Raw genomic sequence first — 143,386 nt, 5'->3', positions numbered from 1 at the left:
TTTAGGAAAGGCAGGTCCTGCTTGGCCAACCTGCTCTTTTGTGACCAGGTGACCTGCCTAGTGGATGAGGGAAAGGCTGTGGATGTGTCTAGCTGGACTTAGAAAAGCCTTTGATACTGCGTCCCATGGCATTTTCCTGTAGGAGCTGGCAGACCATGGCTTACACAGGTGCAGTCTTTTCTGAGTTAAAAACTGGCCGAATGGCTGGAACCAAAGAGTGGGGGAGAATGGATTTCATCCAGTTGGTGGCTGGTGACTAGGGGGCTTCCCCAGGTCTAAGTGTTGGGGCCAGTTCTGTTTAATCTTTATCAATGATTTGGACAAGGGGATTGAGGGCACCCTCAGTTCACAGATGACACCAAGCTGTGTGGGAATGTTGATCTGCTGGAGGTTAGTAAGGCTCTGCAGAGGGATCTGGACAGGCTGCATCCATGGCCTGAGGCCAACAGTTTGCCGTTCAATAAGGCAAAGTTCCCTGTCCTACACTTGAGTCACAACAACCCCAGACAGTGCTACAGGCTGGGAACAGAGTGGCTGGAAATCTGCCTCAAGGAAAAGGACCTGGGAGTGCTGCCTGACAGCGGCTGAGCATGAGCCAGCTGTGCCCGGGTGGCCAAGAAGGCCAATGCCATCTTGCCCTGTAATTGCCAAGAGTGTGGCCAGCAGGACCAGGGCAGTGACTGTCCCCCTGTACTCAGCACTGGTGAGGCCACACCTCGAATGCTGTGTTCAGTTCTGGGCCCCTCACAACAAGAAGGACATTGGGGTGCTAGAGCATGTCCAGGGAAGGGCAATGGAGCTGGTGAAAGGTCTAGAGAGTAACTCATGTGAGGAGCAGCAGAGGGAGTTGGGAGTTGTTCAGCCTGGAGAAAGAGAGGCTCAGGGGAGACCTTATTGCTCTGTACAACTGCCTGAGAGGATGTTGTGGCCAGGTGGGTGTTGGTCTCTTGTCCCAGGCAACTAGTGATAGGATGAGAGGAAATGGTCTCAAGCTGCACCAGGGGAGGTTCATATTACACATCAGAAAGAAATTTTTCCCTGAAAGGGTGTTTAAGTATTGGAACAGAAATTGCCCAGGGAAATACAGGACTGATCACCACGGGAAGTGTTTAAGAAGCATCTGGACATGGCATTTAGTGCTATGGTCTGATTGATGTGGCGGTGTTTGGTCCAAGACTTGGTCTTGGATATCTTTTCCAACCCTAATGCTTCCATGATTCTATATGTAGAAGTTCACAAGCAGTCCTACTCATTCACACTTTGTGGCATATGTCTGACAATGACAAGAAATAGATCGTGATTTACTTCAATAAATTCAGAGTCACAGGACATACAAGAGCATTTCCTAAATCTATATTGATGGTGAAAAGCAAAATTTATCAGTATTTTGGTTGGACTTTTCCTTGAACCTGGAAGAGGGCATGAAGATTATTCCAGTCATCTAATTTAAAAACAACAATTCAATCTAATTCCTTTGTGCATTTTCAAGCCCACCCTTTGCTATGGATCTCTGAAGGCTTTAAGGTGATTGCTAACCCATCATCATTGAGGAAAAAGACAAAGGGAAGATAGTTCTGGGAACTGTAGGCATCCTTATTTTTTCATAATCAGAAATGCCATGTCCCTCCCTCAGCAGCACCCTGTGCAATACAAACAGAGTCACAAGCATCCTTTGCCTCACCTGGAATGAGAAAGAAGGAAACAGTCCTTGAGAAAACTGAATAATGAAATATTCACCTAGACTACCTGGGACTGCTGTGAGAGGCAATGTTGCACACTCACACACCACACAGACAGGCTGATGGCTTGGAGCTGCAGCAGAAGCAAAAGTGAGATGGGAACAGAGAATGGCTCAGGATTCTGTAGATCTGAGGGGACATGTGGAAGGAGGAGTGGGAGCTTTGTGTCAGTTTGGCACAGGAAGGGCAATTCCTAACTGGGACTGAAATCACCTGGAAATGCTTCTCAGCATCTAATTCCCTGAAAACAGACATAACTTCTTCCAGTGCAGTCCTGTGTAATTCCTATTTTCCATTTACACCAGAGGTAAAGGTTGAGGTACAGATTCATTATCGTAACCAATGCTGAAAGTTGCACAGTTCAGTGTTTACCTTTCTGACAGTGACTCCACTGCCACAATGACAGAATACAGCAGATGTACCTAAGTTAAAAACTCTTTAGCTACTGCTGCAGCTGTAAAACTCACTGTTTAAATATCCATCCTACTGCTCATTCAGTTTCTCCAACCCATTTTGCAGCATTTTCTGCAGTCCCTGATGTTGTGGGTACAACAGACAGATGTTACCCACTCTGTTGCAAACTGAGCCCTCCTGAGCCAGCTGGAGGCACCACAACCCTGCAATGCCTGTTGGGAGTGAATGGAGAACCTGTGTGATTAACAATTCATGTCTCTATGCTGCTTCTCTGCAAGAGGGATACTGAGGATTGTTGCTTACCTTTGTAGTGCTTTGGGAAAAATGTAAGCAATTTTCTACCCATCTAAATACATTATGCCTTAGGAAATTAGCTGATGCACAGAGAATCTGATTATGCAGGACTGGAAATGGTGTCTACCCACAAATCGGAAATAAAAATCTTGACCTTAACTTCTTGCTTCTGCAAAGGCCATCTGGTGGTCAGTTGGGCACTGGTTATGCAAGTGATGAAGTGCACACACTACAGAGAGGCTTTAGAGACAAGCACAGCACTGCAGCAGAGCTCTCCAGCCCCTGCTTCTCAGCTTCTGAGAGAGTAGAACAGAAGTCTGCTCCCCAGGCAGCAGTGAAGAGGATGCTGGCAATATTTCCAAACCAGCAATATCTGCTCACTGCCCTTGCATGCATACATATGAACTTCAGTCAGCTGTTTTCCAAAATTATCCATTCTATTACTTGAAAATTTGTACTGCAACGGAAGCCAAAACACTGCCTGCAGAAGGATTGCAAGCAGAAAGGAAAGGGCCTGGGATTTGCTTCTAGGCTGGCCCTGGCATAAGTGATGCTTGGATAAGAGAGAGGACTGTCCAAATTGAAAAAGAAAAAACCTCTCTCTCTCTCTCTCTTTATATATATAATTGAAATAACCTTTATGGCTTAATTGCAAGTAATCCAAGTTTCCATGTATTTTTTTTCATATTGTAACCAGCCATTTATATGCAGCATAGCATCGTTTGCAATCAGCACTAAGCTATCAGAGAGATTTTGAAACTCCTGAGTAACATATAAAATAAACAGGCTGATTTCCAGTTTTCAGTCTGAAAAACCAGCCAGCCACCCTACACTAGGGAAATTTGGATTTCATGGTGCACACACTGTCCACATTTAAACTACTGCACATTTCAGTGTAGAAACCCCATCAGCACTTTACCATTGTCAGTGGGTTGCCTGGCTAAGAATTAATTCCTGATCTAGATGGCTCCCTCTCATATGCCTGTATGGCAATCAACTTCTGCTCTCACCGCCAGTGACAACATCAGTATCAGTCCCAGCCGACAAAACCTCTTCTTCCTTTTCTCCTTGCTAGGCTGTAGCTCCTGGGTGGAACTCTGCACTGCAGAAGAGACATTAAAAAACATTTTTCTGGTAACTGGGTGGCTCAGGGAAATGTCAATGAGTGGCTGCCTTTGCTTTTCAAGCACTAGTAAGGCTCCAGCTGGTCCCTTCGTCTCCTGGTTAAAGGCAGCTGAAAGCAGCTACCATCTGCTTGCATAATGTTTCTCTCTGAAGACTTGGTATCACTAGTCAGTCATAAATGCCTGTGTCCATACAGACTGCATATTTCATTTTCAGCAAGCAGTTTAAGGAGTCCAAGGGGCATGAAGATCTATGAGTTAGAGTTTTAGCCTCTGGATAAGTAGCAATTTTACCTTAGCAGTAGCTGTATGGGAAAAATATGTTGACAGTTATACAACATAATGCCAACAGCATTCCATCTGCTGTGTAAGCAGGTAGGGAGAGAGAACTGCGGTCTGGGCGGAAGGCAACATGTACCACCAAACTGAATTTGTCTTTGGAGCTGTCTAGGCGCTGGGAGAATAACAGTTTGGATCTACCAAGGACTTGTCCTATCTTTTCAGCAGAACAAGGAAGCTGAGTCATGGAGCTCCATCTGTGCTTTGCCAAGAGCAGTATGCCAAGGGAGATCCCAGCCCCTTCTTACATGCTCTTTCAAGCACAGTTCCTTGTCTATTTTAAAATGTATATGCCCAGTACTTTACACCTCCATTTATAGCAATTTCTTAAACAAAAAGCTGATTTTTGCTGTTATTGGCCCTGCTCAATTCCAATTTCCAGAAAAAAATTTAAAGTGAGTATCACAGGGTATATATTGTGCTCCAACTTCCACTCAAAAATTATGTGTTTTTTCCCAGTTAATGCTGACAGCTGAACCAAAGAGTCAGAACTGGGGCTGGAAGAACTGAATCAACTGCTCTGGTAGGACAGTGCCCATAGCTGTTCCTGAGAGTGCTAGTACTGGTTATGCCTGACTCCTTTTCATGTAATGAAAGGGAAATTACATTGCTAGAATTGTTGACCACTTTTTCCTACCAAACTGAACACTGAAATTAAAAATCCCAATTTGTGGCTGATTGCTGTATACAGCTGAAGGATATTGTATTAGATCACTGCCTATTGGGTATAGCTACATGCAGTTTCATGCCAATGTCTCCTACAGTGTTTTAAGTGGGCTGTAATTAACTATTAACTATTGGTTAGTTAAATATTTTTAGTTGAAATTAAATCAATTACACTTCTCCCAGAGTGAACATGCTCTGTGGTATGAGTGAGTACCTTCTTTGCTTTAGGTCAGTTGGATATTTATTATTTATTCAAGTATGCAAAGAACCCTTTTGCTCCTATAACTTCTGCTCCACTGTCCTGACAAAAGCACATCTTGACTCCTATTATATAGTCCTGATGGGAAACATGGATTTCGCCCATGTGCATGGTGTTGTCAATTTAGGAATAAAGTAGTAATACTTTGGAACTGATAGTATCTTCTCCTTCCATTATAGAACTTGGCATCAAAGCTGGTCTGACTCAGCCAGCTCTTTCCATTTAAAAGTTGACCATCAATCTTACTCTTTAAAAAATAACCCCAGAGATGCTTATCATAACATTTTATCCACAATCAGTTAGAAGGTGCATTTGCTTTTTCCAGGTCATTAAGATATTTGAGGCTAAGCAGCTTCCAGGTTTCATTAAAAAAAAAGTCTACAAAGTATGATGGAAATTTGAACCAGGGTTAATTCCTTGCACACTTCCACTGGTGTGTCTGACGGGGAGCCTGGGAGGTCAATGGTCTCAGAAAAATGCAAACATCTCACATGTTTTCCTCTTGGTATAACTGCTTGTTTCAAAACCTTATCTGGGAAACAAACCCTACTGCCATGGCAGAAATGAATGGGATTAAAAGTAACATAAAATTAATTTTGTGCTCAAAGCACCTTGACCGACAGTCTGAGCGAGTCACTGGAAATGCACAAACTTCCTCCCGCACTTTCCCATAAATATGCCTCAACACTTGACAGACCTCACAAGTAAATGGTGGATTTGTGACCTTGACTATCTCAGCTTTAAATCAGTGCCTAGCAGTACTACCAAGCTCAGTTTATATAATCAGATAAAAATAGGTGGCAAATCCTATTTACTATCAGGCAACTAAGTGCAAAAGGTATGAAAAAATACATCTGGTCTACTCTGTTTCCTTGAACAGGTTTATAGGACTGGCTTAAATGCATGGGTGATTCCAGCAACCATACTATAGCAAACCTATGGAGGTCTGTTGAAAAAGCAATGGGAATAGTGTGGTAAAACATTTGGCTTTGTTTCTTTCTGCCTTCTGCTAACAAAAAACTGCAGCCCTGCCTGGTGACCTGCTGTCTGAACGGAGCATAATCAGAATTGAAAGGTTATTTTCTGATCAAAACGGCAGGGCTGTGTTTTGCATATTTAAATTGTGGTGTGGGGATTACATTTCTTCCCAGCAGCATCTCATGACTGCTAACTAACTTACTGCTCTTTCAGATTGCTGTAGCTTCTCATGAGACTGTTTCCCACTTGAAAAACCAACTCAAAATAGAAAGGTACTGCTGCTAAAAATGGATGTAAGCAGGTAGCAAAGACCTTCTGGTACAATCACTGGGCACAATATCACAGGATACAGGATACTGGGCACAATATACAGGAGCAAATTTGAATGTATGAATTTATTTGAGTGAAGCAGGAAGGTAGTGCTAAAGGACCTGCAGAAGCATTGCCATTCCAGGTTCTGCGACCTCACTCAATGTTTTAAAACCATCTTAGCAATTTCTTCTATTGTACTTGCCTGGCAGACATGCTGCCTTTCTGCTAAGTCACTGGAAGGAAGAGGATGGCCACCACTGTCTGCCTGCCACCACTGTCTGCCTGCAACACACAGAGACAGGGAAAAGATGGTTTATTACCTAAAATAAACCATTTTCTCCAGTAAAGCGACTTCATAAAAAGAAGGGCTAGTAATATGATATCTGTAGTCTTTTTATGCCTGTATTTCTTCAGATTTTATCCGACAGCCTGCCTATAAACCTTGCCAGAATATCTGGACTCCCTTTTTATTTGGCAGCAGATAAGGCAGAGAGGCCCTTAGATTTAATATAGCTTAGAGATAAGAGGTGATAATACCCCTAAATGAAAGTGCTGGAGTTGAAGTTTGCTTACTTACCCTGACTTCCTCCAAAACTCCAGATGTAGCACAGTTATATCTCTAAGAGTCCCATGGTATGAAGTTCAAGAAAGGAAAGTGCTGGATTCTGCACCTGGGACGGGGCAACTCTGGGTGTATGGACAGACTGGGGAATGAGATGACGGAGAGCAGCACTGTGGAAAGGGACCTGGGGATCCTGGTGGATGCCAAATCGAATAGGAGTCAGCAGTGCCCTGGCAGCCAGGACGCCCTGTCCTGGGGGGCATCAGGCACAGCATCGCCAGCCAGATAAGGGAGGGGATTGTCCCACACTGCTCAGAGCTGGGGTGGGCTCATCTCGAGTGCTGGGGGCAGTTTTGGGCACCACAGTATAAAAAAAGACATTAAGCTGTTACAGAGCATCCAAAGGAGGGTAGTGAAGATGGTGAAGGGCCTTGAGGGGAAGCCGCAGGAGGAGCAGCTGAGGTCACTTGGTCTGTTCAGCCTTGAGCAGAGGAGACTGATGGGAGACCTCACTGCAGTCCACAACTCCCTCATGAGGGGAAGAGGAGGGGCAGGCACTGGTCTCTGTAGTGACCAGTGACAGGGCCTGAGGGAATGGCCTGAAGTTGTCAGGAAAGGTTTAGTTTATTAGATACTAGAAAATTGTTGTCAATTTAGGGAATTTTTCAATATAGAAAATTAGAAAAAAAGGTTATTGGATATCAGAAAAAGGTGCTTCCCCCAGAGGTTTGTTAGGCACCGCAACAGGCTCCCCTGGGAAGCGGTCACAGCAGCAAGGCTGACAGAGCTCAAGAAGCTCTTGAACAATACACTCAGATGTATGGTGTGACTCTTGGCGTGTCCTGTGCAGGGCTAGGAGGTGGACTCCATGATCCTTGTGGGTCCCTTCCAACTCAGGCTGTTCTGAGGTTCTGTGATTCTGGGATGCCACAGGACACTAGAAGCACATGAGAAAGCCACTGCCCCAAAGGAAGCAGGACAGAGTGGATGAGAGGAGCAGCTGGCAGACCTGCTCAAAGAAGGGTCAGAGCATGGTAGAGCTTCTCTGGTCAGCTCTGCCTGATTCTGCTACATCTGCTTTTGCAGAGCCTACAAAAGACCCCAAAATGTGTTTTGAATATCTGCTTTCTGGCACTTGACTTGAACCTTTGACACTAACACTTGAAAAATAGCTGCAAGTCTGCTAAAAAAAGTAGTGGTTTGACTGTACTGCAATTCAAACCATACATTGAACATTCACTTATTCACTTTTACTACTACTTCATAAATAAGGCTATCAAAGACATTAATAAGAAAAAAATTGTGTGATGACAAAATTGATCATATCCCGCAGGAGCAGGAAACTCTTCTGTTTCTCTCATCTCCTTTTTGAAAAGTAACTCTGAGAGTTTTGGTATCCAAAAATAGTGTCACAGAGTTGACATAGTAGCTGTTTCCTACAATGACCTATTTTCACTGCAAGCTTCAAACTGCCCCCACCCCCCCTTACATGAGCCTGTTTAAATGCAGAAGAAGGTAACTTTGCACTCAGTGAAAAGGAAGTTCCTTGTTCCAGAACACCCAGGGTCACACAGTTGCTGTTGCACAGCTCCTTCTGCCAGCCTTGAGGGGCAGAGGCACCAGGCACGGCAGTACCTCTTCACCACCAAGGCAGCTGCCACTGCCAGCTGGGCACAGGATGATGCACGACAGCTTTTCTGCTTTCTCCCTCATGTCTTCAAAGGCCACTGATGATGCCAGTAACAGGCAGCCTTTCACAGTTTGAGTTTATTTTTTCAAGCTGCTGTGTAATCAGCTGAATGGGTGGAGGCCTCCTTCCTTTCTCATGCGGCTGCCTAACTCCCTCTTCTCTCCTATCTCTTTTCACCCTTACTCTTTTCTGTCAACTTTCTGATCCTATGTCACTTCTCTTTACCTTGCTGATATTGAAACAACAATTTAAATATTTGACAACTGCAAAGATATTCCAGAATATACTGTATCCTTGCCAGACATGTTGCTAAGTTAATGTTGTATATTACACTTGGCAATTCCTTCTTTGTTTTATTTAATTGAAGTTTAGTTCCCACTCTTTGTAAAATATACTATTTTTCTAACTCAGCTTGTGTTTGAGTACGAGACGATATTTTCAGGTACAGTTTTATTCCATTTAAAGAAATCCCAAATCTCTCTATGTCTGTCCAAAAGAATCCAGCTTAGAAAGGAGCTTAAATTCCATTTGCAAACATGCACTGTACTGTCATATTTTAAGAGACATATAACAGTTCTTTATGGACAAAAGTACAGTCAATATCTTTTTAGGTATTTTAATGAGATCTAGTCCCAGCTGAATAAATTACTATTCAAGAAACTGAATTAAATTAAAATTTCCAACACCAAGCTTAGTGGTATGGTTGACATGCCTGAGGGATGAGATGTCATCCACAGGGACCTGGACCCATACGAACTCCGTGAGATTCAACAAGGCCAAGAGCAAGGTGCTGCACCTGGGTTGGGGCAACCCTCGGTACCAGCACAGGCCGGGGGAGGAACGGATCAGAGCAACCCTGCTGAGAAGGACTTGGAGCGCTGGTGGGTGACAGGATGGACATGACCAGCCACGAGCACTCACAGCCCAGAGAGCCAAACCTGTCCTGGGCTGCATCCAGAGCAGCGTGGGCAGCAGGGACAGGGAGGGGATTCTGCCCCTCTGCTCTGCTCTGGTGAGACCCCACCTGCAGGGCTGCATCCAGCCCTGGGGTGCCCAGCACAGGAAGGACATGGACCTGTTGGAGCGAGTTCTGAGGAGGCCAGAGAGCTGATCAGATGGCTGAAGCACCTCTCCTATAAAGAGAGGCTGAGAGTTGAAGCAGACACAGATGCTCTGAGTAAACCTCCTCCGTCTCAGTTGTCTACCTGATCTTCTGACTGACTTCTTCTCTGCTTCTGACCTGTCTCATATAGGATATCTTCATTCAAAGCATCTTTTCCTCCTCAACAGAGCTAGGCTGCTCAGCTAATGGAATGATTTGTTTCTGGGGTCTTGTTTCAGCTTCCCGATACACTTCATCAGGTGCCTCAAAGGAGCTAAAGAAAGAGTAGGTAAAAAAAAAAAAATCAAACTTCCTTGCAAATGTAACATCTACAGAGGTAAGGCAACACAATATCAGCACTCCCTGGGACCCCTTGAAACTCTAGGTAAACAAACTTGAAGTTTGTTGCCTTTGGGACAGGGCAGCTTAGCTCTATGCAGCACTCAATATGCTTTAGTGGTGAACATAGTGGTGCTAGATTAATGGTTGGACTTGATGAGCATAGAGGTCTCTTCCAACCTTAATAATTCTGTGATTCTGTTGAGAGGTACTGGCAGAGCTTAGCCCACTGCACCGAACACTTAAACTACATTTGCCACTAGGTAGTTGGATGTGGAAAAGCAAAAAAGCCCAGCAGTATGCAGGCTCACCTTTTGTTTCACACAAGTACAAAAAAGAAGAATTTTGCTGTATTTGTCTTTAGAAAAAAATCAATTTGGAATGGCCTCCTACATGGCACAGTTTGCTCTTTGCTTCCTTGGAATTCATTTTTCTTTTGCCTGTTTCAGACAGAGGATCACACTGTGCACTCACTACTAAAATTACAGTGTAAGTAATACTTAACTTCTACAGTCATCTTTTGCTTTGTACTGAGCCACCCATAGGCAGACCCCTGCAAAACTGAAGGGAGGTCAGTGCAAAAACTATCAAAATGCTACCAATCTCTTTGTATTAGCTATTCCCAAAACCACAACAAGGGAAACACATGTGGATAAACAAAGCAGTTTGAAATCCTGCCCCAATACTGCACATAGGACATGACTATGAAGTTGTTATAATTATGACAGCACCATTTATCTGGCAGCAAGTTACTGCTTCCTTAAACAAGTATACTACTGAAAGAAGAGACCTGTGCCTCAAGATATTACAGTGGAAGTGGCAATTAAGAGTAGATAGCACATTGCCCTCTTCATGATATACAGAATTATATAATAATCAGTTATTACACAGTGATATTTTTCACAGTCTGCTTTTCCATATGTGCCATTTTAGAAAAACAGTAAATAACTGGAGATGTTCTTCCCAATAGATTGGACTGCCTGAGGTTATTTACACACTAGAGATTCAATGCTCAGAAAGCTTTAAATAAACTGAGCTCAAATAAAGGAAATCAAATGCTCCATTGGAGGAATAGAAGAGGATTCATTTTCTCCAGGCAGTGCTCTACAGGATCTGTGCATCAATTGCAGATGTAAGTACAAAATGAACACAGTGCATTCCAAGCTAAAGTGTGCTGGTAAATGGGAACTGCTAGCAGTAGGCTGGATACAATAATGCTTCACACCTGCTACTCTGTCCTTCACCAAGCAAAAAGGGACAGCTTTTCTTCTCAGTTCCTTCCAGTCTCACAATCCATTTGCTTTTCCATGCAAAGGATAGAAACAAGGACAACGGAAAGAAAGGCATAATAATCACTCACACTGAACTTCTTTCCCTCAGGTCTGTTTAAATGTATTTCCCTCAGCTCTGTTGTGCTACCTGCTGACAGAAAAACAAAGGGTGTGGGTAGACTTATAAAGGGGATTGATTAGTTTTGATGAGGGAATCAGAATTAAAATGCTGGCAACTACTGATGAAAGTTTCCTACTTGATTTGTAAACTAGTGAAAGGATGAAAAGTCATGAAAAGCTTGCAAGACTTGGAAGAGGGTGTTGATCTAGTCAACTATACTGAGTCAAAACATTATAGGTCTTCACAGAGAAAAAGAAAATACATGTGTTGTTCCTTCAAAATACATTTTCAACAGAATGTTTCAGATAAAAATTCACAATTAATATCAGATTCTTCATCTCCATGAATCCTATCTGAGATTTTAAGTTTAGACTGAGAACAGTTCACCAGTTTTCAGGAAACTCATTTTCTATACAAATTCTAAAACTGTGTTCCTTAAGCGTTTTGCAGATGCATCTCCTTTTGCAGTTTACACAAGCCAGGATAAGAGCTACTTTTAACTGCTGACAGGCCATCAGTCACACCAAGGTGGATATCAGACTCAATTGTGAAGATTTCTAACTCCTCCTCTTTGATCCCTAGTGACCACAACATACTGCCTGAGAAATATTGTCTTGGCAAATAAGAAATAGGAGGTTTATTAGTGCAGCTGCTGGTTTTTTCTGCCATTCATGGAACAATATTGTTCTCAAGAAGTCTATAATTTCAAGAACAATAAGCCTCTAGAAAGTCAAATATTTTTGGGGCTACTATGAAGAAGCCTGAACTTCCAGGCAGTTCTGCTGTTGGAAGAATTCCACACAAATTTATGATGCCTCATTAGCAGGAATCAGTTATCTTCAGTGCCAATTCTAGCCCAGACAATGTCCTGTTTAGAAGGAAAGCAGGAGAGAGATTCTGTGATCTAGTGAAAAGTATTGAAGAAAACAGTCCCAGCCCTTGCAGGAGCTTTCACAATAGAACCAGTCCAGAGAGTAGTGCTTAGAGGGAAGACACTGCAGTGTTTAAAGGGTGTTATTGTACCATTCACCCCAGACTGTGGATAAGATCTACAATTGGATGCATTATAACTGGGAATTTTAAAGCAAGAAGCAAATGTTTACAAATGGGGAAAAAAGTGTCACTGAACTACTCTCCAATATGAGGTTGTTTAATGCACTGGGTGAAAGGATTTTCAGCTTTATACAAGACATTTTTATAGTTGGACTGTGTTTGTTAAACTTGCATTAAATTCATCACTGGTGTAATCCCAATGACATTAAGCACTAAAATCAACCACTGTTTGGGGTTTTCCAGTTACTACAACTTACATTAGACTAATTTCCTCACCCTGAGACTAATCAAGGAAGCACACAGGTCTCAAAGAGGGAAAAAAATGGATAAAATGGACTTAGTGTTGGAGGCACTGCTTTTTGATAGATATTTAACCCCTGGTCTTGACACAGATGAGAAAAGCAGCTCTACAGAGTGCCCAAGCGAAAGAAGGGTTCAGACATAAGCAGTTTTCTAGCTAAAATTCAGTGCAGTAGATATTTCTAGATATCTGTAGAAATCCTGAAAACAGCCTCCATAACACGATCTGACTGAAGAATATATTCCAACCCATTAAAAGAGCAGGAAAAAAGCATCTGTGGGTGGATCATATGGTGAATGACAGGGTTTGAACACCTTGTTATGCCCTGGTCTGCCCAGTGGGTTTAGGGGAAGGTTGTTTGATTCTCTCTGGGTGGTGTGTGGGAGAAACAACAATATTCTCAGGAGCATCAATGACAAACTTTTACTTGCAAAATTTAGAACACTAGGGTAGAATAATGCACTTGGCAAATTTTAAAACAACATACAGACAAAGTAAGGTACTTCATAAACTTTAAAACATACACTTATCCAACTTTAACTTATTCAGACATAAGGCACTTACTGAGGCATTGACTGGGATCTTTTAGTCTGGCTTACAATATATTTGGAGAAGAAGTTAGAAGAAGACAGAGAGAAAGAAGGAAAGAGAAAGAAAGGACAACAGTAGAAAAATATCCCCACGTGTCTTTACCTAGATTTCATTTGTGTTCCATCTATTGATTGCATCTACTTTTTACCCAGAGGCTTATTACATTAAATGTAGTATACCATTCGCTTGTACTGTATTTAAAAACAAGATTTAAAACTAAAAATAAATGTTTTATGAGAAAGACTGACTATATGAAATTCACCTGAAGTTAATGGATACTCAGCTGGGACAAAAGAGACAGATGGGAGTTTTTTCTATCTTAGGTAGCTAGAAAACAAAACCAATCCCAAGACAAATATTAAAATTTATATCTGTATAGAGGAACAAAAATCTTTTTGTAAACTAGTTGCGATGATGTTAAGAGATCTGTTTTTATTTCTATTCTGTATAATAGAAAAATTCACAGCCTGACAGATAGGATACCAAATCTGATGTAAATTTCCCATTCTGGCATCAAATCCTGATTTCATCCCTTTAATAGAGCCTCAGAAACTTCAAGAGAACCTTAAATTGTCTTCACAAGTCTCAGTTTCTTTGATCACACTTCAGTCAGTTATATTATGAGAACTGCTGAAGTATGCTCGGTGTAAATTCAGACTTGGCCTTTTGTACAGATTTATAATTGGAGATGAACATTCCGGAGTGATATAAATAGCCATCACAACCTAATTGAGGACAGCCTTAGTGTAAAGGACTGTGAGATAAGAATGAGACTACACAGAGATACTCAAACTTATGGTTTAAAAACTAATTAATAGAAATTTTTTTGAAAGAAATAAGAGAGTGATAAGAAAGAAAAAGCTCTTCTGACATGGTTTGCAGCTGAGAGAACTCTGTCACCCAGACGTAACAAATGGGATTCTACAGCAAGGAGAGGAATTCAGTAAACAGGAGGAGGGTGTCACTTGGCCAATTAAATCAGCCAAAACTGTAAAATCTCAAAGGTCATGCCCAATATAAAGACAGTGCTAGGATAATTAATTAAAAAATTTTAGTATTGATTTCCTTAAAGAAGCAAAAAGGGAAGAAAAGACAAGGAAGAAATTACAGTCAGCTGACAAAGATGTACAAAGTTTTAGGGAAGAGAAAAAAGAGGACATATGAAACGTAAAATGCGGACATAAATTAGGAAAACCCCAAAGAGTTCTGGAAATGACTTTGCAAGAGAGATTAATGATTTAATTCTTTGACATCAAACCTTATCTGTCCTGAGATGATACACTCATGGAGTTAATCTGTGGGTAAATGAAAACTTAGTTGTTTTGAAAGACAGAATACTTGGTGGATGAGAATTTAATTCCAGATCCTCACAAGTAACGTTAAGAGTCAGAAAGGGAGAAATTCCTCATAACTATTAAGGATTATACACTTGGTTGTTGCTATTTATGTGGAAAGTGATGACACTAAGATGAAATGTTGGGATGCAGAAGTGTGAGACTGGAGGATTTGATCTAATAGATTTGCAAGGGGAACTTTTTAAAAATGACCATTATTTTTAAAATTAAAACTAGGTCTGTTAGTTCTCTGCATCTTTAATGACTTTGAAGATATTCTAAACTATTTGTACTTGTGAGGAAGAGGAAAAGATGCAGTGTGATATTTTATGTGCTGGTGCTATAAACGTTCACTAGTTCCATATACAAACATCAATCTGGTACAGCTATTCAGGGTGTTTGGGTGTTGAACTCTGGCAGCAACCAGTGGATGAACTCTGGAGATCTACATCAGCGCTTACTTCTAAGAATTTGACAAGTAGGTTTTTAGATATTTGAACGATATTTTTAGGACGATCAAAGTTTTCAGAAGGAAATCACACTCATTCTGAGAGCACTCTCAGGTTATGGGCCAAATTCAGCCCTGGGAATCCTAGTGAAAGCCAGTACTTTTATTGTCAAAAGAAAATGTTATGTAAGCTTAGGAGGTGGCACTGAGAATGCTATGCACAACAACAAGGAGACACAAAACAAGAGTAGTTTAAAGACAATTGTACCACATGCCTGCTGTGTCACTGAAAAAACTTTTCACTGGTTTCAGTAAGTAATGATCAAAATTTACTGGAATAAATGCTCCAAGACAAGCTTTGCAAGGAGAAGGGGAGATCCTGACTGTAGGCATAAAATAAATATTAATATTATTTACTACAGCTAGTCTTAGATTGCATAGAATCTCCTTGAATGTCCTGTTCAAAGTAAATCCTACATAGCCCTAGCTGAGTTCCTCCTGGAGGTACCATACATCCATAACACGTGCATTAAACGCCAACATTTTTTGTAAGAGGAAGCAAAGAACTGAGCAGTATCAAAATTCAGAGGTTATTTTAACTTCTTAATTACATCAGCTCAATTGAGTCAATAATATTGTAAGAAGTTGAGAAGGGAAACAGAAACCTGGCAAATGAAATAATATTTTTCTCAGTTTCATAATTTTCAGTGTTTCTATCAGGACAAACAGAACAAACAAAAGGTAACATGTCTCTAGCCAGATAGAAATGCAGAAGAACATCCCATCATATTTTTCTATACCTGATCTACACATTGTTCTACATCTTCCTAAAGTTAAGCAGCAACCATAAATACTTCCGAGATTTTCTTTCAGATAGAACACTCCCAAAATCAGCAAATACACCGTACTGGTATAACTGGGAGGTGGACTTTTCTACTATAGACTCTCATTAAAATTTCCTAGTGAGGCATGAGCCTGAGCTTCACTGACTGCTTATATGTCAATGAAGATAAAAAGTTCCTCTTTCTTGCAGAAAACCAGCTAATCCTAAAGGCCTCTAACAAGGGCAACAAGTTGTGACATTGTGACATGCACCGTTCGGGCATGTGGCCTATTGACTGAAGGTGAATAAACCCAAGATTCTGTGTTCATTTTCACTGAAAAGATCAACTGTGAGTGCTTTTTTTTCAAGAACAGTAGGTGATTCTGGAGTTTTCTTTCTCCCCTAGTAAACCTTATGGAGGAAGAAGAAAAGGTCAGGAGCACTGATGTAGAAAAGACTACTGCAGCAATCTAAAAAAAGAGCTGGGCATGAGAGTAGCCTCAGAATATGTAAATGCTCTTCATCCACTCCTGGTTCCTCAGAGGCTGCACAAAAGGCACTGGGCTTACACTGATTTAGGAGGATGGACTAGATAACCTCTCACCCTTCAGTCCTATTATTTTCCATGAATTAGCAGAAAGAGAAACTCCCTCGGTTCTTGAGGTTCCAAATGCCCATTTTTCTTTTCAGGTGTCTAAATCATATAAACACGGGAATCTTATCACTAGACACAAACCAGACCCAGCATAATTACAACACACATCAGTTATCAGTAGATTCTTGGTCCTGCCCCTATTGACTGTCGTAGTAGTGCAAACATATGAAATATACAATGCAAATCTTGTCATACACACAAAAATTCAGGAATAATGACTGTGGTGATTCTGCTTGTTGGATTTGATCACTGGTAATTTTGCCAATTTTTGTCATCAAGGAAAGTCCATTTTGTTCATACATTACCAATGTGAGATAAGATGCTTTTAAGGTATCTAACAACTACTGCAAGTGTCCAAAATACCATTTATTTAATGCCTAACTTCATCTTTATTTATCACACAGTACCCTATAATTAAACATATTCAGAGACTTTAATAAACAGATTTTTCCTGCCGCAGACATTTTCACCATAAAAAAAAAAGATGTCTAGCTGTCAGGCTAGAAGCTTTTCTTTCATTACAACTGTTTTTATTGCATATTGAAAACGAGATTGTAGCCAGCAAAGACAGGTGAAATGGACTCCTGCTCAACACATACTGAACAGAAGGGTTTGCCCCATTTTTTCTGACATTACCAGCTTTCTTCAGGCTTCACTGTCTGATCTTTTATAAAAGTCACTTAGTGATCATTTCTACCAGTGCCAAATTAGTCTCTGCTGTTTGGTGATGGAAGACAACTTGCTAGTTCCTTGAAGAGGAAAACCACCAACACCATAAATTATAAACTTCTCAAAATCAAACATACATTGTTTCTTGTGTCAGCCTTGTCAGACAAGCTACAGAGATCTTTAACTTCAATTATTTGTAACTGCCTGGAAATCAGCATAAACTGTTCATATGGGAAACTTGACAAAGCTGTCAATAATGCCTGTTTCATTGGAAATCTATGCCAAAGAACCTTCTGCTGGTACAAAATTAGACAATTATTTTAATTTTTCATTTCAGTTCCCTTCTCAGTATTTTGGGAAGAAAGGAATGGGCCTACAATTAGGTAAAAATGTAACTCAAGGATGTATGCATGAGGAAAGCACAGACAGCAATGAACTGGCAAGTGTAATGTGGTATCCATTACTGAGCCCCTCAGGCATGTATTTGATTGAAGCTACTTCCAGTTAGCTTGCACATTTTTGCACACAATTTGTAGTTGAATTATTTGCCACTAGTGTGGGAGTTTAGGCAGATTAGGTCTGGCATCTGATTTTCAATAACATGTAGCAAACACTGGAATAATTTACACTCCCATAACACCACTATACACTCAGAGTAGCACAATTTAAACAGTAAAATGTATGAGTTTGTGTCTGGGATGCTGAATTAATTTATTGCAGAGTTCTGCAGTTTATTTCTGAAGTAAAACCTAGGCTCTCTTGAAATCAATAGGAATTTTACCACCTGCTTCTGCACAGCCCAGACTTATGATGTGGGCTTGCACAGCAGAGGAAAAGAGATAAAAAAGACATCCATAACATTTTTTGTTTCATACTCTTGGCTGAAATGGTCAGAACTTGAAGATGAAGCCTCTATTACACACTGCCAATTTTTCAGTTTGGTCCAGTTTGGTCTCCCGGGGCTTGGGCTACAAAGGGGGATCTTCTGTGGCTCAGGAAAGCTCCAGCAGCAAAGGAAAACCATTACCCTCCTGGGAGCAGCTGCCGCAAGGGCCCCTTCAGGGTGTGAAGAGAGCACTACACATTGCCAAAAGAGGGAGAAAGGAGGCGTTGCCAGACCAGACAGTTCATCCCAGGCATCTGCAAGCCTGGAAGTGGCAGGCTGTGGAGCTTTCCAAGTGGGCTGAGGTCTGTTTCTCACAGCCCAGATTTGGCACCAATTGAGTGTTGTTCCTTGGCAGTGTCCATACTGATTAAGATCACTGAAGTGAACAGGGAAAATAGTCCTCTCATCCCTGAAAGCAGTTTCTGCTCTGCTAGGGTTAAGCAATGCAGAGAAGATGGATCTCATGTAGTTTCTTTTGGGAATTACCAGCTGCCTTAGTCCTGTTCCTGTTTGTGACTTCTCAGCAACACACAGCTAGTGCAAATGATGTGGAAATGCTCCTCCCCATGCAATTACAGGCCTTTTAATTACTGTGATATAAGCACTTCCACACAGAAAGGCACTGGAAAAGCTGGTACTACTCATAAATTTCCCCCAGGAAAAATCAGCCACAAAAATGAAGCCATTTACAAATTTTGCCCAGAACTCTGTGTGTTCTCCTCCTAGGACATCTTACATCCACTTTAAGACTATAGAACACATATAGTTATTCTAACTAGACTATTGTATTTTGAGGAGCTTGTGATCCATGCACTGGTTACCCAGAGCAGGCACAGGCACATGCTGAGCTGTGCCACACTGTGCTACACATATTTCTTGGCCTTCTGGATTGTGCTGTGCTCTACATATCCCATAAACCTAAACTCAGCTGGTTAATCATAATGAAAAAGCTTGATGGAACCAGTCACGATGCTTCCACGTGTCGTTGTCTTTATCTTGAAAGGAAGCAGCTCATTTTACTTCTAAGAAAGTCCTGTCAAAACTTGAAGACTTCCATGCTAGTGAATCTCACTCCTGAAGGGAAGTCTGCACAGTGTGCCATGCCCTGACCACTGGTCAGTCTGAAGCCATGTTTGTCTCAAGCTTCCCAGCATCAGAAGGGACACAAGGTCTTATAACTTGCTATCACCTTTGGTGCTGAACAAGCACCCCTGCGCAAGACAGTGAAGAGAAGGCATTTTGACACCTTTATTTTCTCCTATTACCTAAATACTCCTGGAGGCATACTAAGGAAGCTAATAAATGCTATTCAGCAGAAGCAAGGATGGGAGGATTTAACCCTAAACACTGCAAAATAGCTGACTTGCCAGACAGCTTTTTGTTTTTTTTTTTCTTTACATCACATTTCCATCTGCTTCTTTGAAAACTCATATGCTTATATCCAACCAGCCAATAATCCCACCCTGCACTTTGAAAGCCAAAGTTTCCCGGTAACTCAGGTAATCAGGTTGCTCATAGTTCACTGAGATCAGGTTCAATACCAAAGCTTTTCATGGAGTCAGATTGCAGGCTGAAGCTGTGAGAGCTATCCTCTTCTGAAATACATCCCACTGAATTTAGCAATGATACAGAAAGAAATACAATGTGAAATTATAAACTCCTAGTCAATCCCAAACTTGTGTACTTGTGTAGGATTTGTCACTCCAGTTGCCTCTCTGTAAGTCTATGGGACCTGATCAGATTCATCCAAGGGTATGCAAAGAGGAGGCTGATGTCATCACAAGACCTCTCTCAAGGATTTTTGAAGTCTTGGGAATATGGACACATCCTAGTGGACTGGAACCTAGCAAACATTTTCCCGATTTTCTAGAAGGCCAGAAGGGATGGCCTGGAAATGACAGGCCTGTCAGTCTCATTTCATTGACCAGTAAAATTATAGAGAATATTCTGGGAGCTACTGCAGAGACAGGCACTGATCTCTTCTCTTGGTGACCAGTGACAGGACCCAAGGGAATTGCCTGAAGTTGTGTCAGGGGAGTCTTAAATTAGAGATTAGGAAAAAGCTCTTTACCCAGAGGGGAACTGGGCACTGGAACAGGTTCCCCAGGGAAGTGGTCACAGCACTGAACCTGACAGAGTTTAAAAAGCTTTTGGAAATGGTGATGAGACTTTTGGGGTTGTCCTGCACAGGGCTAGGAGCTGACTTGATGACTCTTCCACCTCAGGATATTCTATGATATTTCATGAGTCCATGAAAGAGGCCTTTGCTTGCTGAGGAGCACAGACAGAATCATCTGTGTTCATTGAAGCTGTCTCAATGTGGAGGAAAAATGGCTGTAAACTCATAATGAGAAAGAAAATCAGAGAAAAATACATCAGCACATGGAAAATTAACAGCAGATATGCTGCTATGTAAACATGTATTTTAGAATAATAAAATAGCCTGAATTAGAAAGGACCCAACTTGACTTCCTGGAAATCTGGTGTCAGCCCTTGATGCAGCTCACTTTAGTATGTTGCATTTAAAGTGCTTCCCTTGTATTTGTAAAGGTTATCTGAGTCCCCAGTTCCAAAAAGACCCTGAAATATCTTGAGAAGTTCTTGATTCCTCAGCCAGGCAGCTGAAATTCAGGCATTTGTAAATGAGTTTCCTGTGTTGTGCCATCCCTCCAGTCCCTGCAGGCTGTGATCTGGGGAGCTGGCAGGAGAGTGCAGCTGGCAGAGCTCCTGCTCCCTGTGCATGGGAGCGAGCAAGGCACCCACTTCAGCTTCAACACCTGCTAACTGGGAACAGAGCTCGCTGCAGTGATGCAATATCCATCCTATCACTTGCAAAAATACCCACATCTATATCTGTGATAAAGCTGAAGTCTTGGGTTTCTTGTAGTCAGTTTTCTGGTGACAGCTAATGCTGCTTATCATCCCTGTACACCTCATGCCCTAAAAGTTCTCTGAACAGCAGTGGATATGAACTGCAAATTCTCTTTTGCAAATGCACTGGGAGTAACTTGCTGAAGACCCTATTAAAGACTATTACCTGTGGTGAGAGAGGTACCAATTTGGAGAAATCTGCTTTGCCGTAAGAGGTTCTCAGAGCTGCTTTAAAGCAGAGTCTAAGATTATTGCTTTCAAACATATAGAGTTTATATATTACTACCTGGTTTTTATTTATGCTTTTGGCATAGAAGTGCTAATGCACAAATTGCAAGAAATCCTATTTTTGTCAAAAAAGAGTCTGAGCAACAGTTCTAGACTTCTCAGCAAATAGGCCTATACACAACCCCTGACTATAAAAACAGTGAGGAGCAGCAAGCAGTTGGCCTTAGTTTATTCTTCAAGAGATTGTATCTGGGAACAAATGGCTTTTCAAAAAGCAGGAGTTTCAGGAAGCTTAAAAGTCTTAAAGCAGGCTTTTCTATTTTCCATCTTAAACACAGTGCTGCATTCCTACTCAAAAACTTGTTAGCACAGCTGAGAAAACATGCTTGATAAAAAGGCATAACCCATCAACTCTAAAGATGGGATCAGGTCTTAGCATATGGAACTGAATTAAGGAAAAAAAAGCTTCCAAAAATATTTGGAATAGACACTGACTTTCTGTTCCTAATCTTCTTTCAAGGCTTATCATGAATCTCTTCTTTCTTGCTTATTTGCATGTCTTTCAGTAATTACCTCTTTCCACCATTCATTTTACTGCTAAGTTCCATATTATTTGATATAATTTCCCTCTATTATTCGATATAATTTCCTCTTATTATTCATCTAGTTTTATTTTTTTAATTTCCACTTTGTGCTTGCATTTTTAAATATCCTTACAACTCCATGCGGGTTTATTCTTCCAGGCTGCTCACACCCTGAAATGTTAGACAGTTCAATGTGCCTGTGATCATCCTTCTCTAAGACAAGATGTCTTTTCTTATCCCCCCACCTTCCCCACAGGTGCAGAACATTGTGGGTCTTTTCTTATTCCCCTTCAGAGAAGAGGCAAAACAGGTTGCCTCTTTTTTGAAAGAGAGAGCGTGCGCTAACAGGTACTGCTTTTGTTTCTTCAGATACCTCTGCTTCTCCTGAAGGACCCTGCTTCATCCCAGCAGGACCCAAGTCCTTGTCATTTCTTTTGTAGTCTCTACTGCTGGTAAATCTTCCCTCGTTTCAGCACTGAGGGAAGAAACACTTCTGTTCACAGATGGTCAGAGACAAAAAAAACAAACCACAGTAGGATTAAATCTACTACTTCTTACTTAATTATTTTAAGATTTGAGCAGTTGGTGCTGCAAGAAATCAGCCACATGACCTCTTGCCTCTAAAAGAGCCTTTGGCTTCCAAAAGAGTTTCCGCTTGAGTGCTCAGCACAATTTCATCTTCAAGCAGGAGTCTGACTTGTCAGGTTTCAGAGGAATAAAATACTTTAAAAGTCTCTTTTCTGCCTCCTAGACTGTCAGGTAACAGCATTTTGCAGAGGCAGGTGCAGAAACAAGCAAACCAAGCAGACATTGAGTGGCTTTGTACTGATCTGTTGTGAAAGAACAAACAGGTTTTTTTGAACAGACTTCCTAACCTATTAGTCTCTCTTGCCACACATGAGAAATATCTGTAGGCTGCCATCACTCCTGGTAACACAAGGCAAATTTATGCTTGGACCGTTGGACATTGTGTTATGCAATGTGACACCATACACATGCCTGGGAGAAGAGATTAGAGCAAGGAACATTTTGGTATTGAAACTTGTTTCAGTTGAAGTGGCAGAGCAGAGAGGTCAGCAGAGCAATGCAGTTGGACGTAGCTGCAGAGATTACCGGTGACCCCTGTGACCGGTCAGTCCTGCAGCGAGGGACAGCCACCACATCTCATGCAATGCATAGCAGGAAGCATTTTGTTAGTGACAATACAACTCCTCTGGTATAACATTCTCCCCCTCTGCTTCCATCACATACATCACTGGCTGCTTTTACACAGGTTCTCTTCCACCTTGCATTTCACCTAATTTCCCCACTAATATCAACCTGGAGGCTTCCAATTCATATGCACTTATATTCCAGGTCCAGAAGAAGTCTTAAAGCTAAAACTTTGTTATGTCCAATATTAAACCACTGAGATGAAAGTAACCAGTCCAAAAGTCCTATGTAGCATCTCAAACCAAACTTTCAAGTCAGTAGGCAACTGCAAAAGACAAAGAGTTGAAAACGTTGTTCCAGGAAAGGGCAGGAAAAGTTAAAAGTGGAAGAAGAGCTCAGGGCACAGGCCAGAAAATACATATTCCTATTATAAAGCCATTCTCACCTTAGGCATGCTGAGATATATGTTACTAGATATAGTGTCATGCCATAGATGTAGTTACTAGATGTAGTGCCAGTGCCATAGATGGATGCACACCTAACTCCTTCCAAACCCTTTGCATCCTGTTGCTAGGTGGCTGCTTGTCATTAAAGACAAACAATACACATTAGCAGTATTTACAATGCAGTCATGATCTCTAAAGTGAGGTAAGGTTCTGGGATGTTCTGCTGTCTTTGAAGTTGTCACAATGTTACCCCTGTTCCTACTGTCACAACTGCCTAATTGCAGCCAGAGAGCACTGAGGAAAAGGATCCATGGCTTTGCTGGCATCATCTGCTTTCTAGCTGGCATGGTGTAGGCCTTCTCTTACTTGAGAGCTCCTGGTATTACTGGAGAAAATTGAACCAGAAATATTTATAATTCTAAAAATCTCCAGACTTCAGGGCTGGTTTTGCTGAGTTCACAACACTGGGGTTTAGGCAGCCCTAGCAGGGGAATGAAACCATCAGCGTACTTACTGAAGAGTGTGCTTTACATCATCTCTGAAACTGAGGATCATGAAACTGACAGGAGAGGGAAATCCATGGCGTTAAAAATAGGATACTCGTGTACATTTGAAAGGCCAAAAAATAGCTGAGCTCATGATTTCCCCTCTTGATCTGTAATTCCCATTGTTTCTGGACTATTTTAATTTATTTTTTAAAATCTTGCAACCTTATGAACATAGATGAATCTAAAGTCAGTCTTTGGAAACTTTACTAGCATTTAAATGCTTCTGAATCTCAAGAGACTTCCAGATAATATTTCTATGGCCCCATATTTTTATTTTCCTGAAAGTGGGGATATTTTTTACCCATGATAGATACCAAAAATTATCTTTGAGAGAAAGCTTATTCAATGGTTAAAAGTGTGGCTCGGACTCTGGAAATCTGAGTTTGTATTCTACTCAACTACAGGTGAGCCTTATGATGTTGTGCTATGCATTTGATCATTCCTTGGCCCATTTTCCTTCTCTAAACTGAAGAAAATAATATTTTCATGCTTCATAGAAGGGTTATGAGCATAAATTAATTAATATTTATGAGGTACTAAAGGGATTCTGATGAGTACCGTAAAAAGGCTGACTTATAAACAAAACCCTCTCTGTGTTCTGCGTTTCCCCTGATATAGCTGTTTTTCTCTACTTCCTAAAGCAAGGACTTTTTTTTCCAGAGTAATATTTTTTAGTTGTGACATTTCTTGATTTTACTTGGGAACAATAAGTACTTGTACATTGCAGTTCCAGCAATTATTTTTATGCATGATATGCTATATATGAAACTTTCAGTGTCCTTTATAGCCAAACAGAACAGAATAGTTTCTTTTAAGATTTATTTTTAAAGCCTGTGAAAAAGCACCAGACTTGCAGCTGACAAGGCAGAAGCATAGCACCTTTACACATAAAGCAGAGGGAGGATGGGAAGCAGAGAGAAGAGCATCATTTATGATTATCATTCAGTCCTCAAGAGGGCTGACTCATGGCTGAGACTGCAGAATAAAACCCAGCATGTATAAATTCTGCTTTCTTACTCCATCTGCACAACAGAGGTTTGCAAGGTGTCACTGAAGTTATTTTCAAGTTTGGGTGACAAGCAAAAATAAACAAATCAGGCTGATGTCTCTCAAAAGAAAGCAGATGAGCCTATTTTTTCTCTTCTTAATAGGTTAAGCTTGAACCACTTTATTGGCATAAAACCCAGGAAACCTTTAGCAGAATTTATCCCTGCTGAGCATTTTAACACCAGCCTTGTGAAAGAAATCATGTGTACAAGTTAAGTTTGTTTGTTGACTGAATGTACTTATTTCTCTAGGTATATTTATGATGACACCCAAACATTATGTAGAAATGAGCCACGCAGTGCTATTCTAAAATTCACATAGGAAATATAAGTTTTCAAAACATGCAGGGAAAGAAATCTTTTGACTACTGTAAAAAGCAGCTTTAAAAGCTTGAGAAAATAAAGGAATTAAAAATCTTTTCCTATGCTTGATCAGTATTAGGAATAATAGGAAGCAGTGTGACACCATTCAGACAAGCAGACTGTTTAAGTAAGCTCCTAGTCAGGGGAATTCAGTCAGCTCTCCAATTATCCTTCCTTCTGAAAGTCACTGAGCTGGATGATAAAGAGCTGTAGAAGAAGGAAGCATTTTAAGCCACATACTGCCCCTTGCAGGTCAAACAGAGTCCATGACAGCTACATAAAGCAAGGATAGAAGCACACAAATCCCTTGCCGTGTAATACGGAACTTCAGTGAGAGATTTGGTAGAGGCGCTCTGGAAGAATTTATTTGGCATCCTTGAGAGAGAGCAAATTTCAACAAAGTTAGCTTTGTCACCAAGGAGGAAGTTCTTAGCAGCAGGCATTTATGTGAGAATAACCAGGATTGCATGTCCAGGTGACTGGTAGCACAGCAGGATGTCCTGGTTTTCCCACCACAGCCATAAGCATACAGAAATATCAGCATGTTGAGTAAATGCTCTTGATGACAAAAACAACCAAGGACACAGCACGTGGTCAGCTTGGGACTGTACCAGGGTGACTCCTGGCCGTGGGGAAAGACATGTGTACTTTTAAACCATCTTAATCACACCTCAGGGTTTCTCTGGCGCCTGATGCCAGTCCCTGCTGCCCTGGGACAGGTCTACACTGCACTGACAGCAGCATTCCTTGTAGGGTGGCTCTGCTGGCAAGGGTTGTACCCTGTTCTTCCCCTTTGCTGAGGGAGAAGTGTAGATTTGATCATTTAAGTTTCTGTGGCCACGAGTTACTTTTCTGTAAAAAAAGATGTCTGTGAGGCTACTCATGCCGAGGGCTTGACTTCTCACCTGGAGGGGAAAAAAAAAAAAAAAAAAAAAAAAAAAAAAAAGAGCAGGTCAGGCTGCAGAATTCTCCAGACATTATGTACACAGGAGAAAAGGGAGAACCAACAGTCAGGAGGGGAAGGAGGGCAGCAGACCTGCCATCCCCTGCACACTGTGGCTCCTGGAGCCTCAGAAGCAGGCAGGCAGGCTGGAAGGTGGCACAGTCAGGGTGACACTAGTTCAGTGTGCTCCAGTTGGCACGCTCCCCAGGCTGTGGTCCAGCAGATTTCCACCTCAGTTGGCGCTTTCAAGCTTCTGTCTGCATTTGAGCAGCACCCCCCTCCAGGGCACCTGTGCTCTGCAAGTTTTGAAAAATGAAATATGGGAATGCTGGCCTCTGGGTCTACATCTCAATTTGTATTTGAAGGGAAGGGGATTCACAGACTTTCTGTTGAGCTTGGAGAAGGCAGGGAGTGGAGAAAAATGAGTTTAACACATATGTAAGAGGTGGCCCTCATCTCACAGCAGAGATACATTCCTGCTGACATTTAAAATTAATGATTTGTCAAGGGCACTGGAATTATACCCTAAATAAAATATTCTGAAACATCCCTATTGTGCCTGCATTATATATCACAATAACTCCCTAGCCACAACCTGGGCTGATATAAAAAGCAAAAGTAGTAAGAAGTGAGAGATTATGAAAAACTAATCACTTTCCAGTCAGTAGGGCGATGGAGCACTTCAGCAAGAGAAGATCACCTGGGATTTGTGCTCTGGCTCATATGCTGCTGGGCTCGTACCCGCTCAGACAAGTGGGCAAGAGAATTTTTTGACCTTGTTGAAAAGGTGACTGAACTGTCTTGGTTTTGGTTTTTAGGTGCAAGGTCAGTTGATTGAACTGTTTCCATGAAGCATTATGAATAGATGAGAAGCTTCCCTGAGAAGGGAAGATTAAGTAATGGTATTCACTAAATTAAGTGTAAGTTTAAAAAATGATGTGGAATTAATGGAACATACTCCTTGATGGGAAATTTAACTGCTCTATTTTAGTAGCAGATGATAAACATATCATTAACAGACAGATAATAATCATAGAACCTAAGCTCAAAGTAATTATTTACTATTTTCAGATTTTTACATTTTTGCAATATTTGTAATTAAGTATTTTGTTTTAAGCATTCTATAGCAATCACAAATATACATATCCTATATATTTGTATAGGATTCTCCATGAAAATTTTCGTAGAAATTTGCTAATTTATAACATGAGTTAAAATTCTGCTGAAAAGGTCTGAAATTATTAAAAAAAAAAAGAAAATGTGCAACGAGTACATGCATACGACATTAACTTGGGGACTCAAAACATTGTGTATCTCCAGATTTATTTTGTTTGTTTGTTATGACTGTAGTACAGAATTTAAAAGTCAAATTTTGGCAAATCTATATTAGAACAAGTACCAGGATCCTAGGAAAATTAAAAGCGTACTAATATTCTGTATTTCGGCACTTCATCATTTTCTACCTTTAGACTTCCCAGAACAAATACAAACTTGATGTCTAATTGGAATAAATGTATTCAACTATTTCTTAAAAAGTCTTGCAAAGATAGAGGAAAAGGATATTTGAATTCCAAAATCTGTATGTTTTCAAGCTAAACTCGCTTCTACTTCCAGGTCAGTCCGGTCCTCAAAGCTATAGACACCTGTCACTCAGGCAATTAAGGAGAGATAAGCCACACCCTCAGCATGTCTCTTAAAGTGCTAAATGTAACTCTCTGGTTTAGCGGGACAGAAGCACACCACAAAGTTCAACTAATGAGCCTCATCTGCTCTCAGATAGCTCAGATCATGTCTGGTTTGATGTCACAGGCATCAGAGAACCGTGTCTGATTTCGGTGACCAAAGGGTGTGGGAAAATCACAACAGTCAATTAAACCAAACCTTTTTCTGTAACTTGACCATGAATTTGCTTTCTCAGAGCATGGCTGAACCATTCAATTGTCTAGAACCTACATTTGATGAAACAGCATTCCACTTGCTTTGTCTTAGAAGTTAGCTCCTTCTCATATCTTCTGGTTTAGGATCTACATATTTTGTGGCTTTAATACTGACCCTAGAAATGCACCGAAAGAAAATCTTTCCATGTTAAAAAAAAAAAAAAAAATTCAAGGATTTTGACCCCTACAATAAAAGGCTATTGAGGAAATTTTAGGATAATTAGAAAAGCTCTAAACACCTGGAATTCTTCTGTCAGGCCCTTTGGTTGCTAATACAAATAAAAGCACAACTGAATCATGAGAGGCTTCCTTCTGGTTTTGGACAGCAGTTCCCACACCTTTTTGAAAAGGGTACTGTAGGCACCTGAGACAGTGCCCTGTCCCATTTCATGCATGCTCAGGTCACACACTCAATTGCACACCCCCACAAAAAGTCCGTTGTTAACCTTCATGGACACATCAGGGCCCACTGTGCAGAGCTCATCCTCACACTTTCTTCTCCTTTCATGCTTTTCATTCTTCATCTGTAGCTTAGCATGCTGCATTATGTATGTTATAATTCTGCTTCAGCGGCCCAACACCCTGAGGGCCAGAGAAGCCAGAAGTTCTTTTTGGGAGTTTAAGTTTCACAGAATTTTTGTGCCATGAGGCGAGAGCCTGCTACTGACTAAAAAATCTGAAGTGCATGTGCTGTGCTCAGAGTAATTTATTTATTTATTTATTAGACGGGTTTTGGCAGAAGCCTTTCCTGAAGGCCTAAGACACACTGCTGAAAAAGTAAGCTGAACCTTCAGAAATATTGATCTTTCTTCATTCATGTTCAAGTCACAGCTGCCACATAGCCTCCTTTGGACATCTATAGACATACTGATCTGTCCCAGCTGCTCAAGATGCTTGTCTGGGACATGAGAGAGATGAAAACTTGGATCCGGGAATCATCCATTTCAGGAAGAGGCTGGAACTTGGGACTCTGAGTAACCTGGTTCTAGTGAAATGTTACCTGCTCCTGGCAGGGGGCTTGGAACTAGATGATCTTTAACATCCCTTACAACCCAGACCCTATGATTCTAATTTTTATGAATGATATGCAATTTTATAGGCACCATTTAAAGATAAAAATATAGTGCTGTAGTGTGCAAGTGACAAGAGCACTTAAAAGCCTTATTAGCCAAGAGAGAAATAATGAAATTTTAGGATTTTTCACGGGTAACATAAAGAACTGTTTGAGTACATATTCTTGTATAGAATGAATGCTTCACTTGGACTTGGCTGGAATGGCTAGAACGATGTAGTTGCATTTATTAAAAAATAAGAGTCATGAAAGGAAGGAACTTCTTAGGTGTTTGGGGCCAAGAAGTAGCTTCATCCTTTTATGTGTTTATTACAGAGACATTTTCCACAGTTTAGTTATCTAAACTTCTTGGACATTTTGAGTTAATTTTTACTTTGAAGACCACTAAGGAAAATACCTAAGGTGTAATTTTAAACGTTAAGAGAGCATAACTCCTAAACAAAAATGTTTTCTGAAGTAGTTTAATACCAAAGAAGTATTTCTGATTATATCCCACCTTTTTATTAATTGAGCAGGGAATTTTGATAATTATCTTTGACCTATCCAGTTAAAGGCATCATATAAACATTTAAGGGCAACCAACAGATCATGAAGTCTGGGACTATGCAGGGTTATCAGTTCAGAAGGATGTGGTGTTGGTTTTATTTCAAGTCTCTTCAATACTGATGCGTTACTTAGCACACCAGTTCCTGATAACAGGAATGTCAAGTTCAGTTGTATCACAAGGAAACCTCTAGCCTTCTTAGTTTAAGGGGTGAGTCTGGAATTCAAGTACACCTGGAAGTTTCCAATGACAAAGAGAACCTAACATATCCCAAAATGCTAGTCTTTTCTAAGCCAGACCCATGTTGGTTGCAATTGGAACCCTGATATTTGAACATTTGCCTCTTCAGGCTAATTCTTGTAATTTAGTTTCTTTTTGTAATTACAGAATGGATTGTTTTTGTTCTGCATCCAGCAGGACCAGAGGACTCATTTGCAACCAGTGTCCCACTGCTTCGCTCTTTGGACTGACAGGGAACCAAGTCCTCTGATTTCTTCTCCTGTGCAGTTAGCACAAGAGCACAAGCCAAAGGCTGAATCTCTCTGCTGACAGCTGGTATGCCATAACAAATCCATCTGGACTTTTTCAGACTTCTGAAGAGCCCTTTGGGTACAGCTCCACCATGCTCCTCCAGGTTTGAGATTATGGTCCCTCAAAGCCAGCTTTGCACCAATGCTGCTTCATTTGCTCTCTGTTGAGGCTCAGCTAATATGCCTGACAGGACCTGAGCTGCTTTGAGCAGGTTTGCATCTCATTTATCAGTCACAGGTTTAACAACTGCAATGGAGAGCTGAGTGTCCCAGTACTAAATCCAGTCAGGTATTCAGCACCTCCTCTCTCAGACACTGTTTTTGAGCCCCCAAATGTTTAGCTCTTTAAAGAACAGGACAGTGTCCCATTTATTTTGTTCCTCTAGTTTTAAATCCTGTATTAATGCTGTACTTGTTACTTGGCTGGCCAAATAAGATCATGACTATTATAAGTCAATGGCTCGGAAGCCTGGGGTTTAATACTTCATATAAATTCTGGCACCACTCAATTTTCTCAACAACATGTTCTCAGAGTTAACTGAAATGCCAAAGGGGAAAAAAGTGTTCCCATACATTAATGTGATATGGAAAATTCTGGTACTACCTTTGACAAAGTTTTAACAAGATGTATAATTCTTCTCATTAGCAAGCTGAAGAGGTATGCATTTTCTGTTACAGATGCAAATGTAGCATTTGTATGGATCAGTAAATACTTCTCCACTGCAATGTAAATAGGCTTGACAGTTTGAATTTGCCACAAATTTCAGTGATAATTATGCAAATGTCATACAATACCAAAGGAAAACAGTTTCTTAAAATATTCATGTGGGAATATTTGTTATTAGAGGAGATACATAATATTCAAAGTGCACTGGCCAACAAATGACTATGACAGCTCTATTCTGCGTGAACAGTAAGGAATGCTCAGTACCGTCCCACATGCTTGTGGTCACAATAATTATTACAAATCATTCTTGTTAGTCTGCCTCCAGGGGTATGGCTGTGTAGTCCACCCACAAGAGATCCAACAGCTAAGTATGCACTGCCATGCAGACTGCCAGAATATGCCACTATGTCCGGACCACTGTATGCCACAGAGGTTGCTACAGGACGTGCTTGCTGTCATAACCTGAAGGAAGAGGCATTATCTGTGACAAAGACATTTTTCTTTTACTGGGCCTTTCAGAGTTCTCAGGGAAATTCTCACCTCATTTATATGTCTGCAGATTAGCAGCAAGGGAATTCCATATATAAAGTTTCACTATGGAGGGTGATGAAATCCACTCAGTCCGGTATTAGAATTGTAACATTTTTGCTATTGTAACAGTAGGCCTTTAGCCTCACTTTTTTAGATGTTCATATTTTACATGACCACCAGGTCAATATTGGCACAGGGCACTGCCTCTGCACTATTGGGAAACCCAGTGTCTTCAACTGGCAATATCTGGGGATACACAAGAACTCTGCTCAGTCCTTTGTGACAAGGGACCCTTGGCAGAATGAAAGATTTCTGGCATTTCGACAATTTTAAAAAGTAGCTTCTTGACAATGCACCATCAGCTGTTGGCTCCTCTTCAGTATTTAAAGGACCTGGATACCTGGATCTCTCCTGACAAGGTCACAGGGCTGCCTGTTTCGGGGAAATACCACTATGAGTCCACCTGGAATACCTTCTAAAGATGCGCAAGCCTAGGAGGTGCTAATAACCCCTCTGAAGATAAGGAGAATAATTTTCATTGAGGTCTGCGGAAACAAAAGCAAAAATATACGAGTAATTCCTTTTAAGACCCTTTCATATCACTGTGATCAGGATTCCAGGTTTTTAGATTAACCCATGATTGATGATAAAAAAGCTGGCCTCTACCCCAGGCCATGACCACAAAGAAAGTGGCTATAAAATGAGTGATGTGAATGATACTTGTGCAAGCCCTTAGTCTGCAAAATTAGAGATTGGAAAGAAGAAAGTGGATTGACAAAGAAATAGACCCTTGCCTCAGAATGTTTCCTGCAATCCTCTTTTATCTAAATTGTTTTGCACCAGGAGAAGTTGGTCAAAGGTTGTCACACTAGGGGAAGAGCAATAAAATATGATATAAATCATATAATCTTTACTGCATTCATCCTGTTAATGATTATCTCCCTGGCAGCTGATGTCAGGAGCAAATTACACTACAGATGAAAACTCTAATTTCTGATCTGGTCTCACCATTCCCTCTTTATTTCATAGTGTCACAATTGTACAGGCTATTCCTAAGATGAACTTCCTGCACTTCTGTTAAAGTTGTTATAACTGCATTTAAATTTTGTAAAACTAAACTGTCTTACCAATAATAATGATCTTTAGCACAAGAATATCTAAGAAACAGGACATATGCTGACTGAATCAAACATCACTGCATCCTTTCAGCCTAGAATACATCTTGGTTTAGACAATACAGAAAAATTCACTTGATGCCATGAGTATGTATCTAATCTCCTACCATACAGAAAATATCCTTCTGCATCTGCAAATATCTCTGTATTTATTGTACTGTAAGTGTCCAAAGAATCGAACGATAAGCCTTAGTATGGCAACAACTGTAAAAATTCAAAGCTCTGCCTCCAGAAGATTTTCTTGTTACCCATTTGGACTCAGGGTTAGCATTTCCCTCAGCTGGTCTAGTGTAAGAGAGAGGGTAGCGTTCAAGAGGAACACAACATACAGACAAGGGCAATGGGCTGTTCTGATCTCTTGAGGGAGCCCCTGTTTTACCTTTTCCAAAGGAGCACATTCAGTGCTACTCCACAGCCATGCTAAATGATCAGCAGCTGAGTTTTGTTGGCAAGAAGCAAAAAGGCCCTGTACCTCTGTGGCATTCACCTCTGTTCAGAGATTATTCTCCCATTTGGATAGTGACCTGCATCAGCAAAGAGTCTCCTCAGCCCCTTCTCAGCCACACAAACAAACTCAGCACTCATCTTCTGTTGCTCAGATTTTCAGTGAATTCAACTCTTAGGCAGGCAGCAGAGGTCAAATCAACACCCTTAGGATCATGCAGGATCTGTTTTCCTCTTATTCCCTCAGCTACTGCATTTGGGTGTCAGAATCACAGCCCCCAGAGAGCTCCTTTGAAAGAAATGATCTGTGTAGTCCTTTCTTCCTGCACGTACCAAGAGCTGAAAAATTCCCTCTTCTCCAAGTCATGTTGCTAACACAGCGTGTGCAGTGCAGCTCCCCCAAAGGTGTCCCCCACACATAGAATTCAACAGGTCCCACTGCACCTGTGCAGCTTTTCTTCCTGTGGCCCTGAGGTCTTAACATACCCTAGAGATTAAGAAGTGTTTTCCTCCCCAGAACAGATGTCTCTAGTTATGTAGTGTACTCACAGAAGCCCTGCAGTAGCTATGTCTTCCACATGCTTTCAACATCCTTGCAACTTCCAAGGCTCCCTGATGAGCAGCTATTCCTGTGAGCCAATCCAGCCACTTCTGCAGCCCAACAGAAACTGTGCTGTGAATTCACACTCTCTCTCAGCTTCACTGATAGGAAAAGCAGAGCTGGGTACTCCATCCAACTCTTTGTACTTTCCTACAGAATCAAAGCCAAAGCACACTTCATAGTGATTTCTAGATCTACGAAGATCACAAGGCTACAAAGAAGGAATTCTGAATTGTTATTCTCACTCTGACACACCTCTCCTGGCTGCATTGTTATGCCATGATCCAGTAGTTAATTTGAAATATATTAATTTTTAACAAATTCTGTCATTATAATAATAATAATAGACAGCAACAGTTAACTAGTACATCGTATTAGGTAGGTGACTCTGACCATCACATTATTCAGAACTGGTTTGAGTATCCCTATACAGCTGTGTTCAACCCACCACAAATTATCACTAAAGAGGGAGTGCTGGTTCCCAAGTCACAGTATCAGTAAGGAGTTGAATCCTTTTGCTATGCCATTCCATATATAATAGCAATAACCATGCTATGACTATAATTTATCTTTCAAACAGTTATCTAAGTAATTTTCATATCATGTCTTTTACTATCCTTGCTTTTTCTTATCTGTGGTGCGTGTCTCATCTGTAATTTAGATCTTCGCAGGTGCTGCCAGGCTAAAGGTACTTTGAGTTTCTCAAGGGAATCTCTTGCTAAGGACATTTCTATTTGCAACTTCATTTTTACTGTCCTTGTTTGAAATCATTGCTGCTGATCACAGTAATCAGCATTTTAGCAAAGCTTCTCTTTTTATTGCTCCTCAAATACGGTCCTCGTTCAAGACCCCTTAGCAATGTTAGAAATGTTTAAGCTCACCTGCATTGCCATGTCATGCTATAACACACACACTAGCCATTTCAATACTCTGCAAGAAACAAAAGCCCTTTTTTCACATCTGTGTCAGGCCTTGAGTGTACTGCCTGGCCTTTGAGGCCCTGACCAGCCTCACCTCAGATCCCCATTCACATCCCTACCTATTGGGGCCCTATTTAGGGTCAGGCTGGGCTTCTCCCTTATTCCCTTCTTCAAGCTCTGTCATAGCCTGTGCATGGGCAAGGACTCAAACTCTGGGCAGACTTCCAGCTAGACCTTAACCCTTCCTCACCACTGTTAGCACCCAGGTGGTATTCTGGTGCTCTCTCAGAAATCTCCCTCTTAAGGGTGGGGACTTTCTTCAAGGCATTATAAGTTTTTGGTCCTGTAACCTATAGGACCTATAGGTTATAGGACCTATAACCTGGTCCTATAACCAGGGAGTCTATGACTTTCCCTTTGAGGAATGACAGCTTCTTCCTTGACATCAAAACCAGCCTACTCTGAAGTCCAAAACTGTAGCAAAGGAAATCATTAGGGTTTGAGGAAAAACTGCTAGTCCTGAAGTGTGCTAAATATCTGTTCTGTGGCCACACAAAGTTTTGCAAACTTTACATTAGAGATGGCGTAGGGACTGAGATTTGAATCTGAAATCTAAGATGCTTCCAGGATGTAGAAATATTTCCAGGAATACTTATGTAGTCAAACTCCAAGGCTATGCTCTGTTTTATTGCACAATATAACATTTTAATGCTTTGTCTTCAGCTGACACTACTTAAGAATTTGGAGTTCTCATTGGCTTGCTTGTTTTTAAGTGCCTTGCGTAGAAGTACCTAATCTCAGCAAAAGCTTTCATATTCTGAGCTGTGAGATGCCAGTAATAGTGTGATAGCTCATGATGCTGCCACACACATACCATGGAAAGACATAGTAATGCAAAAGTCACATTGCTGCACCAATTTTACAAATAGCTCAAAGTATGTTGATTTCTCTGTTTATAATGCTAATGGGAGCTCTCATACCCTTCTTTTTGACAGAGAAGTATCCAGTGAAGGATATTGGGATGAGGTTAAATACTAATCCAGTAACTTTCTGGTCATATGAAATGAAGCCTTGTAACATCTGTCTTGCACCCAGGCAAGGGAGAATAATAACAGGAGAGTATCTTATGGGAGCACTGGATTTAATTTTTGTTAAGAGGTTACAGTACCCAGGTCTCCTGAATTGTGAATGTTTTTCTAAAAACTGTCAATAAACTTATGGCAAACTGATTCTTTTTGCACTGAACCTTCAAGAATATGAAAAATAAGCACTGTTCTAAACACCATTAGCACATCTTCAGAAAAGTAATTTCATTACTTCTTTAAAGCAGTGCAAGACATGTTGCTTCTTTAAAATGCACATTGCTGTTATTCATGGCACTCTTTCCTTCTGCTCATTGCTCAGGCTATTCTCTCATTCAGCATCCTATTAGCTGGTCAGTTTGAACATGAGTCTTTCTTGATTTGAAATCCTTGTTCTACCAGTAGAAAATTAATCTACTTACAAAATTTCTGATTTGCTAATCCAGAGGAACAGCATGCTTTCCCAGCTTGGAACCCAGCATTTCATGACAAAGCCAGCTATACTACCTTTTGTGTTTCTGATTAAAAATGCCTGCTGGCTCTTCCTATTAACAGCTCCCTAATGAATGAGAGTTTAATCATTGTACTGCCCACCAGTCAGAAACTGCCACCAAAGACAATATTTTAGTCCTGGGTATGGACAAATGCTTCTAAGCATCTCCACTAAACAACTTGCTTCTGCAAGTGCTCCCTCCTAAAAGCTCATGCAAGAAGCATTAACACTAATCACTGGAAAACACAAAAATAAGACAAAATTAAGGCTTTGACATTAAGGACTGTACAGGTATATTGTTGACTAGGACTCCGAGATTGAACAAAGGCAGTCATGGCATAACAGAATTGATGAAAACAGCTTCAGGTAACGTAAGAAAGCAACTGAGTAAGTGTACGTCTCACTGCAGTGAGAACAATAAGCAGAGTCAGCAAAGTGTGAAATGGAACCCCACAGTCCTGTGCTAGATAGTGCAGCACTTCTCTTAGATAGCACCAGAATAAGTACTGAAGCCCTGAACAGCTAAACTTTGGGTGTCTATATATAGTCTTGTAAATGATCCCTGTGTACATGAGGTTTTTGAGAACAATAGACTAGGATCCTTTTTCATTACAGAGAAGTAACTTACAGATATCAGGCACAAGCAGTGACACAGTTCAAGTTATGTAGTAATGAAATGTTGGAGTCTCGCTCTAAAGACAGCTAGGTAAAAAGAAGTACCATAGATCAATTCATACAAAAGTACATTTGGGAACCAGAAAGACTGAATGCACCTTAAGTATTAGCACCATTAAACGCCTAAATTCAGAATAGGATGGCAGGGAAACATTATCATTCTGCTGTTCATGAGAACACAAGTTACAGGAGAGGTCACATAGATGCATTAAGAGCCTGTCATTTTAGCCTGTTAGGTTGGCTTTTCTTAAAGGAAAAAAAATCCAAAACACTGAAAGATGTACCTAAAACCACAGAAGTTATCAGGCATGTGCCGGGCAATCTCCCAAACAAAACAGCATTTGAAATTTGGGGCCTTGTTCCTACAACCTTGAGGTTATTTAGCTGAAGGCCACTTTTCAAAATCATTCTGTGGTAATAAACATTTATATCAGTCTATTTTTTTATACTAGCACCCTTCTCCATATGTGAGAACACTAATGCCCTTTCTGTGTAATTTAACAACCATTAAAGCCACTCCTGATGAAAGAATAAAGTCCAACTAGTTGCAATATGATAGAACCTTTTCTAACATTTCAAAATGTACTGCTGAATCCTGAGTAAACTATTAACCTGTTTATCTAGTTAATTGCAATATAATAGTACAGAAACCCTCCTGAAATGAGTACAGTTTCCATTTAAGCAATGTGCTGCACTTAGAGCCAGCAAAATACTGCAAATCTATCAGCCTAAGTCTAAAACAGAACAGTACCTTGATGTAATTTGCATAACCAGACACATTGATTGGGGTTCCCTCACTGCCACCTTCATACTGCTGCAAACTCATTTGTTCCATACTTCTGGGCAGGAGAAGAGAACAGGAGAGTTAAATCCAGTTGTCATCAGGGCAGCATGGATGGGAGGAGCACAGCCTGGCTTTTCCACTCCAGTCTGAGCAACTGGCCAACAGTAGAGCAGATTATCTTCACAGTGAAGCTAGTGTGAAGAAAGAGAAATTATACTAAATCAGGAGGAAATAATTTTGTTCTCCACACCTGTTCTTCATTGGCATGAAAGTGAAACATCTGTTCCTATTTATAAATGAGCAATGAAGCTGCCACAGAGTAAGACAATGGAAGCTTGTCCTCATGAGAATAGCAAAAGTACCTTTACAAGATAGGCAGTTCACAAAAGCAGCATGGAATTCCACATTCTGGAACAGTAAGGTAAATCATAATCTGATATAAAAATCCCTCAGAGCCATATTTCCAACGCTGCTGGGGTTACTTAACTCACAACTTTTGGAATTCGATTATATAAGGTGTAGAAATAATCACACAGCTCTGGGGACAGGCACAAACACAGGTCTGGTGCTGGCTGCTCTTGTGTTGATGGGAAATGGACACGAGAGGCTGCACGTGGAAGAGGAAATTGAATCAGAAGTGTTACACACACATCTGTCATTGAGTCATGCAGGTGCCAAAAATAAACTAACCAAAAACCAACCAGATTTCTTCATTAACTGCCCAACCAGGAAAATATTTTTACATACATCCATCCTCCACTGCATATATATAGAAATCTTAGTGAACAGACCTCACCTTAGAAAGCAAGTTCCTTTAGCCATCACCTCCTTTGACCACTCTCTTCCCAGCACTTTTATTCAGAGCAGCTGAGGCCATTTCCTCTGCTCCCTGGTCATTGCCTGACTTCACCTCTTTCTTTCTCTAAATCCTAGCAGATCAAAGGATTTAGAACTGTATTTAAGAGACTAGTTCATGCTGTTCCCAGGCAGAAGGGGGCTTTAGTGATTTGCTGAATAAAAGCACTTTCTTTCCGTTGCTACAATGATTTCTGATGCTACTAAAGCTGTGAACCTGTGCTGGAAAACACCTGAGAGGGTGAATTTTATAAATTTTTCCCTAATAAAAGGCACTGATGTGTGAGGTGCTTTACTGACCACAAAAGAGGAATGGGAATGCTTCGAGAAGACATTATATTTAGTGTTGCAGAAACAAATCAGAGATAGTAGAAACAACGGTCTGTCTGAATTGAGCTAGTTCCCAAGCACTTGATTAGCAAAGAGTATGACCAGATAGTACCCCATTTACTGGGACAGACAGTACCCCATTTGGCTAATCAGAGGGCCTGGGATGTAGGGCTGAATGTGGGATCAGCACCAATTGGAAGAACTGCTCTAATCCCTGCTTCACTGGATGATTTTGCCCTGGGTGAGGCTGTGGGATTAGTGATAAATTTTATTTTCTAGAGGAATGATGGAGCCCTGCATTTACAGTCATCAGATAAAAGGCACATGGGCATAGAGAGAATTTGCTTGGACACCACTGCTGGTCACGTGCACGAAACAACATTACAACAAAACAACTCCCCTTTTCTTCAGGACTTCTTTGATGTATATCTCAGGAGACAAAAAGTCCTGAGCCTTACTATACTGCAGGAAAGGGCTGGCACAAGGTGAATGCTGACACCTAGCTAAATGAGGCAATGGCAGTAATCCAAATGATCAGAGAAGCATAACCAGAATATTTCTGTTAAAGTGAGTCTGCAAGCCTGCAAGACTAGATCTAGTCAAGGGAGCAATACTGTGTTTAATAGGATTCCAGGAGGGCAAAGCTGTAGCAGGTAATACATACAGGCTTTCAGGATGACCCTGAAATGCCTGTACTGAAATCAGCATATACTGATTTTTCTTTCTACTACTTACATTTTCTTGTAAATTAAATTACAATTTCATTGTTTTGGTGGTTTGAGGTTTTCGTTAGGGTTTTTTGGTTTTGTTTGGGTGGTTTTTTTGTTTGTTGGGGGGGGGTCTTTTTTTTTTTATTTTTTTTATTTTCTGTAGATTCAGTGCTGAATTGGATGCTTGAGTTCACTAGGAAGCACTTGAAAAACAGGGCTGGTTGTTAAAATGGTTCATGTGAATCTGGGAGTCTCAGATGAGTGTGTGCCAAAATAGTGCCACAGGACAATAGGGAACAGCTTGTGCAGCATGTTAAACTCCAGTGAGTCTGCCGGAAGGCAGGGCTCTGAACTCTGCTTTCTCTGCAGTACTAAATGTGCAACTGTCTGTTAGAGGAAGATAAGAAAACCAAACTCCATCTTGGCAAAGCAGAAAAAGGCCTTTCTATTTCTCCATCTAGAACATTGAGAGGTTTTTACCTGGTATACATAAAACACCACTATTAAAATGTTCCACATAGTCAGAAGCATTCCTTTGCAATCTAGGTGAAATATTCCCAGAGTATCAGCAATTCAGATGCACTGGGACAATGGACAATGGACAATTGGAAAATTAAGAAGGAAGAACCAGGGGGTGGAAATAAACTTCACTGTTCTTTTACATTAACACCTTTGTTACAGAGGCAGTACAAAGACAGTTTTGTTTTGAGCCACTCCATAACTTGTAATTAGCTTTAGTTTCTTCTCCTATTTTTCTCTCCTATGGTCCATGTGTGAAGATTTGAACACCTTTGTCAGTAACAGAGATATTACAGACCAAAATACATGAAAGGAAGAGGGTGACATAGCTTTAGGAAGAAAACAGCTGACCCTCCAGCTGGAGTAACAGACTGAGATCTTGTACAGAGATGCCCTTACAGTCAACTTGATGTACAAATTTTTACATAAAATTAAGAAAATCATTACAGTTTTGTCTCTGAGATAAGTTTTTGTTGACATGTACCACTGTAGTAGTGTATCTTCCTCAAAAAACTTATTTCAATTCTGAAAGTCATGTTGAACTTAAAGGTGTGAGAAGGATTTCAATAGATTGCACTTTGGTTTATTGTTATCCTAAATAAATGCTTCAGAAACCATCTTCTAATCTTGGAAAAGTAAGATATGGTCATTGTAAAACTATGCTGAACAGTTTGTCCTTTGACTTTTTAATCTTTAGACCGATTCTTCAATATTGAAAAACCTTGTTGACTGCATAGATATGAGTTCTGATAATTCAGTTCTGATAACCTTGTCTGAGAGTCCAAGAAGCACTTTCCTCAGCAGAGCAGACATTTTCATGGAATTTTTTAACCTAAAATAACTTTATTTGAACTTGTGTCATTATGAGGAGGAAGCCAGCAGAAAGAGAGCCTGTCAAGTAATATGAATTATGTGTAATCCAAGTTACATATATTGGATTACAAATAATCACAATGAATAGCACATACCTACCTGCCCACATGGCTGTGCTGACATAAGTGTCCTTACACTTCACTTCATACTCCCCCTTCCATTTTTTAGTGCCCTACTTTTCGCTTGTATCTAAAATCAGCAGATAGAGTCTCTGGGCAAGGACCAAGCCTCTGCTCTGTCTGAAACCATTAGGCTGCTCTTGAATGTACGTACATAAATAGGATAAAGTTCTGTGAGGAAGAAGCATCAAACATTCTATGTCTAAATGTTGTCCTTAGATCTAGTAATAAATGGAGGCCTGCAATTCTCTGCTATACTTCTTGGTCTCTCTGCAGTGAATAAAAATTGTATTCTCAACTTCAGAAACAGCTTAAGAACTGCATTTACAAAATGTGTTATGTGTTTATAAAAGACATTAGGACAGAGGCTGAAAATATGGTGGTTTTATTCATATATATCATGGATCTAAATTATGGACATGTATCCATAATTTCTATTATTTTGATGTATAATTGCTGTTTCTTGGTATTTTTTTGTGGTTTATATTGCCAGAAGATCTTGGAAAGAAGTAAAGGTAGCTTCCTGTTAAAGTCTATCTTTGGCATTTGAGGAAAAAGAAAATAAAAATGTAAATTATAGCAAGAAAGGAAAGAAGGTTCTGCAGGAAATACCTGGCTGTACATCCTGTAGTTTATCCTGGAAAACACCAGTATTTAAACTTCTCCATGGACAGCAGAGGCAGCAATCCTACAAAATTAGAAGTGAATTGGTGCATATGATCCAATCTCCTTTGGCATGTGATTATCAGTGGAGAAGGTGTCTTACAAGAGGTTAAAACCTCAAATAGAATCCAGATAGCCCAAGACACTAATAGGTTTTTTCCTCAATGGTAAGCCTTCTTCGCTTCATTTGGTTTTGGATATAAAGGATGCAACTCCTTATTTGGTTTTAGAAAGAAGACTAAATACTCATCATCTGTAAGATCTCAAGTTACTGTGTTTCTTTGATTTTGCTTGTGCCTCTTTTTCTTCAGTGCAATCTTTATCAAGTGCTAATGTTTGCTGGTCTTTTTATTTATGTCCTTGGCAACCTCTCCTGCTGCACAGAAGCTCAAAGTAATCAGTTATATACCTGAAGAGTAAAGATGACCTTATTTTTCTGTGGGAATATCTATTTTGAATGCTGCTGGTCATAATAAAAATTAATTTAAATATGAGAACTTGCTGTTGGCCAAAAAAATTTACTCCCAGATCAGTCTGGGTTTGCTAAAACAGAAAGGAATAATATTCTTTCTGTGTGAAAGCATTTGGCTGATTCTTGCTCTGAAGGACTGTTTTTTTCTTTAAAAGCAAGGGCAAGTTCAGGGGGAAAAAATGGAAAGGAAGCATTAGTCAAACCAGTAATGGTATCTGGTCAGCCTGCAGTGAAGGACGTGACTCCCAAATCACATCAAATAAATACTGTTCATTTCAGAGCCCTCTTCCTTATGCGACACCTCTTTCAGGCAAATGTGCTATCGGGTACTCCCAGTGCATACACCTCATCACCCCTCACATACACCCCAGTTTGTGAAAGCATGTGTGAGGAGTGATTTAGGAACTTGCCTGGGAATAAGTCCACTGATCTCTATCTCCTGCTCTACCCAAGCACTGCAGCACCTGCTGCTGGTGGGTGTGGAGAGGTAAGGACTGATGAAAATAGAGCTAGTCCGAGTCAGGGAGACATACTGTATGCAGGGCAAAACAGATGGAGCAAATGTGGTGGAAGTCCCAAAGACATGGCTTGTTCAATTTCCATTTTGCATTCTAAGTGATTCAACTGGGAGGGAGGAAGGGAAGAGAGCCATATCTCTAACTGCTGACTTTCTTTAATCCTCCAATCTCTTCATTCAGTTTGAAATGCCTTAGTACAACCACAATCCTGTTTGCAAAGGGGCAAAAAGAGGATTTTTAATATAATAGTATACGAAGCAGTTTATGTAACTGCAATTGTTTTCTTTTTCATCAGCTTCATCACCCTGGCTAAGAAAATGAAACAGGTAACAGACTTGGAAGTAACCTAAATACATGTTGGCAGGCAATTGCCCTGAGATTACATCTCCAACCAAGCAAAAATGTTAAACTGTTGTATCCTCTTTCACTAACTTGGTTTCCTTTAAGAGACTTTCCTAGTGCTGGAAATCACACGAACAATTATTTATCTGCAACGTGGAATAACTTCCGGTGCAGCTTTGGCAGCAAAGGACCACGTGAACTTATACAGCAGAAGAGATCAGAAATCTTCTCAGTCTGCTGTTCTGCTTCTCAGTGGCTGGCATAAGATGCTTCATAACAACATCTATGTCCTTTTACTATGAATGCTACCATGAAAGAGATATATGTGAGAATAACAAGAAAAGTATCCTTCTAATTTGTGCCAAATTTGCTGTCTTTGAAAGTCCTATAAGTTTCCTTGCTTTCCTTCCTTCCATATGATGGCATAGTCAAGCTATCTTAACCTAAGCTACACATTATTTTTACACTGTTATTATATACTGTTGCTCTTTTTCAGATTCTGCAATAGTTTGCTATTGACTGTCTATGGAATCGCCCCCAATGCAAACAGCTGTAAGAGTGCAAGTTTCACTCTCTTAATCTCTTTTAGTGATTAAAAGGATGATTGGTTTTTTCATCCTGCCTTGCCAGTTAGTTTGATGACTTATTTTATTTCCACTGTATCTTTTCTAGTGAGATGAGAAACCCACAATTAACTGTAACTGAAAACATGCATTCAACTGAAAACACTGTTTTCCACAGTAATCTCCATTGCCTGCTCAATGAAGCCAGTATCATACTTGGATTTTGTACTGACTGCTCCATGCTGAGCAGACACCACTACTGGGCTGACGATTCATTTTCACTCCTCTGGCCTCTGAACTTCCCCTGACTTTCAAAGTAGAAAGCAAGTACAAATAAGCTTGCCCTGAAGGTTAACAGTTTCAGTCTGGGGCCAGTTGAGGTAGGAAGGAAATCTTACATGTCTCCTCCATCAAAATGCTTTCCTTCTTCTGCTCTGCTTTCTAGACATAGAAATGGATCAGTACAAGTGCATACTGAGTGACTCAGCCGTGCTTGAAGGCAGAGGTGGCACCTCAGGGAACTGCAGCTCAGGTAGATTAAAAGTAGTGTCTTTATATCAGGTAGATTAAAAGTAGTGTATTGAATTGCAAGTGGAGAGAGGAGGTGTTATAAGACATCACTCTCCCTCAGAAAACAAAGTGAAGAGAATGGAAAGCAGGTTTTTCATTCTAGAGGATAAAATGCCTCCAAAAGTTCATCAAGGAACTTCACATGGAATTTCTAAAATGCAGTATTTCATTTTCCCATGGATCTGCTGGTATGCCAACATATCCTGGAAATTACACCACAGTAGCTTATGTCTCACTTTTGTTCAGGAATTTGTTAAACAAGATACATGTTGAGTGATTTGGAAAAATTGTCTGTATGAGTTAAATCATATTTTGTTGATACAGTAGAATTCTCCTCAGGCATGTTTTTAAAGACATTGGAAGGTGAAGAGTGCTTAGCCATTAACTGTAACTGTTCTAATGGCCAATGTTGACAAGAAAAAGGGTACAAAATTGTAAAAGTAATAAAACATGGTAGAATTGGAAAGTTGGATGTGTATTCACCACATCCAGACTATTCTGGTTTTGTGTTAAAGGCTAATGATTAGAATGGAACACAAGGAATCTCATCTTGGTAGCAATGCAGTGGAAGATGAAGTTATATAATAGAATATGATAAGATACAACATCAAATGATACCATCATGATTAAGTTGCAGAGGAACTTCTCAAAAGGGCATGTAGGGATAGGTTTAGAGGTAATGGCTTTAAACTAGCAGGGTAGGCTCAGATTAGATATTAGAAACTCTTCACTGTGAGGCTGGTGAGACACGCCCTGTCCTTAGGAGTGTTCAAGGCCAGGTTGGATGGGGCTTTGAGCAACCTGATGTAGTGGAAAATGTCCCTAGTCATGGCAGGAGGGTTGCAACTAATTCTTAAGGTCCCTTCTAACCCAAGCGTTCCTAAGATTTTATGGAAAGTGTTCATTTGGTAAGATACACGATACAATATCTTATCAAGAACGTGATGTGATAGAGCAAACCAAATGAATGCAGTTTGACTTGCTTTATTTACGTAAATAGTATAAGAGATGGCAATTCACATTTCAGGGCACAGAATTTCCAGGAACTTGAAATATGAAAAAAGAGGGGAAGGAAACAAAACCTCTGCTAACGGTAACTCACAGCACTTCACTGAGAACAGGCTTTGAGGTAACTCCCCTCAGCCTCAACCCCAGTGATAAATACTTCTAGCAATGACCTGCTGGGGAAATACAGCAGAACCCAGAATAAGTTGTGGGGCCGCACTGCACTTCAGCTGGAGTGTTATAGACAGAACTTGTCAGTCTGCAGCAGGAAATAATGCAGTCCTCCCGAGGCACTGCATCCAACAGTATCCCGCAAACTGAGTCCAGATTTTAAAGATCTGAATGGGAATACAAATATGGCTAAACAAATCCTGACTTTCTCAAGTCAGTTCAAAACATTTGCACTTTGAAACAACAGAAAACTCAAGACCTTGTTTTGGAGTTAAAACTGTCATAGAAAAGATTGTGAGTGGAACAAGTACCACTGCAAGCCAATAATTACTAAGACTTGTGAACTCTAGGGGATTAATGATTGCTAGAGGATTCAAAGCCAAAAGATAGAGACAAAATCAGTCATTACAGACACAGGAAAACACTGGACAAGGAAATAATTTCTGACAATATTTGTTTCTGACCTGGTGGAACAACACTCTAACCAGTTTCATATTTCTCAGTTTAATTTCCTAAAGATTTTTTTGGTAGGGGGCCACAGGGGAGAAATCTACAAGTGCAGCTGTGCCAGCAAGCAGTCACAACAGCAGATTGCTTCATGTCTTCTTATTTTGCAATGAAAAATCGAAGAAGTGTTATTTTAGCATAAAGAGAGACAAATTCCTCCTGCTGGAGGCAGAAAGGATCCATTTATTATTCCAAAATCTTGCAGTAAGGGCACTTCAGAGAGCAGATGGGAATCAGAGGTCCTTAGACTCTGCTGCCCTCATGTTGCCTTTAAGTCCCTGGACACAGGGAGACAAAGAGCTCCTTGGCATTGACCCAGTAAGTGTTTCATGTTATTCCAAGGATGACTTGGCTCAGAGGAGTTTCATTTGTTGTGAGTTGCAGTGTAGTTTTTCCCTTTTTTATTTTTTAATATATTTCATTTATTTTCATAATAATGAAAGTCTTTGATGCTTTCCAGAGCAGTTCTTTTCTCATTGTCAGCTTCAATTATGGATATCCTGGGAGTATCTGACATCTCCCTGCAGGCCTGGAGCAGACCTTTCCTAGTGTTGATCCTGGCTGTCACTTGCAGCAATTTTATTCCACTTTCCATACTTAAAATTGGAAATTGCATTGGAAATGAATGGCTGACAATTTGTGGATAAAAATTAGCATTCATTACATTCCTGGCAGTTGTCTGAAAAGTTATCTGGGTATTGTTCCTACAAGCATCTACATGTTCACACCATCAATGTCATGGCAGAGCAGGGTGATTCCACACCCCCTTGCATTTTAGGTATCCAAAGGGGCAGCATTAAGCTGTTTGTGCTAATTCTGGTGCAAACTGGGAACTAAATCCTAGCTTGAGATGAAATTGATTGGATAAAAAAATCAACACCAAACAAATTATAACAGGGTTAGCATTGCCCAGGTGACTGCAAAGACTGTTTAAATCCCATTTCTAGAAGTTAAACTAAAGCAATCTAAGCAATCCAGGCTTGGCCAACACTTGCCTGCAGTCGTGCTTGTAGCTTGTGTTGAACAGTTCGGGGGACGCTTTCTTCGACTTTTCAGATAGGTGTCCACAATCTTATGTGGGTGCGGAGAGGGTAACAAAGTATCTACACCTTATCCATGATGGCCAGGGTGTTCTCCTCTCTGGGGAAGTAGATCCTGCTCCCTGCCCCCTTCTGCCTGGAGACAGCCAAACAGGGGCAATGCTAGCAGTGCTTTTGGGAGCTCTGCCCTCCTGCATTGGAGGAGGATTCCTCCACTGTGTAGAGGAATTAACACTCTGTGCCCTGTTTATCCTTGGACATGTGTATTGGGTCACTGGCAGCAGGGAGCTTGTAGCACTGCTGCCTGGCTGCAGGAGTGTCAGCAACAAAGCACGTTTCGGATGTGGGAGGAGTGAGCCTGCTCATAGCCACCCATACCAGAAATATACCTAGTTTTGGCTGCAACTAGGTTGGAATCTCAGTTATTACAATGATAAGCTCAATGCTACAACTTGTGTATAACTACCCTACTGCTCTTGACTGACAGCTTGTAATGGACTTAGTACTAGTCTTGTCTTTGAGGCTTAGAATAAGAAATACATATATATTTGCTGGTTTGGACTAGCTCATCCACATTTGTTTAGTCTAGCTCTTCCTGAAAGAGGTAATTGTTACCAGAGAAGAAATCTTCAAGTGCCTTCAAAACTACAGTAAATAACTTGCTCTGCAGTCTGTAAGCTCAAACAGCATTTTTCATCTTCAGGTTAAAAATGTAACAGAAAAGCTTGTGGCTTGGGAAAATAAAAATGGGAGTGATGTAAAAGCCGTGTCTGAAATTAGGACAATTTGTTTTCTTATCATATATGGCCTGCTCTGGCTAAAGATGTCTTCTTTAAAATCTGTCGTAACTCTTTTGCCTTGCCTTGCCCAATCAGAACAAAAGAAAAGATGAAATTATTTTAAATGTTAAGACTGTGATCTTCAGTGCTGGCCCTGCTGCTAAAAGTTGAATTCTTACTCAATCCATTAAAGGGCATTGGTTTCCCATGTCATATCTAGTTTTGATCACAGCAAAGAAATGGGAAACAATAAAAACAGGCATAATGTGAAACAGATTTTAGCTTTCTGCTTAATTTTTTTTTTTTTGCATCAGTCTCTCACTTTTGAAAATACAGGAGTTAATGTGGTGATCTACCAAAAAAACCCCACCAAAAAACAACAACAACAACAAAAAAAAACCCCCTCAACAAACAAACAAAAAACCCCCCCAAAAAAAACCTAAAAAAAAAAAAAGAAAAAAAAAGAAAAGAAACACACCCAAACCATTTTATTTCTCTGTTCCTGTAGGAAACCCTTGCCTTTAAAACAAGATGATATATAAATAGCAGTGTGTGGATGCAAAGTAGGTGCCTAAAGTTCCCTATAGTGACTTACAGTATTTAGAAGTGTGGCTTATGAACAGATCAATTTCTAAACAGACTGGGTGAAATTCCCCAGCTTAGTGCATCTCACTTGAAGCATGTGTTAACTAATTCTAAAACATAAGTCAATCCATTCAGGTGAAACTTCATCCATCTGAAAAAAAAAGGGGAAGGGAAGGGAAGGGAAGGGAAGGGAAGGGAAGGGAAGGGAAGGGAAGGGAAGGGAAGGGAAGGGAAGGGAAGGGAAGGGAAGGGAAGGGAAGGGAAGGGAAGGGAAGGGAAGGGAAGGGAAGGGAAGGGAAGGGAAGGGAAGGGAGAAAAGAAAGGCAAGGCTCAGTAGTCAGAGAGTTGTAACTGATGTAAAAAGTGATAATAATCCTAATATGATAATAATCCTAATATTAATGAAACAATAATAATATTAATAAAAGTTATAATAATCCTAATATTATGTCTCCTAATAAACTAAATCAGGAGGCACAAAGCCAAACTGATGTGCCTGATTAAAAAATCTACTCAAGTGGACTACATAAGTGGAGAAATAGGGTTAAGAGATGCAGAGACTGGCATTTTTATTCTACACTATTTTCCTTTAGTCCAGTTTCAAACAAGGTCAAGACTACCACTGTGCTCAGTTTCATACTGCATTAGCAACATCTTTCTTGCAGGCTTACCAAGGCCTTACAAAAAGTTCCCTCAAGCAGAATCAGGCTCTATTCAATTAATTTGCTTCAATGAAGTGCCACATTGTGATGACAAGCAATAAATGGTAAATTAGATCTTTAGTGCATAAATCATACTTAGAAGTGTCCCTCACAGCAAGAGTTCACAGGCAGCACTGTAATTGTGCTGACTGACAAAGCAATGCTGTCCCAGGCTACCAGCTTGCATGCATGGTTATGGTCAATCTCCTGGAAAACTGGCCCTATGAGGGGGAGAGGAGTTGGACAACTTTTAAAGTTTGAAGCAGTGATCAAAATTTATTGTTCCACTGTGAATTCATCTGTCTGTGACTGCCTTGAGTTACTCGGCAAAGGTAAATGAGCCCAGAAAAGAGGGGAAACAGCTGAAAGATATATGTGATTTTTGCAAGTTTTGAGATGTCATTTCACAAACTATAGGGTGGAAATTCAAGGAAATCTTTGTTAGTAAGAGGAAGAAAAAAAAAACAGCCAAAACCTCAAAAACCTAAACAAGACACAGCAGAGGAAAAAAAGGAAGAGGTAGTGGTGAAGGTTGAGGGTTTGCCTCCATCTGCAAACTCCTTCTGAAAGCTGCTGACAGAGCTTTGGCATCTGATCATCTCCTGACTGCTGATTAACATAGCACTGTTTTATATTTAACTCAGGCCAGAACAGGAGGAGCTGGGGGGTGGGGTTGTGCTGCTTATAAGGGGAGCACGGCAGAAACAATGTTCTTCTGTGTCAGTTCCCTCCGTCTCCCAGACCAGCTGCACTTTGATCACTCACGTTTCCTCCAAATGCTTGTTGTCTTTAATTAATTGAGTGTCTCGTGGAAAGCGAGGTGCGGGAAACAGGCAGAGAACAGCTATAGCTACACAATTAAAATACGAACCAAGACTGCTGAGTTTACTGAATGCAAGTGCTGAAGTGACTAATAAGCTTTTTTTTGGTTAATGTTTTGCTCCGAGTACAGATCTAGGAGCAGAGATGCAGGGCATGGATTTTGAGGATGAGAAGTCCAAGAGGTACTGCATGAAGAAAAAGCATGTGGCTATCATCTGTGGAGTCGTGGTTGTTGTAGGACTTGCTGTGGGGCTTGGTGTGGGATTGAGCAGACCTAAAGCTCCAGAGGCAACAGAGCAACCAACAACAGAGCAGACGACAACGGAACAGCCTCCACCCCCAGTGGATTTGGGTCCCTGTCCTTCCAAGAATGATGACACTGGAGACTGGAGAGATTTTAGGCTGCCCACTTATGTCAAGCCTGTCCACTATGATCTGGAAATCAAGCCTGAAATGGAGCAAGACACTTACAGTGGGACAGTCAGTATATCTATTGCTTTGGAAAAACCGACCAGCTCCCTGTGGCTTCACCTGCGAGACACCAAGGTTACAGAAATACCCACCCTCCGGAAATCTTCAGGACAGCAGATTGCTGTGAATGACTGCTTTGAATACAAGCCCCAAGAATACATTGTGATGAAGGCAGCAGCAGAGCTCCCTGTCACTGATGAAAGTGATCCCTATGTGCTCACCCTGAAGTTTCAAGGCTGGCTGAATGGTTCGCTGGTTGGGTTTTATAGGACCACCTATACTGAGAATGGACAGATCAAGTAAAGCAGTTTTATTTATTAAGCTTTCTTATCTATTTTTACTTGCTCAGGCCTGCTCTATTCCTGTTTCAGCTTTTCAGTCTTGTCTCTCACCAACTTACTGACATTTCTGGGCTGTTCTTTAGTTTTCTCATTCCCCTAAGGAGGATGCTGTAGTCAAAGCCCTTTGGCTTCTGACTACTGAATGTGGGCTGGAGAGATGAGGGGTTTGTTATAATTATTATTCTGAAAAACCTTTTCAAACTCTACTGGTCCAAGCTGACCTTTGAACTGAATGGCTCCCTCAAGGAGCTGGAGGGATCAAGGCCTGTTTTTATCTCTCTAGTACAATAAATAGCATACAACTATCACCACTCTGTCCTGTTATCCCCAAGGTAACAGTTTTGGTGTAAAATGTTCTGATAGTTTTCCTGATAGCATACCTCCTTGGTGTTGTAAGCCTGAGGAATATTCAAACCAGAACTTCCCTGTCTCTCTTGCAGCTGGTTTAAATTATATGTAGGAAAGTCTAAACAATTAGGGTCATATTTTACCTTTTTTTTTTTTTTTTTCTGTGCTCCAGCTCTTCCTTATTAATATATAAACAGTTATTGAAAGATTACAAAGTCTCTACCAGTTCAGCTAACCCATTCCACTTACCAGGTTTGTACTGCTTCAAGGTGGAAGCTTGAAAAAGCTATTGCCCACTGCTCAAAGGCTTCTCTTCACAGTTAATGTATGGAGAGGACACTCACCCATTTTCTGATATTTACATTTCTGAAGTGATTTATTCCAGCCTTTACAGCTGGAAGATAAACTTGGCTAGACTTTTACAAGGCCCTGTAGCAGGAACATGGAGACAAACAATGATGTGTTTTCATGGCATTTCTTTGTCCTCCTGGGACAATGGTGTCGTGAGTGAGTCTCATCAGCTCCATTCAGCCACCAACAGGAGTAGCAGCAGTGACAGGCACCAGCGGCAGCAGATCCAAGAGGTAGAGGATAAAGCAAGCATTGATTTTTCCTGTGGAGCAGTCATGCAGGGAACAGCTCGAACACCTGGCAGCTCTTTTCCTCTTGTTTTCCTCCATATATGACCTCAGCACTGCTCTGACTTAAAAGGTGCTTTGGTTTTATACTTTGAGCAGCTTTGGTTTCATACTTTGAGCACCTGACATCTCCACAGCAGTTTTACAGTGCAACCTCCTCACATCCTTCTAAGTTGAGCTGTGTTACTTTTCATTGGTGAAGGATATCTAGATATTAAATGTATAGTCCCAGGTCTGTCACAACCCCAGAACAGCAGGACCGGAACACAGATCTTCTGAGTTGCAGAGGAGAGTTGAGGAGAGGTGAGTGCCTGTCCCTCAAGGCAAGACAGTATAGGTAGACAAGGGCCAAGCATCTGATACCAGTAAGAAAGGAGAACTCTAAAACTAAAGAAAGTATAAAATGTAAGCTCACTTTGACTGTTCCTACTTCTTGAATTGAATGCTGGAAACTGCAATTGCAAGGATGATCCTAGCCAGCAGTCTGAAAACTCTCAAGGCAGAAAGGAGCTTGTGGGTGTGAGTGTGTTAGGCTTGAGAAGGGCTTTAATAAGAATGAATGAATGGTAAATTCTGAAATATTTTTCATGTGATTGAGTTTGGGCAGATTGCTTGTGGGGGTGGCAGAGGTGATGTCCATGACGGTGGAAAGTACAGCTTTGAAAGTAAAGCACCCAACAGCCAAGTTGTTGCTATGCAGCAGAGGGTAGGGGATAGGATGGGGTGAGGAAGGACAGTGAGGGAAGGGTTTTATTACTTATCAAAAATGCATTTTCCCCCAGCTTTCTACTTAAAAACAATGCTGACTGGAATTAGCATTTTTATTTTGCCTTTGCCTGAGGTACACACCATTCTTGGAAAATTTCAACCCAAATAGTTCTGTTGTTGTCATGTTCCAAGCAAATACAAATCAGATCAGGTAACAGCAATGATCAAACAAGTTTGTTAATAGTGGATGGTAAAGAGAAGAGGGCTGAGGTGAGAAGGAGATCCAATATGTAATTCATACTACTCTAATATTCCTTCTGTGCAGTGTTAGAAGCAGCGGCACCTTTAGAGAGACTCAATGACACTGAAAGTCAGCTCCTAGGGCTGAGCTGCTCCCCAGATGTTTATCTCTGAAGGCAAAGGTTTGCCAAAGCATTGCTATAAGGTCTTTGGTTTACAAACTGGGCACATGTCCAGGGTCTGCTGTTGCTTAGATTCAAATATCCCAGCACACTTTGTGGAAAACAGGTAGAGATGTGCTCTGAGATCCTTGAGAGGCTTAGGGAGAAAAATGCCTCATTTGGGGATCCTGTTCAGACAGATCATACAATCCCCATCAGGAAAAAGGTGCTTTTGGACATGCCCTAAAGCAGATCGTGAGATACCTTGGAATCATGACTATTTAAATTGATGTGCATATGCAGGTAGGGAGCAGGAAAGCAGAAACTTTGGAAATGTAGATTTTGGACATAGACCTGCCTAGATGCTTCTGTGGGTTCCCAAATCTAGCCGTAAGCACTTAAGTCCTTTGGTAAAACTGTTCCTCTGTCTGCACATTTCATTTCCCCATTAATGAAAAAGAAATAGCAGTCCTTCCCTACTTTGCATGATACATTACACTTGTATTGTTTTCAGATCTTATGGAGAGGAGCAAAAGAAGAGTCCTTGGCTGGTGTACTGGCTTGTTCAGGTCATTAGTTTCTCTCAAGGAATGTGCTAAAGCCCCCTTGTATTTTTTCCTTAATATTAAAAATAATACAAACATGTCACAGCAGCTGGCTTTGATTTTGCACTACTATTAGTGATGAAGTATGGCTTCCCATTTTTAGGAATTCCCTCTGTTGTCTGTAAGAGAACAAGAGGCTGGCACATGTCTAACAGGGATGTATTTAGGATTTTATTGAATAGACAAGGGAAGAATTTTCTTCTGTATACAAAAGTAACACCTCACACTTCTGATTTTCTTCCTGAAAGAGAAGATTTTCTCAGAAGAAGCAGCAAGTTGGAATTTTAAGGAAGACTAGTAGAAAAGTGCTTTAATTAGTTCAGGGAGGAAGGAAGTCATTTGACACTAACGACTTGTACTTCAGGGGAGGGGTAAAAAAAGGAAAACTCATCATGGTTCTAAATGCATCACTGTTTTATTTTGAGAACAGCTGGATGCAGTCTCAGCCAGATCTTCACTTCTTATTACTATGAGGTTTACAACTGTCAACTCTAGTTCATATTTAATGGTCTGGACATCAAGAAGCCACCAAGCAGTGAAGAAAATCTTATCTAAAAACTACATTATGTCGTTTGAAAGTGAATTACAACATTTCATGTTTCTATTGCCACTTCTGTGCATGCCATAGTCTGGAGTTCTCATCATCTAGCCTATAGGAAGGGTAGTGCTGAAATTTTTCACTCCTAATGTCTGTCTGCCTCTGCAAACATATGAGGATAGATGGATTATCACCTTATAAATCAACAGATGTATCACAGTGTTATCAGTCTGTAGGAACAAGACATAAATGTGTCAAAATACATAGCCAAGTTTTTAACCAATAGCTGTGAAGCATAGCCCTGGAGGCTTGGAGTTAACTTAATTGTGAAATAGCTCTCAAATCCTATGAAAAGTAGAGAGTGACAGCAAAGAATGCACCAAGCAAAAGAAACTCTGTTGAGTCTGAAATGATGTTAAAGTGAATGTTCATTATGCTTTCTGCCCATGAACCTTTGAGCTACTATTCCAAGGAACATGAATGGAGAGAACCCAGACATATTACCTCTGTCAGGCTTGTAAATGACCCTTGCTGCTACAAGTTCCTAATGACCAGTTTAGTATTTAACCGTCACAGGGAAATGCCAAGGGCAACAGAAACACTGAAAAATTGGTTGTCAAGTGAGCTTGTAGGATTGCTGCAGATCTGTAATTTATGATGTACACTTTTAATTACTTTTTGGAAAGAAAAACTACCTTAATATAGTTGGAGCAGCTGTAGAAGTGCTGTCAGAAAATGCTCAACATTCCAGATTAATTGAAGGAGCATCTGTGATCCCTTTCACCATAAATCACTGGAGAATATGCTCTGCCACTGGTGTGGGTCATTAATGGGGGAGCCCGATGTCACTGAGAGAAGCAAGTACAATATGAACGCTCACAACCTTCACCTTATGTTTTTACATGACCCCTATTGTCCAGCTCCTCCAGCTGGTTGTGCATAACTGAGAGGACTTTCTGAACCCCCCAACACAGTTTGCATAGCATCAGTTATGTACTAAGATGTTCACCTGAACTTTCTATGCTTTCTCCAGCAGTTTCACTAATGGAGTCAGGGGAGCATAAGAGCACCAGGAGAAAACTGTATGTGGTAAATGCAGAAAAAGAAAGACACAAGCAGGATGAGATTTATTGGCATTTGCACAGATTCATGGTGTCGCTTCAGGAGATGTTCAAGACCCTAATCCCAAGATATGCTGTAGTGGGTAAACAAGTCTTGGAGTGACTTATTCCTTTTAGGTGATATCATGAGTTCTTTATTTTAGGTGCATAAATCAATGGGAAAGCTCAGCAGGAGGGAGAGCAAAGTTTTCACTATGCATGAGAGGTCATGCCTCTCTTATTGTCTGGCTCTTAAAAATATTTGATGATAAGCAAGTTGCATTAGCTTTTGCTCTGAAACATAGAAGATGTTGATGACAGACAGATGTTGATGTCAGCTCGTGCATTTCTGATGTCACCTGCTTTTATGAATGGATAAATATGCACAAATATTTGTAATTGAATTTCATTTGTGAAATCATTTTTAAAAACACCTAGAAATTGCAGACAAGATTTCAAAGCCATATAATGAAGCCTTGCCAATGTGTTGTTTGTTTCAGGAGCATTGCAGCTACTGATCATGAGCCAACAGATGCACGGAAATCATTTCCCTGCTTTGACGAGCCAAACAAAAAGGCAACTTACACCATATCCATCATCCATCAAGATGCGTACCAAGCGCTTTCAAACATGCCAGTACAGGTATGTATTTCCCAACTGCTGCCTAAGTGCAACAGTTCTGTAGAGCCACCGAAAGGTAATGTGGGTCGTCATGTTCTGGCATGTTCACAGACTCCATCACTCAGGCACTGGAAAACTCACGGTTAATAGACATTCCATGAACAGAACTGGTTGGCTGGGTAGGACTCAAAATGGTGCACCAGCACGCAACATGGCAGCACAGCGTCAAATCCAAAGCAAAAAATTAAACACCTTCTGTGTTGTTAGCCCGCTGACCCTCTATTCAGATATTCTAGGTGAGCATCCCCTGCTGACTATAAATAGATATTGGCAGGTTCTTCAGTCAAACTGGGTAGGCTAAGAGAATGAGTACTCTGAAAGACAGCTGCTTCCCAGATGGAAAGTCTAAAATAATCACTAAAACTGCATAATGGTCCAGAACAAGGGTCTGCTGATCACAATATAATGGCAAAGAATCCTGCTAGCCAGAAAGACTAGGACTATTCTTTTTAATAATGGAGGATCTGAAACCGCATCTGTCAGCTCATGGGTGTGGATATTTGTCATTCCACCATGTCTATAATTTCCTAAATAATCCATTTCTAGGCCTACTGTCAAATTCCAAATTTTGCACGAATTCAATGGCATCAATTATCTACCTCTGGGCCTTCTGGAAGAAGGCTGAATGGCTTTCAGATGAGAGAGTTTCTACTGAATAGTTCAACTGAATGTGTAGTCTATTGTATAATTTCTACTAATAAGTTCTGAAGTGGGAGATAAAGTGCCAAGTTAAAAAAAAAAAAAAAAAAAAAAAAAAAAAAAAAAAAAAGAGAAAGAAAGAAATAAAAAAGAGCTTCCAGCCTCCAGGCTGTTGGCATTTGCATTTTTCCAGTCACTCCCCCACCCAGAAAACAAAGGTCTGTTTTTATTTAGAGTCCCCCAAACTTATTCTCCTAGCGATGCAGCTGAGATATCTATTACCAGGCTGATACAGATGCATCCATACCCTTTGCCCATTTAAAGCTCTGACTCATTGTTATTAAAACTATTTCTATGATACCTAGAAGACCACCAGGCACTTTGATGAACAACACATGAAAACAGGTTGCTGTACCTTTCCTCACAGACCTCAGATAAGTGAGAATACGAGCAAGGAAGTACGGGGATAGTACCATATGTTATCAAGATTTATTGTGTTTTGAGATTTAGTTTACACCTTGACATGTGGACCTTGCCTCTATTATAGAGTTACAATAATAAGCTTGCAAAGGGCTAACTACTGCTTCTTAATTCATTTGCTAAAAAAATAAATACTGATAAGAAAATGTAGATTATGCTGAATTCAGATTGAGGTTTGACTAAGGAATTATAGCAGGGCACTTTTTCATCTGGTCAAGGTCAATAGCTCTGGTCTTAGTAGTGGGAGAACTTTGGGAAAGATCTTTTCTACAGATGGAAATGTAAGAGTTTGTAAAGGCAAGGCATGTGTGTTACATATCCTGTAGTTTGGGTGGTGTGGAGCTTTATAATCAGCATGGCAAAATCAGATCAGCAAAATCAGAATCTTGTACATTTCATTTGCATTTTTTCACTAGAGTTCCTTCAATTTTTTTCTACTCAAGTCCTGGCTTTGTTGAAATAACAGAAGATATCAAAATAGAGTCAAAATGGGTAAAATAATGGAAAATTAGATTGTGAATACCTTTTTGAAAATGGGCTATATGTCTGTGAATATGTGTTTTTGCTCATGGAGTCATATTACCTGTAACATCAACTGTCTGTGCTTTATTTATATTGTGTTTATAACAAATCTCATGAACTGCTGTATCTCTAGAAGGCTGATGTCTTTTATATGCTTTTGGCTTTTGTTCTAGTTAAGTTCGTCATCCAGTCAGAAGCACAAAAATTTTCAGACTATAGCAGAAAAGGAATAGAAGAAATATATGTTTAGAATAGAACCATAGAATAAGCTGAGTTGTAAGGGATCCATCAAGAACATCAAGTCCAACTCCTGGCCCTGTGCAGGACACCCCAGGAGTCACACCATGTCCCTGAAAGCATTGTCCAAATGCTTCTGGAACTTTGTCAGGTTTGGTGTTGTGACAGCTTTCCTGGGGACCCTGTTCCAATTTTCACTCTTTGGGTGAAAAACGTTTTCCTAAAATCAAACCTAACCCCCCCCCGCCTAAACTTCATGCCATTTCCTTGAGTTCTGTCACTGGTCATGGGATAGAAGAGATCAATGTCTACCCCTTCCTATTTAGTATTGTCAACAAACTTAGAGGAAAAAACATCTGGAAAAATCAGGATTTTTAAAAAAAATTATTTGGAAAATAAAAACTATGATCAGCAGTAAATTTTATGTATATTTAGGCAACCCACCTAATAACCTAACCCACAATTCATTTGTATTTGAATTAGTTCAGGATAGATTCATTAGACTGGTCTATATCCCAGGTAGCATCCCCGCATCATGACTTAAATACGTGATGCATGTATTTAAGAGAGGGGAGAATTCAGTCTCTTCCCTTCTCTGTCCAAAGTGATGTTATTTTATGCAACTATTGCAAGAACAAAACACAGCATACACCAGAAAATTCCTGTTGGCAAAATTTCTGTGCATGTAAATGATTTCAAATCCCTGATGAAAATTAGAGCAAGGTAAACCTCTTTAGTGCCAAAAAAGCAAAGCACCATTTCATGTATTGCAGAAGAAAAATACCTTGTCTGTTTTCATGCCTTCAGCAATGAAATGCCAGAAGAGGTGGACCTGGAGAGGTGATTTGTTGCTCCTATGTAGTTGCAGTCTTCATACAAATATTGTTCTCTTAAGCATGTGTTTGCAATTTCAAAAGTCAATTTGATTATTTTTGCATTTCTGCAGCAAACTGTACAGCTCGGTGATGGCTGGAATCGAACAACTTTTGAGAAGTCAGTCCCCATGAGCACTTACTTGGTATGCTTTGCAGTGCACCAGTTTGCCTGGGTAGAGAGAACATCCGCAAGTGGAAAACCTGTAAGTCCTTCTGCAGCCTGAACGTGGTTCAGATGACAGATGTGCCTTGATTTGCATTTTTTCTTTAAAATCTCTTTTTATACAAACAGGGACATATTTGTCCTTTTCCTGTAGCTTACTTTATGCAGCCTATTTTATCAGATTATGTGTTCCCAGTGGTCCCTCTGACCTTGACTACATACAGTGTTTTGCAGTCCTTCCCTGTCTCCTATCTTTGTGAGATCCCAGTTAGTACCTCCCATATGAGCACGCAGGTGAGGAAGGAGCACTCTTTCCAAACTCATTCCTGACTTGAAGCCCAGTGCCTGAAGGAATGTACAAGTTAGGGGGTACAGGAGAGTCACAGGCCATGAATACAAATACTTTATAGTTTTCTGTGAGTTAAAATTGCACTTGATATTATTACAGCTGTTTAGACATAGGACTACAGTGCTATGTGCCATTATGTACTGGTTTGCTTTATTTTACCACAGTGGCAACAGGCAACTGCCCAATGTAAGTTCTGTAAAAATAGGTATAGAAGTGAGTGTCTGCCTAAACAGGTGGATATTACATAGATCCCCTAATGAAGCAAATAGGTTTGAATCTGAACCTATTAAATTAAAATAGCTCCTTTATTTAGATGCAGCAGGCAGGCCAATCCATTTCTTGCTTAGATTCAAATCTCCTAAAGGTGTAGCTGATCAGGCATAAAGAGATCATAAGACACTGCATTGAATCACAAACTGAAATCTGAAATCTGAAATACAACTTGCCCCTCAACAGAAACTCCTCATTTAGCCTAAACCCAGTCTGGGATACTCAACCTGCTGTTGATTGTTTATTGGTTTAGATTTTTTCCTTATCTGATACAGAGAGTGATCCCGGGGGCTGTATGCCCTTGCTTCTTCCCCTTCCTTTCCCGTTATGTAACACAGGGTCTTGTCGTTAACATGAGCTGGCAGTGGTTTCCTTGATTTCTGGAGACAAGGTCACAAATGGACAGGGAATCTAGAATAAAACCACAGCCATTCTACTGTTCCCTTAGCAAGTTAGCTCTTCCTTAGTTGCTTTAACCAAAAAAGTTCATCAGCGCCTTCCCTACTGAAAGCTGTTCACTGGTGTCAAAATCTGCCTCGTAGAAATCTCCAAAGTTCTGATTCAGCTTTTAGCAAAGACTTCCTGCCACAGGACTGTGCTGAGGCCTCCCTCTGTGCCCTTGCTAATGTCATGCTGGATGCTTATATTCCTGCTTGACAAATAACTAAAGCTAAATTACACTTAGACAAGCAAATGGAGCCTGGTTTGAGATACCGATGTAATATTCTTAGTTCTCTGCTGTTTGGCTAAGTAATTCACAGGAGTACATTTTTAGGCCACCCAGTCACACAATTTTGTTAACCAACTGCTCTTCAACATAGCTGGTCCACTCATTATCAGAGACAGCAGCTTGACTACTTGGTCTCACTAGAAATACTCTATAGTTCAGTTCCTTTAAAAATCAAATTTTTTCTAGATTTTTGTGCAGAACATAGTGCAGTAGGAAAAAAATGTACTGAAAAAGAGTGTAACACTGTTTTCTACATGCAGAAGTTAAACATTTACTAATTGTCCATGCCATGCTCCAGAGTATGGCCCTGAGGTCATTATATTTTTTTTTTTCCCCAAGGAAAACAGTACAGCCCACAATGTTCCTGACCGGTTGTAGCTTTTCTAAATAGAAGGGAGTGTTCACTCAAATAGGGTAATTAAAGTGTGTGTGTGTAGACGCAGGGGTATTCGTGTCTATACAGAGGTTGCCTGAAGAAACATCTTCTAATTCAGGCCTATGTAACTACATATTTTATTAAAGCTGTTCACTAAACAATGTTTGAGGACTTGCCTGCACTAGAAAACTTGGAGTTTAAGTGAGGTTAAAATCATAACTTTCCTTTCTCTTAACATGGACATAGTTTTACCAATATAAAATACATGCAGAAGATCCATCACTAAAAATTATCTTTTCCCCAGGGAAGCGAGACTATCTTTAGGATTTTTAATCATATATATAGAAAGTTATTCTTCTAGCCTTTCCAAGGCTTCCTGTCCAAGAACTTTGAAGACCAGCTGAACAAAGGTATTTAAATTCACCAACTACTGAAAAGAACATTCCACAGTTTGCTGTGTTAATTTCTAACAATAAATCCCTCATTCAACAGAAAGTATCCACTTGATCCATAAATTACTTTCATAAACAACATCAAGAGCATACAGCTCACGTGACACAGTAAATGATTCAAAAACTCTGCCATTCACTCTGAAAGCCCTAACGAAGACATTAATGAAATGAGTGGTGGGAAATGTGCCCACAGCCGGAAACAATGCTCCTGAGCTGATTACCTGTCAGGTACCAAACGTCTGGTTTGGAAAATCACAGAGGAGATTATACAAATGAAACCCAAAGTCAGTTCTAGTGCAGGCCGAAGGTTTTGGAAGCCATTAATATGGATAAGCTAGGGGACTGAAGACTGCTAAATTGGGTAAAGAGCTTACAGAAGTGGAAATTGCAGATTGTAATTTGCAAACTGACCCTGAGGGAAATCCCCTGGCTGGAATGTATTCCTGATTGAATTTCATAAGCTTTTTTTGGTTTTGTTTTGGGTTTAGTTTTTCTTTTTTTGGTTTTTTTTTTTTGGGGGGGGTGGGGGGGTTTGTTTTCTTTTGGTTTTGTTCCAGATTTATTTCTGAACACTTTCCATCCTCCCCTCTCATTGGAGGAAGTGTAATTTATAGTACTGAAATCAATGTGTTTTCAGGCTCCAGAAGAGTTCCTGGAATAGACCAGCTCCTTTGCTCAGCTTGGGCTCTAAACTCCTGGCTGTAAGACAGTACTGAAGGAGTAAACAAGCCACACCAGTGCAACAGATGAATGTGTCCCATTCATAAGAGTCATGGAGCTGGCAAAATGAGATAGATCAGTTTTCCTAAAACCAGAAACTTCACTGCATATAGAAATCTCTTATCCACACTGGAGATTTTCAGGGGCGGGGAAGAGAGCAGACTACATACAGGTCCAACAGGCTTTGGGACAGAGAGAGCAAGGGAAAGATCCCCAAAAGTCTCCTTGAATTCTGAACTCAAACTTTGCCTTCACAATGTGAAGATAACTTCTCAAAATGTTTTTTTCAAGTTACAGACCTCCTCATAATGGGCATGGGTGCCATAAAGATTCTAGTTCTCCAGAGCTTGTTTCCTACTGCTTGACAGCCATAGCCAAAGAGGTACCAGGCACCAGGTTTCAGGGATAGAAAGGTCAACATTCAACACATCATTTTTTGCATTCATATATAGAGGAGGAGCACAGAAATGGTCACTCATCACACCAAACATGCCAGAGCTACCAAACATGCCAGTTTTCCCAGATTCACCTGGTCATAAAAGAGAGAACTGATTTTTGCCTATGATTTCCTGGGATGCAGCAGCCTAGAAGGCACCAAAGCTGTGGCTGTGTGGCCCAAGGTCCTGGTCAAACAGCCACTCAACCTGCATGGGACAGCATGTCTGGGAAGGGTCACAGATCTAGTAAATGCATGCTCTTCAGTGGGATTGAGGTCTTCAAACATAAAAGGATAAGAGGAAACCATGATGATAGTACATAGGAAAGGTAAAGGTACAAAGAAGTTGAATAAAATAAGGTGCTATGGGCTTCTGACACATTTTAATACAGATGTGCTCCTCCAGATTGATCTGATGGGATCAGTCAAGATCAGAGAACTGTTCAGAACAAATGGATCCCCTTTGACTGTGCTTGCCCAGGTTTCCTCCTTGGGAAAACCAGGCCATGGGAAAGTAGGGGCTGGTATGTAACCAGGCCCTGCTTGAGGCTTGGCCATTGTGAGCTTCTGGACATGGGTCTTGCCAATTTTAAAATTCAGACAAACAGTGGAAAGTGTGCACATGTTGGCTTAGTATCTCTTATGTACAACACTTGAAAAACTTTGTTGAATAAATGTGATAGGGAACAGAATTCAGCATTCAGACCAGTCTCAGAGAAAACCTGCAGTGTTATTGATATGTATGCTAAATGCCTTTTCAGTGTTAGACACCTGATTCCTCTTAACTGAAAACTTTACTGATTGTCTCTCTGTATTTTACAGCTGAGAGTTTACGCCCAGCCACAGCAAATACACACGGCAGAATACGCAGCAAATGTAACAAAAACTGTATTCGACTTCTTTGAACAGTACTTTAATTTAAGCTACTCTCTTCCAAAATTGGGTAACTATGAACATTTATATTTGTCATTTTGTTAGTTCAGTGTTATGATTATATTGCTCCTAAAGATATCTGTGCTTTGGTGGAAAACAGCATGAAAGCATTTGGTTGCTAACTGCTGATAATTATGTCAGGGTGTTTTAAAACTGTACCAGTGTAGTTCAAGATGTTTCTAAATGTCATGATGGATGAGTTGGTCTCAGTCACTGTTTTATTGCCAGTTCTCACAGTTCAGTTTGCTGAACTGAGGAACTGGTCCTGGCTTGTTTATTTTAAAGCATCTTGTGGAAAATCAAGGCAAGCATTGGTGTCCTCAGCAAAGGACCATCATGAGTTAAAACAGAGCCAGAAGTTTCAGAAAAATATGTACCACTTCAATATGAACTACTGGACAAAAGTCAGCAGTGAGATAAGTGAAGATGTAAACTGCCAGAGAGTATGTCATATTATTTATTAACCTTAGTGCAAAGTGGGTGTGTATCCACTTCTTAGAAAAATTAATGTTCTCAAGCATCTAATTTGTAGTTTCTGCTGCTGGGCTAAATAAAGATCTTGGACGAAATAAGAGCGGGCATGCTCTGAAATTTTGCCCATGGTTACAAAACAAGCAAAGAGAATGTAGTGGGCATCCTTTAGCTTGAGATATTTGGACTCTGCATCTGATTCACGCAGTTTAACATGCACAGTAATCAAGCTGGGAATGCAATCAGAGTTTTGAAAATTCTCCTTCCTAAGACCTTCAAAGAGGTAATTCAGTTAGTTCATGAACTTAAAAGGATGGAAAAATGCTAGCTGCAAACAAGTCAAGACAATATGGGGGGGGGGGGGGAAATCCCCAAAACTTTGAAGATGATTAATAATGCTGTGCAAACCTTTTGTTGGCTATTTGTACCTGTACCTATCAGATTAACCTACGTTACTTTAACAAAAGCCTTATACCTCGTCCTTTCAAAACAGCACCTGAGTTTACTGTAAATATGTTTGCACTCCAATGACAACTGAATTAGGAAAACCAATACAATATATTGTTCTTTCGCAAACTGGTCCCCAGTAATAATAGGTACTATATCTCACCTGTGCTTTATATTCAAACTTTCACTGTCAAGAAAGCCTGATAACTTTGCCATGGCAGCATCTGAATAAAGGCCTGTCTGTGTGACAGGATGGACTAGTATCCTCAGGTCACAGGATAGATACTTTTGTAGAGACTATAATGTTTTTCCCAGAATGTCTATTTGTTGGATCCCTAACCTTGACTTGCTATGTTGTTCCCTCATTATTAGAAGTTATCTAGTTCAAACCTGATGAATCAGATATGTTTCTGCATAATGGTTTATTTAAATATTGTATTTCACATTGATTTATGGCTTCTGTCATTACCTTTCTCCTTGTATCCTCCTTTTGACTGTCATTGAAGCCCTTGCCAAACTATCAACTTTGATTCCGTAATCATGTTGTTTAATTTAAAATAAGTAATTCCTATCTTCTGTTGGAGTGAGATGAGTGGTTTTCATTCTATTCAGTTTTAAATCCATTTGTACTTTTTCACTAACCCACATAGAAAGCCTGTGGTCATTATTGCTGAAGAAAATGCCAGTTCAGTTGAGTCTGCAATTCTCATTTAAACTTGTATTGATTACTGACCATAAATGAGTGACCCCCACAAATTGCCAGGTGTAGAAGCAGATGTTGTTCACTGCATGGGGGATTTACTTCAGTTAACATGTCAATAAATATTTTTAATGCAACGGTGTGAAAAACAATGTCTTGCCTCATTATTCTACAAATAGTTTCAGGAGGTTTAGTGCCTACAGCACATCCCCAGACAATAGCATTAATTTCTGGAGCCAAAATTAAGTAATGTATGATATGCACATTCCCAGGACATGGCATAGCATCACTTCCCAGGACAGATCCTCAGCAAGTGCAACTGATCCTACCTCTGTTAATCTCAGCAGATCCAGGGTACTTGCTTTAGGCCAGTTGTCTTCTTGAACACAGATCATAGCCTGCAGTCCATAGTAGTAAGCCAGAATCACAAATGGTAAGCAAAACAGGCTGTAAATACACAGAGAGAGGAAAAGCTAGTTGATTTAAAGGATCCAGTGGTAATTGTTGTCTCTTTCTTTTAATGCAGATAAAATAGCTATTCCAGATTTTGGGACAGGTGCTATGGAGAACTGGGGGCTGATCACATACCGAGAAACAAACCTGCTGTATGATCCTGAGGAGTCAGCCACATCCAACAAACAGAGAGTAGCTGCTGTGATAGCTCATGAGCTCGTTCATCAGGTATATTTTAGGACATGAGTCGCTTTTACAGTGTTTCAAATATATAGTCACAACATTTTAATCTTGAAAATACTGTCATTAACTTAATCTCAGGATCTTCTACATGTGCTCAAAATCTGATTGCAAAATATCATGTTAAAACAGATCCCTGTTAGAGTTTTAAAATACCACGACTACTGCCTTGGAATTTTTCTCAGGAATTAGCTGCTTGGGCCCAGACTGTCAGCCAGTTTATGAAAATCTGTCTAAAATGTCTTAGAGAAACTAATTTACGTGTGCAGATGTCTCTTTTGGGCAGGCAAACAAGAACAGTTACACACTGTGGAGGCTGTCTGAAAACATATCCTTAAAAGCAGAAATCATCAAATCAAGAGAAAGAAACTAAAAATATTTTCAGTGGCACATGAATCATTAGCAATCTCCCAAGTAATATGTAATTTTATAATAAAAGTGATATTTTAACACAAGGCAAGGCCGTCATTCCTATTCAAACCCCAGAATTATGATAATTTTCATCTGGCAGTAGGAAGAAAATAAGCAAATCAATGTTCTATATGCAGATGTGAGATACTGAAATGTACATGTACTATTTATCTAAACCTACATCTTTATTTTTATAATTGTAGTGGTTTGGAAATATTGTAACCATGGACTGGTGGGATGACTTGTGGCTAAATGAAGGATTTGCCAGTTATTTTGAGTTCCTGGGAGCAAATGCAACAGAACCAGATTGGAATATGGTAATTATTTTTGCCTTGTGGAGGGTTGGCGGGGCTGGGAGGAACATTTTGGAAGGGAGTAAAATTTAGACAAGGATGATGAAGATTTAAAGTATATTTATAGAAAATTAACATAGTTTGGTGCAACATAAAGAAAAAGTTGGTCTAAGTTTTTCACCTACCTATGTTATGGTCTGAAGCTAGTCAAAGTAAACTTTGTGAAATTTCAGTCTGCAGGGAAGAGTCATTCTTTTTTAACCAGTGAGTCAAGTGTTTGGCTATTATGGCAAATAACACCTAGGTGGGCTCTGAACAGAGCCTTAACAGTTTTGCAGGATTGCCTAAAGGTCTAACTCTGAAAGATGGAGATTTTGCTGTATTTATTTAGTTGGGCTGTACTCTCTTCAGCTGGGACTTAGGATTGCTATCTGATCTGGTAAGGGTTGGGAACCTGGGCCTGTCTCCACAGCTTGAGCTATTATCAAGGAAAATAGTGGACTCCCATTCAGCTTCTGCCAGCATTGTAAGTGTCCTTTCAAATGCTCCAACTCAGACAATCTCTGTTCTGTACAGTGCAAAAATAGGTAGTGACAGTGGATAGCCGAAGTGCTAACTGTGCCAGCTCCAGACACTTTAAGGGAGTTGCAAAGTTGACCTTAAATGGGCATTCTATTCTGTGAATGAAGGGAGTTTTCTTGCTCCTTCCTTCCTCCCCTCCCAAACAGATGTGATGGTACAGAGCATACATATTTTCCCCAGCTGTCCAGGTATAATGAGTTTCTGGGTGCTAAGACATATACAACATATGCCAGTGGAAGGGAGCAGAGTAGGTTTTAGTGTAGGCTGAACCTGTTAAAATCTACTATCTCCTGAGCCTAGTGACTTTAGAAGCAGGCAGTGCCTACTTGCTGCTTTCCCTACCTCTCTCCCTGCAGAGAGGCTAAGAACAAAATAATTCCCTGGGTCACTTTTATACTTTAAAGTAGAAGATCTGTGGTCCTAACTATGTAAGAAAGAAAACCTAATTACTGAGTTTAAAACATAAAAGTCCTTTTTTTATCTAGATATTATGTTAATCTAAGGTCTAAGACGTTTCAATGCTATCCTTGTGAGTATTAGAAGAGGAAATCTAAATTGAATTTTAGTCTTTTTTTTTTTTTTTGGTCAATATTGATTAGGAAATAAGGGGATTTTAACTGCTGGCTACTTAATCTTTTTTTTAAAAATTCAAATCAATTTAAAAAAACATTTAAGCCTGCCTCCTTCTTCCCTCCCTCCCTTCCTATCCAGCTCCTCTTTTGCAAGAGGAGGCCATGATGCTTTGTAAATATTGTCACGCTTCTGAAATTGGTAACACAGGCTACTCTTTTTGCCATACTGGGGGCAAGGGAGGATGGGATAGGTGTGTCTGTGTTATGATACACACGGGAAAACAGGATCTGAAAAAGGCCATTTCTCTTAGTTAAGGAGAAATTGTATCCCTCCCCTCTCAGATGTAAAGCAAGAGTTTGCAAGTCCTTCTTTAGAGGCATGAAATTTCATTCTTTTTTAAATTGCCTGGAGAAGTTGAAGTTCAGGCTACTTATTTGAGAAGTAGGCATATACTCCTGCCTTTGTTTCCATTCTAATGTTCTCTCTTTCTCAGCCTGAACAGGTTTTAATTGAGGATGTGCTTCCTGTCCTGAAGGATGACTCTTTGCTCTCTTCCCACCCCATTGTAGCCAATGTGTCATCTCCAGCTGAAATCACCTCTGTGTTTGATGGGATATCCTACAGTAAGGTAGGAGACCCTTGTGTTGTGACTTTGGATGCAAAGGAAGGGGCAACTTTGGAGATAAAAGTCACGGGTGCTTATAATCAGGACTCCCAACTCACTTGAGCTGTGTCTGTGCAGATCTTTGTTCTGGGACGTTCCCAACTGCAGTCAGTGACAATGCAGTTAAAAGCAGCTGTGAGAGGAGCAGAGCGGCCAGAGCCTCGTCGGACAGTGCACACCATGCAGGCCTGCTCACAGCATGCAGTGATGCAGGCAAAGCACAGTGTCACTGGCCTCTGCCACTAGAGTGCTAGGTTTAAAATTAAACTGAACCAGGTACTAATCACATCCCTCTCCCATCACCTCATGCTGATGCAGTCCAGTTATGTCAAGGCTCATAATCTAACACAAGGGTAGAGGGGGCAAGGGCAGATGTCCAGGTATCCTTTCTGTCACTTCTCCATCATGCCTGCAGGCCAGCATAAGTAACTTCTGTTTTGAGGAAGCAAGGCAGGGAACCAAGGAGTGAAAACAGGAAAGTGACTTTTTATCTCAAGTTGCTCACAGTATCCTAGCCACCCAAAAAACCTCAGCAAACATGGGCTACACCAGCCTCTACTGGCAGTGGCTTAAATTGGGAGATAAGTTAGCTAGACATTTCACTGAAAATTATGGAGCTCAGGAGTGCATTGGAGTACAATAGTCCAGTAGCCCAGGAGGTGGTAGCAGATAATCCGTTAAGCAGTTGATAAGATTTGTGCTCATTCCATCCCAGAGTGTGGCAATGAGGACTTGTGCCTATAAAGATTCCCTAAGGAGCTAGCTGGAAGGATACCTTGGGTCTGCCTGAGCAGAGAGACACTGGAATGCTGGAGTCATCCAACCACTGTTGTGACCAGGGCACACAGAGGCCTTCGGGAGCCCATGGCCTCTGGTAGTACCTGCTGTGTAGGGCGGCAGCCTGGAGATCAGTGCTTGTGGGAAAGTGCTGTGAGGTCCAGAGTGTGAGGGACACCAGCAGCCATGCTGAGGATCATCACTTTGAAGACCCTGCCTAGGGGGCTAAGGCCAGCTTCTCTCCCTCCATATCAGATGTAGCCAAAGCCACTTTGTCTGTAGACAAGCCTTAGACTTGGAACAAAGCAGGTGTCCCCCTGAATCTAACCAGGGGAGTCTCTTGACTCAAAGGCCCCAACAACACTGTTCCCTCCAATTGTTTTCTGCAGTGCATTAAGAGACAAGCCCAAAGAAACACAGGGGAAAACACCCCTGTCACTCTTCTCCTCAACCAGCCATCTCCCATGCTGCTTCTGAACCTGATGCACCATATTTTTATTGGCAGCTTCTTATATGACTCTGTCAGTGTTCCCTATCTGATGCCGTAACACACTTCCACTGAACACACAAAATCCAGCATTATTAAATACTGCTTGTTGCTTTCCCTCCAAGCTCCCATTATCAGCTAAACATACAGCATATATTGCATTGACTTCAGCTTCAGCTGTGCTACAGTCTTTAACTGTAGATACTACTTTTATTAGCTAGACTTGATCCATCCATTTCCATCAGTTTTCTGTTTTCAGTTGTTAAATCCTCTATCCAACAATACAACCAGTATTTATTGCATCATAAATGCCTCACAGTCAAACCATAAACCATGCAAAAACCTGCATTGTGTAACAGTTTTTAAATCAAACTAACAAAAGTCACGAAATATACAGAGCTAAATCAAATACTCTGGATCAAAATCTATTTTAGTGGTGAGCTAAGTAAGACACATACTTTTGCAGGGTCTGTAAAAACAATGGAGAAAAAAAAATCCTAGCTTTTACTCATCTCTTTGGGCCTAGATAATTACGACATGAACTCATTTTTTTTTAAGCAAAAACACTTGAGGACTTGTGCATTGTTTGGGAACAGTTTGCTTGGGATATAATTTGGCTTGGGTTATAATTTGGCTTGAAAGAGAAAGTCTTTGTGTGGATTTAGCTCAAATTACTGTTGGTATTTATATATAAATGTGTGACAAAATTATCTTGTTTCTTTTTGGCTTTATTTTGGCTCCTCTTTTGTATTTTTCTTTTAAAAACCATTTTCTCATGGTAATATTCATCACTAAACAAATAAAGCATCATTTGGAATGCTCTCTGTTAGTCTTACCAGAACAACCAGAGAGCTTATCTAATCCTAAGACCCTAATGAATTGCCTAAGGGTCCGTGGAGTCATTGCAGCATATTCTGTATGAGATCCTTTAACTGCTGTGAGATGGATAGGGCATTATATGCCTAGGAAAGCTCTACTAGAGTAGAGCTGGTGAAGTAAACAATTAATGTACATAATTGTTTTAATCTGCTTTTAAAAAGTATTTGCATCTCATCTCTTTCCCAGTTTAATCCTCTCTCTTATTTTGAAAGGTTTTATTAAAGTAACAGTGATTTTTTTGTCTTAAATAAGTTCTGTTAGAAATTTGCTCTTGGACCCCCATATTTTTGGAACTTCCCAACTACAGAAGTTTAGGATTAATCTTCCACATTTCTGCCACAAACAAGTCTTGCCACGTACTTGGCAATTACTATGAAATTATGTGGGTGTTGATAAAAGACTCCCCCCTATACCCCCATCAGGGAATGTCAGCTAGTCAAATTAAGGTCACTTTCCTGAGCCTCCCCAAATAGTTGTAAGAAAGGGAAGTTATTAAAATACTGCTGTTCCTATAATCAGTGATTTTTGTTAGGATGAGTTTTTCTCAAACACACTCCATCATGGACTACAGAGGAATGACAAGAGAGGGGGGAAGAGACTGAAAAATAATAGTAGAAAGTGCAAGTGACTAACTATCCATTACAATTAAGGCAAAAGAAGTCTCCACTGTAACCAAATGCATGTATAAGTGTGTATTTGTACTTTGGCTTTTCGTATAAGTGGGAGGGGATGGCTTCTGAATGGTGATATCAGAAGTGGCTGAGAGACAAAGCTGAGGAACTGAGGTTCCCTAGTGCATACTTGTGGCCTTATGATCACCATTGATCATTAAAGCAGCTTTAGGATGACCACTAATGGATATATGTTCTAAATTTTACTGAACTAGTTTTGAACATATTCCATGGCAAACACATCAGATTTCTGTATCAGAAAACAGTCATCTGCTGACCACCTTGACTCTCCAACAATAGTCTAGAAAGCAGTTTGAGGCATATCTGTTTAAACAGTCCCTCTGCCATGACTCATCTTGTTGTTATTCTCAGACACATAAATAGAGGAAACAGGATTTGCTGAGAATTCAGATAATATTCTTGTTTTCATGGGACAACTGGATTTTTAAACCATTCATAGCATCAGGCTCTCAACTGCCCCTTGATTTAGCTCAGAAAATGAAAACATGCTAATCCTAAAATTGTATTTTGCATCTTAGATGGAGTTTGCATTCCTTTTTTTTTTCTTCATCATTTTATGTACACTCTGTTCTTTGTTCTACATGGCTCTTCTACTTCTCTCTCCTGTCTTCCATTTGTTTCTTTCTTCTTTCAAGGTCCTAATTGTTGTTTTTTTTTCTGTTACTCCCAAGTTAGTAACTTCTCTGATCCCAATTCTACCCTGCTTCAGAGGCCAGAGCTCTTACACTAGTCCTCAGCAAATCTGATTCCTTATCCTCAGATGGCCCACCCAACCTGTATAGCCCTTGACTTGCAGCATTTTTAGAGTTCCCTTCCTGTTGTGTGTTCATCTGAAGTCACTGCCTCTCTCAGGCTGTTCCCCTGACAGGGGTAGCCCCCAGCTGCCCTTGCCCCTGAAGTGTTCTACACAAAACAGGGAGCCCTGCTCACATCAACTGGTAGAGTGGAAGGACAGTAAGCTGCAGCAGCAGGGTTCAGGAGCTGAACATAGGAACAAGTGTCTGATCACAACTAAAGACTGATTCTCACATCCAGATTTAAGCTCCACCAGGTATGCTTGCTATCCCACAAAGGAAGTAGAAAAACCACTTCCTTAGTCTGATGGATGATTTTTTTTTTTTTTTTTTTGCCTTATAAAATACTCATTCCTATGTTGCCTTTTAGATGAATGAAAATCATGTTAGAGTAGTCTGGATTGACCTTCTCCCCTTTCCCTTTGTCCTCAGGGTGCATCAATCCTCAGAATGATTCAAGACTGGATTACACCAGAGCTCTTCCAGAAAGGCTGTCAGGTAAAAGTGGCACCAAAACCTGCCAGACATACAGCTCATCTTCACGTGACAGTAGCAAAGCCATTATTCAAAAAGTGAATATCAGAGATCCTGGTATTGGTAGCAAAAGTACTTAGTGGATTTCAATACTGAGTGGACAACATGGAGGGGAAGAAGTTCCATGCTCCCACAAAAGCATGAATGTGAACTGTATAAAGATTTGATAGCCACACAGTGAGGACCTAAATCCCTGACAGCTTTTAGTGGAAAAAACTCCTCTACCCCACTGTTATCCTGTTGTCAACTGGAATCCCCTCATTCTGCTGTAAAGTGTGTCTGCGGCTTCCTATGGCCACGATCCTCCAACCCACACAAGGCTGATGTGTAGGGATCTTAGAGGCATCAGCTCATCTGTGCCCTTATGCAGGGACATCCAGCCCTAGAAAGCGAAGGTAATAGGGAGAAGAAAAGAGATACATTGCACAGTTCATAGTCCTTTCTTGTGGAGGAAAATCATAGTGCTACAAAATGACAAAATGGAAGAAAGGAGCCATCCCAGAAGGAGAAAGTTTGTCTGTCCTTTATTCTGAACAGACATTGGTAACAAGCATTACAGTGGAGGCTTACCACATTTGTTCTTATTTCCCTCTCTCATGAAGAGTACATTTATGAGCTGCTACAAGATAGTTGTATTTTCCTGTACTCCCCCTTTCACTTAATCAGAACAGTTACCAAGATGGGAAAATACAGCCACCTTGTCTTCAAGAGCCTAACCCTTCCCTTCTGCTCAGAGCCTTCAGGAGCACTAAGGTAGGCAGCTGTAGCCAACAGCGAAACAAACAGCACCATCTACTGACTGAACACCACCGGGAGCAGGTGACAGGGTAGGAAAACCCCTGCCAAGCAGCCAGGGAAGACACAGGATGGGAATAAGGTTTAGGGATTGCAAACTCTTTGCTGAACACCATTATTCCTTGTAACAATCATTTTGATCAAAACTTAGAGGTGAATACACTTTCCTACTTCCACTCTGAGTCCACAGATAGTGAAATCTCATTAAATATCTTCCTCCTGCTAAACAGCCTCTTACATTAGTCAGAAATTTGCAACAGGTTATAGTGGTGTCCATTTAAAAAAAACACAAAGAAATCTTCAAATACAAATTTATTTCTTACTGACAAGTCCCTCTGGAAAACACTGACTTTTTGTGTTATGGGGTGCATTGGACAGCAAAGGACTTTCATCAGCTGAATACTGATCCATTTGATCTCCCACTCACAGTACTACCACCCATGTGTGGATACTCTGTGCAACTGAGAGGTACTCTCTGTATCCCTGTACAACTGAATATGTGTATTGTTTTCATAGGCAAACAAGAAACACTGGTAGTATTTTCACGGTCTTCCATCTCTCTCTAGGCATATTTGAAGAAGCACCGTTTCCAGAATGCCAAGACGCAACAATTTTGGGAAGCTCTGGAAGAGGTGTGTTTTGCATCCACCCAAACCCTTGCTAATAAATGTTTCATATCTCACCTATTTCAATTTCTCAAACTTTTAATACTCTGTAGCTCTTCTGTCAATGAGAGATCACGAGGTAGGCAGCCTCTCAGTATCTTTCTCTTTTCTTTTCTTTTCTTTTCTTTTCTTTTCTTTTCTTTTCTTTTCTTTTCTTTTCTTTTCTTTTCTTTTCTTTTCTTTTCTTTTCTTTTCTTTTCTTCTTTTCTTTTCTTTTCTTTTCTTTTCTTTTCTTTTCTTTTCTTTTCTTTTCTTTTCTTTTCTTTTCTTTTCTTTTCTTTTCTTTTCTTTTCTTTTCTTTTCTTTTCTTTTCTTTTCTTTTCTTTTCCTTCCTTTCTCTCATAAGGCTGTGGGAGTGGAATAAGAACCAACAAAGGGGGCCTTGCTAACAAACACTCTGCTACTGAAGCATTCCCCCTGCAACTCAAACTCATTTCACGTGTGTAAACACCTCTCATCTACCATCATGCATCCCATACTGTCTCTTTTCTCTCTCCGGATTCAGGTGTTTGAAAGCTCTCAGTAGTATCAATTCCCAAGTAATTTTGGTGCTTATATCCCTCTCTAGCTTCTGAGTCCCAGGTGGGTCATCATCTGTGCCACCATTTTCTGATCTTTCCTGTTCCTTGAGGCTGGAATATTTTTTTCCATCTATCTCATTACCCCCCATTATGCTGGCATACTGCCAGGTTCTTCCGTGATATTATTTCCTTTTCTTCCAATCCTGCGGACATGCACACGGACTAAATTGTGCTTTTGCTTTTTAGTTCCAGTCTTCTCCTTGGTCCCAGACTTCTTCCTACTCAAAAGAACTTCCTGCTTTCTCTCTCTAGTGCTTTGCATCTTCACATCATCTACCTCATCTGGAGAAGGAAACACTAGAAGTGACCCAAGCTCACTTCTCTCACAGGTGGCATCCTCGAGAGGTAGTGACAGCTTTCTGCAGCTCCAGTTCCTAGGACAGATGTTCAGGGTTCACAGAATGAATCAAATTTTATATTGGTGCAGCTGCTGGTGGTTAATACTGGCTCTTTCTTCACACTCAAACCAGGACACACTGCAAGGAGTCTTCTGCCTTTAAAAATCTCACTGTGTCCTTTCTGTCCTGTTCAGTTTTTCTGTCAGAAAAAATGGAGAGATCTTTGAGCATGCAAGGGGCCTCAAAAGTTCCTCAGTATTTCTCGTCCATGTTATTGGCCAGTCTCCTGCCTACACATTTCTCATTTCTTCTGTGGGTGTTCAAGTTTCCAAATAATTTCTTTCTTCAATGACAGGCACCATAAAAGGATCTAATGGAGGATTTTTTTGTCCTGAACATGCTCTTTCCTCTGCCCATTTCTGCTTTTCTTTTTCTTACTACCAGAGAGACTTTCTTTCCTCTTAGGACTGAATTTCTGTTTTCACTGCAACTTTCTCTTCCATCATTCACAGGCAAGTAATAAACCTGTGAAGGCAGTCATGGACACATGGACTAGGCAGATGGGCTACCCTGTTTTGGAGATGGGAGATAATTTCGTATTCACACAGAAACGCTTTCTTTTGGATCCCAGTGCAAATGCTTCTCATCCTCCTTCTGATCTTGGGTAAGTTCCTACTGCAAATGTCGATTCAAACCAGGTAGAAACTAAGTTAAATGTACCTCATTAAATGCATTTACAAAAACAAGAAATTCTATTGTAGTAAGCTCCATAAAAGAACTAGTAAAACTAGAAGTGTATAAGTCTGGTAAGATATTTTGTTTAGGAGATGCAAAACAATAAATCTTTCTTCCTGGAGGTAGGAGGAGATACCATAACCTTAATTCTTTTATTTTCTGGAAGTTAGTGACCATTTACTTAACCCAGGGTTATAAAGATGACATATATTTCCCATAGCATTTGTCACCAAGGGGAAATCTCCCTGGGATGAAGTATAATATACTAATATGGAAGAGCAGCTGACTGCTCAAAAGGGCTTGATTATTTTAGCAGCCCTATGCAGGTGGCTGACATTAAGCACACAGCAGGCTTGCTGTCCCACATCCCTGATTTCTGGGTCACAGTCTTGGTCAGGCTGTGCTGTGGCTCCATTCCTGCCCAAATTTCTTATGTTTGTTCTGGGCATGCCCTGAAGTGAGGAATCTGCACCTACCCAATAAAGGTATACAAGGAGCTGAGGAGCAAGAGGTAAGGTCACATTGGCCTCCCAGTGCTTTTTAATGAAGGATTGTCTTGGAGAAGAAAAATAGGCTGGGAAAAGCAAGAAGCCCTATTAACTGTATCACAGTGGTTGCTTAAACTCTTTCATTTTTTTTCCATCTGTAAAAAACCTTCTGTAATACTTAATTATACATTTATTTCAAGTCAGCATTGCAAAGATTAACTAGTGTCTGCACAAAGCCCTAGACACATCAACATTAACCTTGACACCAATTATTGACATATAATCATCTTTTACTAAATCAATTGCTTTGTATCCTGCTAGAATATTGCCCAATATTATTTAGTAATGTATATGTTCATAAGCATGAGTCAGCTTCAAAAAAATATATGTAAGCATTAAAGTAAACAAACAAACAAAGACATATTGGAGGGGGTTTTTTTACTATTTAGCTTAAAATGTAATTTTATTTTCTTTCCCATTAAATAATTTCAGTTACAAATGGAATATACCAGTCAAATTTAAGTTTGGTGATTCATCAGTTTATACTTTCTACAATGCATCAGATTCTACAGGTAAATATCTTCTCTTTTAAGGATAATGAATGGATGAAACTTTTCAATATAATTTACAAAAAACAGAACACAGAATGAACTTTCATACTTTGCAGTTTTCAGGTTTGGGAGACAGCACACAGCTTGGTTGTACTGCAGTTACTAGTAATTTCAGTGATAAGATTACTATTTCCCCTGTACAAACATGATGTCAATTTAGGCTCAGTTTCAGTATAGTGCTTAAGCATCTTAAATACAGTCCTATTCAAGGAAACATCTATGCATACTCTTAATTATAATGCACTAAAATCAATTTGGCTTAGATATGGCCATTGTGCAGGCCAAGAAAAGAGAAGTGGGAGAATGATAAATGCTTGTGTGGCATGGTATACTGGCAACTTGAGTTCAACTGAGGAAAAAGAACTACAAATGATTAATCACCTTTTTTATGCTGATTTCCAAACTGAGAAAATTCCTACATTGTTCTTTTTGATCATTGTTCTACTATGCAGTCAAATCTGAATTTCTTCTACTACACCTCCAGTGGACAAAATTGTGGGGAAAAATTACTGACCTTTTTCAGATTTTAAATTACATCCCATTGAATTTCAAAAATATTACAACTGGCTCATCTTTTCTTGTACTTGTTTGTTACTTTTTTGAAATGCAATTTGTCTTTTGTTCTGGGGTGGGTTTTTTAACCTGGTTGCTTTTGGTATCCGCAAAAAGCAAACAAAAAAAATATTATGTCATGATACAAGTCAGAAGTTAACACAAAGAAATTTTCTTTCTCTGAATTCCACATGATCTGAAGGCTGCAAGGGGCTATTAACTTCACAAATCATGCAAATTCTTGATTGGGTGCTTACTTCTACATTCACAAAATTTCTGTCCTGCAGGGCAAACAGCAACTGTAGGGAAAAATCCCTTTAGAAATACTTTGCATGTAACATCCAGACAGAAACATGCTTTTAACTACAGCCACCCTCAAAACAGAGATTCAAGACCATTGTTTTCAATGGGAAATAGAAAAATTTTCATAAGTAGCATCACCAACTGGACCAGGCCAAGCTTCTGAGAAAGAAACATTTTCATGTATTCATTTTAAATGGGAAAATCCCTAAACATGAGTGCTTGCATGAAGTCTCAGCCTATTTTGTAAATATTTTATCAACAGCTACAAAAATAGAATCAAAGAAGAGTACAGGAAAGAAAAGTTAAAGTTAGTTGAAACAAACTGAAAAATGAAACTAATGGAGGATAAAATATGAGAACTTTAATAGTGCACATGAGGATGAAAAATATTTTAAAATATATATTTGCAAAAACTGCTTCTTTGTAATTTTTTACTTCTTACAATGGCACTAAATCTCAGCATCCTCACCCTACTCACAATGACATCCATTCCAAATTTAACAAACTAGCTACCCCAAGTAATTACTGCAATTCATTTTTATAAGACAAGTGCTGGCATTCATCAAAATCTATAATAACTCTTCTTTACTCAGAGCCATTTTGAAATAAATAAAGAAATAAACTAAATTAAGTGTTGGACCTTATTTTGATATCCATTAAAACCGAATAGTACTTTTGGAGTCAAGGAATCTGCAGTGAGATCTGCATCATATAAGGTGAACAAACTGATGACTGTTTGTTTTGTAGGAATTAGAATACCATCTTCTCCTGATACTTTTCTGAACGTTAATCCAGACCACATTGGATTCTTTCGAGTGAATTATGATAGTCAAAACTGGGCCAACTTAAGCAATCTTCTGCTCCAAAACCACTCAGTGAGTGTTGTAATGTCTAATCTGTCTGGTGGGTCTCTTCTAAGAAGTCTGTAGAAGCTGGGGTTTTTCTGCAAATCATCTGTATATTCCTGATCCCTCTTTTCCTCTTTTCATACAGAGGTTTTCACCTGCTGATCGCGCAGGGATTTTGGATGACGCTTTTTCTTTAGCAAGGTAACTAATTCTCTTCAGAGATTTCAACACAAATTTTTCACTTTCTCTTGCCTATTAATTAGGATTCAGGCAACCCAGGGGGTTGAAATAAATTTTCTGATTTTGTTTTAATTCTTTGTTGTTTTGTCTTGTCTTCCAAAAAGGGTGCATTTAAGTATGAATTGTCAACTTGCATTACCATTGCAATCACGAGAAATGCTCCCTTTCAGTACCATGGCAAGAAAAAAGTAGGCTTTAATTGCACAAGTCTTAGAAAGGAGTGTTTTCTCCATATCATTAACAATAATGGAACTCCAGAAGAGGTGAGGTATCCAGAAAAGCAGACGCATGCCTACAATGCATACCAAGGCATTGAGTAGCTACTAACTCAGCTAGTAGTTTGTTTAGAAACTTGATTGTAAACTTGTAGATCTTGAACCCAACCATGCTGACACAGGCAATCTGTAACAGCCTCTAAGCCTCCTCGCTAACCAGCAATTCCTTTCTTTTTTTGTGATATTTATGTCAGTCAGTTAAAGGCTGCCCTCTTCTAGGCACACTGGGCTGCTGCACAATGCTAGCAGTCTCCTCACAACAACACAACTCCTACAGTTAGGCATTGATCAACAGTGATCCTCGGTTATCTCTTTGGAAAACATCTTCCAAGTTACATTCCAGACAACTTTCTCCCTCACAAACTTTACTATTTCAGGCCTTCTAAAGTAAATAGGAAATCTAATATCTTTGGAGAAGCAAGTTCTTCAAATTCATTAAAATAACAGAAGTTATGTTTTCTCCTTCCACAGACCTGGACTTGTGAATTACTCTGTTCCCCTGGACCTCACAAAATACCTAGGAAAGGAAACAGACTATTTACCTTGGAATAGAGCTATATCAGCTGTCACTTACCTTGCAGACATGCTCGAAGATGATAAAAATCTCTATCCCCGATTTCAGGTGATGAAGCAAAATAAAAGCCAACCCAGCTTGGGACCACTGAATCTGATAAGTCAGAATCTCTCACAAGAGTAATACTGAAGTTCAAGTGATTTTCAGTGTGCTGAACTATTAACATTTACTTTTCCTTACTGTTCTCTTAAAAAAAAACCCTCTAAACACTGCTTCATAGTGGTATCTGAATTACTTGGATTCTGCATTCAGGACCATGCACTTGGAAAAAAGACATTATGCCTAATTTTTCTTATAATCTGTCACCATAAGGCATGTTACAGGTATTTATTAGTCAAGGCTGTCCTTCATTCAATAAAGAAGTATGTATAGGGCAGCAAAATCTCAAACACCTGTCCTCAGCATGAAGGATGGCTATATCTCTATGTGGCAGCAAGTAGGTTTGTTAGTTGACCTAAAATACTGAACATGATTTAATGGTCACTAAAGTAGGTATGTCCTGAACTATCATCTCTGGAAAGCAGTTGTGGCATTGTGTCCTTGCTGTACCCCAACCTTCATCTGGGAGTCTGGGAGCACAGACAAGGTTGGAGAGAAGCAGGTTGGCTTTGTCCTATCTGCACATCAGTATTACAAGGATTCAGACTTGGCATGCTGATGCTGTGGGGATCTGGAAAGACTGTGTGTGTGCCTGTTCATGTTACTTTTCATTCAAGAGATGCTAGTTTTGAGAAAAAATGAAGGAGAACAAACTATGAAATTAAATATATTATTATTTAAAGAAATCTATGCATGTAACCAACACTCTTTTTCTACCTCAGGAACATTTTCGCAATCTGGTAAAACCAATTGTGGATAAACTGGGCTGGGAGGATTCTGGAGACCATTTGCAGAGGTGGGACAATCTTTATTTTTTCCTTCTCATTTTATTGATGCATTTAAACAATAGTTAGCAGTAGGAAAATATCTATCTCACTCTCTCTCTCTCTCTCTCTTTCCAAGGCTTCTTCGTGCATCTGTTCTAGACTTTGCCTGCAGTATGAATGACCCAGAATCTTTGGGCAATGCTTCTCGGCTCTTTCATGGGTGGTTACAAGGAGAAACGTGAGTGCTCACACCTTTTGTGGTTTGTGAAGAACACAGCATGTGACTGGGTACCACTGATCTCAAGTAGGAAAGGGGGAAGAATATTTAAGTACTGTTTCTTTATTTTAGTATTCCTGCAAATCTCCGACTCATAGTATATCGCTATGGGATGCAGAACTCAGGCAATGAGACATCATGGAATTACATGTTCGAGAAATACCAAGAAACTTCATTAGCCCAAGAAAAAGAAAAGCTGCTATATGGCCTGGCATCAGTAAGGAACATCACCCTTTTGGACAGGTGATTTAAACACACACAGATTTCTCTTTTCCTACAGAAGCAGCTGGTTGCTGTTTGCTCCTTCCTCTCTCCCTCTCTTCTGTGCTGTCATTTTGGTCAGATTACAGCACGAGGAATGCAACACATTTTCAAGATCAGTTATCTAACATGCCCCTCTGAGATTGTACTATGGCAGGACAAAAGCCTTGTTCTTTTAGTGGAAAGATATTGAAAACATGGCAGTTGTTTTCAACAACCTTCAGCTCTTCCAACAGCATGTTCACCCTGTGTAATTTTAGTTGCTTGATAGTTAATTATTGGGAGTAAATTAGTCATCCATTTCCTCTTTAATCAGTGAAAAGAGGCCAGACCTACAAAGCACTGCTTATCCCAGACCAGGAAAGGAGCTTAGAATCAATGGAAAGAATGGCTTTTGGGTGTTGTCAGTCACCCTCCATTAGCTCCGTTTGCTTAGCCTAGATGTCTACTTTCTAACTAGCTAAAATTAGGCAAACAGCCTTGAGCAATTGTTATTAGCAGTCCTATGAAGGCATCCATGTGAACTTGCAATGCTCCCTGAGGTGCTGTGCAGAAGTGTTAAAGCTAGAACCAAAAATGTTGAATTCATGCTGCCATGGCAATGATGAGGAGCCTGGATACGGCCTCAGAGTGGTCCAGCAGACTGTGTGACTTGGCAAGTATCTCACCAGGCTTTCGCCCTGCATAGGCTCACTGGCTGCTTTAGGCCTATCTGATAATTTTGCATGTTGTTGTATCATGTAGCACTCATGCAAGTAAACATCTACACCAGGGCCATTCACCACTGTATTGGATGGAGCCCTACCTAAATATCATAACATGGAGCAGCCTCTGCTTGAAAGAGTTCCAAGTTTAAAGACGGTGAAACAAGGAAGTGCAGGAGATTCAAAAATATTTAGAGAGTTCAAAAATATTTAGAATTCAAAAATATTTAGAATTGAAATAACGATAGGAAGCAGTTGCATTCCTAAATTCTTGTGACTGCAACAGCCATAATCTAAAGCCATTAAATAGCTAATGGCTGACATGATTAAAACATGAATTAATTAGCTAGATCAGATTATATTTGCAGAAAATTAAAAAATCCCTCCTAAAGCAGGTAAAGCTTGTCTCTCAATTTACTATTAAAATAACAAACAAGGAGGGAAGAGCAAAGAGATTGAACAAAATTGTTCATTACATATAGGGAAAAAGAAGACAATCCTTAATCCCAACACACAACAGCTTGAAAGGGTGTTCTTCTGCAGCTGCTGCTGTGAATCCATGACCATGCTACTCATCTTCCTGCAAACATATGTGCTTCACCCCGTCAGTCAAAACCATCTGTGCCATAACTGGAAGTATAGCTGCAGCACTTGCAGGCATGCTCTGCCCAAATGAATCTTAATTTTGTATGGATAAAAGTTTCCAAACAAACAGCACAGATGTCAATGTGAGCAAGCCACCTGTGCATGTATTCATGGTCCCTATACGATCCTTAAAGTCTGGACTACTACTTTTTTGGTGCTTGGCTTAACAGGCTGAACTACTAACTGATCCAGTCTTGTTTTCTCTACTGCATTAAAATATAGGAATAATAATGCGGTTTGGCTATTTTCATATAGAGACATAAATTCTACCTCCTTTGCTAAAGAGATTCCTAGCTAAGATTTCTTTCAATACAATTCTCTCTTGACACAAGTTACATTTTAGATCTGTGTACTTTACCTTTAAAATGCTGTAGGAAAAAAAATAATATTCATGTTTGGAAATGGTTCTCATTGATTCCTATGGCATTTCCCTCAGATATCTGAAATATATTTACAACACCAGCCTCATCAAAAGCCAAGACGTGTTCACGGTCCTGAGATACATCTCATATAACATCTATGGGAAAACAATGGCCTGGGACTGGATACGACTGAACTGGCAGTACTTAGTTGACAGGTACTCTAATGAACTACATCCACCTGTAAATCTTGTTACATGCCATGTTTTCTGTATTTTCATTGTACAGTTGTAACCACTGATCTTTGCAAAATGAAAACTGAAAGCTTATTCAACACAATTATATCCATTTGCTGTGGAAAAATTATTTTGTTGCTAAGTTGAAAACCATTCTTTCCCTAAATGATCCCTACCAGTAAATGGTCATCAAGGAGAGAAAGTTTTACCAAGGCCACAGAAATCTGTTTATTGCCTGGAAATTAATTAATCAAGTCTCTACTCTTGCAACTGATTTCATACCAAGAAGACAGAGTATAAAATGGGGTTTTTAAAAAAAATGTATTCAAATGGTAACAGCAAGCAGCAGACATACAGATGAGCAGTGGAAGTAATCACAAACCTTTTCACTTTTCTCCTCAATATTTGAGTGACTTATCTCTCTTTCCACCTCCTTTCTAAGTGCTTAGTAAGGGCAGAGAAGGAAAGCACACCTGCAAGCCTAGAACTGGGATCTGGACATTTTTTGTATTGCTGAGCAGCAATATTCCTAACTTCCAGCCTGAGACAATCAGTAATTACTTTAAAAAACTGATTCCACCATAAGAGATCACTCCATAAGTAAACATATTTAAGAACAGCTCAGATACTATGTAGGAGTGCTATTTTTCAACTATTTTAAAAAATGCTGAAATTTAATACCTGCTTTATTGTAACACAATTAGAAGTTTAAGCTTCAGATAATTATGGTTTTGCATCAAACATCATTTATTAAATTGTTTTTCTAGGTTCACTATAAATGACAGATACCTTGGTCGAATAGTAACTATTGCCCAAACCTTCAATACTGAGCTCCAACTTTGGCAGGTATGGTGACATCAATTCTCTTGGATTTAAGTCATTATATTTAACTATCTTCTGGACAGGAAACTTTTTTTTTTTTTTTCATCCTCTAAATGCTTAAAGCAGCAGGCGTAAACTGTAAAACTATTCCAATGCTACTAGCATGAGCTTATAGATCTCTCCCAGTCAAAACTACCCCTGACGGTGTCTTTGAAAAAAGCCTCTTGCCCAATAGCAGCATTATTTACTTCACATCAATTCTTTTCTCTTTCCAGATAGAAAATTTCTTTGAAAAATATCCTAATGCTGGGGCAGGAGAAATGCCCAGGAGTCAGACACTGGAGCAAGTGAAGAGCAACATTGAATGGCTAAAAGAAAATAAGAAGGAAATACAATCATGGCTGGGAATCCCAGTAGGGCTTCAAAGTCTTACTTTGTGAAAAAGATCAGGCACTCAGATCTTCAAGGATGTTTAGCAATGTGGATTTCTCACCTAGGTATCTTAGAGGACCTAATACAATTTTTTTACAAACACTCAGGAGACCACTGCCAGAGCAATGTTGGTGTAGTTGCTTAGCAGGAATAGCTTCATATGTTGAGAGCTGAATTTGCCTGAACAAACAGGACAAAGATTTAAAGTCATTTAAAGCAGAAGTGATGGCAGAACTGGTGTCCTTGCTCATCACTCTGGACTCACTCCTTATGCACAACACTCTGCAAAGCTACTTCTTGGTTCGCACAGAAGTATGTCTAGTATACTCAGGGATTCCTTTCCAAGTGCACCTCATAGGAGCTTTCTCCTGAAGGAAAGGGAATTAAATAGTAGTTTTGACATTGTCTGAAAATCATCCCCTATATTCATAGCTGTAAAAATTCTACGTCTGGGATTTCAGTTTGCTTTCTGATTTGCTACAGAAAGGCCAGTTAAGCTTTCCTCTTGATTGATTTTTGAAGTTTACTAGTACACAAGGGATCAATATTATCAACTTCTTTTTCAATGGTATTAGTTGGGATTCCATAGCTTAGAGTAAGGGTTACTTTTGTCTTAGTTCTAAATCTTTAAAAAAAAAAAAAGATAACTTGTGGCAGCTGATACTGCAAACAAGACATGCTTTATTTACTGTTTCTTTTCTTATAGAAAAATAAAATTTAAAAATCTACATGAATTCTCAGTCTCTTTCTAATTAAATTATGAAACTTCATGAGTTATAGAAAAACAGCTGTTACATAGCCCAGCTGGGCTGTACATAATAGCTTCAGTGACTTCTGAGGGGGGAGAAATCTATTAACTTCTCTGAGAAAACACAGCAAAAATGGGAAATGCACCCAAAGGGATCAGATGAGTCCCACTGCTGAACTGAGTCTATTGCAGGACTACAGATAGCAAAGAAAGAATTCTCAGTCCCAAGTCCCTCTGCCCTTGTGATGCTGGAGAAAGCATCAGGGCTACTCTGTCTCTCCCAAGCTAGAAGCTGGGGGGTTTGGGAGTTCCCATATTTCCATGTGCTGTGTCCTGACACTGGACAAGCAGCAAATGTGAGCATCTCCTTGCCTTCTCCCTGGTCTCCTGAGCACAGACCACAACCAGCTAGAGCCAATGTCTGTCCAGATGTCCTGGGAGTAGGATCACAGAGCGTCTCATAGGAGGTAGCCCAGGGAGATTTCATGCACAGCAGTCAGGAAACTCTGCAGTTGGATCAGAGGACAGAAGCATGGAAAAGCACTTTGCTTACCTTCATTCTGCAATGCTATGCAAAGGGAAGAGGAGTAAGGTACAGAGGTTTTGGTACAGGCTACGTGCTTGCCTCTGGGCCTTGGCACAGCACAGAGGACTCCAGAACAGCTTATATAGTCCCAGATGGAAACACTTTACTCCACTTCCACACTTCACTCAAGGCTGGTACTGTTTTATGCCTTTCTCTAGACACCCAAATAGGTGTGACTAGCCCAGACAAATGTGGTGACAAAGTCAGTTGTCGTGTTGTGCTGTTTTTGGCTGGGATAGAGTTAATTTTCTTCACAGTAGCTGGCATGGGCTATGTTTTTCATTTGTACTGGAAACAGTGTTGATAAAACAGAGATGTTTTCATTACTGCTGAGCAATGCTTACAGTGTCAGGGCCTTTTCTGCCTCTCACACCACCCCACCAACAAGGAGACTGAATGTGCATAAAGTGGGAGGGGACACAGCTGAGACAGCTGATCCCAACTCACCCAGAGGATATTCCATACCATAGTGCATCATGCTGAGCATACAGAGATGGAGGGGAGAACAAGGAAGGGACAGACATTCAGAGCGATGGCTTTTGTGCTCCCAAGTAGCCATTATGTATGATGGAGTTCTGCTTTCATAGGGATGGCTAAACACCTGCCAGCTCATGGGAAGTGGTGAAGGAATTCCTTGCTTTGCTTAACTTGCATCCACAGCTTTTGCTTTAATTAGCTTTTTAATTATTAAACTATCTTCATCTCAACCCATGAGTTTTCTTGTTTTTACATGCTCAATTCTCTCCCCCATCCCACCAAGAAGGAGTGAGCAAGTAGCTGTGTGAGGCTGAGATGCCAAGTGGGGTTAAACCACAAGACCTGTCAAAGAAAAATGTCAGTCATTTGCCTCCTGCAAACAAAACATGGCAGGATTTTGACTAACAGTGGTTGCAACTTGCTAGAGACACCAGCTGCTTTTCAAGGTGAGGAGGTGGCAAAGGGCCAGGCAATTTCTTCCAGTTTTTCTTGTTGCTCAGATTTATACACAGAGAACAGTGAAAATGAAGCAGCTGCACACACCCAAAACTACCAACAGCAGACAGGGAGCAGATTGTCCTTGGGCAGCTGCCATCTCAGTATAACATACAACAACTCACCTTCACCATTTTATGCTTTTGATGAACTGAAGGAGTGGAAGCCAAACAAAAACTCTGTTGGTTTCAAGGTCACACGCAGGTTTGGTAGCATCACACAGTAATGCCATCAGTGCATTGTATCACTATGACTATCAACAGCACAATAGACTCTGAAAATTTTTCGGTTTTGATTGAAGGTTTTTAATTTCAGCTGGCCATGATGTGGAACATTGCAAAACCAATATAAAGATATCCAAGCACACAGTTCAGTCATTTTCCCTTTCAGAGCCTCCTCAATGAAATTTTGGCAAAAAGAACTGATCTTATTATTCATACATTTCTGGCACAAGCTGCTGTAGAAAGAGAAGGATGACTACTATGGGAGTGGTACAAGATTAAAGAAGTTACTTTAAGATATTTTTATCCCTTGTTACGTGTAGCCTCTACTACCACCAAGTGGGACCAAGCTGGCCAACTTTGTCAGCTACAGTAGTAGGCTTTCATCAAGGAAAACATGGGAAGTAATGAAGATTTTCTGTGATGCTGGAAGGCTAAGGCAGCGAAAGCAGCCTTCATCCAAGTCACACAGACAATATCACTGTTTCAGACAAGACACATATTGTGCATGTTGTGCATCACTGTAGTAGAAAGAATAAAAAAGGTCAGAGAGAGAGAACAGAAACATATCACTGAAGCACAGAGAGAAAGAGAAGCCAAGGACAAGCCTGAACAACTACTGAGCTCATGGTCCTGGGTGAATGGGGGAGAGAAGGAGATTTAAAATGTGAACCAAGCAATTGCCACCTGTCATTTGATTCTCATTTTGTTCAGGAAGCTGTGACCAATAGTAGCTTTTGTGCCTGAGCCGCACTGGATCAGAGAGAGTTTTAACTAGTGCTTGGACACTTTTGATGTTACAGAAAGGTTAGCTGGATTTCTACACTGATCTTAAGTGGGTCAAGAAACATGGAAGAAAGTCCAAAAGCCCCAGAAGGCAGCTGTTTTTGTGATAGGGTAAAGGTTCTGTCAATTTTAAATAATGTTTTCTAGATTATGCAGCACTCTTGCTACCTTTAAATGGCTCATGGAGAATGTACTGTATGGCATGTGCCTCTTTCAGACTGTTTGTCCGAGATGGATAACAAATCTGGTACATGCTAAATCTTTCAGTCAGGAACTGGTGCATTTATAAATGGTCTGTGATAAGCTTAAGAATGCCAATTTGAAACTGAATCCAAAGAAATGTGAACTGTTTTAAAAAGAGATAATTTTCCTTCGGTCATTCGATCAGCAAGGAAGGAATTTCTACTGATAAAGCCGAGTGAGGGAGTGCAGAACCAGCTGGCCCCTTAGACCCACACAGCTTTTTGAGACTGTGCTGTTCCTATTGTACCACACCAAAAGCTATTGCAGGCAGTGAGGCAGAGAAACGTCTTGAGTAATTGAAGCGCAATGTGGTGGAGTTAAAGAGGGGCCACTTACCACTTCTGCAGTGTTGCCTTACACCAGCTCTGCAAATCTGTCTCATATCAGCTACAGCTGTGCGTCCTATAGAGCCTGAGCCCATGGGCCCCAGGAGGCTGTAAGCCTGATAGGAGCATGAAAATGCTTTATCTTGATAATTCAGGTAAAGAAACAACTGAAGACATTGTATTACTGCACAGAGTAAAAAAAATGAATAGCGCCAATGGGAGCACCGAGGCGTCTACAACTCCCTGACTCAGCCAGTTTCTAAACCAGCAGTTAAGATCACTGTGAGTATGCAGACATAAAAAAATATACCCCCACCTTAAACATATGGTATGTTTGTTGAAATAGAACATGGCTTGGAAGTATCCCTCCAGTCTTCCCACAATAACCAGTACCATTTCTTGGCATTTTGCGTGATGGCATCTTCCAGCAGCTTTTGGAACACAAGGTGAGAGGGAAAAAGCTAGCCTGTGCTGGGTCTGAAGGATAGGAACTTATCCTGTTGCTAGCAACAACAATACTATACTGCCAGATTAAAGCTTTGTCTTGTGTTATATGTATCCAGTTACGAAAATTAGTCAAACAAGGTTAAGTTTGCTTTCCCAAGTGTTTACACAGAATCCAGTATTCCATTAGAAGTCAGTTGTCCTGGAGGTATTTCAACTTCACAACTACACCTATGGCAGTTGAATGTATGCCTGTATGTGGAAAATTGGCACAGAAGGATATAGGTATACGAGACTAAGGAAATATTCTCTAGCTCACAGGGACTACAGTGGTTCACAATGCTGCCCAGATACCTGAATTTTTCCAAGATGTGTTTTGGAAAAAAAAAAGAAAAAAAACGGAAACATATATGGTTCAGGTAAGTCTGAGAGTTTATGGTTTCCCAGCGTACATTCCAAAGAGCCATGAGGAAAGAGAAATTCTGAAAAATATGACCACAATATAGTGTGAAAGAAAATGACACAACTTCTGTTGCTGCAGAAATGTCTGTTGTGCTTGTAACTCCTAAAATCTAAAAAATACCACTAGTAAGTAGCACTCACAAGTTTCAGTAATCCATCACTTGCAGAAAACCTTTCTGTATCAACCCTCTATTCTTTACAAATTGATATCCAGAAACTGCTACCAAGGTGACACCTGCTTGCTGATGGTTTAATGATGCTGAAACAATACACATGGATGGTCTCAAGAACCAGGTACCCAGGGAAAGGAAGATATCCAGGCATGAGAGAGGACTGGAGTCTAACTCTTCAAATGGAAGGCTGGAGGTACGTGGTCATTATTTTAGTAAACAGCAAAAGTTAATGTGAAATAGACATTGCAGTTGTAAATGTTATATGCACCACACAACCTTTACCCAGCTTAAACCATCAAGGTTCATTTTCCTTTGGAAGTGGATGAGATGGCCAGTTGACTTCTAAATATCCTTCCCAATATTTTCTTTAACTGTTTGCAGTGAACAGAGGGACTGGTCACTGATATGATTTCTTCCAAGGAGTGCAAGGCCAGTGGGTGATGAGGTTCTGCCATTCCAGAGCTCCCATTTTGTTTCGCCTACTGTCAAATGCATTTGTACACCACAGGTCAGCAAGGAAGCCTCTAAAACCAGGGACCACAAACCTCTGAGCTACAGAGCTCGTATCTGTAGCAGCTCGGCAACTTAGGGCTGGTTTTCATGTCTTTCTCAAAGAGGAATCCTGAAACCAAAAAACTGCAGGATGCATTTTGGAGGGTTGCTAACACAGCTATTAGCCAGAGAAAAAGTTGAGGTACCTCATGCCAAAAAAGGTGTTAAGCTGTAGGTCAACTTCTCATAAGCCAAAGGAGTTACTGTGGCAACCTAAGAGGAAGATTTTCCAGGTGTCTGGTGGGCAGCCAAAAACCGATTGGATTCATTTATTTTAGCAAATAGTCACTTTCAGCAAACTGAAATTATGGCCCACCCAGGTTCCTTAAGCAAATTCAGCTGGAGAAAACACTATGGACCTGAACTTACACAAACCCTGATGAAAAGTCATCACCCCTGATTTTTCTTGGGCTGGAGCACTTGCAAAGAAAGCAAACAGATCAAGGCTCAGTTCTGCCTCCTCCAAAGAAATGCACGTGAACTCTTCCACATGACTCTACTGGGCCTGGTCTTTCAAATTTTCCCATGGTACTTAAATAATAGCCAGAAGCAAAAGTAATTAGTAACTGCCTAATTTGCTGCTTCACATGAGCACCTGAGAACAGAGACATTTTTATTAGTATTTTATTACAGAGTATTTTTATCGCTTTAAATAAAGATGGATACTTTCAACAGAGGCTGCTAATAAGCTCAGATCTGTATCAGTATGCCCTATGAAATTAGAAATGGAGAGGAGCACCATTCCACAGTACAGTGGTTTGAGTAATAGCCTGAAAGGGCAGGCATGGGGTTTAAAATTCTCTCCAGCAGAAACAATAATTTATGAAGTCCACTTCCCACACAAGATCTCCAATCACTGTATGTAAGAGGCATTCCTCTCCTCCAATGCTCTTGTAAATGCAGCCCTTATTTTACCCTACCACCTCAAGGACTCCAAACCAAAATGCTCAGACCTATGCAAGGGAACATTTCTATGTCAGGTGAGACAAGACTTCAGGTTTCCACTTCAGCAGAAAACAAAGCTTACTTCAAGCTGTATAGAAACATGCTCCTTCTCCTTAGTTCAGGAGAAAAACAAACAAAAATCTGTACCTCCACTAAATGCCCCAAAAATAACATGACTGTTGGCTTCACAGACAGGTTGTTCAGCTCCCTGGCCCAACTGCAACAGAGGAAAGACAAGCTCCAGGCATAAAAGATAACCAGTGCAAACCAGGAGGTGAACCAGAGCAAACTACGCCCCCCAGGTATCACCTTAGCCACAAAACAGAAGCACACAATTGAGCAATTTGAGAAGGGCTGATGCAAGCTGGGGCTGGTTTTAATGAACATCAAGTCAGTCACCGAGTATTACAAAAAAGAACAGCCAACAGCAGAGCCAACACATAATTAACATTGAAACGCCATAACCAAAGGGCAAGGTCAGCCATGGCTAAAATCAGATTGTAGGAGGGGGGATTCAGGTACAACACCAAAGGGCACATCTTAGCTGGCACTAGCATGGGCCAGCCAGAAAGTCAGGGCCCGGCCAAAGGATGGTATTCATGCAGGCAAGGTGCTACACTAACACACCAATATGGCATTTTCTGTGCTGCACCCTGAACAGACTCCGCCTCATGTCCCCTACTCATGGCTGTAGATGCACAGCTAGGAGAAAACTGGGCAGGGCAAGAAAGGTTTGGCCATCTTTGCATTTTGAATGAATGGAGAACAACTCATTTAGCCAAAACTGCTCATTCCACTCTAATGGGTGGGTGGGTTTACTCAGGAAGAAGACATTTTTGGGGTGCCTGCTGGGCTGCTGAGGTGAGCATGGAAACAGTGTGCAGGACAGGGAAACAGAGAGGCAGTTAAGTTACCAAAGCAAGTTGAATGGTACACGCATGTCCTAGTGGCACACACACAGCTTGTGTTTTGTTTATTTAAACACTCTCGGCTTAGGAGCTAACAGATCTGCAGAAAATATTTAGGAGTTCTTTGCAAAACATTGAAGGTATTTTTATTCTTTAGTCAGGACTCCTTGCATAGGAGATTAATGCAATCTGTCCAAGACAAATCAGATGGGAAGATCAGGGACAGGAAAAAAAGCAAGCATCAGAAAACATATTAGTGAAGTATCATAAAGTTTTTACTATGGGAAATATATTATCCCAAAAACATATGTTAAAGGAAAACATAAATTTCTGATTATAAATTTAGGAGTTATTGCTCAAAGATTTCTTAAAATGCAATACAAAAAATGTGATCTATTTGCTGTGTTCACTAGAAAAACAATGAGAATTGCTGGTCTGGGAAATATGGTTTGTCTTGCATTGGATTGAATAGCTAGAATGATTTTATGATTAAACAAACCTTTAGCAATGGAAATAAATAGGATAATCATGAAGATGCATCATGATGATGAACTTCTTTTCCTCAAGTTCAAGAAAGAAAACACCTACTTTATGGGAGATAGAGGACGTGCAGTGAATTTTTCCTCATTTTTGTTTCTTCACGGTGTATTAAGAGCAGCCTCTAGTGGCAGTTGGTAGCCCTTACATGTCATTATGCTGGCTTTAACACAGCGCGCAGAAACAAACACCTCCCGAACTGTTTATAATACATCTTCAAAAATTAAACAAAACAGCCCCAACCTGGTCTTAGAGACCAGTCACTAGGCACACAGGAGCTTCTAAGTAACACTGCATAAAACTACTTAACCTAGAATAAATGGTAATCATAAAGGTTAAAATTTACAGGTATAAAAATAATAACCAGCCCATATAATAAGCTTATATGTCACTTTTTAATTTTATTTAATTCTATGCCACATTTTATTCATAACATGGCCTAGGTTGGAAGGGGCCTTAAAGATCATCTAGTTCAACCCCCTTGCTGCAGGTAGAGACCTTCCACTAAACCAGGTTGCTCAAAAGTCCTTGAACACTTACAGGGATGGGGCACTCACAGCTTCTCTAGGCAGCCTGTTCCAGTGCTTCACCACCCTTGCAATAAATCATTTCTTCCTAAAATCGAATTAAAACCTATCCTCCTTCTGCTTGAAGCCATCCCCCCTTGTCCTATCCCCACATGCCCTTGTATAATGTTCCTCTCCACCTCTCTTCTAGGTTCCCCCAAGAGTTTCCCTACTGGAAGGCTGCTGTAAGGTCTCCCCAGAGCCTTCTCTTCTCCAGGCTGAACAACCCCTATCTTTACAGGAGAGGCACTCTCGTCCTCTGACATCTTTGTGACCCTACACTAGTTTTGGTCCTACAGGTCCACACCCTTCTTATACAGAGGGCCCAGAGCTGGACACAGTGCTCCTGATGGGGTCTCCTGAGAGCAGAGTAGAAGGGCAGAATCCCCTCCCTCACCCTGCTGGCCACACTGCTTTGGATGCAGAACACAGTGTGGCTTTCTGGGCTGTAAACACATTCCTTGGTCATATTTAGCTTCTCATCCACCAACATCCCCAAGTCCTTCTCCTCAAGGCCACTCTCAATCCATTCACTGTTCAGCCTCTGTTTGTGCTTGGGATTGCTGTGACCCAGGTGCAGGACCTTGGCACTTGTCCTTGCTGAACTTCATGATGTTCACCCAAGACCACCTCTCAAGCCTTTCAAGGTCCCACTGCATGGCATCCCTTCCCTCCAGTGTGTTGAGCACACCACACAGCTTAGTGTTACTGGCAAACTGCCTGAGAGTGCACTCAATCCCACTGTCCATGTTGCCAAGGAAGATGTTAAACAGCGCTGGTCCCAATACCAGCCTCTGAGGAATGCCACTTTCTAATTTCATTAGAAATTAGCAAAAATGCAAGATATGTTTCAAAAAGCAGTGGGCACTGCCATGATGAATCAAAAGGCCAATCACAAGACAGACACAACGAGCTTGCATACACATCTGTATACAAAAGGTGTGCTGGATTCTGGTATGATGGCTATTTCACCTCAAACAGTTCTTTGCAACTAAAAAAAAAAGCTTCCTAGCAACACCAGGCATTTGCAACAATCATAAATGCAACCATGTAATTTGCAACAATCATAAATGCCCATAAACTCCCTAACATCATTCCGAGCTAGGTATTTTTTAGCTTTTTTTCACTGATAGCAGATATTAAGACATTAAGAAGATATTTCATCTTCTTGCAAATTTGTCTTTCTTTTTGGACATACACACATGAGCACACACACACACTTGTGCTTTGAGGGACAGTGGAAACAAGTACCTGTGATTGTGTGGGGTGTCTATGCTCAGCAAAATGCTGCGGGGTCGTGGCAGGACCCAAACAAGCTCTGGCTGCCTGAGGTGTGGCTGGGAATGGCAAAACCAGGCAGTGTCCCCTCACAGTTCTGCCAGTAGCCCACAACAATGCCCTTAGCATTTCCAAAACAGGCTTATGTTTGTTTTTTTAATCCCTTGCTTTGGGGAGTCATATGCTCTTTTATTGTTCACTGAAAAGAAGTTAGGAAATATTTGTTTAAGAAGCCTGAACACCTGCCTTTAAGTAATTTCTTCATTTACAGAAGCAGGACTCCTCTACCACTGCCTGTGGTGGCTGCTCTGCTGCAGAAATGGCTCTGCCCAGAACTCTGGAGAATTGCTACAGTCAGTTAACCTTTGCTTACAGAAAATGAACCCAGGTTCATAGTGATGATAGTGTCTGTAGCCTCAGCATTTCAGCAACACTTTTGCAGCATTACAAAGGGAGGCTGGAGAGCCAAGGAGAGTCCAGGAATGCTGTCCCAGGCAGGACAGCAGCAAGGCATCAGGCACCTGTCCTCTCAGCACCACTGGGCAGCGCCTGGCACAAGCAGCGCAGCCCCTCTCCCTCAGCCAGGCAGGCAGGCAGGCTGGAAGGAGAAGCTGCCAGAGGGATGAGCTCCTTCTCGTGGCTGGCTTCCCCTGGGATATGGAGAACAAAACCTTGCACCTAGCGGTGGGACAGTGCTCACCCTGGCAGGCACGAGGGTTTGAACACCAGGTCCCGGTGTTCAGGCATGTCTGCTGCCTCCCCTCACAACTACCCCCCGTGGTGGGGTGACCTTGCCCTTCTGCAGTCTGAGGGGGCTGAGGCCTCTTCCAGACTCTCATCTGACACTAGCTGAGCTGCTGGTTCACTGTTTTGAAGTATAAAGCCTCTCCTGACAGCGCAGGAGAGGCCCTGTCACTGGGCCACAGATGAGTGGGGTTCTGTGGCCGGGCATTCCCGGCAGCTGCACCCCTCCAGCACTTGGGGTGGCTCTGGCTTCATCTCCCATTCCCTCACTCTCCTAAGCTCATCATCGTGAGGTAGCTATATCTCCGTTAGGGGTCCAGGAGCCTGCCAAGAGTTTGTGTCTCCACATAGCAGGCAGGGCCATGGGAGGGAGAAGGAAAGCCCTGCCAGCATCCTGCATGATCTGCAGTGCACACTGCCCTGCATGAGGCTGGGCAGCGCCCAAACCTAGGGCAGGTCGAGTCCCCCACACGGCTGGTGAACACAGGAAGGCTGGGGTGGGTGGCCGGCTGCTCTCCTACAGGCACTCATCGGGCGTTAATCCAATCACCCCGCTAATGAAATCAGGCTGTGCCGCTAATGAAATCACCCTGCAGCAGCCAGCAGGGCTTCACAGCGCTGCTGCTCTCAGCATCGGGTCGGCCGTGCTGGTGGGCACCCCCTGCCCAGAGCCCCCAGGGCTGCCCCGGCAGCACGGGCTGCAGGCCTCTGCCACAGCGGGGCCCGTCCTGGCAGCAGGCAGAAGGGAGCAGAGAGCAGGATGGCTCCGAATAAGACACCAGTTTCTGGTTTTACTTCACTGCGAGAGTGGTTTTGCTGTCCACTTGTCCTGGGAGGGGACACTGGCTCAGCGGAGCCCTGCTCAGGTGCCACACGCCTCCCCAGACCGTGTGCTCAGGGAGGTAGCTGCTGTCTGCAGCACTCGCGGCCACTGCACAGCCAGCTTCGGGGGGATGCTGCTGATGAATGTCTCCCACAAATTGGCAGAGAAGCGTCCCAGCACCTAGAGCAGTACCCTGGCCTTGGCCTCTCTGGGATTTATTCCCAAGTGTTTCCCAAGTATTTATCAGAGCAAGAAAGGACAGCCTTTTCCTTATGAAATTCTTTCTTTCTGATACTATCATGCTGACAGGCTAGAAGGGGATAAAAATAATGCTAATGCTGTTTCCTTTAAATAGCTTTTTTTTTTCCTCAGGAGACTTTTGAAGATGCCACAAAATATGCCATATAAAAGATTCTTTTTTACATTAAAAGCTGCTTGATGCAGGGGAACAAATTGAAGCACCCAGATCATGTTTGAAGTGAGGTCTACCTTAAATTGGATGTTTCTTTGGGTTTTTTTCAAGCAACTTGCAGCTGAAAGAAATGAAGGAGATGGTGATAACAGTATTATTTGTATGAAACTTATTCATAGCAAAGACATTAGCATTCGGCAAGCTAGTGTGCTCCTCAAAAGGTCTGCTAGTTAATTGGTGTGTTGTTTAAGGGAAGATTTTAATGGTGTAGGAGGCAAAAGCCTTTGTAAATAATATTATCTTAAATGCAGAAAGCCTTATCATGCCTTGCTCGGGCAAGTCTCCTCTTGGGATCATCTGGAGTTTTGTGTAAGAAGCACAGAATCAAGTCCATAATGACCCAGCTGCTTAATCGAGTGGTACAGAGAAACACGTTCAAGCAGTTTTCAGGCACATCTGCTAGGCATCAGTACTGCCGTGATCTCACTAGAGGGAGCAATTTATTTTGAAATATTAGTCAATATTAGCTCAGCGCTTAGCTGGGCCACCAGTGGGTCAAAATTAAGAAGACTTTTCTCAAGCAAATACACATTTTAAGATACAAAGATAAACAAGAGGAATAGAAAAATGAAAAGACAGTGATAGTTAAAAATCCCAGCTTCTGAAACAATGAGTTGTAAACAGAAAAAGGATTTTGTGCGACATATGGAGATGATTTTTATAATGCTTTTCCTGCAGAAAAAATCTACAGTAGAGGTTCTGTTCCTGTTTCCAGTAGAAATTCCTGTTTTCAGGAATTACAGATCATTTTGGTTGGCCCTGGATGTGAGATTTTAAAACATGGATAAGCTATTCCCTTTTTTTATCATAGGCTGTAAAAGGAAATAAATTCCCAGATGCATCGAGCTTCTGAGAAGCATTGGTAGCACTCAGACTCTGTCAACATTTCCATCTAAAACTATTATTTAATGTAGAGTCATAAACACCTTTCTGTAAACATTTATTTAGTGCCTGACAAGATCTCCTCTCTAAAGGGGTAGGGGATGGTGTTGTTCCAAAAATCCAGAGGTTTAAAACATTTTTAATGATATCTTTAAAGGCTGTGTTCTAAATCTGTCACGGTTCAATACTGTCCTTATTCAAATTCTATATTGGGGTAAGTTTGTTCTGGACTCATACAGTGCCTGGCACAGTAAGGTTCTCAGAGACCCAAGGCACTGCAGTGAAAGCAAGTAATACAGATTTAATACTGACTGTGTTTATGCAGTCTGACCCTGAGTACTGCTTAGCTCCTGGGTTCTGCTGTCTGGCTCAGCTATGTCTTGACTCTGTGTTGGGGTGAAATGTGGGAATGTGATCCCTGTGCTTTGCCCCCTGCCCAGTCTGGAGGGAGGAAAGGGTTTCTGTGGACTAGCAGGGAGCCAGAGCGACCTCCCTGAGGTGCAGTAACATGGAGCGCCACTGTCCCACAGGCAAGGCATAGGCACCAGGATTTAATCCCTCCCCACAAAGCCCAAATGATCAGCTCATGCATCTGTGTGAGCAGGAGCTGGGTCTTTGTTTCATGTGCTCAGCAGTCTCTGTGTGCAACATCACCGAGTCTGTTTGCTGTGGTGAGTTTTTGATTTAAAAAGCCCTAAACTTGCCATCTGGTCCACTGAAGAGGAGCCTTCTTTCTACAGAGCACCAACTGTGTGATACAATTTGCGGGATGAGAACTGAAAAGTTGTGTGTTGTTAAGTGAAATAACATCACTGCCACCTCCCAGATGTATTAGACCGAAATTATTGTTATGAACAGAAATTACAAGAATCACAGTTAACTAACTGGAGATGCTGTTGGCTCTGTGCTTTATTGAAAAAACAAAAAAAACAGTTGTTATTTTCCAGATCTGACACACACACAAAGGATGGCTTCCACCCATACCCTCGCTGCATTTCGGGAGGCTGGATGGAGGTATGTGCTCCACGCTCCCCCAGGCTCCGGCCACGTGCTGGTACAGGGAGCACAATGGTATGCTTAAGGAAGCTGTGCTGGCCGTACAGCAGGATTCGCCTGGATCTAGGTGCCATTAATCACAGTGTAAGAAACTGACCCCAAAGAAGGACGAGGAAAAGGAGGGCTGTGTAATTTTCATCTCTATCACGACCTGCCAGAAAAGCCTCACTTTGGCTGCTGCTGACATTTTACTATTGAGAAAATCAAATCAGTTTCAGTGGAAAATTTGTAAAGAATGGTAAGTGCAAGTGAATGCAGATGTAAGGCTGCCTTCAAATGTGATTAAATAGGGGAAGAAAATAACTTTCTATAGTTTTAATCTCTACTAATCCACAAGGCTGGGATTTACTTGTTGCAGACTAAATTTTTCTGGTAATGCTTAATACAAAAACATCCAGTCCTGGTTTATTCTACTTGCTTTAGTCTACAGGTGAATACAGATTTAGTAGATGTTCTGTCAGGCAAGGAGGAAGCAAAATCTGACATACCGACAGAACGTGACTAATAACCAGTTCATACAGAAAGTCTTTTTGTTAGCATTGATGTAACTTCTTTGCTAAGAGAGTAGGCAAAAATCTGCTTGGTTCTTTCAGCAAAGCACTGAAACACAAATCTGACTCGAACTATGTGAATATCACTGAGATTTTATAGGTATAACTAGTGTTAGAAATTTCAAAATATTTGCATATTCATTTAATTGCTGAGGGATCTCCCATTGCTCCAAGAAAATTTCCAGAAGGAAAATTCTGAATACTTAAAGGAGATTTTAAAACATTGAACAAACATGGGTACGAATTGCCTTCACATGCCTGCCTTCCAGTTTACAATCATTTCTGGTCTGGTGGTGCCTGCTAATGTCTGTGTGTGTGTGTATATATATGTGTATGTGTGTACATATATATAATATGTATTTCTGTTTTCTTAGAATTACCACAGTGCCTGTCTTTATTGCATTGGATCAGACAGTACTGATGTAATTGAATGGTAAGTAGCACATAGGAGACCATGTAATATCTAAAAATTCCTTTAGCAGCTTATCTCAACTGAGGCAGCAGCAGTAGCCTGGATTCTGGAATGCTTGATTTCTATTGAAAATCCTGAATGGCTTAAAACCCAATCTAAACAAGTATGTATGTAAAGTGCACTAAAGTGTACATGATCCTTTAATATTTAATAAAACCGTAATATTTAGTTGTCCATTTCATAAGAAACTTCTTTATGGACCACGGCTCCTTTGGACTAGCAGCAGGGTTAACAGCACAAAGTTAACTCTTAATGAATTTATGGTTTTGTTTCCCATTAATATGTGTTGCCAAATTAATGGATACTGAGATTCTTAGCATTACAGACATTTTAGGAAAACATCAGAGGGCTCTGTATTACTATTATTTTTAAATGTTTGGTAAAGACAAACATGTTATGTGTAAAAAAATAAATAGATACTGCATTTTTTTGCAATCCTCATCTTAAGCATAAATTTCTTCCTTTCCCACATTTTGTCGGAGGAAGGGGGGTTAAGCCTCTGCATCCACCAAACTACACCTAGTTCACATGAGCAGATTGCTGTACAAAATCCACAAAGGCATCCAGTAATCAATTCTTTGGAGGAAAGTGGGTTCATCTATTTTTGCTACAAGGAAAAGTTGTTCTTTGCAAAAAGCCCTTTGCCCTTCGCCATGTGAATTAGCAGTACACTGCTGTTAGTCTAAGTGGATTAAAAAAGAGTTAATACTCCTGGTCCATGAAAGCCTGCTCTATAGCTAGATTTTGTACAAATGTAACTGTGTCAGTTGTGTGAGAGACCTGGAGAGGGGGAAGCACAAGGGGGGTCTTTTAACTTCATCTACAGCTCCTGGTATCAATACACTTACAGTGGCAGGAAGGTGCTTGCAATTCATTCCTTTTCCTGGTGAAGAATAACAACATCGGTATGGGGGCTTTATGTTGGTATAATGGCAGTCGCGATATGGGGCAGAGGGGAATGCCTGTGTTTGTGCTCTTATGCCCGAGTGCAGGAAGAGACACAGCTCCTGTGTGCAGACCGAAATAATGCGCTTCCCAAGGAAGGCAGCAGTGCCGTTCTGCAGCTATAAAGTGCTGGGCTTAAGAATTCTGCTTGTGAGCCTGTCAAGGAGCTTGGCATGTTGACTAGATAAATGTTTAAAAATAAGTCTAGTGCCCAAGCTGACAAGCTTGTGCCTTTTTGAATATATTAATCTGAAGAAGAAAATGGATTTATCTGGAAGTTTGTTTCATTTGACTGAGGCTCTCATCAGGGATGTAATGTGTACTTGCCTTTTTCGTTACTCACCTGAATATTTTTGGTATCTTGAAGCAGGGAAGATAAAGAGAGTTGTATTCTATTAATCACCTTTCTCTTTGTTCTCAAGCTACCTCTGCTCCTTCTATCCCTCTTCCAATCATACCTCCCTTGCCAAATCTTTAGAAAAAAGGTAATCACTGCTATATTCTTTCAGGCACTCTAGCACTTACTGGTACAACATGTAATTCTTGTGTCTAATTTGCTTTTTTGTCATCTGACTGGGAGCCAGTACAAAAAAAAAAACATTAAAATGGAATTTTATAAGTAACAGATGTGAGCTTTTTTTTTCTGTGAAAAATGTTTGGGTTTTAAAATACTCAAAAGTTTTTAAGGAAAAAAACAATCTGATTCTGCTTGCTTATTTTGATTTTTCTTCTTTTTCTTTTGTTCTTTTCTCTATTTTCCTGAGCTTAGAGGGCAAATAAAATTTTCCCAAGCAAGACAAAGAGGAAGAGTATTGTCTTTGGTTTTATCATGGTGAAGTAAACACAGAGAGGGTAAAGTCAAGAATTTTCCACAAAATTGGAATACCAGAGAGGTTACTTTGTGTTCTTCAGGTACTCACCATTACATGGTACAAATTCCACTGGCATTATTCACCAGTAGCATATCTAGCAATTATTTTCACTGGACAAAATAGGGTTTGAAGAAGAAGTTTGGAGAAAATTGTGTAGTTTGGTGTTACCTTAGGACCAACACTTTTGATAGCCTCCTCTTCTGTATGAGAATCTTAGGGGCGCTGATTACAAACAAACTCCAGCTCCCCACCCCTCCCTTCTCTAGCTGTCACAACAATGGGTTGTAATCTCCATGCATAGCTGTAGCACTGCTCGTGTATAGAGATATAAACTTCTAACAACCAATGCTGACTCCTGGCAGAGCCACTGTGTGCTCTCCAGTCCCCATCCCGGGGTCTATTGCAGCTCCATGCCAGGCATGGGGAATATTGCACAGCAAGGTCCTGATGTGACCTGGGCTGGGGACATCACTGGGACACATGTGCACAGTGTGAGTTTAAAGAGCTGTTCAGTCCTAAAACATGTAGGCACCATTCTCGAGCTGAAGGCTGCACACCAGTACTGCTCTTTGGCCTCCTCTTCCCACCTATGAGCAAATATTCAGCTTGAGGCTTCTCACCTGTGTAGAAAAACTCTGCTTTCTTCTCCTGGCATAAGAAGAGAGAGACAGAGGCGGCCCAGTTCGCCATACAGAGGGAAGAGAGAATGGAGTGGGCTGGAACTGGGTTCCTGCGTGCAAAATCCTGAGGATGGAATAATGTCATTCCCAGACCAACTGATAGTGACAGTCCCGCTTCATCTCCAGCCACAGCTGCTACCACCTCATCCCTGAGCCCTTCCTGGATGGAAACAGCAGCCTGACTTTGCATGGCTGTGGCAGAGGTGACGCAGGCGATGGGGCCCACTCAGGCTGAGCTCTTCCCCCAGCATGCTCTTCACCATGATGATGGAAAATCTCGTCTAACCAAACTCACTATTGTTGCCTTCATTATCTGCGCTGATTGCCCACTACTCGCACTTACAAACTGCAGACTGGATCATGACCCATCACAGTTCTTCCTAATGCCACAGTGCCCTTGTCTGTGCTGTCTCAGGCTGTCATGGTCTTGGGCTGTGAGTGTTCTGATTCAAGCAGTGTTTAGTTTGAATCATCTCTACAGAAAAAGTGTTCAGCCCTCCCTAAATTTCAGCCTGGCCTGGATAAATTAATTCTTTTGTCAAGTTCTGCTTTATAAAAAGTGGTGATTCCAGCCATCACTTGACCACAAACTCTCTTTAAGATCTTCCAAGCTGGCCAAGGAAAAGCCTGCCCAGCCCAGTGGAGCCTGGGGTGGGTAGCTGGGGTTCAGAAGGACAGCCTGTGGGTCTGTTTGACAGATGCCTGGGTGGTTCCAAGGAGTGAAGCAAACAGCAGCCCTGTCTTGCCATCAGTCCAGGGAGCCGGCTGGGGTGTACTGCAGCAGCTTGGTTTTGTAACACATCCGTGCATGTTTCCTGCAGCAGCCACAGTTTGATGCAAGCTGTGGGGGTACCACACATGTAAGCTTCAGATATTTTAGCTGCCCAGCTCTAAGAAGTCTCTCTAGAGTACATCCAAACTAGAATTTCAGAAATTTGGCTGATAATATTTAGGAAAGGAAAGGGCATGTTCCTCACACCAGCAGAACCTTTTCAGCAAATTAACATCCCTGCTCCTAAGCATATACAAGCCATTGCCTTGCAGCAGGATGAGTGTTTTTCTCTCTTTGGAAAATGAGCCAAATTAATTAATTGGATTAATTTCATTAGCCCTGGAAACACTGCATGAGCCATTTGTGTTGAATCTTCCACCAAAAGATACATAAATCAGCAATCAAAGATAGACGACCATCATGGATGTTTTTTGTATGAAGGAAAGTATGGAAAAATTTTTAAATTGTCATTTACATGAGACAACTTTACATTCTAATGGATGCAATTTAGTGCTGTATTTCCCAATAACAGCAGTTACTAATACAGGCATCTCTGTCACACCTTTTGCTAAAGCATTTCTTCAAGGAATATATTTCACAAGTAGTGTGTTAAAAATTATCTCACTTTTCTTAATGCATTAGCAGTGAATTTAAATATGCTTCACAATGCATATTTAAATTCTTCCTCCAGCTGCTGAGATCCCATTACCAGTTCCAGCCCACCCCATTCTCTCTTCCCTCTGTGTGGCAAACTGGGCCACCTCTGTCTCTCTCTTCTTAACTGAGGAGAAGAAAGCAGGGTTTTTCTACACAGGTGAGAAGCCTCAAGCTGAACATTACCTGTCCCCTACACAGGCAAATTAAGCTGTCCCTATCCTATTCCCATCTTTCCCTTACAGCTATGGCTGCAAGAAACCAACTGAGTTGCAGGCAAAAATATCAGTGGCTGCTCTGATGGCTTAAAGGTGTCTAAGAGAATAAAGTCCAGTCTGGGTCTTCATGATAGACCAGCAACATCCTCCCCATCAAGGGTTTTCAAAGCAGCTACAACCAGCAATATCCTAGGAATGCAGTTTCCATGCCACACTTCTTTTTGGTGCAGCATCTAGTCTACTGAACATGATCCCGTAGGATTCACAGCTCACTGGGGAGAAAAAACTTCTCCCAGCATCTTCACAAGCAGATGCCTGGAAGGGCCAAGGGGCTGGATCTATGCCAAAAGAAGTAGAATCTTTCTGTGAATGAGAAATCATTTTTGCCTTTTGCATAAATGCATTGAGGTGGGGAGCTCAAGCAACATACCCAGGGTTACAAAGCAACCAAGTGGTAGAGAAGAAACAGACATCTGGCATCCTGACTCCTATTTATCTCTAGTTTCTATTCTCTCTTTCACTGATGCTTTCAAATCTGTAGTTAACATTGCTGTAATGCATTTAGAAATGAATACAAATAAGTGGTTTTTTTTTCTGGTGGGCAATAAAGATGAGATGATTTTGCACAGTTGTAAAATTCTGTTACATATAAAGGATTCTTTATTTTATAATAGCTATTAGAATGTTTGTTTGTGGGATTTTCCTGGGCTGGAAACTTCAGATGGAGCATTGCTTTGAGCTAATCATTTAGCAAAGGACAAAGATACCTTAGATTGCTGACTCGTCCTATAGTTAATGGTTCTCTCAGGCTTTTCTCTGTCAAATGTGGCAACTATGACATCAAATGTTATCTCTGTAAACACATGCCAACTCAAAATAGCACATGGTGGTGGGGGGAGGGAGAAGGACAAAAAGTTCCTTATCCCATATTTTAGCCAAGATTATGGTCACCAGCATGTTCCTCTCAGCGCAGAAAAAAAAAGTAGGCTTCAGTTCACCTGCACTTCACAGAATATAATTTTCAAAAATAAATGACTGATGTAACAAACCATTTCACTTTCAAATTAGCCACATTAGGGGATCGTGTTCTAAATGAATGAAGTATGGAATTCCTACTTCTGGGATGTCAGAATTTGAGTTGTGATATATCACCTGCAGAGGGACATTATAGGCATGAGGATAGCTACAGCTATTAGAGACCTTGTTCTAAAGATTTCCCAAGGCAGTAGACTGGCACTTCAGACAACCAGACTGTTTTGTTGATCTGCCACTGATCTGCCATGTGACCTTGAGCAAGTCTTTTCACTTTCCTCTAGCTCTGTTTCTCCTCCTACAATTTGCCTTATCTATTTAAATGGCAGCCTTTCTGACCAGGGAATTTCTCACCTTGTGCTAGCTAGCAGTGCTTAGCTGAATGTGAACCCGTCTTCCTTGGGATTATTGTATTGCAAAGCCAGCAAGTAACTACCAATTAAAAGCACTAGTCTAAAATACTAATAAGCTATTTTTCTAGAGGGAATGTTAGTGCAGTTGGAGAAACAGTGATCCCTCCTTCTCCACTAATTCACTTCTGCTGCTCTTTGTATCTAGAAGATGAAGCAACCAGTGCTGCCACTTTACAGTCAAAGTTTCTGGAGGCAAGCCTCAAAACCATGAAGATGTGGGGTCTAGCAGGGTGAAGCACAGCTGGCCAAGCTGTGGCTGCTGAGCTGCACTTGGCTTAGGAGCAGGTCAAATCCACTCCCATGCTGGGTTTTATCAAGGAGGATGAGAGGTGCTCCTAATCCTGGCTGTGAGTGAAAGTGAGTTGCAGAGCTGCCAAGGCTCTGGCTGCAGTGCTGGACCTCAGCCACCCGTGCTGACAGCCCTGGGTTGGCAGCGTGTATTGTCCCAGGGGCTGGGTACCTCTGGTGATGGCCAGCTCCAGGGCTCACAGGCAACACAGCCGTGCTGAGCCACACAGACTGGATGAAGTCTGCAAAGCTCTCTCCCTTTAACCTGCACACACAGCATGGAGCGGCAGAGGACAAATAACCCAGGTGGTTCACAGCCCACCAAGACCTCTGTGCCAGAGGAGGTAATTTAAAGGCAGCTGAATGACATGACTGCTCAGCAGCAAAAAGCCAGAGCCTGCCCTAGTATTTCCAGTGTGGATAATTGTCACTGGCACCGTCACATAATGAAACACACTGTGAATAAGAACAGGTACAGAGTGTAGAGGCCTGCTTCAGAGTCCTGGGCTATGGTGCACCTCTCCAGAATTTGTAAGCAAGAGCCTCGTGTATCTTGATTTACATGTGTGACACCTGTTCCTGAACATTGAAAAAAGTATAAAATAAAAAGCTAAATGGACTTTTCTGCAGCTTTTGTGGCTTATTATCCCTAGCCATGTCCAAGCAAGCAATCTGTACAACCTGTGGAATCACATCCCACCAGACTTATAGTTAGGGTCTTAGACCTATAGACCAGTAGTGCAGGGAAGCTCTCTGTCTTCCCCCAGAATCAGTGACATTAAACCCTTTTTGGAGCAGAGAGGTTGTCTGGGGTTGAACCATATTTTTTAGAGGGAAGGTGGTTTTTGGTGGTGATACAATATGTGCTACAGCCCATGTTGACTTTGGCAAAGCAGTTTATTATCCTAACTAGGAGTTGTTTGTAAGCTTGTCAAGAAATATCGAATATATTTTACAAGCTAGGTGCAAGTTGTCAGCTTGCAGCTCATCCACAGTAGAGCAGTTTCCTCAACATTTTTCCCTTAAATTAGACAAATGCCCAGACTATCTAAGGCAGCAGTTCACTTCAGAGAACAGGATTTCTTAACACAGGTCTGAGGAGAAATGTGCCTGCCTAACTCATCTGCACAATTTGGGAAGCTGAATCTTTCTCCCAAAAGGCTTGTATGGCACACACTCATCATGCCCACAGCATCCATTTCCCAGACAAGCAGACACTTTCCACCAACATCTGCAGGCTGGGGAGAGTAAGCATAGGGGAGTGAAGTCTGTGCCTGTGCACACACATGGCAAATCCCAGAGCTTTCTGCCTGGAATCCCCAAGTCAGTAAGCAGCTGGATTTGTATCCCAGTCAGGAGGCAGCTCTCAGAGGAACATCTGGCTCCAGTCTCTATGTTGTCTGCTGTTCCTTCACACGTCTACTTCCTTAAAAAGAGCTTACTGGGGTGAGCAGAAGGGAAAACTGGCTCCAGGTCCTTTTGGCTACTTAAAGAGGACCACCCTGTTGCACTGTCAAACAAAAGTTATATATTTCCTACAAAAAAGATAATACTTAAATAAGGGAGACAATTAGATGTAGTTGCCTATTGCAATGCAGTTCCAACATCTTTGGGATGACTCAGAAGTTTATATGTGCAAGAATGCTGACTGCTGCTCGCCGTCTTTACAGTTTGATCTTCCTGGCTGCTAGAGAAAGGGCTCTGCACAGAAAAGAGTTAGTGAAACTTTTGGGTGTTTGGGGGGATTGTGTTAAATATTAAGCAGGGATGTCAGTCTGCCCAGACTTCCAGATGACATCCTTGTTTTGCAAATTGCCCCAAAAGAGGCTAGTGGCAATATTTTTAGAGTCTCATATTGCTTGGTGTGAATGACAGCAGTTGAGTGTCTTCTGTGACAATTTCCAAATAAGCACAAGCCTAATTAGAAAGGAGAAGAACAAAGACCACTGCTGTGGGGCAACAGATTTGAGGGGAAAAACTGTGATTTTTGTGGTCTGTCAAATATGGAATGTGCTGATGGTTCCATAAGATTTTCTAATGGAAAAATCATAAGCTGCAAATAGTTAAATCAGAGTCTCTGTTTCTCAGCAAACATCTTAAATTACGCATAAAAAATCTCTTAAACACTTTAGCTTAAGAGAGGCCCTGTCTAGCTCTAGATCCTTTGCCTTTTGGGAATTTTGCAGCAGACCACCCACTGGGAAAATGAAAAGTTGGCATCTCTACCACTGTGGCACTTTTTCTGGAGACGAGCCCCTAAAATGCTTTGTGCTTTTCCTTGGGAAGACCAAATGGAAAGGTCTGACTTGGTCAACTTGATTTGACAAAGCAGAGAGGTATAAATCACCCGTGCTATAGTACCTAAACTATTAGGTGATCTTTTTGCATGTATTTGGACCAAATGTGCTGCTTCACCCCACTACTTACATGTAATGTAATCAGCTCACACTTGTCTACAATTTCACAGAGAGACATGCTGTAGGTGCCTTGTCTCAGATGATGAACTAGTTGTACTAATTATATAAATCTGTCCCAGCCTATTAGAGTCTTTCTTTAATGATATCACAGTGAGGCGGCTGCTTCGTTCTGAGCCAGTTTTTCTTGTAGCTATGCCTGTCTTTTTGATTGAAACCTTTTGTGGTTCCTTAGTGAAGGTAGCCAATTTCCAGTCTATAGGCAAACAAGCCGCTTTGTCTCCAGATAATTTTATGAAGATTATGTTTTTCACCAGAATAAAAGACATGGAGTTGGAACACTAATCTTGTGCATTAAAAAAAACAACAACAACAACACCAAAAATGAAAATTAAAAATAGTTTTTTAAAAATCCACAAAAAATAAAGTGTGCATTATGCATAGGAGGTACCCATTTCTAGACAGAAATTAGGGATTTAATTTGTCAACCATATGCTGAAATGCTCTTCCTTACCAAGTTAACTGATCATTTCACAAACACCAATGGATTTTTATCTTTACACCACATGGGAGACAATTGTTGCTCTAGTTAGGCAATTGTTGCTCAAAGGGCAGATGAAAAAGAATGTCTGCATGGCATATGAGCTACACAGGACCTTCCAGGTGCCCATCTCCTTCGGAACACACCAAGGACCTGATGAGAACACACTCTAATTCCCTTTAAGCTTGCTTGCATGCCTGGTTTCCTTCCTGTAGTTGAATACATAGGCTTATTCCACATATTTTTGACTGCTTAAAGCATTACACCAGTCTAGATGACTAGAATACACACCTCAGATCACAAGGATCTGAAGGTCTTGAAGCATCCCAGATCCTTCAGTTTAAACACCATCTTAGTGGCTTGACCTTGTCCATGTGCCTGAAACATGAACTAGTGCTGGTGTTCTGCATTTCACTGAGTTCAGCATTTGTACAGACTATGTGCAACCTAGTTAGCTAGGCTCAGCTTCAGAACCTGCCAAATTTCAGGATGGGCCAGTAACACCATGGCCAAGGGTCCTCTGTGTAGAAGGGTCCAGGAGACAGGGTGTGTCTGTTTGACCCTCTTTGCTAAAGGCAAAAGATAGGGTCATTCTACACTCCCACAGTATCCAGCAATTGTCTCACCCTCTTGGTGCTGGGGCCTCAAACCTAACTCAGCCACCAGGTCCCTTGGGGTTTTACTGTTTGCTTACAGAGGGAGTCAGTAAGAAGAGTTCACTTCCAGAAGATGGAGATGTCCCATCCATAAACACTTCACAGAGAAATATGGGAGAGTGGGAAGCAGCTGAAAGAGGGTTTACTACTGTGCCTCTAGTCAACAGCAACTCTTGGCAACAGTCTAAAACACCAAGAGCCCCTTGGGGTACCGTGTGTCCAACACCAGTTACTACGCCAGATTGCATGGCAGCAGTTTAATCACAGAGACCACAGAGCCAGGATTGCATATCTGATGTCGTGCCTTTAGGAGTTCAGCAGTGCAGGGCTGTAGCATTGTGTGTAGATGAGTGTCAAATACTGTCTTGGGTTTCTTGCCAAGATATCAAGAACTGCTCTTTGCAATTTTATACTTTTCACTCATTTGGCTGAAGACCATATTTCTAGCCTCAGATCACACATCTCTTAATGGACAGTGGGAGGCTTTTCTTTGTACCTCTGGGAGATCTCTGCACTGAGAACAAATCCTCGAGCAGGTATCTTCTCAAGCACCCTGCAGGTGAAAAAAATGGCAGGACAGGACTTGAGCTTTATTTCTTGTGGCCTGTCCTAGGCTCTGGTTTTTCCTTTGTAACAGTCTGACATTCCTGATCCTCTGGGGTAATCAGGATGGGCATTCTGCTCACAGGACTCCACACACTCTGCTGGAATATACATGCAAACTAAATTTTGCAGTGAAATTTTTCAGAGGCCATAAAGAATAACAAAGAAAAAATTCTGAGTATCTTCATTACCTTTACAGAATCTACATGAAGACTACCAATTTAGCTGTCCCATTTTCCCTCTGCGGGCTTATTTCAGTTAGATTTCTTTTAAGAAAGTGAAAATGTGCCACTAAAATAAATCAGTAAAACAAAATTGCCTGGGTTACATCACCAATGAATTAGATTCAGAATTATCACTCTTGTAACTTACCACCCCTGAGCTGATCTAGAGAGCATACAGATTTGTCTTAATGACAGCACATTGGTTTCAGTGGCATTGTATTCAATTGAGGTTTCTTCTTGTGACAGTCACTGCACAGGACATCTCACAGGAACAAGAAATGACTTCTCTTTTCTTCTTCTTAATCTGTTTCATCTTTTCTTCTTATTCGTTCTTTGGCTTCATTTCTCCAGACAGAAGAGAGAAGTAAGGGAACCACTCTGTGACTTCTAATGCAACTTGTTTCTAACATGCATGTGCTTGGTGTCTGCTCATGCCTGCAACCTCCATTCAGGGTTAGCATGCTCTTCATAGCCTGGGCAGCATGGTCTCTTCCTTCCCCCATGAAAAGCCTTCACAGAGTTCCTTTAGAGGGTTTACTCCATTTTTAATTCAGTTATTTCCCTAAACATGAGACATATCCTGGTTCCAAACAGCTGATTGATTTCTCTGGCCAGAAATCAGGTATTTTCTGGTTGGGAATTTTTTTGTTGTAGGCGCTGTAGAACCTCCAGCTATTCTCCTTGCCCAGCCTTGCAAAATTAATTGAGCCTGCCTAAGGCCCCAAACAGGGAACCTGTTCTCAGTCCTTCCTTTCCACCCTTGGAGCCTGGTCCTGATTCAGCATGTTCTGTGGGCACATGATCCATTTCTGCTGTCTTCCAGTATGAGTCAAGTTGTTCTCATCCTGTTCAAATGCCACCGGAAGCCAATGGGATTTTTGTATATGCATACACGACCCATTGGATCGACAAGCGCCTCACAGCTTCTGCTCCTTCCAGCACAAGGAGGAGAGCACTACACTGACCAGTGTAGGTCCGTAATAGTTTCATGTAAACAATGCTTGCTTGGGTCCCCAAGCTGTGTTATTTATGTCCCCAGAGCTGCCAGATCTACCAGAGGGAATTTGAGTGGTCTCAAATAGCAGTGCCTGGCCATCACAAGAATTAAGTACTCCATTGTCCTGGAAAGAATTGTTAGAGCTGTGCTCCAGTTTCAGAAGCCTTTCTGTTCAGAAGACAGAAAAATGCAACATGTCCTGTGCCCTAGATAATTCAAAGGAAAACCCCCCTAAGTTCCTGAGAACCTACAACTGTCACTTAATGAGCAATGAGACCACTCTTAGTAATTAATAGCCCTTTTTGTTTTGAAAAAAAACCCAAACCAAAATAACCCTGTCAGTACTACCCCTGTCAGTAGGAGCCAATGTTTCTGCTCTGCATCAGGGGGTGAAGTTTTAAACAGCATCTCAGGTGCATGGTCCAGGGCTAAAAAAATGACCTGTGCTATGAAACGTCCCTCCCCAAGTCCTTTACTTACTGAGCTACAGCTGTTGACATGTGAGAATGGCTGTCGCCCTGATCGTGTCACGCCAACATTATTTGTCAAGGATGTTGCCGGTCACCCAGTGATTACAAGCTAAAGTCTCTGACCTCCTGGCTCAGCCAACAGTTACAAGTACATCAAGTAGGACAAAGGTGTCCCTTAACTTCCAAATAAACCATGAGAATAAAGCCCAACTGCCTGCTGGTGTTAACAAAACACATGGAGTATTTTTATCTCTGGAAAGCTATTTCCTATTTGTAATACTACTTGAAACCCTTTCCAAGTTTTCATTTGATGTTTCTTGCATTCATATATTTTATGTATCTTGTTTTCATTTTCCAAACATGTTTATTAAAAATGTTCTCAGGGTGACAGGCCTTGTGGTAGGAATTTCTGTTTTGGGAAAAGAATGCCAGAGTTGGAGGTTTTTGCCAGAAGGATGTGAAAGCTGAAGGAAATAACAATGACTGGGGCTAGAGATTTGTCACAGGGAGTTAGAACGTGAAAATTTACAGTCTGGCCATGAGAGAGTCCAGGCTAAAGCCATGAATTTATAGGAAGCATTGCCAAAAGCTGGATGCTATTATTTTACTCAAACTCTGTTTTGCTTTGCATGAAAATAAAAAAAATAAAAAAAAATTTGAGAAATGCCAGAGACTTTGGCTCTGCATATAGAAGAAAGAGGGCAGAAAAGCCACCTCAGTCTCCACTGCTCTTCCCATCCCAGCTGAAGAGTGGGAAGCACGCATGACCTTCCCTGGAGAAATCATGGGAATTCAACCACCCCAAACCTCATAGAGAGAGTTTCTGCTTGCTTGGAAACTGCCCTTGCAACAGAGCACTGACTTCAAAGGAGCACCAAACGGGCTGGCACCCACTCACACTGACACGTAGTCCCCCAGCCTGGCAAGAAATTCCTTCACTCCTTAGTTCTGCATCCACCAAAGCAGATGCAAGAGTTTGTGGCTCAGAAGGTTGAAAACTGCATCGGCACAGGCTTGTAGATTCCTGCTCCTCTCCAGATAATGCAAGCTTGAAAGAGCCCATCAAGGTTTTACATAAAGCAAAGGCTTTATACTCCTTTATGCTTTTATTGTCCCAGTGACCTTAATTGTTGATTGAGTTGGGTTTTTTTTAATTGAATGAACCAAAGGAGTTCTCTTCACTTTTATCTTAAAACTATGAGGTCTGGATCTGCTGGAAAATTACTTGTGAGACCTCTGGATCTCTTACTTGCACAGAAGTAGCCACTTATATTTATTGCTTTACATATGGCCACAATCCAGCAAATCTCTCAGGCATGTGAATAACTTTCAGCATGGAAGTAGTCCCCCGTGAGGCAGCGGGACTACCACCACTCTAAATATACACATCAAGTGATGAGCTCGGCTCCACCCTCGTGTTTTCCCAAGCGCTGCCACTTCTCCACATACACACCCGGCAGGCCAGGGGGCTTGTTCCTCGGGTTCCTTTCCAATTGCATAAATCGCAGTTGCGGATTTGAAGTGTGGGCTGCATTGATGGCTACCCGCCCATTGAGCCTTGCCCGCGTCTGCCCACCGAGGCTATGCAGTCCTGTGCTCCAATCAGATTAGATAATCTTCCTCTTTTCCCTTTAATCCCGAGAAAAATACGTAACGAATTTGCAGGGGAGAGCTTTGTTGAGTTTTATAGAGCCTTGCTGCAATGTATGAGTAGCTCTTCTTATCGCAGGCACAGAGACACAGACCCCTCGAAGGGCGGGAGCAGCAGGGACAGCTGCGAGCCGCCCCACCTAGGCTGGCCCCGGGGGATGGGGGCTCCTGCCGCCCTGGCGGGTTAAGGGCCGGGCCTGTCCAGCTTCTTTTTCTCCTTGCCGTAGTTTGGAGGGAGGGAGGCGACCCCAGCGCCCCGACGGTGGCGACCCTCGGTGGTTCCCTGTGGGGCTTCACTCTCCTCACGGGGAGGTGAGACTGCATCCCAGGGCATGCGGACCCAGAGTTAGGACCACAGACAGCCAGCGGGATTTAGGGGGAGAGAAGAGGGGGAGAGGAGGGAATGGCAAATAGTGCGTAGCAACGGTAAGACGTGAAGCCGAGAGCACTAAGTGCATACCAGGATTTATAGGTGGACTTTACAGGACGTTTTACTACAACCTGGGAGATGATTCATTTTTATACATAGCCTGTTACGCTGCGGGGCCGCTCCAGCCTGTTAATGTTCAACGCGGGCCGGGTTTAGCGGCGGGCGCAAGCCCGCGGCCGGGGAAGAGGCTGCGGCCATCGGCCTCGCCACGGCCCCTCAGCCCCTGGATTTGCGGGGGGAAACCTCAAAAAAAGGTCAAATGGCAGGAGAGACTGAAAGGCGGTCACACTCCGCCGTTCCGATCAGGCGTGGGTTTCACCGTCGCGGTCTGTGCGTGGCCAGTCCCGTGGCTCCAGTCCCTGGAGCATCCCTCTCATTTGCGGGCGGCGGCTACAGAGCGCAGCCCGCGCAGCACTCTGTGTGTGTGTGCGCATATGTGTCTGTGTGCAGGTGTGTAAAATATGCACGTGTGCGCAAGAGATACGCGTGTGTGTATTACACGTGTATGTGTGCGTGTGTGAGCGGGAGTGAACCTGAGACGCTTCCCCGCTGCATCCCGGCTTGGTGGGGAGCCACGCTGGGCCGGGCCGGGTCTCTCCCATACTCTCGCACACTCTTTGCACACTTGCGCACACACAGAGACACACACAGGGCTCACACAGCTCCTTCCCCAGCGCCGTGCCGCGCCGCCCGGCCAGGCGGCTGCCTCCAAAGGGTGCTCAGGTCTTCATCACTGCCGGAGCGAGGCACTCGCGGCCTCCTGCTCCCGGGTGGGCTACTGGGCAGTTCGTGGCTTCTTTTTTTTTTTTTTTTAATATTTCCCCCCCTCCCCTCTTTTCTGCTGGTGTTGGGTTGGCCATCAGCCGCGTCCATACCCCGCTCCCGACGGGAAACTCCAGCCCCGCAAATTGCGCCTCTCGCCCAAAACTCCCAGGGATATGCCATTGTAGAGTCGCGGCCGCGCAGGGCCTGCCCAGCCGCCCCCTCCGTGCGTGGGGTCCGGCCCGGACTCTTGCCGAAGCGGTGCCGTGGGACCTGTCCCCACCTGGGTCACGCTGCCTCCCTCCCGTGGGGCTGCGGACCGTGAGGCCCCGCTCGCACGCTGCCACCGCCGGGCTGCGCCGCCAGAGCTGCCGGGCACGGGCTGGTGGCGACCCTGCGAGGTCGCGGGGCCGGGGTCGGGCCGGTGGCCCCCCCGCGCCGTCACAGCCCGCCCTCCGAGAAGGCAGACTCGGCTCGGATCCCTCTGTGGCTGCGGCAGCGTTTGCCCTGCCCCGCCTGGCTCCGCGGCGGGGGGAGCGACCCGCGCTGTCCCCTGCACTTCGGGGCGGGCGGGGGGTGGTCACAGACTAAGGAAGAAAGCGACCAAACAAGCCGCCCTCGTCCCCGAAATCACGGATCGACCAGAGGGACGTTCGTCGAGCACCGCCAGAGAGCTGGCTCCCTGCGCAGGGGCGCGGAGCACCGGCTCCGCTCTGCCCGCTCCAGTCCCGGGGATCTGCCTGGCACAAGTGGGGCCGAGGTCCCGAAAAGCGGCTTCAAACGCCTTTTCTTTTTTTTTCTTCATTAAAAACCCCCAACAAAACAAAATGCACACAAGAAAAACAACAACAACAGCACCCCAAACAACAAAAAAATATAATATTCCCTTGCAGCTCAAAATTTGAACGTTAGAATTTACTTTATTTGTCCTCTCTTCCTCTCTTAGAAGTAGGTGCAGGAGGCCGGAGAAATGAATTCCGAGAGGGGTTCGCATTTAAAAAACTTCAGATTTAGCAATCAATTAGTCCGGAATTGTATGGAGCTCCGAAGGTGTAAATCCTTCCAAGTTTCTGGATTATTGACTGTTACGCTCTATCGGGTGCCTAATATCCAGACCTACACATGTAATACGCGTACCAAAGCAGACATTTAGCAAGGTAAATTGTATGTCCCGAAAAAGCGTGTTAGCGCCAGTGCCGTGAGCCTGTCCCCTGTCCTCCCTCCTTGTCTTCAGCCGGCATGTGAGACGCCCCCGCCACGCCACTCGCGCACCCCCCGCAACCCCGTCCGCGGCGGCGAGGGAAGGAGGGGTGAAAACCTGCAAACGCCGTCGCCCCCACTCCAAAACGAAGCATTATTGAAAATAAAAAATGCCCCCTAAACGCGGCTTTATTGAAGGAAAAAAAACAACAACAAACTCTTCCCCGGGTTCAGATGTCAGCTATTTTTCAAAGGAAGTTATTTCCCTCCAAAAATGCTAATGATGTCTAAGGAAAAAAAAAAAAAAGAAAAGAAAAGAAAAAAAAGTTCTTTTATTTTATAGGTAGAAACAACTGTACAGGTATGTAAAGATCCGTATCTCGCTGGTTTGGGAAAGTACACGCGGATGAGCGCGCACGTACTGAAAACAAAGCAAGGAGAGGAGAACGGGAAGCACAGACAATAACCAAAAGGGGATACATCCATATCTGAGCGTCGTTTTGACCTTTGCGGGGCGAGGCACTCCCATATGACGGCCGGGGACTCGGGCACGCCGCCGGGGTTCAGAGTGAGGGAAGGCACCGTCCGAAAACAAAAGAACGGAGCCGGGCCGGGACACGGCCCCGGGGCGCCCGCGCGGGGAGAGGGAGCCCGGGGAGCCCCCGGCCCCGGCTGCAAGGGGCGCGCTCCCGGCTCCGCTCCGCGGCCGCAGCTCCGATCGGGGGGTGGTGGGGGCTGCGAGGGCCAGCGGGACTGTGGATTGGGATGTGGATTGGGATGTGGATTGCGAGGCAGACGGCGCTGCCCGCTCGCACGCCCGGCGCGGGGGGTTGCGCAGCAGGCGGCCTGAATCGGCCTTTCCGAGGGGCAAGGGGGCTGCGAGGGGGTGCGAGCCCCTTGTCTAACCACTCTTCCCCCCGCTTCTGCAAATAGGTATTCGGCAAATTCCCCATTTCGTTGTGGCTTTTTCTCTCCCTCTTGGCGGCCTCCATTGTTCCAGGTTCGCACTGCCACCGCCGATAAGGAGAAGGAAAGCCCCCGGAAAAAAAAAAAATGAAAGAAAAGAAACCCCACCACGACCCAAGATTTTGATTTACGACCTAATCAAAACATTATATCTTTGGTCAAGTGGCGCAGAAAAATGATGACCCTCAAGGCTTCAGCTAGGGGGAGAAAAAAATTCAGACTACTCTCGGAGTGATTTATGTCCTCTCTGAGCGGTCACGTTGATTTTTCATCGTTTGAGCCATTACACAGTAGAGCGAAAAACTCTGATCCTTTTTTTTTTTTTTTTTTTTTTTTTTGTCCGGAATCGGTATATATTATTCATCTAAATGTACATGCGTATACTATGCATTATATATCAAATATTTCTGCACGCACACACAGATTCTACCTATGTAGATACCGATATTTTATATGTATACATATTTATATTTATAAAAGAGGACTATAAATACCCAAAGCCACCGAGAAGAAACGAGAGCCGAAAAAAGCGTGTAAAATACCGTGCCGATACCCGCAGCGATCCGCTCGCTGATTTCCAAGCCCGTCCCGCCGAGAGGGCTTGGGCAGAAAAGCTCTCTCGTTTCTCCTGCTCCCCTGATCCCCGAGGAGGGCTCCCGGGCTGCCAGCCCTTCGCCGCCCGCACCCTCAGACCTTTCGCCCGCAGCTCAGTGAGGAAGAGGAAGAGAAGGAGGAGGAAAGGGGACATTTTTGGCAGCGCCTGGCACTCACCCGGGTGAGGTGTTGACACGGTGCGGAAAAACCGAGGGGAGCGGCGTTGGGTCGGGGAGACGGCGAGGCCGGACAAGCAGGGGGGGCCTCCCGCCTCCCCCCGTCCCAAGCACCGAGGTTCTTTCTCTCGACCGACCCCCTGGCAAGAACACACAGAGGAAAAGAAAATAGAAAGACGCGTAAAATATTAAAATAATTTTAAACCCCCCAGCCTTACAATAAACTAAGAGAGACAAGAAAGAACCTAATAAAAATGTGACGAGGAAGAAAAAAAGGGGATAAAGAAAATAAAAATAAGGGGTGTTAAAAGAAAATTTAAAAATGAGGGGGGAAAAAATTGGAGGCTGGGGTTTGCCCACGCTGCAAATGGACCCACGGGAGAGTACCCTGGTTTCGTGTGGGGGAAGCATTTTCCTCGTGGGAAAGCGCGGGGCGCTGACCTCTCCCCTCTCCCTCTCTTCTCTGCTCCTCTTCCCGTCTAACCGCTGGGGGGGAAGGAGCCCCCTCCGCCGTGTCCGCCCACCCCCGGGCTACCTCGGCCGCTCCTCCCGACCTCACAAAGGCGCGCAACGAGCGCGCAAAGGCCGCTCAAGGATTAAGCTCGCTCTCACCGCGTAGAGTTTCCTCCCTGCCGTCCCCTGCGCCCCTCGCCAGTTTCCGCGCCTGCGGAATTTCTTCGTGTCTCGATATTCCCTCCGGATCCTGCGGCTGCCCACCCTCTCGGCAGCCCCTCCTCGCCCGCCCGGGGTGTGAGCCGATGGGAGGGCCGAGCAGCAATTCATCTTGATTTGTTTCAATTGTCTGGCGATGGCAAAGTTATAATCCTGTATAATTTCACGAACAAGCAGGTTGAGAATGAATGGGTCAATATTATTTAAAACAAAACACACGAGAGCACGACCTTTCCCTTCAACGACGTGTTGCAGCACGAAGTCGCAGGAAACTCGGGCTAACCTCTCACCCCCCGCGCTCCACGGGGTTGCGGTTATTTGGGCTGCTCTTTGTTTCTCTTCATGTCTGAAAGGGGGATTTGGAAATAGAAATGTAATATTACATGAAGGATCTGCTCGCTGAAGGGAGAGAAGGTGAGCGCAGGGGGCGGCAAAGGGGACAGATTATTTTGAACGGGAGCAGTTTGTTTGCAAGCTGGCTTTTAAATTTTTTTCCCCACTCCCTTTTCTTTAATGTAATAAAAGCTTCTTTCACAGCAGGACAAATTTAGGCTCGAGATACGGCAGCTTTGTGGCAGGTAATTCTCGAGTCCAGCGATGTCAAATAATCCATTTTCTCGGGGCTGTGCGGGGAAATGAAAGGACCCAAGGGGTACACGTCCCATATTTCTCTAGTACGCAACGCTAGAGAGAGGGATTTTTTTTTTTTTTTTTAACGCGGAAAAAAAAGCGCCAGCATTTATTTGCATTGCAAAAGTACTACCCCGCGTTGCCAGAGAACGAGATCCAGTGTCAACTATCAGTCAATCATTGCAGACTAGTTGCTACTGCGCAGCTTGGCTCAGTAAATAAAAAAATCCAGACAGAAATGTATGCTGTATATTTTACTCCCATGAAATAAAACACATTTTTTTCATGTTTGCTGAAAAGTAAAACAATAATATTGTACGAAATGTTATACACAGGGCATCTTTTACATTGCAATATCAGAAACATCATTGCATCCACCAGAGGTACTATTCTAAAACTGATATTCACACAATTTTTTTTAATAATTATATGTTAGAAACATACAGTGTCGCATTTAGTATATACATTCCCTTGCTCGCAAGCGAAAAAATCCTAATCGCTTCTGTGTAACATGCTTTATTTTAAAGCCTAACCTTTTAAAAACACTGTTGTGATATTACTAACAACTGCTTTTATAAAATTAATTTGACATTTCGATATATATACATCCTTTCAGTCATTTTTATGTTAACAATGCTAAACTTAAAAAATAACAAGCTTATAGTAACATTAAAATGTCATATCATATCCAGTCAAACATTTGTCCATATATATATATATATATATGTCCTTGTAACTGTTGAAATACTCTTAGTGAAAGAAAGATCTCCGAATCTGTAAGAGGTCCTTTGAAAACAAAGGAACTATCTTATTTCAGTGGTTTCCTTTTTTTTTTTCCTCCTCTCTTTCTCTCTCTCTTCCTCTCTGCCTCTGATTTTTCCTCCTTTCTCTTTCTCTCTAGTGCCCATTACTTTCTAGTGAAATTCTCAGTCTCTGCGGGAAATGGGGAGGGATTCCCACGCAGTTTCCTACTTGGATGTTTCACACGGGTCTGTCCACCGCGTACTGGCAAGCGCTCAGGTTGGAAGCGGGGTTCTGCACACTGGCATAGCCAAAACTGGAGTGCTGCTTGGCTTTAAGTCTCAGACTCGCCAAGCTCGAGTTACATGTGTCCCTATAAACATACGGAGGTGTTGGAGGAGCATAAGGACAGGCTGGCGTTGGCACTGCAGAATTCAGGGAGGGATTGCTCAAGTTGTTCAAGTTATTCAGGCTGTTGAGGCTGGAGCCGGGCACCCCGGTGACTGCAGAAGGTACCATGCTTGAAGACATACTCATGGAGGATATGGAGTTTGGAGGGGAGAACATGCTCTGAGAAGACAGAGGGTTGACATTCATGGAGTTGAAAAAAGGAAAGCTTTTGGTGGAGAGGGAAGCGGAGGTGAGGCCCTTGGCTGCCCAGTTGTTGTACGAGTAGCCGGGGTACATGTCATCGTAGGGCTGCATGAGGCCGTTAAACTGCGGACCGAAGCCGTTTTTGCAAAGCTCGGCTTGCTGGTTTCTTTCTCTTTTTCTCCATTTGGCTCTGCGGTTCTTGAACCAAACCTTTGGAAACGGGGGGAGAGGTAGGGAGGGAGATGCGAGTTAGTCAGGAACCACCACCACAACCACCACTGCAGCCCTTTGCAGGTTCTCGGGGCAACAGCCGAGCCTGTCCATATATATATATATATATGTCCAGTTATATATAAAAATTTGTACAAAGGTATATATATATTAATATATCTCCCAATGTATAGGTTCACCTCCTCTTCTTTGGAGCCCTGAGCTGGGCCGGGGTGTGCTGCCGGGACAGCCGAGCATCCTCAGGGCCACTTGGGTTTAGCAAGGCAGATTCGTGGCCGCATAATCCCACCCTCACCACGGCCCCCCCACTCCCCCCCCTTCCCCCCCCCTCAGCCCTCCACATAATTTGTGATGCTCTAATTGGCGCTACAGATGCTCCCTTCTTATTCTCTCCTTTTTCTCCTGCCCCCCACCCCTTCATTTCTCTTTTGGGTTTTTTTCCCCCCTCCCTTCTCTCTTGGCTGTTTCTGTACTGAAGCCACCCAGGAAAAACACAAAAGTGCAAAAGCGAGAGTAAAACGCTGGAAACCCGCGGAATATTTAAGGCAATGGTACGGGAAAGGAGGAGGAAGCCAGCAACTAATAAATCCTTGCTTCAGTTTGTTAAAGCTACAAGTTCCTCTAGTGTGAAAGCTTCCAGAACCGAAAACCACTTTCTAAACAAACACGTCTGACTGCTCTTTGGAGGGGGGAAAAATAGGGGGAAAGAAAAAAAGAAAGAAAAAAAGAAGGGGAAAAAAAAAAATCGCCATTTAACAACGTGCTAAATGAGATCTAAGGGACCCTCCCCGCGCAGACAATGGGAAAAGCGTGCCCTTTCCCAATCCACATCTGGGTGTCTGACCCGTCGGGCAGCCGCCAGCAGCCGCCTCACCGTGTGTATTGAAACCACCCGGGGGTGTTTGTGGTAACCCCCACCCTGGTCGAGCTGGGCGGCGGCCGCCCGGGCGCACCACGGGGACGGGCCCGTCTGGAGGCACCGCGCGGACCGATACAAAAACTTCCGCGGAATCCGCACCGCGACCGACAGCGCTCCGTGCTCCGGGAAGACACCGGGCTCGGCCGGGCCCCGCTCCCTCCGCGTGGCTGCCCCGGGGCCAACACCGCCGGCCCGGGGCTGAGAGCCGGCCCCGCTCGCTGCCGCCCGCGGTTCTCACTGTCTCTCTTTCCTCAAGCGACCCCGGGGAGAGGATTTATGTGGGATTTCCGAAAATCTGAAGGTTCGGCCCGTTTACAGGCTTCTTTCTGTGTGTGTGTGTGTGTTGGGGTTTGTCGTTTTTCTTTTTTACCCCCAGCGCGGTGTTTGCAGGCGGGCAGGATCCGGCCGCGGTATCTCTGCAGCGCCGCGATGGTCCCATAAATCTCAGAGGGGGGTAGAGGGTGGAGAGAGACGCTCGTCGAATTGTGAAACCCAAAGAAATAGAAAATGCAAGGAACGGCACGTTGGGAGTGCCTCGGAGTGAAGCAAAAGCCCTTGTGTATTTTACATCTTTTTCTCATTAGAGACAGCGCAGGTTGCAGCCTGTTCCAAGTTGCTTTCTTGGCTAATGTTTTTATTAGCGTTTCGATCAAAAGGAGAGGGGCGCATTGCACGGTGAGGGCGAAACGTGCAGCAAACCATATTTCAGAGACACACAGAGAGATCCCAATCCGTCTCGCTTTGACAGAAATGTCCTGCTCTGCCCTGCTTTTGTGCAAAAGCTCTGGAGTTTACATACAAGCCGAAATCGAAAGCAGCTGCAAACATTTCAGCCCTCCTTCCCTTTCCCAGCCCACCCTGACCCCCGCTGCTCTGAGCCGGGATGCCGTGTCAGGACTTACCCTAACCCTGGCCTCGGTGAGGTTGGTCCAGACGGCGATCTCCTCCCGGGTGGACATGTCCGGGTAGCGATTCCGCTGGAAGGTGGCCTCCAGTTCCTGCAACTGCTGGCTGGTGAAGTGTGTCCGCTGCCGCCGCTGCCTCTTCTTCTTGGAGGGGTCCTCAGGCCCCGCATCCTCATTCTTGCTCTGTTGGCTCTTATCCTTTTCTGTAAGTGGGGGAAACAAAAAAAAAAAGACAAGGCGGAAAACGAGGGCGCCTCAGCCTCCTCAGCCTCCTCTCCAGCGGCTGGGGAAAAGCGTGTCCCCCAGCGCTGCTGGATCCCGCAGACTGCCCCGAACGCGACTCGATGCTGTAATGATTAACCCGCGCCGGCCTCCCGCCGCTGCGGCTCCTCCGCGCCCCGCGGGCACCCACGGGCGGCTCCTCCCGGTGGAACAGCCACCGCCGGGGCAGCGGGACGGAGCCGCCTCTCCGTGTGCAAGCTTTCTGCCTATGCGCATCCGTATTATTCTCCCGTCGGCATACACGTAATTCGTTTTATTTGCTTACCTACACCCGTGTTATTCGCCCGCCTGTAACAACAGTCTTTGTCCGTATATATCCCTATTTGTCCGTCTGTATCGGGATTACTCGCCCATGAAATCCCACGTTATTTGCCGATCTGTATCCGTGTAACTCGCCTATCAGTATACATGCTACTCGACTATCCTTGCATATGTCATTATCTTCCTCTACGCCGACACACAGACACCGCACGCGAAAAACCACGAAACGAATCTCGGCTCGGGTGCGGGACGCTCCCGGGCAGAGGGGCGGCGGCGCATCGCGGTCCGCGGGGCTGCCAGCCGGGCCGGAGCAGGACAGGGCTGCGGGGCGCCCGTCGGGCTGGGGTCCCTGCCTCTCACCCCCTCTTACCTGCGGCCTCGGGGCTGGAGGTGTCGGAGATGGTGTGCACCTCCAGCCGGTGCTTGGCAGACTCCAGGGAGGAACGCGCCTGCCCCGGCGCCAGCGCCGTCGCCATGGCCAGCGCGGGCTGGTGGTGATGGCAGGATGATGAAGAGGAGGAGGAGGAGGAAGGTGAGGAGGAGCACAGCTTATTCCCGGCTCCCAGGCGCTCCAGGCTTAACGGGTCCTTCATGCAGTTCATCGGCAAAAGGACGCCAAAGTCTACGTGCGCGCCTGGGGGGTCGATAGGAGAAGGTGTGCGTGTGTCTCTAGGTGTCGGTACGTGTAGGAGGGTCGGCGCAGCGCCCCCTCCGCGGACGCGGAGCAGCCCCGCGGCTCCGGGGGTCAGGGCTGCCGGCCGGGGAGCCGCTCCGGGGCGAGCGACGTTCGACTAGAGCCCGGGAGGCACGGCGAGCCTCGAAGCCCCCGCCGCCCGGGGGGGCGAGGCGGCGGCGACGGGAGAGCGGGCGAGTCCGGTCCTGTAAGAGCCGTCACGGCGACACGGCAGCTCCCCGGCCGGCGGCCCCCGGCCCGCCGCCGCGGGGCTCCGCGGGGCGGGGGCGGCGAGGCGCGGCGGCGCTCCGCGGGGCGCTCCTCTCCGCTGCCCGCGCATGGACCCGCGCCGCGGCCGGCCCCGCACCGCATCAGCTCAGCCGCTTCCCTCTTGGCCTGACATCTTAAACCGGCGGCGGCCTTCCCCGCGCCGCACGTCACCCGCCCCGCCCCGCCCCGCCCCCGCGCCGCCCCTTCGCCGCCCGCCCCGCCCCGCCCGCCCCCCGCGCTCTCCCGGTGATGGGCGCACCCGCCCGCCCCAGAAAACCTCCGCCCGGTGAGCCCCGCCGGGGCACCCGCGCCTGGAGAGCCCGGCCTCCGCCGCCGGCTCACGGGACACCCCGTCCGAGCGGCCCCGAGCGCGTCGGCTCCGCGCCGCGCCTCGCCGCGCTCCCGGACCTGCGGGGCTGAGGAGCGGGGAGCTCGGCGCTGCCAGACCCGCTGCAGTAGGGTGGAGGAAAGCCCCATTCCCTCCGCATGGACGGGGTGGAAAATAAGCGGGACGGGGCGCGGCCGGTTAGACGGCAGACCTCGTGCCGGTAACAGCGATAATTAAACACAAACGACAACAACCTCCCCTCTGCGACACAGCTACGGAAAGCTTCACACCGCGCTCGGAGGCCCCCGACCTCTTCTAGTCCCCGCGCTCGCCGGCTTTCTGCCCTTCCTTTGCCCGCACTAAAGGCGGGGTACACGCGGGAAAAATCCTTTCCTTGGTTCCGCCATTCCCGCCCCTTCTTTGCAACCGGGTTCCCAAAAGCTAGCCCCCAAGGAGGCTTTTCCGCCTGGTTTTATCACCGCGGGACCATTCCTCCCTCTCGGCGTGGACCCGGAGGGACCATCCCGCGCCCCCGGGGCGTCCGGAGGAGCCCACGAACCCGAGCCCACGCAAGCCGTTCACAGAATTTGGCCAAGACCATCACCGGGCTGGACGCCCGCACACAAACTTCTCAAACCCCTCTCCGAGGTTTGGGGACAGGATTTGACCCCTCGCCCGGGCAGCGGCAGTAGAGGGATGGGCTACACTGTCCCGCAATCCCCACTCGTGGGACCGCTTATAGCCCCGGAATGAGGCTGCTGTGGAGCCGTGTCTCGCAGGAAGGAGGTGCGGGGCTTTTCCACGCGCGTCTAAGGCGGGGACAGGTTGCCCTCCCATGCTGGTCAGGTTCTCTTGGGGCAGAGGAATCCGTCCCCGAGCCCTAGCCCGCAGAGCCGACACCGGCCCAGTGGAGCTGTGGCCGTCTTAGGGATGGGCATTCCGAAGTAGCCAGGAGCGAGAAACATGAGTTTGCGTCTCTATCTTCAATTTTTCTGGCTGGTCACTGGTATTGAAAAGTTACCGAAAGCTTCCCCTTGATGTGGCCCTACCCATCCACATCCCAGCGCCCAAACTTTTCTGTGTCCCATTCCCATCCCGTTCGCCACACTCCACCCCCACTTCCCTCAAGGGTCTTCCTTAGTCGCTGATTCTCGTTCGAGGTACGTATCATCCATCGCAATCTTAGTTATCGCTAAATTATACATATTACTTTCGCAGCCTGTTAGTAAAGAAGGTTAAATTAATTTACATTCTGCTCATTATCTGGTGTTTAAATGACGTGTTTTTATCCCTGAGATTTGGCAAAGAATCTCTTTCCTCAGACCCCACAGCGTTTCGATGGAGACAATGCTCTTACATTTGTAGTGGATTTTAATCTGATAAGACTCTAATTTGCTTAAGTCTTTTAAATAGGGGGTTTAAAATGATTCTAGCCGTTTTCTTATTGAATTTCCTCTAATTCCCGCAAGATCATAAAGTATATGTGTAAAGTAAATATTTCCTCCCTTTGCACCGGCAGCAGATGACCTATAACTAAGTCAATATGAATCCAGCTCCATTCTGCACAATTTGTTTACCAATCATATCCCAGTTTCTTCTTAACCTCTCGCTACCTCTGTGGTCCCGCACCTAGAACCGCCCCCCCGGCCCTTCCCCATGGCAGGGTAGTGCCAAAATCGCGGGCAGGGGGCTGCCCCAGCCCTGGCCAAGCGGGCACGGCCTCAGCCTCTCAGCGAGGGACACTTGGGAGGGGGCGCTGCCCCTTTCCAGCCCCACGTCGGGGTGAAAACAAGTGCAAAGCTCTGGGGTGGGGGAGCCAGAGGGAGGGGTGATACGGAGGTATCTCCTCATTCCTTCCCCCTCCTCTTTTCTTTTCAGCTTTTCAGACTGGTCAATGCATCCCTGTCTTGGATGACACCCATCACCTTTTTTTTTTTTCCCCCATTAATTTATTTTCAGTCATTTTGGGGCAATGCCAGATTCTGCCGCCGCGACTCGAAGCGAAAAGTCCCTCCGGCTTGCGGAGCGCAGAGCGCTTGTTACGCGCTTTATGCCCTGGCAGGAGGAGAGCCGGTGCCCGCCGGTGCCCGCCAGCCGCAGCCTCGCTGTCTCGGGACATTTGACGGGGCACGCCGCTCCCGGCGCGTTCCCCCGCAGAACGGGGATAGGAGGAGGAGGGCCCGGCCACCGCACCGCCCTATCGCATCTTCCCTAGCTCCAGCCCCGCGTCCAACAGCCACAGGCGTGACAGACCCTCCAGCAGTCCCCGCGCCCCGAAAAGGAGCGCACAACACTGGCCCGGGCCCCGGCGGCCCAAAGGGAGAGGCTGTCGGCATTTCCTTACGTGCCTTTGATTAAAACTCCCCCATCCCGGGCAGGAGGGGAGCTACCACACAGCATTAGTTGTCATGGTGACCATAAATCACGTAAATCCAAAAATACCCACCTATAATCTGAGATGAAGCTTTTATTTCCCAAGTGAAATAATATTTTAAAAGCTGTCAGCCAACCGAAAAACAACCTAATTGTAGTCACCCAGGTAATATATTAGCGGTAAAGGTTTCAATTAAAATGTCAAGTGTTTTAAATTTTTTTTTCTTTTTTTTTCTTTTTTTTTTTTTCCTGGTGGAAGTTCCCATCGCCTCTTGGGTTCGGGTCCTGGCCACGAAGCCGCCCCCACCAGCTCGCCGCGTACCAACTATCCGCGCCTGCTGCGTGTGGCTGCCATCACCAAAGAAAACCCCAAAACTATTTTGGGAATTGCTCTCTCTCCTTTTCGCCCTGAGCTGCAGGGCCCATCGGGTACGCTCGCAGATGGACTGGGAGACATCCGCCGCCTACAAAAAATGGGGAATCAGGGATGCTCCCCGCTCCGCATCGCCTTTTTAATTTGATGGGAGTTTTGGTGTGCTTTTTTGCCTGTTTTTTGTTTGTTTGTTTGGGTTTTTTGCCTGTTTGTTTGTTTGGTTTTGGTTTTGTTGGTTTGGTTTTTTTTGTTTTTTTTTTTTTTTTTTTTTTAGTTTCTCCACGCTGTTTTTTGAGTTTATTTGGGATGCCCGGTGCGGCAAGCGGGAGGGCCGAGAGCAGGAGCTGAGCGGCTGAGCGGCTCTGCTGGGGATGCCGGAGGGTGGCCAGACCTACTGCGGGTATTTATTTTCCCACTTTTCCTTTATCGCCTCACGAGATCTTTGTTTCTAGGCGTAATACTCCCCTAAATGGATAAATTGGTTCTTATGTAGAGCCACCAACTAGTCCTGTTGTCTTTTACCTTTGGCTTGTTGTCTTTCGCCTATCTCGGATTACCGGGTATTCTCCTCGATGAAGAGCCATTAATTACCCATTCAGTCAATATTAGGAAGACTACAGAGCTTTTTACATAGGATTAAGAAGACATCAGATTGTTCCGTTAGTATATTCCTACTCACGAAAAAGCTTTCGTTATACATTTAGTTTTCCCTGGAGTGAGGCTAACAACTGCTGCATATATTATTCTCAGACGCCAACCGCGAAGGGGGAAAGTTCTATAAGCGAAGCGCAATAAATAACTTCTAATTTGCGCTTGGCGGGGGGCGCGGGATGGGGCGCGCACCTTCCGAGGCGCCGCGCAGGGGCAGCGCACCAGCGAAGTGTTTGCGCCCTGGACAGGGAACATCCCGGCTCCACGCTTCGGGTCACAATTCCGGGGACAAATTTGGCCACGCTGTGTGGAGGGGAGGGTGCCGCTCGGCTCTGCCTGGCGGCCCAGCGGCGGCAGCGATGCTGCGGCTCCGCCTCAGCCCCCCCCGCTCTCGCTCCCTCCCGCGGGGGCAGAGCCTGCGCGCCCACCTCGGCCCGGGGCTCAAAAAAGGCACCGGCGACCTTTGCTTTGCACGCTGCAATGTCTTCAGCCGGTCTGAATGGAAAGCTGAATCAGCGTTAGGTGTTTAAATTCTTGTTTTTGAAAAGAATGTTCAGTGACGGAATAGTCAGACCAATTTTTTTCTTCTTTTTTCCTTTTTTTTTTTTTTTTTTTTTTTTTTTTTTTTTTTTTTGCGATGGTGTTGAAACAATCAATTTGGAATGCTGAATGGTGATACAAGACGGAATGTAATTTCAACATTTTATGCTGGAAGCTGCTGTTTCAGCAATACCCAGATTATCGATTACAGGGAAGGATTCCTTAAGTAGAATTCGCAGACCTAACAAATCGTATAGATTATATATTTATATACACGTACACACAAATACCTTAAGCATCCTTTCACCCTGCATAAAAATTACTCAGACAAACCCACCACCGACAACCGTTTACAAGAGCCGTGGGTCTGCCGCAGCATGTCCTGAAGTTTTCCTAATTTCGTGGGACTGGTCACCCAGCAGCAATTTTCCTGTCTCTCTGAAGAAATCTGACACCCGCCGGGCTGCGTTTGACACTCTAGGCTGCAATAATATTTTCATACTTTCCCATTTTCCTTTCCTCGGCATGGCCACGGACTCGTTTCTTCTGGAACAACCCTCCCCCTCTGCGCCCCGTTCCCCGCGGGAAGCCGGCATGCCGTGTAGTTTTGGAGGGTCTCCTACAGAATTTCGTTTCCTCCTTTCGCAGAACCATCGATTTGACGAAACAGTCGCATGTTTTGCTATTAATGCCAGTGGTTCTAGTTAGCGATCATTCTTCTCGTGGCCACCGGCGGTGCCTATCTGGCGAAATTACCTCACCGCCCTCGTAATTTCCAAAGCTGAAATGTAACAGAGAGGGGTCCCCAATCACCCCTGCTTCCTTCCCCGCCTCCCCCCCAGCCAGCCCCAAGGATCAGACTTTTTGCAAACTAAATCCCGAAAGCATGACGCCCTTACGGTCAGGTAAGACAAAAATCAACGAGTACGGCGCGGGTTTAAGCAAATCAAAGCCAAGACCCAACAAATCCCTCCGGTATCACGAGAAAACACCCGTGATTTCTACGATTTACAGCAAGTCGCCCGAGCAGCTCAGGGCGTCTCGGGACTTGCCATTATCCGTCGCACAGAGAGAGAGACTGAGGCAGCACACAGGGTTCATCCCCATGTCTGCAGGAATATATTCCCATATCAGCAAGGATATATCCGTATCCGAGGTCGTCGCGCTTCCCTTCCCCGTAAAAGGGAGCGTTTTAATGGTCAGGCAACACCGCCGTTGCTTCTTGGACTAGGACGTATGTTTTAATTAATGGCATTAAAGGTGTTTAGATAGCAATTTCCCCTGCAGCCCGGCGAGTAAAAAACAGACCGGCTGGTACGGTAACAAGGCAGGAAATTTTGCGTGTACTACAATAATCCAGGTTCATAATTGATGTTTAAGAAAATAACCATTTGTTTCTCGGCAGAGGAAGTTAAAGTTACCGTGTCAGGGAGCATATGTGGATATTACTTTTATAAATACTTAGTCGAATAAAGCTGACTTGGAAGGGCTCATAAATTTATTATATCAGAAAGGTCCCCACTTTCCCATTAGATCGTGCTAAGGGCTTTGATTAAGACCACCTGTTCATCGGGAAGAAAAGGCAGGGGAGGGTAAAAAGGCCTTTCTTATTTGCAAACCATATATAAAGCAATGTCACCCTTCCTTTCCACATTATTTAACACTTATTACTGGCCGAGGGAAAAAGTGCCAGACTCTGGTAAAGCCTATTTGTGCACAATTTAATATCGTGTATGTTTCCGGGATTAAAAATTATCGGTTCGTAATACTTTGGCGTTTGGAATTACCCCGGATTTTGCTCGCTAACCATCCTTTAGCTTAAGCGTTTCTTCTTCTAGGGGTTTTGATGTCCAGCTAGCAAATCCTGCTTAAAGTCCCCGGGGGCGGGTGGACTTGAGAAGGGGACGTGGCCTCTCCTGAAATCATTGGATGTTATTTGAGAAATAGCGAGCTGTTTGGCCAAACAGGGTTAATACAGTATTCTTACAAGGAAGTGTTTAACCACGAGACCGGGAATACGTGCATTATTAATTCACTCTAGTTTCCTGTATTATTAATTCAGGTTAATGTATTTTATTTAAACAAAATTACGTTTATCTTGGATTAAACTGTCTCTCGAAATACAGAGCGCTTGTTTTCTTCTTTGTAATATGTTTGCATTGCTGTTTTTCTTTACCACCCCTCGGGCTCGCCTGTCAGACCCCCTGAAAAGGGCAGGGGAAGAGAGACAGGAGCTCGCTCTGCTGCAAACGGAGCGCTGTGGGGGTGCCTACCTCTGGGGGCAGGAGAGGGCTGGCGGCTTGTTTACGGGCGAGGGGGTGGTGTCAAAAAATAGAAAACAAAAATAAATACCAGAGCGACGCTGCGGGTGTCTAAACGGCGCGCTGACAGCGATGCCTTTTTGGGGGACACGCGCTGGCGGCGGGAGCCGCTGCGCGGCCGCGGGGGTGCGCGCACCCCCTTTCCCCTTTCCCCTTTCCCCTTTCGCTTCCCGCTCCCGCGGCCGCGCACCTCCGGGCGCAAGCGGACAGCAGAGGGCGCCCTGGCGCCGCACAGGCGGGCCCGACTCGGCGCCGCCGCCGCCCCGCAGCGCGCCCGCGGAGCTGCGCGGAGCGGCCGCCGCGTGTCACTGGCGCTGGGGCAGCCACCCGGACACCGTGCTGCCGGCCGGCTCCGTGCGGCCCTCCAGCTCATCTCCCCCTTTAGATGTCCGCCTTCTGAATAGACACACTCGACGGCGGCGGGCTGCGCGCCTGGGGACGGGGACACGGCGGCGGGGCGCAGGGGAGAGGCGACTGGGTGGGTGGGTGGTCAGCGCCCGACGCTGCGCAGCCCTTCGCGGAGGTGGCGCCGCTTCCCCGGGGCCGGCCCGCCTGGCTGCACGCCCGCGCGGCGCTCCGCACGGCAGCGGGGCCGCTGTGCCTCCGGCCCGGCGGGCGGGGGTGTCTCTTACCTAGCTGAACACAGGCGGAGACAAGTTTGCGGCAGTTGGACTCCATTACCCGTTATCTGCAAAAGATGAATTGTTTTAAAACAATTACTTTGGGATTGAAAAATACGTGCAAAAACCCGAAACACAGCCGCCCCGGGAGCTACGTCGCAACGGCGAAGGCTGGATCGCGCACATTTCTCCAGTGATACGCGCAGTGTCCCCTCTCCTTTGCCTCAGCCTCATGTCCCACCAAAGTCACACCACAGGACAGGCGCAAACACCCGTGGCTGTTTCCCGGCCCGTCGAACCCTCCGGCCTCCCTGCGCCTCTAGTTCCTTGGGCACGCGTAGGAGAGTCCCCTAACCTCGTCGCCGTGCTCAGCCGAGGGACAGGCCGAGCCCGGTGGCAGGGGTGCGTAGGACAGTGGGTACCAGCAGCCGCTCCCCCACCGCGGCGGAAGTTGCGCGGCAGCGGCCGCGCCTCCGCGCTCCCCGGCCGCCACCGCCGCCTCCCTCTATCTGAGAGGTCGGGCAGTAAAATCACAGGATTAGTGCCTGATTGAGATGTCTGTTCGTGAGATATTACAAAATTCATTATCACAGCTCTCTACTAACTCGATATGAAGTAACACAGATGGGATTTTATTAGTCCAGGCTTCAAATGTTTACTTATGATAATTTCGAGGGAAATTTGCATGTCACCATCATTTCGGTAATCTTTCTTCTTCTTCTTCGCTTCTTTTTTAATGTCTGGACCGGGCGCATTATTAGCTGGTGCTTAGAAATCCGGCAGCCTGGAGCCGAGGCATGTTTGGGATGAGCAGCGCCAGACACAGCACCCGCAGAGAAGGGCCCCGAGACTCCGGCCCTTCCACCCTCCGCCGGGCAAGCAGGAAAAGGCCGTGGAAAAAGGGGAGGAAATGGGGGAAATTAAAAAAAATAAATAAAAAGTAATTTTAAAGAAGGAAAAAAAGGAAAAAGGAAATGGGAAGGTGCGGTTATTTGGATTCCTCGTGGTCGTGTCGTGACATGGCGATTTATATTCCCAGATGAACGACGCCAGGGAGGAACTCCGCTCCCTCCAGCAGCCCGGCCTAGCACAGGAGCAGTGCCTAAATTAATCGGGAAGGCGATTAAGATAAACTTAATTCTTCGCCGATGGTCCTTATTTCGGGATCGGTCTCCGTCAAGATTAGTCCTGGGTGACAAACGCCCTCCCCCGCGGCCTGCCTCTATGGCTGATTTATCTCACGAGTGGAGACACACGGCTGCCCCCCACGCACACGCCCCGACACCGAGAGGAAGTTTTTCCTCTCTACTGAAATGCCGGTCTCCTCGGAGAAAAGTGCCTTTCTCGAACGGATTAGTATCATCCCTTCCTCACCCGTATTGCTTCTTCCCTTACTCCTCTCCGTATCCTCTTAATTTTCGTTGCAAGGCACATCGCAGCACAGGGCCAAGCGCAGCGTTTTCCTATTGTCTCCAGCCCGGCGACACAAATGAAAGCAACTCCACTTGCTTTTCCACTTCCCTTTCTCTGAGTACTCAGATTTAAACACCTCCGCACCTCTGCGGGCCCACAGTCCCAGCAAACGCACCAGCCCTGCGACCTTGCCTTTCTCCACGGCCCGGCCCTCTCAGCAGCAACCTGCTCTGAGCAACTGCAGGGCGCGGACAGGAAAGCGGGAGTATTTTTTTTTCTCTTTATAGATATCTATCGCTGTTCTTTCGGGGGAAAAAAAATAAAATCCACAATCCCCAAAAAAACTGGAGTCTCCTGGCAAGGATCTCACCGCCCGAAATGCTGTGGTCCGTGATTTTGGCGGGAGGCTTTCCGCCAGAGGCCCGCGGCCGCTGGCTCTCAAACGAAAGGGGGGTTCCGTGCGGGGCCTACCCCTCGGCGGTGCCCGCGGGGCAGCCGTGCCCCGCCGTTCTCTCGCTGGCGGTGCCGGTGGGAGACTCCGCAGCCAGCTCGGCAGACCCGCCCGCATCGCTTTCGGGCAGCCCGAGCCCGTGCCGGCGCCGCTGCCGCCCCTCGCCCGGGTGCGCGTCTCCGCGGCAGGAAGGCGCTGCCTGCGCGGCCGGTTCCTGGGCGCCCGCCCCGCCGGGGAAGGGGGACCAGCACGGCGGGCGAACGCCGCGGGGGCAGCGCTGCTTCCTTCGCCGACAGCGCGGCGGGACGGGCCGCAGCCACCCGGGAGGACATCAGCAACCCGAGCCCGCAGGACCCTGCCCGGCCGGCCCGCGGTCCCGCTGCTCGTCCCGGGGTGCGCAGAGCCTGGACCTGCCGGGTCCGTAGCCCCGCGCCCGTCCCGCCGATACCCCCCGAGCCTCCCACACTCACCGGGGCCGGTCGCGCTGCCCGCCCCGCTCTCTCGCTGCTGGTGCCTGTGGCTGGCGGGGGCGGCGGGGCCGCGCCGGGCTCCTGCGCTGGCTGCGGGGCCGCGGAGCCGCCGCTGGCTCCCTCCTTCCCCGGCCCTCCCGCGCCCCCGCCCCGCCCCGCCCGCCTCCCCGAGCCCTGACGTCACACAGGCTCCGCCGAGCGCTCCCCGCCGCCGCGGGGCCGGGCCGGGCCGGGGGCGGGCGGCTCCGCGGCTCTCCGCGGGCACGGGCGCAGCGGCGGCGGTGGCAGCCCCCGTCCGCGGAGGGGGCAGGGGGCAGGAGGAAGGACAAAAGTCGGCGGAGGCGGCGCGGCGGCGCGCTAGGTAGCCAGAGGAAAACCGAGGTGAGCGAGGACGGCCGTGGCCTCTCCGCGCCCGCGCAGGGCGCGCCCTGCTCCGCCCGGCTGGGGAGGGGGGCACAAGTAACTGTGGCCGAAGTTTCCCGGGCCGGGCCGGTGGCTGTCCTTGCACCAGGTGTGAAGAGGGATCGGCAACCTATTGGGAGAGGTCTCGGTTTCCTGTTTTACCCACTTTTTTCATTTTTTCCCCCCCAATTTTTTCTTACTTCTTACATATATATATTTGTATTTATTTTTTTTTTTTAACGCGGGGTGTTCTTGTTCGTGCCTGTATCGGTAGCGCGGTGCCGGGATAGCCGAAATCCTGCCGCTCTTCTCTGTTACTCGCTTTGCATCATTTACGCGCGATAGCGAGAAAACGCTACTTTCTCTCCCTTTTCCCCAAAGGACTCCGAGCTGCCTCCAGGGGGAAATTTATTTTCGATTTTGCGGCGTTTTCCGTGTTTAAGAAAATATCGAAGCCGGATTTCTCTATTCAGATCAAAGTAAAGCGATCGCTTTTTCTCATAGCATTTCCGCGGCTTTGTTTCTAGAGGAACCAGGAGAAAATAAAATAGGCGCTTTACTAACTCGGAGGCTACATCTGATCTCTTTGTGGCTATTTTAAAATTATTTCAGCCTGGAGTGAATTTTAGTTATTTATAGCCGTGGGCAGGGGGCTAGGCAGTTATTGCTGGAGGGGAAAGCGAACCCTTGGAAGAGACCAAGTTTTCCGCGGGTCGTTAAGTCAGCCCAGCCGCAGCCGGCAGCACCACCGCTCCGCGGTGTGCTCAGGAAAGCCCTTTGATTGAGACGCCGCAGCGGTCGCCGCGCCAAGCGGAGGGGGTGACTTTCTCTCGCAAGAAAAGAAATCGTGTGGGAAAATCTAGGGAGAAATAAATTAGTTTACGCGTCCTTGGCTACCTGCGTTTCTACCCCTGAGAGCGTTCTGCCAGGTGAAATCCAGTTTCTCCGCGCATCCGAAGAAAGAGCGGGAGTGAGAGGGACTCCCAGCTTCCACCTCTCACTTTTGTTTGCCCGGGAGAAGCAAACTGCTTGCGCCGGTGCGCATCTTCCCCACACCCCCAGCCCCGTTGTGTGTTGGACAGGGAAGGCTGGGACACCCGCCTTGGCAGCGCGGCCGCGGAGCGGGACCGCCCGCCGTTCATCGACCGCCTCCGCGCCGGGCAGCAGCAGTCTCCGTCCGCCCCGGAGAGGCTAAAGTGAGCAGCTGGTGGGAAATGCAAATGGCTCCTGGAGAAACATAAGATACTGGATGATTTTCATTCCCTCCTCGAGTGTGTGGAAGGAGCTGGACATACGTTTCACGCTCCTAATCCTTCTTTTACATTTTTAGTCATACTCCTATTAAACAACTAATTAATGCCTAGAATCACCAGGGAATACATTAGACATGCTGCCGTGGAAGAGGGGTTCCAGGGTGTCTGGAAACTATGGAGCCGACTTAATACGAGGATTTCAATTTTTTTTTTTCCCTTCTGTCAAAGCAATAAATGTAATAATAGATTTCAGGGCGAGCAAAGGGCGCGACGGCTGTATTTATAGTCTATCTCCTCCCTTTCGCCAGCGCAGTGACAACAGCTTTAAAACCCCCGAGGAGGCTCCGGAGCCATTCCTCGGCGGGTGAGGTGGCAGTGGCGGGGGGCTTGCAGCTGCCCCGGCCCGGCTGGGACGCGAAGAGCCGCGCGGAGAGCCCTCCGTGCCGGCCCCCGGCAGGCAAGCGGGCTTTCCGAACCGCTTGGGGAGAAGGTCGGAGTTATTCATCACCCCAACAGACGGAAAAGCTGTTTTCTTGAAACCTATCGCGACTATCCGTTTGCAGGCACCTGGCGCACCAGCCGTGCTCCCGACTGCGGCGGATGCCGTGGGGCTTTTCCCTGGGTGATCCCGGGTCACAGAGTGGGTGAGGCAAAGGAGAGTCCGATCAGCTTCCCCGCTGCCCAGGTGCGAGGGCGGAAAGGAAGGGACCGAAAAAAAAAAAAAGGCAAAAAAGTCTCCCCCAAACAAAACAAAACAAACAAAAAAAACCCCCCAAAAATCAAACCAACTAACCGACATAAAAAAACCTCAAAGCGTATGTAGCGGTGACTGAGAGCAGAGCCCAGCCGTGTTTCGGGCAGCCCTGAGTCTGGCGCAGGCCGCCAGCGCTGGGGAACCGGCGGAAAAGGGAGTTATCCTCCGAAGTGCGGGATGGGGCAATTCACGAGCATTTACTTTCTTCATTCCCGGATTATGATCTCAGCCCTCGCAAGCAAACCCTCCCGTCTCCCCCCAGCCTCTCCTCCCACCTCTCTGAGCTCCTTATCTGTCAGCAAACGAGTATGTAAATACCTATAGCTGGCTATGTTTAACACACTCAAACATTATTGATTTGTTGGGCTGCTCGAATATTTTCTTCCTGTCCAGATCTGGTTTCAAATTGCTCATTCAGGCTGTTCGTTCCGATGCTACAATACAGTAATTGTTAAAAAATTAAGCATTTCAAATGGACCCATTGATTTGCATATAAATTAAAATTATTACGCCTCGCGAATTCTAGTGTTTTATAATCATTTCGAAATTAGCGCTTAACCACTTGATCTGAAAGAAAATATAAATGTCTGTATTGACTTACTAATGAATTGCCTAATTAAAACATTCCGAGGACGTCGTTCGTTAGGAAGATTGTTAAATTGGGTCACATTAGAGGTAGGGATGACGGTGCGAACCGGAGCGCAGCAACCTCTGTTAACACAGAGTAATATAAGCAGTAATTCCCATATTTATTTTCCTTTGCTTTGATCCCTTACCCCTCTTCTATTATTTCTTAAAAAAAAATCATTTATTTACTCTTTCTCCCTTTCTCTCCCTCTCTTTGTTATTTATTTATTTTTAATAATGAAGTAAAAAGAAGAAGAAGCGCAAATATCTGCCTCTGTGCTCCGAGCCTGCGGTCGCCGCTTCCCGGGCGGGCGCGGATGCCCTCGGCCGGAGCGGCTCGGCTCGCATCTTGCCGGCAGCGACCGTCTGCTGGAAGCAGGGAAGAGCAATCACAGCTGGCGAGGCCCGTCCCGCCAAAGAGATGCTAACACGGCACTTACCTTCGTCATGAAACTAGGGATAAAAAGGTAGCCCTTCCTAGGAGAGGCAGTGCAAAGGAATGCGAGAAGTTCAGGAAAAAAAAAAAAAAAAAAGAAAAAAAAAGAAAGGAAAAAAAAAAAAAAAAAAAAAAAAGACCGGCGGTGTGAAAATCTGTAGCCTCGGGGGCTAGCCAGCAACCCCTTTCATTTCAAGCACTTATTGATTTGCTGTTGTCATCTTTGGCGACGCAGAAGGACACTTGAAAGAATTTCTGATGGGGCTCTGATCTGAGAAACGAGGTGACCTGACCAGGCTCTCACCAAATTCTTAATTACCACATCAACCGCCTTGAAAATATTAAAAAAAAAAAAAAAGGGGAAAAAGGGGGGGAGGGGGAGAAGAGCTGCGGGGGGGTGGAGGGGAGGATATTTGACAGCGCCAGAGTTTGCTTATTCCAACTTTTTTAACCACTCAGAAACTCTCCGTGTCTCCTGCTCCCACCGCTGTAGCCGCAGTCCTGCACCCAGATGACCCGATCCCCTCCCGCCCCAGCCTCTGCTCCCCGCAGGCCCGAGCTCTCGGTCCACCGGCGCAGCGATCCAGCGAGCCCGCGGGCGCGGAGCAGCCGCGGGGCGCTGCGGAGGGGCCAGCGGAGTGAAACCGCTCTTCCTCCCGGCTGCCAATGCGCGCACCCCCCGAAGCCTCCTTTCTTTCGCCCAGACCTAAAGCAGGTCTGGGGAGCAGCCCTCCGTGGGCCAGGGAGGCGAGCCTGGGAAGGGAGTTGCTAAAGAAAACACTTCAAATGCAGCAGATCTCAGAGGAGTTGGGGGGAGAGGTCAAGACAAGTGTGTGTGTGTGTGTGTGTGTGTGTTTGTGTGTGTGTGCATATGCGTGTTACACGCCAGACATGCAAGCCTGTGACTTGTCTGCAGCCAGCTGTTAAGAGTGTCATCAAAACTGGATGTATACACTCCGAGCAGAGGAGCAAAAAGGAAAAATTCAGATGAGGAAATCAACACGAAAAACATATTGTTGAAGGCACTGCGAGGCAAATAGTGTTTGGTGTTGCTTGTACAAAGGCGTACAATGCTGACAGATGACAGCATGCTCTTGGCTGAAAAGAAATACACTGCCTTTGTCCCACATGGTGTACACACACATGCACATTCCTTCTTCCTACTCTGGCTGCTGTTTCTACAGGACAAAGCAAAACCCATCCTTTATATCCATAATTTTCCCCCACCCCCTTTTCTCATTCTATTTCCCCCCCACCACTCCTCCCATGTGTGGTTGTTCTTTATTTTAGTATCAGAAAGCTGAGGGCTGGGATTAGCAGCTATTTTGGCATCTGATTCTGTCCACCTCACAGCAGTGGCCGGACCCAGGCTGTGAAAGCCCAGCAGGCTGTTGTTTAGCATTTTGTACCCTTGTTAGCTTTGAAGGGGCATTGTCCTTTCCAAGCAAATGCCAGTCCCACCAGATCACATCTGCCCATCAAATAAGGCTGATGACGTCCCTGTTTTCTGTGTCTGCCCCCCCTTCCCATTTCCAGTGGGTCACCTGCTCGGGTAGGGCAACCAGGACTGTATAATAATACCTGAGTCTTACACTCTCTGTTGAGCCTCAGCTCCTCAAAATTCTGGTTCATAGGATGGCACCACCCATCAGTAGAAATTACACAGTTCGTTTTCAAGCCTCATTGTTTAGCTTCAGTCATTTGTGACAGAAATTTTCAGCCCATAGCTTGCTCACAACCTGCATCCAGTACAGCGTGCTTAACACGTCTGTCTTCTCCCTACATGCCTGACACTTTGCAATACTGCCATTGAACTTCCTTCTCAGCAGCGTCATGTTGTAGCAAAGGGAATGAATGAAACCACTCCTTGTTATTTTACAGGAGCTGGATTCAAATTCGAAAGATTTGGGAGTTTAGTAGACAAACCCTAGAAGAGGTGCCACTGGGATTTTTGTTTGACACGACTCTCTATGCTGCTTTGAAAACCTTTTCCAAAGCTTACGGAAACCCAGGATCTCTGTGTAGTTGCTGAATTTATTTTCATCCATACTTGGTAAATTAGACCTTCTGGTAAGTGCTGCAGGTGTAGGCTGAAGAGGATGTCACATTTTTCAAAAAACAGGTACTATACTACAACAGTACTGCCAGTGTTGGAGTGTCACAGTCTCCCTGCCACTTTCATCGGAAAGCAGGCAAGGTGTCACACCTTCTGTCTGTCACAGCACAGAGGGACCCATCCCTCATGCCATGAGTGCTGGCAGTGTTTGTGCTCACCCTCTTCAGGGAGCCTCTGTCACGTTCATCAAGTGACTGCTTCTCCTGTGTCTCACTTGCCTTTGTTGCCGCCAGTCCGTGTCTCAAGCTGCAAAATGCTCCACTTAAATCGTGTGATCTCTGGCTGTGGCCTTTGCATGTTTCTGAAGGAGGAGGGGGAGAAATAAGGCCAGAATGACCCTAAATTATCTTTATGTTGTGGTTTTGTTACAAAGCAATAGTCTTTTGTCCTTTGGGCACAACAGAGTTGTGATTAAGCTTATTGAAGCAGATGAAGTAAATGTGCATTACTTGGACTTTGCTCTCCTCTCACACATGATTTCATGATCATTCAGTGTGATGACGTGCAATCGATCCGTTCCTGGGTCTTGCTATCTTTGCTGAGCTACACGTGGCTGAAAAGGTAGATGCACACTGAAAATACCGTCTGTGTCTGATCTCACGTCGTTCCTCACAGCAAACCTTTCTGGCTCCTTTCTGCCTTCTCTGGGCTGTCCCTGCCGTGATGCGGGTCCCCCACACCCTCAGTCCCTCACCGCAACTGCCGCCCTCACCGTGGAAGGCCGCAAAGTGCATCTTCTGTCCTGGCTGATGGGTTTTTTTGGTAAGAAAATTTGGGAAGGGGTGTTGTGTGTGCTCTGAAGTTCTGATACGATTTTTTGGGATGTACAGTCAGGTTTTGGTAGGTGGCAGGACTGTTGTACTACCTGCCCTTTGGAGACGGCTGAGGCTGGCTGTGACAGGCCCTGGGCGGCTCATGGCTGCCTGAGGGGCCGCCGCACAGCAGCCTCACTGCAGCCACTGCTGCGCCTCCTCACCCGTGGCTGGCACATCTACAAACCCACCCAGGAGTACAGGGGATACAAACCCCCATCCCTGCTGGCAGTGGGGTGAGAAGAAGGAGGGCAAAATCCCTCCCAGCATAGGGGGGTCTCACCCTTGTGTTGGAAAGGGACACCTGTCACTGCCTTCCTCTGTGGCGTAAGGTGATGGTGGAGAGAGTCAAGATAGGCTTCAGTGCCTGAGGAGCTGGCTGAAAGCAAGGGAAGCAGAGCTGAACAGCAACCCAGCTGTTTAACTGGGACATCCTGGGAAGCCCTGTCCCCTGTGAGGGGAGGCTCCAGCCCTGACACCCCTGACCCGCCGGGCAGGACTTGCTGCCCCCGTGCCAGCCCCTCAGCAGCACCCCCACCAAGCCAGGGTGGCTGCTGGGTGGTCAGAATGGCTGGTCAGGCTGTGCCCCCAGCCTTTGGAAAGTCTCCATGCTTTAGGAAGGTTAAAGTATTAAGTGGCATTTGGGAAAATCGCTTGAGGAAGGGCAAAGGTGGCAGCACCCGGTGGGTTGTTCTCTGTCTGGGAGTGTGGCCAAGCTCTCTTACTCACTATAATACACTGTGTCCAAGTGCTGGCTCCATATTAGACACTGAATTTAAAAACTATTTCACTTGGAGACCTAGTGCTAAGTTTTCCTCACCAGCTGAGGGCTGCTTCCCTATTTTATTTTTATTTTCCCTTTCCCTAATTTTATATGGAGCTATTCTGCCTGCCTTCATCAGAGAAGATGTTGAATGCTTTCAGAAAAATATTTGTTCTGATAGAATTTGTGATGTGATCTGTTAGTCAAATTTGTGGTTAACTTCCTGTGGCAGGTTAGGTAAAAAGGCTCTTGAAGACATTGTGGCAATCATGAAAAGCCATATTTTTTAGGTGTGTTTGCACAGCTTCCTGAAAAGTGTTTGGAAGCAGAATGTGGGTATAGTAAAATAAAGAATAGAGTTGGAAATATTATCAGGTTAAAAAAACCCCAAAAGTCCAACACCTAAGCTATAAGTTTATAGGTACACCGTAGGAGTATCTTAGCATTCCCCAGGTAGAAGAGACACTGACTTTGAGGTCAAACTTGACAAGGAAAGGGAAAATACCCCTGCTATTAATTTTGATTTTGGGAATGAATGTATTCAAATCACTCCAGCAGACAAGAAAGGAGAACAGGAGAGCTTGCTGGCAGGTTTCTCCCCTGCTTTTGTCTGCTTTCAGGAGTCTTGCTTACCAGGAGACCAGTGTGTCTGCTGGTTCTGCCAGGGTTGTACCACCCTGCTGGACACAGAGGCAGCTTGGTGCAGCCAGAGGTAATCTTCTTCCCAGCTGCTTTCACTGGTGGGTGGTGTTGACAGAATCTCCTGAGGAGATCATGCCACATAAACTAGTTCTCCATTCAGCTGGGTCATCCCTTCACCTTTAACTGGGGTTGCTCCATGAACCCTCATGGAATACATGTTTCTGGAGTTGCTTGTGGTATCTACAGCCATTGATCTCACCACTGAACTCTTTACACACCTCCTTACCTCACTTTTTTTTCCTGTCTGGTCTCTACTGGCCTTAATTTGCAAGTTTTTACTGTCCTAGGCAGGGTTTACTCCTGCCACTGTTTCTGGGGATAAGAGTCATGCTGCCTTTCTGTTTAGCATTATACTATTTAAAATAATGTATTCCTCATGTAAACTTTAGGGAGAAAATAAAGAGAGCTTTTAAATTTGGCAGACTGGTGGAGGCTGAAGGAGACCTTTCTGCAGCTGATTTATCTGTCTCTACCTGCTACTGAGTATCTGTAGCACATTTTGGTTATTGTTTTCCCTCCTAAATTCTGAGACCAAACATTTTCACACAGCCTATTTGTCTTTAACTGATTTTTCTTTTTGCCTTAGAGCACTGGAAACACAATGGGCCATGAAAACTTTGTGACAATTACCCTTCCATGAAAGGAAAGACCAAAATAAAGCAGGGAGGCTCAGAAAACACTGCATTATAAGAAAAGCCTGGAAGTTATTTCTGTCTTCTCAGATTTTAAAAGCTACTGAATATACCTGTGATTATAAGTAGAGCTGTAGGTCAACAAAAATTGCTGTTAGTGCTTTCATTATAATCTCAATTGTTGGGAGTTTACTTAGCACAAACATTTGCTTTGTGGTGAAAGTATGGCATGTAAGCCTTTTGATCTGCAAGCAGTAGTAAAAAAAAAAAAACCCACCAAATTTTTTGCTTTGTTTTCATTCCCTCCAAACACACTTTATAAACTGCATTACAGCATGAGCGATCTGATGTTTGAGCTATAAAACATGGCAAGAATATGGATGACATTGGCCACTCCCCCTTTGCTTGGTTTGGGAGAAAAATCTTTTTAAAAGGCACGATAAGATCTCTTTTGAGTGTGCTCAGTAGCAGACTGCACTCCTCTGGAAAAAGATGAGAAGCCTGAAATATGGGCTTTGCCTCATATGTAGCCCTGTGAGTGATAGGCAGAGACACTCCCTCTGCAGCTTTGAGAGCTGCAAGAAGGCAGAGAAAGGCTCAAAATACAGCGAGCGTGAAGATGTTAAGATTCTTGAGTTCACACAGGGCAAGGGACCAGTGAAAAGTCCTGAGCTAATTTTTTTTTTCCTTCCCCCCCCCCCCCCCCCCCCCAGTTATAAAGGCTCCTCTTCTCCCGCAGAAAAGGAAAGCAGCCCACTTGTTGCTTCTCTAAGCTTTTCCAAAGAAATCAGCAATGCAGTGCTGAACAGCTGGGCTCCTTCTTGGCCCTTCACAGACAGGGGGGTGAGAGAAAAAGATTTCCAGATACTTAAGCAGGAGTTGCAGCTGCTGCTATGGCAGAAGTGCTCCTGTGAACAAGCAGGTAAGGATTTTTTCAGTGCCTGGGCAGGCTGAAGTTTCACAATGAGCACAGAAATGGGCATGATGGGCAGCAGCATCAATGCCTGCCAAACTCCATCCCTGCCTGGTACCTGGAAAGGCCAGTCAGTGTCAGTTCACACGGAGTGGAGGCTGCGGCTACCCAGACGGTGTCAAATGACAGTCTGTTTCTTTAGAAAACCTGTCCGTGGGTTTTCCTAATCTGCTGAAGCAAAGTGAAACACAACACGCTTCACTTTTGGGCTGTTTGTCACGCCTGCTGAGCTGTGGTACAAGCAATAAGTAATTGTGTATCTGCAGGTGATATGATAATACCAAAGGAAGGCGTCTTCACATCACCGAGGCGTTCCTGGAGGGTGCTTTTTCTGTCCTTGGAAGGATGAACTACAGAGTTGATTGTGATCTTCCCATTCCATCACTCTGCCAGATGACTCACTTTTTTGAGACTTTTTCCTTGTTTCTCTGGTCTCTCTCTCTTACATCAGCTTTCCAGATTTTTGGTCTTGCACATTTACTCCAGGTTTTCAGTCTGAAAATGTTTACATACAATTTATACAAAGATTAGAATTCAGCTTTATGCATTTTGTCCTAGTGATACAGAAAACTCACTCTAATGCAGAACCGTACCTTGCCCCAGATGCTACACATTACTGAAAAGAGACTTTTTTTAACATCTAAATTTTTAAGAGAGAAAAGAAAATTATCTTTCTCTTCTTTTAATAGGCTACATGCTTATCAAAGGGTGACTTTTTCCTAGAATGATACTTCCATGCAGAAAATCCTGCCTTCCCAGTTAAAATTTAGCATTGTTACAGGCAACCAAAAATATTGGTCTTACGACAGGCAGTGTGAGGAAAACACAGAGTAGCAATCAACAGCACCATTTCCATAACTGCTAACACCTGTTAACTCCAGTCAGGTGTTGGCACTTCAAATACCAGCTCAGAGAGGACTATTTTTGCTGGGGTTGAAGGCCTCTTTGTCTTGGGAAGCTAAAGATTTAGAGAGTTTTTGCTCCATCCCAAGAATTCATTGTGGAGAAAGAGTTGGTTTCAGCAATGCTATCTACTTTCCTTCTAGACCACCTGCCTCTCCCTTTCCTATCCTGAAGGTTGCTGTAAGTGTGTATGCATATTTACCAGAAAAATCTGATGCGTTTGGATCTTTTAATGGATTTGATGTTTGCTGGGAATTTTTTTTTCTCTTCAACTGAGGTTATGTTTAGTTACTCAGACTTCTAAATCCTGATAATGAGCAGAACTGGGGTTTGGGTTCATATCCAGAAAAAGCCTTTAAAGCTAAGGAGCTCAAGGTCAAGAAGGTATGCTGTGAATACCTTAAATCCACAGAGCTGGTGTTTTACCTAAATTTTCTGTTTCTCGGGTAACTTCATTGTGTGGGTGGTCAAGTTTGTTTATGTCTTCTTGAAACTGCATTATACAAACTGGAGCAAACCAGCCTTTTCTTGCTGGTGGAATGCTGTTTTCTGACTGGCTAATATAACAGAATGGGAGTTAGGAAATGCACCCATGCTGAAGAAGTGGACTAGGCTGACCTACAGTCAAGAGATTTTAACTGTGGCTGATGTGGTTGATAAAAGCCTGTGGACTGGCCTACAAAGTCAAATACTCTAACTAAGCATAAAAACTTCTGCTTTTCTTTAGTCTCACCCTTTTCTTTGGTCCTAGATTTGGCTATTTCTCTGTATATTTGAGGTATTGTGTTTCCTGGTTTGAGCTATCTTTTCCCTAGTTCTTTACCTGGCATAAGGTTTTCAAGGGAAGGTGGGGACTGGGAGTGTTTGGATATCTGTGTCTGCTCATTGGTCTTGTGGGGTTTTTTTCCCTCTCATAAAAGGAAGGCAAATGAAGTCTCCTTTTCTTTCCGCCTGCTTTCTGGCTTTGTTACCAGTTTCTTTGATACTGTACTGAATGTGTTCAGCTTGCTACATTTCTGACTTAATAGTGTTGATATATTGAATATGTGTAAATGTGTACACAAGAGAATTGTGCCCTACTTTTATAAGCAAGTATCAGAAAAAAGTAGCTAGCTTTATCTTTCTCATTTTATTACTATCTTAAATACATCAAACTCTTCACTATTCCCTTATTAAAGGTTAGACAGTCCTAGTTTTAGTAGTAACATGGGGGATGCTTTTTTTTACCAAGTAAACCTGAATTTGAATGTATTAGGGAACTTTGTATGTGCAGGTTAGTATTTAAAAGATTGTTAGCAAACCTTTGATTTCTACATCATTGAACGGTCGTATTATACAAAAGCTTTTGTTTCAATTGTGTAAAGATGTTTTTTTGAGATTAAAGCATGTCTGTGTTTTTTTGCTGAATGGAAGAAACTGGTTGTACTAATTCAACACACACTGTTTGAAAACAATTTTTTTTGTTGTGTAGACTGGAATACCTATTGAGTATCGAGAGGCTGCTGCATCTTTGAGGGTTTGTTAAATGTACTTGCAACGTAGATGTCAGAACGTGCCCTTCAGTCTTGTAAAAATCTGACCTGAGTGAAAGGAGGGAAATGTAATAAGAGTAGGTTTAGAAGTG

At 43.5% G+C, this 143,386-nt stretch overlaps 3 protein-coding genes and 1 long non-coding RNA gene across 11 annotated transcripts; 1 reads left to right on the top strand and 3 right to left on the bottom strand.

Moving 5' to 3' along the window:
• Positions 1 to 24,604: 24,604 nt before the first annotated feature.
• Positions 24,605 to 38,505, bottom strand: LOC119700530. The gene is made up of 3 exons (XR_005256797.1): positions 38,403 to 38,505; positions 37,574 to 37,797; positions 24,605 to 26,113 (listed from the first exon to the last, which is right to left on the bottom strand). It is a non-coding gene; the product is annotated as an uncharacterized LOC119700530 (long non-coding RNA).
• Positions 38,506 to 49,623: 11,118 nt separating this feature from the next.
• On the top strand, positions 49,624 to 84,101 carry LOC119700636 (glutamyl aminopeptidase). Its single transcript, XM_038136070.1, has 20 exons — positions 49,624 to 50,520; positions 55,401 to 55,542; positions 58,406 to 58,537; positions 62,653 to 62,773; positions 64,908 to 65,062; positions 65,689 to 65,802; positions 67,427 to 67,561; positions 71,659 to 71,724; positions 73,122 to 73,187; positions 74,652 to 74,803; positions 75,855 to 75,934; positions 77,576 to 77,703; positions 77,822 to 77,877; positions 78,663 to 78,813; positions 79,587 to 79,660; positions 79,768 to 79,869; positions 79,981 to 80,151; positions 81,955 to 82,095; positions 82,881 to 82,959; positions 83,211 to 84,101. The coding sequence occupies exons 1-20, from the start codon at positions 49,895 to 49,897 to the stop codon at positions 83,373 to 83,375; spliced, it is 2,856 nt and encodes a 951-aa protein (XP_037991998.1). The 5' UTR covers positions 49,624 to 49,894; the 3' UTR covers positions 83,376 to 84,101.
• LOC119700637 (basic proline-rich protein-like) lies at positions 63,579 to 116,678 on the bottom strand. Of its 5 annotated transcripts, none has more exons than XM_038136076.1 (4): positions 116,574 to 116,678; positions 116,284 to 116,473; positions 115,673 to 115,811; positions 63,579 to 64,828 (listed from the first exon to the last, which is right to left on the bottom strand). In XM_038136076.1, the coding sequence occupies exons 2-4, from the start codon at positions 116,452 to 116,454 to the stop codon at positions 64,806 to 64,808; spliced, it is 333 nt and encodes a 110-aa protein (XP_037992004.1). In that variant the 5' UTR covers positions 116,455 to 116,473; positions 116,574 to 116,678; the 3' UTR covers positions 63,579 to 64,805. The 5 variants fall into 5 exon arrangements, with proteins under 5 accessions (XP_037992004.1, XP_037992003.1, XP_037991999.1 ...); XM_038136075.1 differs by lacking the exon at positions 63,579 to 64,828 and adding an exon at positions 101,189 to 101,452; XM_038136071.1 differs by lacking the exon at positions 63,579 to 64,828 and adding an exon at positions 113,135 to 114,942.
• A 534-nt stretch (positions 116,679 to 117,212) lies between these two features.
• On the bottom strand, positions 117,213 to 134,884 carry PITX2 (paired like homeodomain 2). Of its 4 annotated transcripts, XM_038136066.1 has the most exons (5): positions 131,390 to 131,520; positions 129,068 to 129,123; positions 121,277 to 121,540; positions 120,361 to 120,566; positions 117,213 to 118,518 (listed from the first exon to the last, which is right to left on the bottom strand). In XM_038136066.1, the coding sequence occupies exons 2-5, from the start codon at positions 129,111 to 129,113 to the stop codon at positions 117,955 to 117,957; spliced, it is 1,080 nt and encodes a 359-aa protein (XP_037991994.1). In that variant the 5' UTR covers positions 129,114 to 129,123; positions 131,390 to 131,520; the 3' UTR covers positions 117,213 to 117,954. The 4 variants fall into 4 exon arrangements, with proteins under 4 accessions (XP_037991994.1, XP_037991996.1, XP_037991995.1 ...); XM_038136068.1 differs by lacking the exons at positions 121,277 to 121,540; positions 131,390 to 131,520 and adding an exon at positions 134,866 to 134,884; XM_038136067.1 differs by lacking the exon at positions 121,277 to 121,540.
• Between the last annotated feature and the right edge of the window lie 8,502 nt (positions 134,885 to 143,386).

Source organism: Motacilla alba, chromosome 4 (assembly GCF_015832195.1).
Source record: "Motacilla alba alba isolate MOTALB_02 chromosome 4, Motacilla_alba_V1.0_pri, whole genome shotgun sequence".
Classification (NCBI taxonomy): domain Eukaryota; kingdom Metazoa; phylum Chordata; class Aves; order Passeriformes; family Motacillidae; genus Motacilla; species Motacilla alba.
Note: the sequence above shows the minus strand (reverse complement) of the source record. Positions and strands in the feature narration are given on the sequence as shown.

Excerpts from the sequence above, each read along its gene's own strand:
- LOC119700636 (XM_038136070.1), top strand. The coding sequence starts at position 49,895 with ATGCAGGGCATGGATTTTGAGGATGAGAAGTCCAAGAGGTACTGCATG. Across the intron at positions 50,521-55,400 it reads ACTGAGAATGGACAGATCAA|GAGCATTGCAGCTACTGATC; the intron begins GTAAAGCAGTTT and ends TGTTTGTTTCAG. Across the intron at positions 73,188-74,651 it reads TTTGGGAAGCTCTGGAAGAG|GCAAGTAATAAACCTGTGAA; the intron begins GTGTGTTTTGCA and ends CATCATTCACAG.
- LOC119700637 (XM_038136071.1), bottom strand. The coding sequence starts at position 116,454 with ATGAATTGCTGCTCGGCCCTCCCATCGGCTCACACCCCGGGCGGGCGA. Across the intron at positions 115,812-116,283 it reads CAGGGAGGAAACTCTACGCG|GGGGTCGGTCGAGAGAAAGA; the intron begins GTGAGAGCGAGC and ends TGTTCTTGCCAG. Across the intron at positions 114,943-115,672 it reads CGTGTCAACACCTCACCCGG|TGCGAACCTGGAACAATGGA; the intron begins GTGAGTGCCAGG and ends CGGCGGTGGCAG.
- PITX2 (XM_038136066.1), bottom strand. The coding sequence starts at position 129,113 with ATGGAGTCCAACTGCCGCAAACTTGTCTCCGCCTGTGTTCAGCTAG. Across the intron at positions 121,541-129,067 it reads CTCCGCCTGTGTTCAGCTAG|GCGCGCACGTAGACTTTGGC; the intron begins GTAAGAGACACC and ends TCGACCCCCCAG. Across the intron at positions 120,567-121,276 it reads CTCCAGCCCCGAGGCCGCAG|AAAAGGATAAGAGCCAACAG; the intron begins GTAAGAGGGGGT and ends CCCCACTTACAG.